The following is a 144,179-nucleotide window of genomic DNA, read 5'->3' as shown; positions in this document are numbered from 1 at the left end:
CTCGGTTCGGTCTCCGGCCTAGTTGCCTATGTTTCAGTCGCCGAGGGACCGAGTCGCCTAGAACTAGTCGGCAGAGCGCAATAGTTCTAAGCGCAGTGTTATGCTTACAAATATTTATTGTTTCAGCACACTATGCGGATGGCAGGCCTGTCAGGGGCACAATAAAGAATACTACTGAAACAGTACTGTTTTTGACAAACTTTTTTATAGCCTCAATGGAACAGGATCTGCAAAAGAAGCCAGAGGGAAACTAAGAACTACAATGACAAAAAAATCAACACACCACAAATTTTGGCTAGAAGCAATTAGGAAATTGGAAAATTTAAAATTTGTTAATTCTGCAGGGAAAGAAAAATCGGTGTCCTCAGTAAAAAACTATTTTAACTTTTAAAAGTTATATAAGGTAGCGGTAAATTTAGCATGGTCAATTGGATTTTTTTTAGTGCCAACCATGAAGCGCAGCTATTATCGTACAATTTATGGTACAAGCTCCAGTTCAGACGCATCTGATGCCATGCCTCTGAATCAGATAAAAAGATATGAACTTTCGCCAGCTAAAGATCAAACAAAAACAGACTTTCAGGCAAAAACCATTAATTATAGAGGTAGATACTTCCGTCATAAAATATCTGTTTGATAAATATAATGAAGAGAATAGGTTTATTCCTTTTTTTTAATTATAGTTCGTAGATTTTTAGTTGTGGGTAATAAATTTAAGTTTATAAATAAAAAATCAAATTACTAGTAAACCGATTTAATGAGAATGTTCTTATGAAAAAAAATACCAATATATATATAAATAGTTAGCGACCGATTTATTACTTTCCGTAGCTGATGACAATCAACCAACTGACACTGAGACTAACAATCTGCTTTGGAAGGTGCTACCAATTTATCAAACGGATTTAGGAGACCTGCAACAAACTGGAACGAGTTGCAAGTTACTATTCAATAGATGAACAGATGATTCCTTTCAGTGGTCGCTGTTCTTTGGGTCAGGTCGTCAAAAATAAACCGCGACCAGAAGAATATCAAGAATTGATAAAAATGCGAGTAAGACTGTCTAAATGCCGAAGTAGAGCGCTGAAGCAATCATTGCAATTAAAAGCAGCTAAAACTTAATGAAAAAACAGTTGCAACTCTATATCTACTGTAAGCAATCGGCCAAGTGCTTCAAAAATTTTGACAATGTTGGAGTTCAGAGAATATAAAAAAAAAATAAAAAAATGGTAGAAGATTTTTAACTGAAGAAAAAATGTTAGCTTTGGCAATGTTAAAACAAAGCTCCAAAGGCTGTCGCTTTCTGCGAAGAATGTTTCGTTTTGCCCTCTTAGCAAACATTTACATTTTTTTAAATCAAGCCAGTATAAAACTCAATCCACTATTTAATTATTAATAGTATCCATTATAATTGAATCTTTAAAACAATTATGGGTCACAAGAAATACTGAAAATCTTAAATACACAACATTGCTAGATCTACGAGCTCACTCTCAGAGTATACACGCTCTACTTCGACTGCTGAAGCTACTACTTCCCGAAACCAACGTGAAACTTCGACTACCGAAGCTTCCACTTCTGGCACTGAAGGCACCTCGAATATGAAGAAGACTATTTTGCCAGCTGTTTTCTAACACAAGAAAATAAAGGGCAACAATACCTAAACTAAATATTTAGTTTAGGCACTATACGCCAAAACAGGCTTAATGTTTGTGACAAACTACTGATGAGTGATAAATCTTTAAAAAAGAAAGGTAGAGGTTCTTATTGCCAAGTGGTTGATAATACGAATAAGATAGCAATAGTTAAATGGTACGACAATAAGGTGGTCACTCTAATTAGTACGTACGCTGATGCTTACCCTGTAGGAAAAATAAAGATGTACAGGTAAAACATAGGCCCAAGCTATTATTACAAATGTAACTGGAATATTATCTCATAGTCAGTTAGTTGAGACTTTGAAAACTGAACTATTTTCTTTAATAGTTGATGAGAGCACTGACAAATCTACCACAAAACACTTGGCGCTCATTGCCAGAACAGCAGCAGATTTTAAAGTGGAAGACAATTTTTTGTGCTTAATACCAATTGTGGATGGTACTGCTTCTGCATTACATGAAAAATGTTAACAATATTTTGATAACCAAAATATTCCCTACAAACAAAACATGATTGGATTTGCAGCTGACGGAGCTAACACCATGTTTGGTCAACCGCATTCACTATCTACCATGTTTGCCACAGAAAATTGAATGCATTGAATTTGGGTGAATGTGATATCTTTTTATTTTATACTAGCTTTTGCCCGCAACTTCGTTCGCGTGGAATAGTGACTACCAGCAGATTTTTGATTTGACCAATAGATGGCGCTATATGTCCGGAATAATTTTATTTTTATTTTTTTTTGTAATAAAAACTATCCTATGTCCTTTCTCAAATTTCAAACTATGTCTGTACCAAATTTCACACAAATCGGTTCAGTAGTTTAGGCGTGAAGAAAAGACAGACAGACAGACAGACAGAGTTACTTTCGCATTTATAATATTAGTTTGGATTGACGTCGTCTCCGCTTGCGTAAGTATGCTGCAGCAACTAAACAATTTATAAACGGGTTCATAATAATATCCTAAATTCAAACTCCGCTTCACAAATCCACAACAAATCCTCTTGGAGACCCCTGTACCGTGGAGCGGTCAGTATCGCACTGCGGATGTTTTCATTGGCGCTGATGGTCAGCGCGCTACGCGACTGACGGTACGACAGAGGAATCCGGGCCTAAAACTTGTGGAAATCTATCGAGATTACGATTGTTTATGGAATGTGACTAGTATGTTGTATAGAAACCGAGATGCAAGAGAAAGTGCGTACAAACAAATTGCGGAAAGGCTAAATATTACAGGCATCTCAAATGAAGAAATACCAAAAAAGAAAAACTCAGATCATCGGATCAAGAACTACAAATCATCATATCCTACTATCAAGAATTAAAAAGGATTGAAGCAAGTACTCGATCAGGTGCTAGCCAGGATTCCGTATATAAACCAAAAGTTTCGTGGTTAACAACTTCCGATGGATTTTTGAGGACATTTAGAAATAAACAAGAAACTCTCTCGAATGTATGTTAGACTTTATTTTTTTTGTTAGTGAATATGTTAAGGGTAATGCTAGAAGGTGAAGTAAACCTAGGTTTACCCGGGTTGAATTAGTATTACCCAAGCTTCTTGGGTTAAGTCCACCTAGGTCTACCCAACTCTGAAACTGGCAGTGTTCAAAGAAGCAGGCAAATTGACACTGGTCGTTCTCGGAGATACACGGCTGAGGACGAGGAGCTGATTCTTCAACGTTTTATTTACGACCCCAACATATCTACAAACATGGTAGCGCGTGAGCTTGGTATGTCACAGTGGAAAGTCTGGTCTGTAGTTCACTTGTCAGGCCGACATCCATACCACTACCAACCCGTGCAGTCATTAGAAGAGGGAGATCCGCAGAGACGGCTTGAATTTTGTCGTTTCATGCTTAATGCCGATGCCGAAAGCGAAAACTTTTTGAAAAACAGTCTGTGGACCGATGAGTCATGTTTTGACCGTAATGGTATCACAAATTACCACAATTTACATTACTGGGCACCGAAGGGAGAAGGAAACCCTAAGAAACTGAAACCTTGGGTGGGTTTTTAGCCGGTAAGAGTCCGGCACACCCCCTCCACCGACCCCAGGTGGAGGGAAGTCCATGAGGATTTTCCCCCTGCCAAAAAAAAATATTAAAGGGGACATCAGAACGCATTTATCGCAACCATCAGCATCTCATTGCATAAATGAAGTAGAGGAAGCGTTCAACAATCCGGCCATAGTAAAAAAAAAATTATAAGGTTTCCTCAAAATAAACAAGAAAGACAAATGTTAAAAGAAAGGTTAGTACCTAGGTTTTGAAAGAGACCACGTTTCGCAGCCATATGTCAGCCACGACGAAGGTTATGGATGTACTTACGAAGATAGACCAACTGAAATGGAGATGGACAGGCCATATGCTAAGGAGCACTCAGGAAAAATGGAGTAAAATTGTTAAATGCTGGTACCCCAGAGTTGGGAAAAGGAAAAGGGGAAGACAGCCCAAGAGATGGGAGGATGAGCTGAAATTAACAGCACGCCCTTTCTGGAGAAGGGTCGCCAGGGATAGAACTCAAAGGAAATTGTTGGAGGAGGCCTTTGCCAAAAGGCACACTGAACTTAGAGATATTCTTTTAACAGAGAAAGCATTTTATCTTACACAACAATTTAAGTTCAGGATAAAGGGGTAATTGATTAATTGATTGATAGTACCTAGGTATATATCCCTTTGATTTTTAAATTTTATGTGAAAGTTGATCATATTAGTGATTGTTGTAAATTACAGATTCTACAAAAGGTTTGGCTTTGCAGCAGCCACAGGGTGTATTGATGACATTCTGGTGGCAATGAAAAAACCAGCAGAGAACCACCTACCAGGCTACCATGCAAGAAATGTGCAATTAGTAAAATGGATTTCAATGTTGTAAACAATTATAATTAGGAATAATAGTCTTTATAATTTATTTCTTTTTCAGATAACAGATGCAGACTTAAATATTTTAAATGTGGATCCCACACATGATGGAGCTACTCATGATAGCTTTATTTTTAATTATAGTGTTATAAAAGACCACTTATGAGGCATTAACAAATGCTGCTGAAGAAGTTGTTTTGCTCGGTAAGTATATCCTTTCCTGACCCTGCTTCAGAAAATAAGCCTAATAAGTAGGTATAAAAACTATTTTTTTTTTTAGGATTCAGGATATGCTCAGCGTGCTTACCTTATGACACCAATTAGTGGCGCTGAAGATAATTCCCCAGAATCATATTACAATGAGCGTCATTTAACTGCTCGCAACTCAGTCGAGAGAACAATAGGCCTCCTAAAAGGAAGATTTAGGTGCTTATTAGTACACAGAGAACTCGATTATCATCCAGACATAGGTGCAAAAATAGTTATTGAATGTTGTGTTTTGCACAACATATGCAATCGTGCAGGAATGCCGGCAATCACTATTTCAGAGGAAGAACGAGTAGAAGAGCTTGAAACAATTGCTAAAGTACTAAGGAGGTGAACTAGGGATTTACCATCTAACGCCGATTTAGCTCTAGTTCAATTACGTAGGCGAAACATCTTGAATAGGCTTTGGCGTTCAATTGATTGGTGGTTGAATACAAAGAGAGATGACACCACCAGTTACTTCGAACTTTCTTAGATCCAGGAACCTCTGAGTATATTCAAGCACTTCTGGCGCCTCAATTGGTTAGTTATTCGTACGTCCATCGGGCAAAAAATATGGGCTGATTAGCTTGCAAACTCATAATCGGAGATAATCCTCAACCTCAGAATCAGTGGTCAAAACGTTTAAAATATTCAAGTGTTCTTTCATGCGTGTTGGACCAGCAGCCACTCGAACTAACTAGGGTGGGCGAAATGCTACTTACTATATACGTCTCGATTTGTCGGTATTTGTGTTTTACTAGCTTTTAGCAATCGCAACATTTTTATATTATTTGACAGTTAAACCTTGACGGTGAAAAATTCATCTGCCAGAAGTGTTGACTGAGAGTGCAATATGCAGTTAATCGCAGTAGGGTTGAAAATCAGTGAATATGGAGGGCTGATGAAGGCGTTTTTGAAACAAAAGAGTATGCGAGGACGCCAAACACATCTAACTCTTGCATGTTTTTTGGATGTGTTAATGAAAGTCGATGTCGTATTCCGGAAGCAATCAAGCTCGATCTTTTGATTCACTCAAACATTTATATACCAACAAATAGCTAGAGTTTGTCGGGAGCACATAAATCGCAATGATTGGCATCGGCTTCTTGATTCTCCAAACGCTTCTCAGATAATGAGTTTCCAGGTGCATTATTGGTTGAAATGATGAAATTGTTATAAACTCACATAAAAAATAACCCAAACACAATGGATTTTGAAAATGTGAGGTCGATGGATCCACAACTCCTGCATTATCGTGTAGGCTTATCTTTTAATGAGTTTGAGCAGATAGTAAGAGAAACTCCATCTCTGTCACGTGAGGAGACAGAGGCTGACCCCAATACATCACTTGCCATTTATTTAATGCTACGGGTGGTTTAATTGGTGTAGACGTGTTCATTTTTTGTGGTTTTTAAAATGGAGTGGAACAAAGAGAACACTGCATTACTGATTGAGCATTTTAAAGAAAAAAGAGAATTGTGGGATTCGACAAGTGAACATTTTAAGGATCGCAACAGAAAACATGACGCATGGATGTATTTGGCTTGTAAGTTCGATACAGAAAAAAGTGTTGTTGAAAAGAAGATGCGAAGTTCGATTGGACAGTTTCAAAGATAACTAAAAAAGCCTAGATGGGCAGGAGCAGAAGAAATGTCTTCAAAATGGTTTGGATTCGAGTTGTTATTAAAAGATAGCTACCCAAGCTTACCCAAGACAGTCATAAGTACAAAATTAAAAAAGGACAAGTTATAGGAATAATGAACAATGGAGTTAAAATAATAAAATGGATGGTTTGACATCCTTTTGTTATTTATGTAAGTTTTATGTCTGAGATAATTCTTGATGCCAAAGATGTCAAGTATGAAAATAATTCAGTGGAATAACTACCTACTTACTAAGTTTCATACACGTCCTTTAATAGTTTTTAGTTTTTGAAATTTATTGGTTTGTTTGGCGTAGTGGTTGTGGGTTCGATTCAAATCAAACATTCTTCGTCTAGTTGTCTTGGTCTGGGTGTATTTTCTAAGTATACTATGCATTATATGTATTTGGGACTAGGTGGTGCTATAGTGTGATTGTGGTAGAATATAAATACTATTTTATCTGTAATAAAAAATATTTTTAAACTATCGACTATCTATCATTCCAGAAGCAACCCCATCCCTAGCATTTTTTCACTTCTACGCTGTACGGCATATAGTATAGTGCCGCGAATGAAAGATTTTGAAAAATCTCTGTAGGGTAAACTCGTTAGAGATGGCCATAGTTTTATCTAGGCATAATAAAAAAAAGAAAAAGTGTTGTTACAATCAGTTTTTTATTTTTATCATAATTAACAGTAACTAGTCTTATAAAAATCAACCACAAATATTTTTTTATAAGTCAAAAACATATTAAAAAACAATTTCTAAAAAAAAACAGAATTGGCCATCTCTCCCGGGGCATCAGGGTAAGTTGGCCATAGCTATACGGGATAGATGACCAGTACTTGACTTCCCTTTTCCCTTTCCTTTGCCCTGAAATTCGGCTCGTTTAGCTTCTTTTTTCTTCTTTTGTCCACATTTGGAGCACATATTATCAAACTCGGTACAGTTTTCATGTACCCACCTGTCACAAATAAGACACTTTTTTTATGACGTCAAAAATCATCACATGACCCCTCCCGCTGTGGGTTAGCAGCGGTGAGGGAGTGTCAGTCTCTTACTGAATTTTCGTTCGTTGAACGTTTCCCGTTACAAGATACTGACAATTCAAATCGCCCGGTGTGCGCTATCGAGGATGAGTCACCGAACTCAAATGTTCCGAATCCTCCAGATTCTAACTCTCCAAGGTCGCCATTTGATAATCCTTCGCCATGCTCGTCAGATACTTATGAAAAATACTTAAAACTATCTAAACAGCCTAACTTTGGCTTTGATACGACTATACAAGAATACAACGCGTCATTGTTGAAAGCCAAATGCAAATTAATTGCATATCCTACCTCAGTCGATTTAGACGATTCTGTCCCTTATTGCAAGGACATTATAGATTTATCTACAAGTCAACCTAACGTTCGTGACATTGAACGTGAACTTTATACCTTATACAGCACTTCCAATGATAAGCATTTGTTCACACATTTATTTGTGCGCGTTCACCACTATGATGAAATGTCGTATAAGGATATTTTCAGACTATTAGTCGAATATAGAGATATGGTTAAATATTGGTATTTAGAGGAGAAGGAAGTTGCCATTTCAGATTTCTCTGATCCATTCACTAAACTTTCTTATACAAAAATCTACAACATGATAGGCTACGTATTCCATGACACTGGCATCAAAGTTAATATTTATAGGAACTCTATCCTATTTCCTACACCTGAGGAAGTCAAAAAGATACTCCGTGACAATCACGATTTACCGACGGCTGGTCATCCTGGCGTATCACGTATGTTCGAAAGGATAAAGTCCATGTACTGGTGGAAAAATATGCGGCAGGACATCGAAGATTACGTTAAAAACTGCAAATCCTGCCAGATTAATAAACCCTTACGTCAAATTAATCGCGCGCCTATGATCATTACTTCGACCGCAACAAAACCACTCGAAAAAATATTCCTTGACATTGTTGGTCCTCTTCCAGAGACCTACGAATTTAAATACAAATTCATTCTTACCATCCAAGATGATCTTACAAAATACTCGCAAGCCTATCCCTTGTTAACTTGCTCAGCGGATGAAACCGCTAAAAAATTAGTTCATTTTATATCTCATCTCGGAATTCCTAAAATGATCATCACTGACCAAGGCACTAATTTTACTTCCGAGGTCATCAAACAGCTAACAAAATTATTCGGAATAAAACACATTCTAGCTTCGCCTTATCATCCTCAAACTTGTGGCGCTCTAGAGAGGAGTCACGCCACCCTTAAAGAATATTTAAGGCCATTTGTGAACGAAAATGCCCATACCTGGGACTTATATCTCAATACAGCTATGTTCTCTTACAATTCCAATGTTCATTCGACTACCAATTATTCACCATTCGAATTGCTATTTGGTTTCAAGCCACATATTCCTAAATCTATTGATACTCTAGAGAATAACACTTACACGGATTACGTCAGATTACTAAATCATAGATTATACTACAGTAGGCAAAAAGCACTACAAAATATTCAGTTATCTAAAGAAAGGTCTAAACGCCTTTACGATTCTCATGCTAAGCCTGTTACGTATAACGTTGGTGACTCAGTCTATCTTAAGTGTCACCACAAGCAAAACAAAGCCTTATCCCCTGTGTGGAAAGGCCCTTTTAAAATTGTTAAAATAAACGGTAATCACACCGTCACTTTATTGATAAATCGGAGACACGTGCGTCATCATTATGACGAAATAAAGCTGGCGACAGACGAAGGTATAACCTGAACTTATCTTTACAGGCACTTTGGTCCATCAACTTCGTGTCATCAAATTGTCACGCCAATAACTACGAGTCCAGGCCTATACTTCGACAAAATTAATAATCTAAAATTCACTAATGATAACTGGAACGTCATTACCTATCTAGACATTAGTAGAATACATTCTCATTTTACTATTGTAGAATCATTATTTTCTAGAGTAAACACTTATTGCAAAGATTTTAGTTCTTCAAAAATCCAACAAGATTGTTTAAATGCGTTGTCAGCATTACAAAATCAACATGATAACAATGTTAAAAAGTATTCCTCTGTCTCGTATTTAGTTAATACGTAAGGCTGCCTTTTAAGTTCTGTCGTTTGGTAACCTCCCGCGATTTTTAAAAATATATATATATGCTATTTGAATCTTTTTGAATTTAGAATTCGAAAACAAAAGAATGTTTTTAAATAGGTCGAATAGTTTTATTGTATCGTCCATTCAAAGGTGACAGGTCGGTTGCAAAAATGGAAATGTGTAAGGAAAATTTGAGTGCGATAATTTTCTACAACTTTAAAAGGGGATTGTCGCGACTTCAGTACTAGAAAGAGATTAATTCTGTATTTAGTGATGTAGCACCATTCCTTAGGACCGCAGAACGCTGATATTTAGAATTTCAACCTGGGCACTCTAGCTTCAGTGACAAGCCTCGTGAAGGTCGTCCAAAAACCGCCATGATGCAAGTTTATATCGAGGCTGTGCGGCAGCTAATCCTCGCAGACGGACATGTAGCATATGGTGAAATAGAGGCATCCGTGGGCATTTCAGGGACCACAGTCAAAAATATCCTACACGAAGAACTTGGCGTAAGATAGATGATCTCTCCATGGATACCACATTTTCTTAGCGACGACCAAGAAACAGCCCTAGTAAGTTGGTGACGTCAAACTCTGCAGCGATTCGACCGAGGAGAGTCAAAGCAGGTCTATGATATAGTTAGTGATAACAAGTCCTGGATATACGCTTATGATCCGGATTCTAAGCAGCAGTCAGCTGTCTAGGTCTTCCAAGACGAGCCAAAACCGACCAAAGTCGTACGCTCGCAAAGCACTTAAAAAAAAAATGGTTGTCTCGTTTTTGGCAAAGGGTGATCGTGTCGCCACTATTGTACTAAAATATCGCGACATGGTTACCGCTGACTCGTATACCATTGTTTGTTTGCCAAAAGTCATCACCGAATTTAGAAAAAACTATCCAAGACTTCGAATGATACTGCACCATGACAATGCAAGTTCGCGCACCGCCCGCCAAACACCGATGTTTTTGAGTTCCCAAAATGTTGTAATATTGGATCATCCACCTTACAGCTGTAACTTAAGCACTAATGATTTTAATACATTAACCAAAATTAAGAAAATTCTTCGTGGACTACCTTTCAGCACACCTGAAGAAGCTGTTGACGTATACAAATCGGCCGTTTTGACTACCCCCACTTTGGAATGGAATAAATATTTAAAAACTGATTTGAATGCATGCAAAAGTGCATTAAATATCGCTAAGTATTCTTAAAAAAATAATAAACGGTAATAACCTATTGGATTATCTATACTTATTTCAAACGACACAACTTAAAAGGCAGCCCTCGTAGTAATAAAAGATACAAACGCGGTCTCATAGACGCTGGCGGATCGTTACTAAAAACTTTTTTCGGCACTCTGGATGCAGAGGATGCTCTCAAGTTCTCTAATGCAATTGATCAAGTAGAAACAGATGAAAAACAACTAGCGCATTTAATGAGAGATAATATTCACGTCATTAAGTCAACTATTACTACATTCAATAATTCTATCTCTAAATTAAACGAAAATGAGCAACGTTTAAATAAAAATCTCGAGGTCATTGATAAAGGACTTCAACTTATTTCCAACTCTAATGATAAGTTGGAAATTAAGTCTAACATTAATTCACTATTAAGTGCTCTTGAAAGTATTATTATTTCACTATCATTTGATATAGAAGATATCAATAATGCGATTTTATTCAGCAAAATGAATGTACTGCATCCAACTATACTTAGTCCACATCAATTATATAACGAACTTGAACAAAATAGGAATAATATGCCAAGGTATTACGAACTCCCGGTATCCCTGTCGTTACAAAACGTTCATGAACTAATCGATATTTCTAGAATCATTTCTTATTTTCATAATAACAAAATAATTATCGTCATTAAAATCCCGCTCGTACTTCCGCAAACATATACTTTGTACCGCGTGATTCCAATGCCTGTCCCATATGACGTATCGCAACCTGATACGTTTGCACTTATTGCTCCCGCTCATCCTTACTTAGCAATAACAGTCGATCATATGTTCTATTCACTGTTGCGTAGTGTAAATCAGTGCAAAGTGATTCCGGATAAATTCCATGTGTGTGAGTTAGAAAGTGTTTTTTCAAGTGTCGTTAACCCAATTTGTGAGACTATCTTAATTACGGAAGTAGTAAGTAAGTTACCTAGTTCTTGTGAAATTAAGCTATTAAAGGGCTCAGTACAAGTATTTCATAAAATAAATAATAATAACTGGATTTTTGTTTTATCTGAGCCAGGCAAGTGTCATATTTCCTGTAGTAATGACGGAAACAATTTTGATGAAACTCTGTTTGGCACGGGCTTATTGTCAATACCTAAAACCTGTAAAGCTTTCTTTAAAACCTTACAGTTCGTGCCACAGTCAAACGCTGTTCTCAATGTAAGTTCACAGATTATTTCTAACTTTAATCTAGTAGACGATGACTGTTGTAATAAAAATAGAGTCAACAAGACACTTACCAGGTTGCCTTATTCAAAATTAAACGATGTAAATAATTTGGATTCTCTATTACAAGCTAGTTTACATTTAGATTCATTCGAAAAGGAATTAGATAGCCTTGAGAGTCCTAATCATTTCCAAAAATATGGCATTCATTACATGTCTCTTTCTTATGTACTTTTCATTGTATTCTTTGTATACCTACTTTATAGAATCAGAAGATATTTTTGTCCAAGATCAAAGGATCATTATTGTATACAGATATTCAATCAATGTAATACTAAGAAAGTTACTGAAACTCGTCAACCTTCTGTTGAATTATCTGTCATGAATGAAAACAGCGTGGCCGATGATACTTACTCATCAATGTCAAGGCCAACGCCTATTAAACGTAACCTTTTAGTGTCTAAGATAAACTAGGACTTATAATGTTCTTAATTCTCCTTTTAACTACTAATAATATACTTATGTTATTGTTTATGTTTATCTAGAATTAATAGATTGTATTAAGATTATATGCATTATGTTCTATCGCTATAATTATTAAGTAATGGTTGTTAATCTGAAACGACGTTCGATATTACCTCGTGAATTTCAATTTCACATCTTTTTCTCCTAGATGCTCCATTTTATCCGGGGGGCTGTTATATATTAAATAACACTAATAAGAATACAGTAATAAACAGCTGACGCTGCAGCACTTGTTTCCCATGTTTTCCACTGACTCAGCGTATTGGAATAACTTAGGAATTATACCGGGTTTAGTCAGTGTGGTATTGAACGTCGTCGCGGATATAGGCTTTTCTTTTGTAGACCTTTTTTTTAATTAAAGTTTTTCTAGTTCTATTTAAAGTTTTCTTTTTTTAAAAAGCCTATCCAGACCCACCCCGTAACAGAACCCACTAGCCGTAGTATATACCTCAACCTCCAGTTCAGCTGAGAACATCTATGGCTGGCCATCTGCTAATGATTGACGAAGAAAATGATAATCACAGATGCCGTATGCCAGGTTGCCGAAGCAAGAAATATACTGAAGTGAAGTGTATACTGTATTACATGCAATATGCATTTATGTCTTGTAGTTGGTAGGAATTGTTACAAACAATATCATGAATCAGTATAAGTAACTGTATGTTTTATTTAAATTTTTAGTGACTATTTCGTACATATTAAAACCCAGTCTTGTGTAGGAGACATGTCCTTGTAAGAAAATAAAACAATAAAGGATTTTTTTGATTATTTTTTTATGTTATTTATGGTACCTGAATCAAAAAAATATTTTAATAGCAAACACAAAGTGGTGTGAGGTCTGAGGAGGATATTTGATGCCTGAAACAAGAAAGTCATTTTGGCATACTTTACCTGTGAATGACCTGTGTCTGTGGATTTGACAAACGATGGGCAAATGTCTGTAATTGAATAGAGCTTGGCTGCTGCAAACATAGCCAAACATTTGTTGGTTTTTTTTTTTTAATTAATAAACTTTTGTATTCAATTATTTATCTTAAATACGCTATACCGTTACTAGTATTTACTCAATGACATATGCTAAGTTTCATATTCAATAAACCAGAACAAAACCTAGCAAATGCTCTTACTATGTTATGAAACCAATTTCTAGATGAACGTAACTATCTCGTGTCAATTATCAAAATTAGTAAGGGGTTTAAAATATGCAATATACACATATTTATATGAAAAAAATGGTAGTACTATCTCACTCACGGTCTCTAAGGTCATCAGAGAACTTAAAACTGAAGATGCCGGTGCATAATAATAATAATAATAAGCCCCGCAGGGCATCTGAGGCGGATGACGGGGAGTAGCGACCCCGCGGGGCTATATATCCGAGTGCTCCAGGGAGAGTATACTGTCCCCCACCTCCGGCTTGCCGGAGTGAAGCATGACGGGGGATAGGTCTCCCGCCTCTTGGCTTGCCTTCATCGGCCGGTCAGAGTGGAGTCGCTAGAGCAAGGTTAGTCCTGCTCGGAGGGTAGGTGCCTCGTGGTAAGTGGCGAGTGGGCCGGTGATGCTGGACCCACAGGGAGCGCGTGATCTGCGTTTAAAGTCCGCCGAGGTATCCTCACCCTTCTCAGCCGCTCATGTCCCTGTTGCCCTCTTGTTGCTTTTCAGTGACTGATTCCCGGGGGCCCAGTAAGTGAGTTGGCGAGTCTCCACCTGCCATTTTAACATGTATTTAATACATTGTCATCGGCAGGTGCCATAGTTCCCGTAGTTTCCCCATTCCTAGTCCATTAGCATCCCATCACAATAGCCCAAGTAGTTTTCATCCATAGTTAGCAATAGTTTAGCACAGAACCGGGGATTGTCCTTGGGTACATTTCTATAGTGTATACGGGGATAATCGTCGGTTTTGTGTCGCCATTTCATTAAAGTTGTCTCAAAAGGGCTTCAGCGTGTTGGCTTCGGCCCCACGTTCGCCTTCCAAAAATCCGGGACTCTGTAGTCCCGTGGTCGGTCAGAGACATACATACATAATAATAAGCCCCGCAGGGCATCTGAGGCGGATGACGGGGAGTAGCGACCCCGCGGGGCTATATATCCGAGTGCTCCAGGGAGAGTATACTGTCCCCCACCTCCGGCTTGCCGGAGTGAAGCATGACGGGGGATAGGTCTCCCGCCTCTTGGCTTGCCTTCATCGGCCGGTCAGAGTGGAGTCGCTAGAGCAAGGTTAGTCCTGCTCGGAGGGTAGGTGCCTCGTGGTAAGTGGCGAGTGGGCCGGTGATGCTGGACCCACAGGGAGCGCGTGATCTGCGTTTAAAGTCCGCCGAGGTGTCCTCACCCTTCTCAGCCGCTCATGTCCCTGTTGCCCTCTTGTTGCTTTTCAGTGACTGATTCCCGGGGGCCCAGTAAGTGAGTTGGCGAGTCTCCACCTGCCATTTTAACATGTATTTAATACATTGTCATCGGCAGGTGCCATAGTTCCCGTAGTTTCCCCATTCCTAGTCCATTAGCATCCCATCACAATAGCCCAAGTAGTTTTCATCCATAGTTAGCAATAGTTTAGCACAGAACCGGGGATTGTCCTTGGGTACATTTCTATAGTGTATACAGGGATAATCGTCGGTTTTGTGTCACCATTTCATTAAAGTTGTCTCAAAAGGGCTTCAGCGTGTTGGCTTCGGCCCCACGTTCGCCTCCCAAAAATCCGGGACTCTATAGTCCCGAGGTCTGGTAGAGACATACAATAATAATAATAACTTTATTTCACAAAAATACAGATTTTACATGTTTTATATGAACACAGTTAAATGACCTTCGGTAGTAACACAATGTTATATAAACTTAGACTTGAATCTGTATACAAAACGGGAAGCCCTGCCTCTCAAACTAGGAAACCTGTATCTTGAGAGACAGTGATTCAGCTTAAAAATGATGCAATAACATTTTATTAGTAGACTGTGTCGATCTACCTGAGTGACTATAAAAGTGAAGCAAATTTTAGTAATAGCAAATGTATTAATACTTGATCTGTGTGACAGTTATGTGTGTGGTGTGTGTGTGTGTGTGTGTGTGTGTGTGTGTGTGTGTGTGTGTGTGTGTGTGTGTGTGTGAGTGTGTGTGTGTGAGTGTGTGTGTGTTGCTTATGCATGATTTGGGATATATTGATACTTTAGGAGATGTACTTGAGGAAGGATTCAGTTTGTAAGTAGTCCTGTTTCAGTAGCCATTCCGTTAATTTTGATTTAAGTTCGTATTTATTTAAGTTAACAATGTTCAGTTTTTTGTGAACTTGTTTATATATGTGTGTACTTAATGTGTAGAATTGGTGTTTAGCGAAGGCGGTTTTATGAAGGGTGCTCAAAGGTAACTTTTTCCTTTTTTTAGGGTCAGGTGGAGGGACGCTAGCATGTTTTCTAACCGTAGACTGCAGTATAAAAAGTTGGCGCACTGAAAGTACCTTCGAATCAGCGTATAATTGCGTTGTGGGATAGCGATAAGGTTTGCGCAACATCACCTTCAACACAGCTCTCTGCGCTCTTTCAGTCCTGAGGAGACTGGTTTTAGTTGCACCACCCCATACTGTAATGCAGTACCCAATGATGGATTGGCATAATGCATAGTACACCATTTTCAAGGTCTCAGGTGTAGCCGAGTCTCTAAGGGATTTGAAAATATGCAAAAGTTTCAAACATCTAGTGGTGGTGACGTCGACCTGTTTGTCCCATCGCAGACCTCGGTCTATTTGGACACCCAGATATTTTACACTATCAGTTCTTGCAAGCGTCGGGCATAGGCAGTGTGGGGATTGTTCGGAGCAGGTATGCGCTGTTATGGAGAAGGTTTTGTCTGGCAAGTTGTTACGTCGTGTGGCAAAGGGAATGTATAGAGTTTTGTCACAGTTTAAGGTTAACAAGTTGAGGTTAAGCCATTTCATTATAATTGACATTGCAGCTTCTGCATGACGCTTAACGCTATCCCAAGTAGGTCCGTTCACTATGATCGCAGTGTCGTCTGCAAACGCAATGATCTTGGAGTTGGGGATGGTCATTTTGCACAAATCATTGACGTATATTAAAAAGAGGGTGGGGCCTAAAATACTTCCCTGCGGCACCCCATAAGTGGTTGATACTTCATCACTTGTATACTCTCCAAGTTTTACTAGTTGGGTCCGGTTATTTAGGTAGTCCTTGAATATTTCGTTTCGTACCCCTAGGTGTTCCAATTTTGAGATAAGTTTGGGAACAGAAACTGTGTCAAATGCCTTAGAAAGGTCGAGGAAGATCCCTAGACTTTTGGTACCACTGTCAAGATTCCTAGCAACCAATTGTGTCAGCTCAAGAACTGCATCTTCAGTAGAGGTTCCTGTACGAAATCCATATTGATTGCAAGCCAAGAGCTGATTTTTGTTGAGGAATTTGTTTAAAGCGTTATTTAGGATTCTTTCTAGTATCTTAGAAAGTGCTGGTAGGACCGATATGGGTCTGTAGTTATTGACACAGTTCCTGTCCCCTCCCTTATGAATTGGATGGATGATGGCTTTCTTTAGAGCGACAGGGAAGATGCCTTTTTGAATGCATAAGTTGAGGATGTACGTTAATGGTGGTGTCAGGGTCTGGCGGCAACTCTTTAGTATTAAGGGCGATATGCCATCCCAACCTATTGCGCAATCGCTTCGCAGTTGCAGAATAAGAGATTCCACTTCAGATTCATCAACTTCAAGTATCACAAGGGAGTTGGAGGGGCCGGACGAAGTGTCTTGACTTGAACTCCCAGATGTGTGTGAGGGTTGATGAGATTGGGACAGAATTTTTTCAGCTAAGTTAGTGCCTATGTTACTGAAGAACCTACATACTTCGTTTACAGATGAAGTAGGGTTATCACAGATATCCAACAGTTCTATTGGGCTAGTTTTCTTTTTGGTGGTACTTGTAATCTGTCTTATCGTTTTCCAGAGGGCTTTGGGGTTGTTACACGATTTTTCAAGCTCGCTTTTTTCATAGTTAGTTTTTAGTTTCCGCAGCAGGCCGTTAAAAAAATTCCGGTACCGCGTATAGGTCATTTTCAGGATAAGATTATTGGGGTCTTTTCGTGCTTTATTATGCAGCCGGTCACGATTTTGTATACACTTTAATAGGCCGTTGGTTATCCATGGTTTGATAATTCGTTTTTTTCTTGGGACTTTAATTTGTTTAGTGTGTTTGTTAATTACTGAGGAGATAATAGCTATAAACATATTCATGCATATATTGGGGTCAATAATTTTGTATAATGGGGTAAAATCCAAATTTTCTATATCCAACTTAACTGCATTGAAGTCTATGCGGGTAGCTATGTGAGGTAGTTTGTTATCTGGATTTGTGTTAGCAATGTTAAGTAGCACTGGTTTGTGATCCGTAATGTGTGAGTCCAGTACAAGGGTAGTAACGGGAAGGGTAGTTTTAATGAGTGCATGATCTAGACAGTTATCCAGTCGGGTGTTGAGCCTATGGGTTGGGAGAAGACCATGGGAGGCGTTTAGAATGAGATAGTTGAAACTGCGGTCATCCGTACTACAAGGTTTAACATCTATGTTTAGATCACCTAAGAGGGCTATATTTTTGTAGGCGGAAAGGGCTACATACACACTATTTAAACTATCTAAAAAACTTTCGGTGTGTTGCTTAGAATTGTATGACGGGGATCTGTATACTGCTACAATAGCAAAATTTAGCTTAACAATATGACATACTAGGCAGTTTCCACCTATAAACTGAGGTTCCCATGCAGAGGTACGGAGAGCTTGTTTTGTAAAGATAACAATTCCATCATTTTGGTTACTATTTATTTCAGTACAGAAGGAATCATATCCAGCTAAGACAGGCATATTACTAACTTTACTGAGCCAGCATTCAGTTAAAATTACAACGTCTATCTCAAGTTTTGTTGAGTGAATTAGGACCTGGAGCTGATCAAAGTTTTTATTTAAACTACGGATATTTAGGTGTAGTATTTTTATGTTAGAATTAGTGGTGTAGACGTAGTCAGTACATTTATCTGGGGCACAATTAAACGACCTACCTACTGTTGGTGAGTCCAACTCACTGCATATACTATTTAAGCTAGCCATTGGAGGAGTGTAGGAATAACGTGGAGTGACTCAGGTGTACGACTTGTGTTTGTAGGATTTGTTTAGTATGTAATATGTCTATTATTATTTGCTTAGTTAGAGTAAAGTAGATTTGGTACCAAGTGTTTTTGTGGGAATGGGTTTTGAATGTATTTTTGTATGGAATGCATATGTCATGGTGAGTTTTTATTTGTGTGGTTATGTGAGTGTTTAGTATATAGTGTAGCGTTTTAGTTTTAAAGATAAACATAACATCAAGAAACAAGAATAGTAGATAAATGAGAGCCAATATAAAGATACAGATTATTAGTCACAAGCCAGTGTGGTCTAAATCCTCAAGACATTTTTCAGAGTCGATTAACATTTGTTTATCTCCTTCTTTTTTGCGTAAAAATATGTTCCCGTTTGATACCCAGCAGTATTTGAATTTATGATTTTTCGCAAACTCTCTTGTTTGGTAGAAAAGCTTTTTGGTGTTACCCGGGAGCTGTTCCGTGACATAAACCGGCTGACTAGTACCTGACCAGAATGCCAATGAGACTAGTATTTAATTTATATTCCTTTTCTTTGTCTTTGTTGAACGCACGAAGTGCAGATATGAGTGTCTCCTTTTTCATAACAGAAGAAAATTCGGCTATTATCGGTCGTGCACTGGAAGGAGCACCTAGTTTCCCGGGCAAACGATAAATATCCCTCAATTCAGAGTCTTTTATAGGTACTCCGATGGCTTCGCCAATGCTGCATACCGTTTTAGTAAGCGTGGCATTGGTTTCAGTAGCAATATTTTGCGGTACATTACGAATTTCAATGCCCGACGACCTGGATTTATGTTGTAGGTCTTGAATTTTTTTCTCCAGGGTTTCTATATACTGTCGCTGTTCCCGGCGTTCTTTTCTTAGGTCTTCAACTTCAGTCTTCAGCTCCTCAAATTGCTGGTTTATAAAATACATAGATTTAACCATCTCCTCGTTTGATTTATGTATCTCCGTATTAGATGTCTGTATCTGACTAATCTGAGATTTTATTTCTCCCATATCGGATGCTAATTTAGCCATCACAGCGGTTTGAGTGGCAAGTTGCTTCGCTATACAGGAGTCCTGTTCTTTCTTCCAATCTTCGAATTGGGTTTGAAAGTCTTGCGTAGCTGCGCCTTGTGGCGAGTTTCCCTTTCTTTTTTTATTTCTGTTTGTATTAACGTTATCACTTACCACTGCATAGGCTATATCCGATTCAGATTTTGTTTGGGAGTGGCAAAGATTATTTATTGGCGTGTTAGGTGTATTCGGGGGAGTACGTCTTACGGTGGACATGTTTCCCAATAGTTATAAACAGTCGCTCGCAGATTGTGTTGAGTTCGTTACAAACGATGAGTGCATGTGCACTGCACCGGGACGATGTTCCGTGTGCGTGGAGTCGTAACGAGTTCAATCCGTAGCGGTGACGTAGCGGCCGGCGGCCGCGTAGCGGATTGCGAGTAGCTTATTCAAGTTTCTACGTCACTATCACCGTAGCTCGGCGAACGGAGAGTGGGATTGCGACACCACACCGAACAGTGGGAGCAGGTTCCAGTCCGACGAATCACAGTCACTTTTAGGGAGTCCAATTTTTAAGTTGGTGACAAAATTGTTTATATCTCACTCTAGGACCGCCCAGTGGGCGTTAATCACAGGTAAGAAACAGGCAAGAGTGACAAGGAATTCACAATCACTTTACTAGCCAATCACAAAAATCAAAAAGGATAAATTCCGAGGACAACCGACACGCGTCCACTCGGTAGAACGTACGGGCGCCGAATCATTCCACGTCTTTTTATGACAAATCGTTTGTTGTTCAGGCAACTCGTCTGTGGAATGCACTGCCGGTGACTATCAGGCGCGCACAGTCTCTTGCTGTCTTCAAGAGTATGGTGAAGAATCATTACCTAGCTCTGTAATGCTGCTTCTCCTTCTTATGTATTTCTATTTTTGTTTTGTATTACTTTCTTTATATATGTGTATGTATTGTTTATTTGATTTCTTTGATATAAATAATAAAATAATATTTTTTGTACGCTAAGTATACTACCCGTAATATATTTCTTTACAGATCGACTCCATCCAAAGGTTGTCTGGAAGAGATCACATTTAGTGATAAGACCGCCTATTGTACTCGTTTACTACTTGTTTGTTATGTCCTTCTGTTTGTTTGTTATTAGTGTACAATAAAGAATATTCTATCTATCTATTCTATCTATCTATGTGTTCATTATTTAGTATTTTTTACAACCATATCATCCTCATCCTCCGAGCCTTTTTCCCAACCATGTTGGGGTCGGCTTCCAGTCTAACTGTGTATTTTTTACAACCAATAGTATTTTTTTTACTTAACATGAATACTTTTTAACCTTTTCACCGCCACGCCATATCGGTATTCCTATGCCCTGTACGCCAAGCCCGAAAATCTTAATTAAATATCTACTAAAAAATACATAAAAGTAATGATTTAATAGGTTTATTTTGTATTTTTCTGCGACCTGTTTTTTGTCGAGTATAGCCGTCGTTGGCGCACAGGGCACGCTTGCTCATGTCGGCTATAGCCGACATTGGCGTTCAAAAGGTTAAAGGCTGAGTTGTATTACGTTTATGCGCTCTCCTGTAAAATTTCGTTTTAGGTCCTTACTAGGTTTTGAAATGGGGCAGCCGATGTGGTGGTTGCATATTGTATAATGCAATACACGTTGTATCCAAATTTGTATATAATTGTTGAAAGGTTCTTCTAACCCACAGACAGACAAGCGTTGCTGGGGAGTTTGTTGCGCCACTTCTTCCCACAACACATAGGAAGTAGTGAAGGGTGGGCGTTTTGGAGGCTGTCTTTTTTAAATTTCTGACGTTCAAAGAGTGCAGTTTTGCATAAGTTTGAATAAACGATTTTTGATTTTGGTTTCATCACGACGACATCAATCAACACGTCACATCCAGAACTTTCCATGTCAAAACATTAAACGCGCCAGAGCAGCCACATCACCAACCATTATAAATAAATATTTTTCGGAATTAGAAAAGTCACTTGAAAATGTGCCACTGGGCAATATTATTGATTATTATGATGAGACAAATTCGTCAGACGACCCAGGTCGTCACAAAGTAATAAGGAGGCGAGGATGTAAATATCCAGAACGAGTTTAAAATCATTCTAAAGCTTCAATATCGCTGATGATAGCAGGAACTGCAGAAGGAGAGCTTTTACCACCGTATGTGGTTTATAAATCTAAAAACCTATTATGATACGTGGGTGAAAAATGGACCCGTAAACGCAAGATATCACCAAACGTCGTCAGGGTGGTTTGATGCAGAAGTGTTTAATGACCGGGTCAAGGAAGTGGTCATTCCATTTTTTTAAAATAAGCAAGGGAAAAGTGTTGATAGGCGATAACCTATCGTCTGACTTATCGATATAACTAATAATAATAAAGAGTTAAGTTAAGCTTAAGTTGACGAGAGCGGCCCGCCTACGCGCACGACTACCACCTCCGGGATCGTCGCTCAGCTCCGCCTCGCCGCCGCCGGACCCCGGACCACCAGTGATACCGGCGGCTGCAGCTGCGTCGAGCTCGAGCGACGAGTACTTCTCTCCGCCGACGTCGCCACCACCTGTACGTCGGCAGGGGAGACGCCGGCCACCGACGGGCTTGGGATCGGGGGACCATCAGGTCCCTAGCAGGGTCCCCGCTACCGGTGGTTGTGTGCAGCGCATGAGATGGACTCAGAAAATGAATGAGAACGTCATGTGCGCATACTACGGGTCCACAGAGGGAGGAACTAACCTCACTGCGTACCGTGATAGGATGCTGTCTCTGTTCCAGGTGCTTGAGCCAGCCGTCAACGTATCGGCCCAACGACTGTCGGATCAGGTGCGGATTATCCAGCGCAATCACAGACTGGACGACGCCGCACTTGATCGGCTGCGCTTAGAGATGCTGAGCAGCCCTATGGTCACCACCTCGTCACAGGCCGCGGTGCCACCGCCACCTTCAGGCGGAGTCACGCCGCGGTCCAATCTCGTTGAACGGGATGAGGACAATGGGGTTGTAACGGTAAGTACTCAGTGCAACGAACGTGTGAGGAGTGCTCTGGAGGATGCGATTCAGGAATTTAGGTACTCACCCGTCGAAAACCGACCGCGACTACCTCGCTTGCCTATGCACAGACAGAATAGGGCGTTGGTGTGTGCTCTGGATTCGCTGTTGGAAAAATATTTTGAAAACAGCGAAGACCTCCTTGATACACACTCAATTATGTATTGCGCGGCTGTTGCTGCATGTCGTGTAGCTAATGTCAAATTCCCTGACAGTAACAGAGCTACACGACCAAAATCAGCGGTACCAGCTTGGCAGTGCAGGATTGAGCGTCGTATCGAGGGGGCCAGAGTACTCATCGGCAAACTATATTGCTTCAGGGAGGGTAATACCCGACCACGGGTGATGCGCTTTGTGAGACGTGCATTCATGGGGACTGGACTCAGTCCTCATGAATATATGCCGCGTATCGCGGAGCGCATCGACTTCCTGAAGCAAAAAGTCTGTGCATGGGCTAGCCGTATTCGAAGGTATAAACGACGGGTAGAACGTTACACCCAGAATCGTATGTTCCAGAGTGATCAAAGATGGGTATATAGAACTTGGGAGCGACCTGAGCAATACGTGATGGACGGGAGCCGGCCGGATGATGGTGCCACAAACACGTTTTGGCGCAACCTCTGGTCGACGCCCGTATTTCACGAGGAGGGTGACTGGACACGTGATGTTGAACGGAAGTGTGAACAAATACCAGAAATGGAGGAGGTCAATATTACCTCCTCCGACGTAGCCTGTGCAGTTTGTCCGATGCAAAACTGGAAATCACCAGGACCGGATGGACTGCACAATTTCTGGTTAAAGTGGCTGCAAAGTTCACACCCCTGTTTAGCATCACAGTTTCAGTCATCCTTAGAAGCCGGGTCGCTCCCACAGTTTCTAACAACAGGAGTTACCCATCTGCTCCACAAATCAGGCAGTACCGCGGAACCCAAAAATTATAGACCGATCACTTGTTTACCGACGGTCTATAAACTTCTTACATCTATTTTGAGATTAAAAATAAACCAACATATTGAAAAATATTCAATTATGTCAGTTTCTCAAAATGGATGTAAGAAGGGGTCCCGTGCTACTAAGGAGCTGCTCCTCACTGATATGGTCATCAGCCAACAGGTTCGACGATCCCGAAAGAATTTGTCGACATGTTGGATAGACTATAAGAAGGCCTACGACTCGGTCCCCCATGCATGGCTTAGGAGGGTACTGGAGTTGTATAAAATAAATACAACTCTACGCGCCTTTCTTGCGTCATGTATGGAGCAATGGAGAACGGTTCTTCACTATCCAGGATGTAGACAAATTGAAGGGACCGGCGATCCTATTAAGATCGAGCGGGGAATATTCCAGGGTGACAGTTTGAGTCCACTTTGGTTTTGCCTGGCCTTGAACCCTTTGAGCACATTGCTAGAGGGTTCGGGGCTGGGCTATCCTTTGCGGAGAGGGGGTCAGGTTATATCCCATTTGCTTTATATGGATGATCTGAAACTGTTTGCCACTACAGAACTGCAGCTGATGAAGCTACTGAAGATCACTGAAAATTTCAGTAGTTGCATCAGGATGGAGTTCGGTGTGGACAAATGTGCAGTCATGCATGTAAAGCGAGGGGGAATTGTGGAATCTGAGGGAGTACAACTCTCAGATTCCATAAACCTGAGATCACTCTCCGCAAACGAAACATATAAATACTTGGGTATGGCGGAGGGGTTAGGCATCAATGTGGCTGTCATGAAACAGTCATTACGGGAGCGTTTCTTTGGCCGCCTGAATAAGGTCCTAAAAAGTTCCTTATCAGGCGGCAACAAGGTTCGCGCCTATAATGGTTGGGTCATGCCAGTCCTGATGTACTCCTTCGGCATACTCAAATGGACTCAAACTGAATTGGATACCTTGGATAGGAGAGTCCGCACACTGCTGACCGCAGAACGAATGCATCACCCACGATCGTCGGTGATGAGACTGTACATCCCACGGAAATGTGGAGGCCGAGGCTTTTTAAATGCAAAGACGCTCCACAACCGTGAGGTGTGCAGTCTCAGAGAATATCTTCTCAAAAGCGACGTGGGTATGCATCGTGATATGGTAGCAGTGGACAAAGGACTCACCCCGCTATCGTTGGCAAATGAGAACTGGCGCAGATCTGTGGTACTAACTACCCATGATCGCAAGGAGGTATGGCAGAGCAAACAGCTACACGGACGCTTCTTCGGGGCTCTTCATGGTCCCGATGTAGACTTCAATACGTCCGTATCTTGGCTACGCTTCGGTGACTTGTTTGGAGAAACCGAAGGGTTTGTATGTGCAATTATGGACGAAGTTATCCTTACGAATAACTACCGGAGATATATCGTGAAAGACGGGACGGTTGACATATGTCGGGCATGTCACCATCCGGGTGAGTCTATCAGACATATTATATCTGGTTGTTCTCGTTTGGCTAATGGTGAATATTTGCACAGACATAACCAAGTGGCCAAGATTATCCACCAGCAGCTTGCTCTGCAATACAACCTTGTAGACCTTGAGGTACCGTACTACAAGTATGCGCCCGACCCAGTTCTCGAAAAGGACCATATCACGTTGTACTGGGATCGATCTATCATCACTGACAGGACTATTGTAGCCAATAAGCCTGATATTGTGGTGATAGATCGATCAGCGCGCCGCGCGATGATAGTCGATGTCGCCGTTCCGCATGACGAGAACCTTGTGAAAGCTGAGAAAGAGAAACAAATAAAGTATCTCGACTTAGCGCACGAGGTTGTCGCCATGTGGAGTGTCGACACGGCTGTTGTTGTGCCGATTGTCGTTACGGCCAATGGTTTAATAGCCAAGAGCCTCGACGAACACCTCAGGAGGCTCTCGTTGGGCGGCTGGATCAAGGGACTGATTCAGAAGGCAGTACTCCTTGATACGGCACGTATTGTGAGGAGGTTTCTGTCTCTGGGACCCTAACCACCGGTACCTTGGACCCTGTGCCCGATATCGGTGGCAACCTATTTTTTATATTTTTAAATGTTTTTTTTATTTTTATATTTAATATTTAAAAATGTAAATTATATGCTTGAAAATAAATAAATAACAATAAAAATCATTGATAATAATAAGCCCCGCAGGGCATCTGAGGCGGATGACGGGGAGTAGCGACCCCGCGGGGCTATATATCCGAGTGCTCCAGGGAGAGTATACTGTCCCCCATCTCCGGCCTGCCGGAGTGAAGCATGACGGGGGATAGGTCTCCCGCCTCTTGGCTTGCCTTCACCGGCCGGTCAGAGTGGAGTCGCTAGAGTAGGGTTAGCAGCCCGCTCGGAGGGTAGGTACCTCGTGGTAAGTGGCGAGTGGGCCGGTGATGCTGGACCCACAGGGAGCGCGTGATCTGCGTTTAAAGTCCGCCGAGGTATCCTCACCCTTCAGCCGCTCATGTACCTGTTGCCCCCTTGTTGCGATTTAGCGACTGATTCCCGGGGGCCCAGTAAGTGAGTTGGCGAGTCTCCACCTGCCATTTTTACGTGTATTTATTACATTGTTATCGGCAGGTGCCATAGTTCCCGTAGTTTCCCCATTCCTAGTCCACTAGCATCCCATCACAATAGCCCAAGTAGTTTTCATCCATAGTTAGCAATAGTTTAGCACAGAACCGGGGATTGTCCTTGGGTACATTTCTATAGTGTATACAGGGATAATCGTCGGTTTTGTGTCACCATTTCATTAAAGTTGTCTCAAAAGGGCTTCAGCGTGTTGGCTTCGGCCCCACGTTCGCCTCCCAAAAATCCGGGACTCTATAGTCCCGAGGTCTGGTAGAGACATACAAGATAATAATAATAATAATTCTTTATTGACATAAAATTGTGAACATACAAACACTTACAAAATAAAAGATAAACAGAGCCCATACGGGAGTAACGCAATATAACACAATAATTATGTAGTAGGTATTTGTTTGAACTCTGGTACCCAAGGTAAGATTTAACTTGTATTATAGGTACCAGTATTCTCACATTTAGTTGTACACAAAGTTACATTGAATGCATCAGAAGACGGTTACAAGTGCGTGCGTGTTTATTAATTGTAGACTTCGTTTGTATGTATGTGTTTGTGTTGTGTGTGTTATGAGTGAATTTATGTGTTATGTAAAAAGGTGTGTAGGTGTATGTTATGTAGAGAATGTGTGTATGTGATATTTATGTTATGTGAAATGTAATTTCGTGAAGGTTATCCTAGATTTGACATTTTTAATAGATTTTCTGTTTCATTATAGCTCTGGCCATGTAGCCACATAGAAACCACGGTTTTACATTGTCGTTTGTTGAGAGAGGAAATGTTACAAAATTTATTTATTTTATTGTAAAGGTGTATTTTAGGTTTTATTGTAAACTAATAGATATCTGTAAGAATTGCGATACGGAAGTGCCTAAAATACCTGATCGTTGTAATGTGCGCACTCATTCATCTCCGTATTTTCTAAGCGCCCGAACAATCTGTCGGCCGGACTAAAAAGTCTGCTGATAGATAGATTTCTCAATGAATAAATAACTTTGTACTACTTACGTACTAGTACGTACTTTGTATTTGGTGTTGTTTTCAAATTCAATAAAATATTCGATGTGAAGAAAAAAAAGCCCTTAAATTCATAATGTAAGATGCAGACTACAAAACATTCTGATGGCTGAATGAAGGTTCCTTTGCCTTGAAAAAAAAAATATATATATCATCGGTCCATCGAGAACAGACTTAGTTTTTGAAAGAAGAACAGATGACCACCTATGATGGTACAGATATTTCTGTAACCATGTGGAAAGACAACAAAATAGTTACTTTGTTATCGACATGTAACGACCACACCTAGATCTTAATATCAGTGCAACATTGTATTATTTCAGTAAGAATATTCTTGATAACATTTGTGGACCACACCTTGTCCTTAATCACCATGCAACATTGTATTATTTAAGTAAAGAATATTCCTAGTAACATTTTTGTCACGTTTGATTCGAAGGAACGAGCAAGGTTTCCAATTTACTTAACTTTGTAAGAAACGACCCTACTGCACTACAATGTAAGAACAGGCTGCCTAGCGACAAGGGCGTCTACACTTCGAGTCTACGAGTGAATAAGCTTCTTGACGGTCAAGCTCCACATCGAGACAACTCATCGACGACGAGACAACGGGATAGAATAGGATAACGTCAAGCAGAAGGAATCCGGTAGGAGACAAAGTGGCTCTCCTTCCTCAATCAACCATCGTGTCCGGTCATCAGGGAATATCAACGGAATGAAATATCATTAGATCGCATCCCCAAGTGAGAAGAAAATAATCAACCGCAAGTCCGCGGCTGACTTAACTACCTATGTGGGAGTTGATCCAGTCCAAAAAAATAAATAGAGAAAAAATTCTAATTGATTGCCCGCAAATTGTCAAAGACTACAACTCCCACATGAGAGGCGTGGATCTCCTGGACAGTTATATTGGAAGATACGATATATCCATAAAAACAGAAAGTGGTATATGCGATTCCATAAGAAAATTATGTTACGTAACTTTTCGCCTAGAAGTAGCAGAAACCCTTTGCCTTTTGGGAAAAAAAAGATGTAAAAAGGGGTAGGCCAACATCGTCATTGGAGCATGAAATACAGGCGAAAAGGAAGAAGGGTGTTTGCCAGGTTGCACCAGTAAAAGATGTTCGTCTCGACCAAGTAGCCCACTGCCCACGCAAAGAAATATTAAAAGCTTACTAGCATTGATTATATACCCATATGCACAAATACCATCATTTATCTACATCAAAAGTTTGTTACAGCTAAGTACCAAATACTCTGGTCCCAAAATTATTTATTTATGACACATTTTGCACAATGGCGGACTTAAGTTTACTTAATAGTGTAAATTAACTATAAAAGACAAAAATGGAAAATGTAAATAGAAAGAGAAGTGCTGTGTGGAACCATTTTGTGGAAAACGGACCAAAAAAGGCAAAATGTTCTTATTGTTCAAGTGAATTATCCGTATCTGGTGGTAATGTAGGAAACCTGAACAGACATTTAAAAACGAAGCACCCTACTGTCAAATTGGTTGAAGAAAGGCAACAGCCTACTGGATCTGCAGACCCAGAACCCCACATACTTGTAGGCGACAGTGTTGAAACACAACAACAAGATGTACCTCGGGAAACTGTCATTAGGCAGCCATCGATTCAGGCCTTTACACAAAACACGAAGTTACCACCACGGCGTCCCCAACAAATCGACGAGCAGCTTGTGAAAATGCTTGCCAAGGGGCACTATCCTCTCCGTATGGTCGTCGAATTTTAAAAAATTGTAGCCATGCTTAATCCGCTGTACTCACTTCAAGATTATCTTTCCTGCAGAACAGTGTAAGTAATAAAGACACTACAACTAATATTGAAGAACAGAATGAAAGGCAAAGTGAGGAGACAAGTCAACTAAACGCCAATGCAACCGAAGCCACTGAAATACGTCACCCTAAACGTAAGAAAACACAAGTGCCAGAAGAAAAAATAGTTGTTTTAATAGAAAAAAAGTATCGAGTCACGAAAACATTTTCAAAATGAACTTCAAGAAAATAGTATTACCAAGCAAGATGACGACAAACTCTTTTGTTTGTCGTTATATAAAGAACTCAAAAAAGTATCAGAAAATAGGCGTTTAGCAACCAAAATTGAATTCCTTCAAGTGATACAAAAAGGACAAAGCTTACCACCCCCTGTTCGCTACAATACTCAGCAGATCACACCTACGTATTGGCAAGGACAACAGTATACAAGCCCGCAAGGATATTTTACTACATCTGGATCATCTCCTGTTCCGGCACCGTCACCGTCACCATCGCAATTTAGTTCTGGCTCTCAGTCCTCTACAGTTATAGAAAATATTTATGCTGATTTTGAAGAACAATAAATAAATCTTACCTTAAAGTTATTACGAATTTCTCTTCCGGTGACACGCTTGGCCTCAAATGCGTTTCAGAGCATGAAACATCTTGCCTGATCAGTTCAATTAGTTCATCAAAAGATTTTATTGACATTCTCAAATCAAAATTTGTTATCATACATTCTTAATTTGGTATATAACGCTACGAACTGACCATGTACTAGTCGGTCACGTAATATTGGATGCACCCAATACCGCCTTTTTCTTTTCTTTTTTTTAAGGAGCATCCACAGTAAACACACTTCTTCGTCGACCTCCATTTTGAAACTGACGCTAGACGCTAACACGCACGAAATCGCATACTAACCGCGCGTGTCTGAATAGCATCACAATTTTGCGGTTTCAAACCGCGCGATTCGAAAACGCACGATTCCCGCATGTCTGAACGCAGCCTTAATCTCATAGTCATTGACACCCTATTAGAAAGGGACAGACGGCCTCCGTACTAACTGTTTCACTCGGCTCGTTTTTTGGGTAAACGTGCGCAGTCCTGTTTACTATATATGTCTATGTGGGTGACTCATTGACTCGTTCAGATTTGGTGAACTAAATGAAGTACTGAAGTAAATGAGTGGACTACTTCGTTGAGCGAAAAGAACTACTTCATTCATTTCTTTTCAATGACACATTTTTCACACGGCCGTTCACTATCACGTGTACCAAAAGGTTGCTTCCCAAGGATGTTAAAGTTGCTCATGGATCAAATTAATATAAATTCGGAAAATAATATTAAGGCAGGATTTCCTAAGACTGGTAAGCACTATAGTGAATACAGATAATTCATTTTACTATGTTTTCTTTAGTAAATTGAAGTACCTATCCTGAAATAAATTATAATTATATGAATGTTCCTTTATTAGGTATCAGTTCATTAAATCCTAATGAAGTGTTGGCAAGATTACCGGAAGGAGGAAAGGAAAAGAAATGCGATACGGAAGTGCCTGAAATACCTGATCGTTGTAATGTGCGCACTCATTCATCTCCGTATTTTTTAAGCGACCGAACATACTGTCGGCCGGACTAAAAAGTCTGCTGATAGATAGATAGATTTCTCAATAAATAAATAATTTTGTACTACTTACGTACTTTGTATTTGGTGTTGTATTTCAAGTTAAATAAAATATTCGATGTGAAGAAAAAAAAAAAAGATATTACTATTGGCTTGATAATAAGCTTAATGTTAGATGTTGATGTAAATAATCTTTAAAATCAACATAACCTATTTTGTGATAATATGATATAGTCCCCATAGATTTGTTATTTGTCACAATTGTTTAATGTTCCTACCTGCAATAATAATGTATCTCACAACAGCCCACTGAATAGAATGTGTAGAAATTATAATACCATATGCTCAAAGACCGACAAATTCCATTGTAAATTTACCACATTTAAATATTTTCTACTCCATTTCAACAACAACTGTAATCTTAGTCATAGTAATATTAACGAAATTTCCATGTTTATATTAAAAGGATGATGGGTAAAATTGGCCGGTATATCCAATGAAAACCATTCGCATATCAAATGATAGCTTATGCCCTAAGCTTCATTTTTTGTTATGGGCAAAACCTTGTAAACCACCGGAGAACGAAGATATAACACCTGATAGCATAGGACAGCCCATGGACTTGAACCACTTCAGTGCGTATGGGAGAGATGTTTAAGTGCATTATTATTGTCAATAATTGTCAGAACGAGTCACAGAAGGTGTCTGTGCCCATATTTTCCAAGTTTATTGAAAAAAAAAAAAGATTATTTAGCAGGTAGTATTTACAACGTATGGTGTACGTATTCCGCCGTTCTGGTGAGTCTAAACGGCATAACCAATGAAAACCATTTGCATATCAAATGATAGCTTATACCCTAAGCTTCATTTTTTGTTATGGGCAAAACCTTGTAAACCACCGGAGAACGAAGATATGACACTTGATGGCATAGGACGGCCTATGGCATTGAACCACTTCATTTTGTTTGGGAGCGATGTTTAAATGCATTATATTATTGTCCATATTAGTCAGGACATATCACACAAGGTGTCTGTGCCCATATTTTCCAAGCTTATAAAAAAAAAGATTATTAGCAGGAAGTATTTACAACGTTATAGTGTACGTATTTCGCCATTCCGGTGAGTCTAACCGGTAAAGCCAATTAAAACCATTCGCATATCAAATGATAGCTTATACCCTAAGCTTCATTTTTTGTTATGGGCAAAACCTTGTAAACCACCGGAGAATGAAGATATAACACCTGATAGCATAGGACAGCCCATGGACTTGAACCACTTTATTGCATATATGAGGGATGTTTAAGTGCATTATTATTGTCAATAATTGTCAGAACGAATCACAGAAGGTGTCTGTGCCCATATTTTCCAAGTTAATTGAAAAAATAAATTATTTAGCAAGTAGTATTTACAACGTATGGTGTACGTATTCCGCAATTCCGGTGAGTCTAACCGGTATATCCAATAAAAACCATTTGCACATCAAATGATAGCTTATGTCATAAGCTTAATTTTTTATTATGGGCAAAATATTGTAAACCACCGGAGAAAGAAGATATGACACTTGATAGCATAGGACAGCCCATGGACTTGAACCACTTCATTTTGGCAGTTGTCCCACCAACGACGAGAAAACGAGCAACTATCGGCTATTTCCTCGCTCAAGAAACGTACAATAGATATACTTTTCAAGTGAACAAAAGAGATGCATATACAAATAGTTGATCGCTGAATGTTCACACTGCCGGCGAGCACTCGCTTCACTAGTTTGTCGCTGAGCGACAAAAGCTATGAAAGATAACACTCGCTCGGCGACACTCGCCAAGCGATTAGAACTCACGCCGAGAGAGCAACCAGTGGTCATTTCTCTACAGTACGTATCTACCGAGCGAGTGATGCGAGTACTCGCCCGCCTCAGGCACTTGTCTCACCGGCAACGATTAACGAGTAACGAGTAGAGCTAGAACTAGAAACGAGTTAGCGAGATGCGGGGAGCGAGTGCGTAGTTCCGATATTTGTGTAGCTCGGCTATAAGCGAGTGTGCGAGTGAGGCGGGCGAGTACTCGCATCACTCGCTCGCTAGATACGCACTGAAGAGAAATGACCACTGGTTGCTCTCTCGGCGTGAGTTCTAAACGCTTGGCGAGTGTCGCCGAGCGAGTGTTATCTTCCATAGATTTTGTCGCTCAGCGACAAACTATTGAAGCGAGTGCTCGCCGGCAGTGTGAACAGTCAGCGATCAACTATTTGTATATGCATCTCTTTTATTCACACGGAAAGTATATCTATTGTACGTTTCTTGAGCGAGAAAATAGCCGATAGTTAGTCGTTTTCTCGTCTTTGGTGGGACAACTGCCTCACTCGCACACTCGCTTGTAGCCGAGCTACACAAATATCGGAACTACGCACTCGCTCCCCGCGTCTCGCTAACTCGTTTCTAGTTCTAGCTCTACTCGTTACTCGTTAATCGTTGCCGGTGAGACAAGTGCCTTTGTTTGGGAGGGCTGTTAAGTGCATTATATTATTGTCAATATCAGTCAGGACGTGTCACAGAAGGTGTATGTGTCCATATTAAAAAAATTACAGTTAGTATTCACAACGTAAGGTGTAGCTATTCCGCTGTTCCAGTGAGTTTAACCGGCACAGCCAATAATATTCATTTGCACACATCAAATGACAGCTAATACCTTAAACTTCAATTTTTGTTATGGGTGGAACATTGTTATAGTTCGGCCGTTCAGAGAATGCGTTCCTGACACATCGCGATTGAACTGACGACGTAACTTTGTAATGGCGTTGCAGTTACGATAAAAATTTTTTGCTGATTGTTTACCGTTTTAACAATTGATGAAATAAATTTAAAACAACATTATTATATCAATAATCAATGAATGTTATAATTTTGGTCCAAACTGAGTGTCAAATAACTTGGTAAACAATATTTTTCTAAATCTATACTGCGCAATTACAAGGTTATGTCAGCGCTTTATATTTGTAGTGCTGTGCTAAAAATAACAGGCAAGTATCGTAATCAGTTCTTTTACAGTTATACTTATATTATAAAATAAAAGATTTGTTTTTCTTTTTTAAAATTTGAAAATAATGGACTATAAGATAACTTTTATGAATTTAATACAGCTAATTTCAGCTAATTATTAAAAGCTTATATTAGTATCTTAAGGTAACAAACTGCGTAAGTTAAAACTTCAATACCAATCTGTGTTTAATAATCTTAGCAAATTCGGATTTGTCTCACATAGCTTAATCTCATAGACACCAATAAGTAAGTAGTATAATATGTGCGCAGTCCTGTTTACTATATTATGTCTATGGTTTTTATTTGATTATCCGGCTTATGTTTAATGGACTTGTAGCGACATGAAACGCATACAACCTTTTCGACTCGCAACCTTCAATAGTCATGAAGAAAAATACAATGAAGTTCAAATGTCAAATTCAAAATTTTAAATTTTCAAAATCAGATTTTCGTTGTCGCAGGCGTACACATATAAATAGGGCGCCGCCCGTATAAATAAATTAGTCGACATAAATTCTTCGTGCGTAACTCATCTCCTTAAGACTGTTTCTGCTTTTCAAACTGACATCGGCGCTAAATAGGACTTCGATTGTGTTTTTTATTGCGTTCTTTTTACTTTTGGTGCATAATAATGCCTAAACGTGGACAAACATTGAAAAGTGGAGCCCGTGAGTTAATCATCAAGCTGCAAGATTACTTTGAGCGGGAGCGGCAAAATTGCGGACCCCTGATACCTGTCGAACAAGTACAAGAACGCGTCTCTCAGGCGCTTGGAGTTAGCAAACGAACGATAACAAATATTAATAAAGAAAAGTTCGGCTCGACTGGCATGGAAGATAATATTTTACGTACTCCGAAGAAGAAACGTAGAACTAAACCCGTGACAGATATTGACACCTTTGACGCCGATGCAATCAGAAATCATATATATGGTTACTATTCCAGAAATGAATATCTCAACAGGAAGAAGCTTTTGGCATCCTTAAGAGAAGCTGGACTGTTTAGGGGGGGTAAAACTGCTTTAACCAAAATCTTAAAAGATATAGGTTTTTCGTATAAAAAAACAGACAAAAGAAAAATTTTATTAGAACGATACGACGTAATTTTAAAAAGGATAAGTTTTTTGAGGGAAGCAAAAAAAATTGATAACTGGGATAATGTCGTGTTCATTGACGAGACATGGCTAAACGCCAATCACACGGTTTCCCGTTCCTGGACGGATGATACACAAGCGTCAACGTCAAAAGTACCAATGGGTAAGGGGGCCCGTCTGATAATATGCCACGCAGGTTCTGCAAAATACGGCTTTGTGGAGAACGCGTTACTGGCATTTCAATCAAAAACCACAAATGACTACCACGAGGAAATGAATGCCACTACATTTAAAGAGTGGTTCCAGAACGTGCTTTTGCCCAGCCTAGCAGAGCCTTCTGTAATATTCATGGATAATGCCTCCTATCACTCGGTTCAAATACAGAAACCCCCTACCCAAGCTAATAAAAAAGAAGAAATGGTGGCTTGGTTACAAGCAAAAGGCATTGACGCAAATATGCAGATGCTAAAAGCAGAGCTAATTAAATTAGTTAAAGAAAATAAAGCGGCAAATGTGCGATACGAAATCGATGAACTGGCTCTGGAGTACGGTCATCGCGTTCTAAGAATTCCACCGTATCATTGCCAATATAACGCGATCGAGCTAATCTGGGCTCAAATAAAAGGTTACGCCGCCCGCCACAATACTTCCCCGCCATTCAGCACGAAAAAGATGATGACCCTATTAAAAGAAGCCTGCGGGGAAGTCACAAGAGATGACTGGGCAAGGGTTGTTGAGAAGACTAAAAACCTGATTTTGGAACATTTTGACCGAGATATCAGGATTGATTCTGTTATTGATAATAATATAATTATACATGTAGGGGAAGATGATGATGAAGACACCACCTCCTCAAGCGAATCGGAGTCTGATTAATATTCTGTACGCACATTCAATTCAATGTACTTACTTTATTGCATAGAAATTGTAACTTTGTAACAAAGAATAAATAAAACAATTTTATTATATGAATATTACCTTTTTTTGGTTTCCACTTAAATAACTAAAATAAAAATTTAAATGATTCCGCCAATTTAAAACGAAAATAATCTTAAAATAATTTGGCGGTTCATTTTGGAGGAACGGTAACGAACTCAGTGTTATGTTGTGCCCATCACTAGTCGTGACTAACTGACAGGTGTCAGGAACGCATTCTCTGAAGGGCCGAACTATAACCACTGGGGAAAAAAGATATCAGTCCTGTAAGCCTACGACTGCCTATGGAATTAAACTACTTTCCACCACTGAAAGATTTTTCAAATCAGTTCAGTCAAGTCCGTAGTCCATTGAATGCAAATACTTGTCGTGAGTACTTGCATAGACATTATCTAATGGCCAGGATAAAACATCTTGGTTTGAAATATAATCCTGTGGAATTGGAGGTGCGCAGGCATCACCAATGACTGTCGACTCTCCTGGCTAACAAGCCTGATGTGCCATATGATGAGAACTCTGTGAAAGCTGGCAAACAACTTAAATAACTTTATTCTACTAATTAAACCCCTCATGTATCCTTGCGGACTAGACCACCCGTTTGGTTACTATTTGTGCATCAATACATAGTATAAGACAAAGTCGCTTTTTCTGTCCTTATATCCCTATGTCCCTTTGAAAGCTTAACTCTTCCAAACTACGCAACGGATTTTGATACGGTTTTCTAATATATTATTATATTCAAAGATAGAGTGATTGAAGAGGATGGTTTGTATGTGTAATAACATCCGTTAAATAGTGAGGAAATACTGTTTTCCCGTGCGAAGCTGGGGTGGGTCGCTACTTTTCTAATAATTCCACAACCCGGCCGACTATCCTGGTGCCGCAGAACGAGGAAATGCTATCTCCAAGAATGGAAATAATATACGGTGGTAGAAGTAAAAGTTTTTATGTTTTGTTTTGCTATTAAATCAATTATGCCTAGTTAAGACCGATTTTAATTGATAAATCTACCCTAGGCTTATTTAAATAAGTGATAAATTGACGAAAATACATCATACAATGAATTTCTCTACTATGGATTTTATTTTAACAAAAAAAAAATGGTGCAAAAGAGTATAACTCTTTTGTGCCCGACTGTACTTATTTCCGGTCGATTCTTGACATGAACTGTTTTATTTCAGTAACTGTAGGGTATAAGCAATAATCTAATCCACATTAGAACTTTATTGGTTATCAGGCCAGGGTTCATACAAAATTGCCCATCATCCTTTATTCTCTTCATTCTTAGTAACTTTAAGTAGAACGTAGCATTGTTTATTGTGTAAGTTGTGTACAGTAGTAATTGGTTCTCAGGTTCATTTATTGTGTTTTTTCCTATTATTTTCTATTTCTTGTATAACCTGTTATCTGTATCTGTACCTAATAAATAGAATAAAAATAAAATAAATAAAAATAAATTTCAGGCTGGACTTTTAGGCACCATCAAAGGTTTATTATAATGACACCATTGGTATCTATTTCATTGCTGTTGATTCTGGGTTTTTTTCTATGATAATTTAGCCATCTCTTCTTACTAAGATTTAAAAATTTACTTAAGTGAAACATTTTTCAATTTCGACAGATGCCAGCAATAAAAGAAACGGGAAAATGTTAATAATGTGTGTGGGATATTTCAGTTTCGACAAAGGAATACAAAATAATTAATGAGATTTTGTTTTAAGTAATGACGACAGTGCAGACTGAATTACAAAGGTACTATGTGTAACACTGGATAAACATAACTTAAAATTATAACACGCAGCATCATATCATCAGCATATGCGCTGATAATGCAAATGTAAACTTTGATTCAAATCATTCTGTGTCCACGAATCTAGTTGACGAAAAGCAAAGAAATATGAAAAGCTTACTAGCATTGATTATATACCCATATGCACAAATACCATCATTTATCTACATCAAAAGTTTGTTACAGCTAAGTAACAAATACTCTGGTCCCAAAATTAAAAGAAACAATACAAAATTCCTGTTTTATTGTTGATAGATGTAAGTCTCATATAAATCAACAAGGATCTCAATCGTATATATGTAACTTTTTATCCAAACATACACATCCAGTGGCGGATTAACCCTATAAGCACAACAAGCACGTGCTTGGGGCCCCCGTTCTCCAGGGGCCTCCATCCTCTGCTGGCGTTTCATTTTATACCTACATTTTATCGAGATTCATCCGCAATATGTCCGAAATCACAAGGAGCAAGCAGTCCGGGAGCGACCGTTCATACACCCCCGCAGGGCCCTACCCCCTGCGCGCCCCGCCCGCACGTTGCGTTGCGCCGCGCACGCGACCGAGTGAATAGTTGTCTTTGCATTGCAAATGATAGCGCCCATACGCATTACCGCACGTACAATTACCTACTTAATTTACGGAGTGGCTTTGAATGAAACTACACTTATCGTTACCCCATACAAAGTTTTCAGGTAAGTACTATATTTATGCTTTCATTATTGATTACGTACACATATAAAGAATATGGCCGTTTTCAACAAAAATTCTAACTTTATGTTTCATAACTAAACTTTGAAAAGTCCCTCAACTTTGAAGAACAACTGTCACCACACTTTTCACAGCTTTACTAAAATAAGAAATTCACAGAAACACCATAAATCACAAAAAAATGAAAAAGCATGGAACTTCTTGAACATACCTAAACTTGGAAATATATGAAATGTCACTTTTTGATGTACAGGTATGAAACCTGTGCCAATCCATAGAAAATATTATTTAAAACAACAATTATTGTTTGAAAAACTGTCGTAAAACTCATACTTCCTGAGACATTGCAGTTTGAAGTCGTAAAATAAAACAGCAACCAACAGTTGACAGCACGCGTCGCGAACTTCCCGCGCTTCGCTCCGTCGTCAATCAGTCGCCTCGCCAGCGCAATACCTAAGTACCGACTACTTTTTTATACCTACCTACCGAGTATCATATTATTTGATTTTATAACTTCACACTGAAATATCTCGGGACTCAGGACTCGGGTTTATTATGAGATTTACGTCACTTTTCAAAGAGTAATTATTGTTTTAGATAATATTTTCTATCGATTGGCCTATACTCCATTGAAAATAACATTAGAAAAAGTAAACCTTTTTTACTGTTTGTCCAACCGATTTTGACTTCTATTGCGTTAATACCTATGATTAATGGCGGCTGCAGTAAATACTTGGTATTGTAACCACTATTTTGCTTTCAATTCCGTTCTTTTGTCTACGGAATAGAAGTCAAAATCGGTTGAACAAACAGTAAAAAAGGTTTACTTAAATTTCTAATGTTATTTTGAATGGAGCATAGGTTTCGATTGACCTGTACACCAAAAAAAAAAATACATTTTTCATGTACTTCCAAGTTAAGGTATGTTTGGCTTCATACAAAAAGGTTCGATGTCTTTTACACTTCGTTTATTACTTTGTAATAATCTACACTGCCTACACATACGCAATAAAAGCCCCTATTGGAGTCTGGCTACTCAAAGTAGAGACTGGTAATCGCGGGAAATTTAAAAAAATTAAGTATGATCACCCCAATAATACTTGGAAAAACCTAATTTGATCCTTGAAATATTTTGTTTAATAATTAACTTTTTATTTTGCTCAAAATCCGTAAGTTTTTCAATAGTTTTTACTATTTCACCCAGTCCTGCCACATTCTCCAGATTTACTGTAGGTATAGAAAAAAACATAATACCTACTGTTGTAGTGCATTTATTTGTCTTTCAACATATTATTTATATTTTTAAATATTAGATTATAAAAAAATAAAAAATAAAACATTTAAAAATATAAAAAAATATATATAAAATACTTACTGTTATTATTATTGTATTTAAATATCACGAATGTCGAAAACGATAATTTTCGAGGCAAAATACTAAAGTATCAAAATTACAGTGTCATACTAACCTACACAAACGAACAATTGACTTTGACATTTGTCGATCGTTTGACAGATTATTGAGTATTGCCATGCGAAAAGTTTGTAAATAATGCCAATATCTACTTTCATTAGCCAGACTCTATATTTTTTTTAACTAAACTAATTTATTTCAGGTTCCAGAGGGCACCGTACGTATACAGAAGGTGATATTTGTTATTGATACTAATCATCTACATTAAAAATGAAACGCCATCATCTCAGTGGCGCACAAAAACGCAAACAGGCAGAGCTGAAGAAGAAAAAAACAGATGCACTCCCAAAAATGACATCGTTTTTTCCAACCAATCAGTTAGAATCTGGTAAAGATAATAATATATGTCAAGAATCTCAATCTTTATCATCTGTTAGAACACAAATTGATAAAAACAGTACTACAGGCACCTCAGATGATCATTTTGATGACGATCAATCTGAACCTGTGATTGTTGCGATTCCTGAAGTTTCTAAAATTGAACTCGTCAATTCCAATAAAAAGACAGATGCTGGGCTGTGGACGGAATTTTCTGAGGAAGATATTTGCTATTGGATTGACCATGGTCCAGAAAATTGTCAGCATCATCAGGGCCCATTTTATGAATCGCGCCGTACATATGCTAGTGGTAAAAGTGTCCGTTTTTGCACACCACGACTATTTTTCGGTAAAAAAGCCAACGGTGAAACATATAAACGGGAATGGTTACTTTATTCAAAAACAAAAGGGTCTTTGTATTGCTTTGTTTGCAAGTTGTTTAGTAACAAATCCATCGCCACAGCGCCGAACCAATTTGCAGCTGACGGATTTAGTGATTGGCGCAACGTAATTGCAATTGAGTGCCATGAAAATAGTTCAGCTCATAAGGACTTTATGCTAACTTATTTGAGTCGAAGACAAGGTCTAGGGATCAACAAAAATCTAGAGGCACAAGTGAAAGAAGAAAGAAAATATTGGCAAAGTGTATTGCAACGAGTTATTGCAGTTATACAAACGCTTGCAGAACGTGGTTTGGCCTTTAGGGGACATGATGAGTCTTTTGGATCTATACATAATGGGAATTTTTTGGGTTTACTTGAACTTGTGGCTCAATTTGATCCATTTTTAGCAAGCCATATTGCAAGATATGGATATAAAGGGAAAGGCAACCCATCATATCTATCGAAAACAGTATGCGACGAACTTATCGATTTAATGAGTGATAAAGTTCGCAAAGTGATTGTCGAAGAAATACAATCAGCTGGATACTTCAGCCTCTCAGTGGACTCCACGCCTGACCTATCACATACGGATCAACTAAGTATTATTTTGAGATACGTATCGCCGTCTGATGGTATGCCCGTGGAACGATTTCTGACGTTTTTGAATTTAAAAAGTCATACCGGAGAAGAGATGGCAAATATAGTACTCGGTTATCTAGAGCGTTGTAAAATAGATATTGCAAAGTGCAGAGGACAATCTTATGACAATGCTGCTAATATGTCAGGACGATACAAAGGGATGCAGCAAAAAATTTTAGAGCATAATAAATATGCTGTGTTTATACCATGTGCTGCACATACTCTTAACTTGATTGGTCGCAGTGCTGTTGATTGTTGTACGATTGCAGTGAATTTTTTTTCAATTGTGCAGTTGTTATACAATTTTTTTTCGGCATCTACTCATCGTTGGGCAGTTTTAAAAGAATTAATAGGCAACGATAGCGTTCTGAAGTCGCTATCGGACACTCGTTGGGAAGCTCACGCTGTAGCTACAAGTGCAATATTACAATCATATCCAAAAATTTTGGATGCTTTAGATGAAATTGCTGAAGACACAAACCAAAAAGGTGAGACCAGGTTAGAATCACAAAATATTTCAAACAAAATGCAAGAGTTTGAGTTTATATTTATGCTCACTTTATGGAATGATATTCTACAAGTTTTTCATCGCACCAGTAAAGGACTCCAAGAGGAAGGATTAGATCTTAAAACGTGTTCCAATTTGTATCATTCTTTATCGGGTCATCTCGTTGAAATGAGGAATCAATTTGAAAAATTTGAAGGCGAGGCAAGAAAATTTTTTCCTAGTGGGGAATATAAGGAAACTCGAAGACGAATTAGGAAGAAACAAGTAAATGATGGAAACGCAGAGGAACTTGATTTGAATCCTAGAGATAAATTCCGCATTGAGACTTTCAATGTGATAATTGACACACTTAATGCTCAAATGCAAAGAAGAGGTGATGTATACCACGAAGTTTCACAAAAGTTTTCATTTCTTGCGGATCTAAATAAGTCACGTTCAGAATATGAAAAAGATATCCAGTTGCTCTTAGAATCTTACCCAGAAGACTTCAATGAAAACTTCCTCGGCGAATTTAATCACTTTCACAAATATGTACGAACAAAATATGAAACTTCAGAATCAAAGGTCACCCATTCCGATCTATATGAAATGATTATTAAAGATAAAGTAAAGTGCGTTTTCCCAAATGTAGAAGTGGCGTTTAGAATCTTTCACAGCTTAATGATTACTAACTGCTCTGCTGAACGATCTTTCTCTCAACTCAAAAGATTAAAAAACCCGCAAAGAACAAAAATCCGTCCAGAGAAGCTTAATTCTTTAGCATTAATGTGTATCGAGGCAGACATACTTCGTCAGACAAATTTCGACGATGTGATCTCGGAGTTTGCTCTGATTAAGGCAAGGAAAAAAATGTTTTAAGTTTTAAATTATACCTACTACACTTTCTATTTTGATGAACTTTCATTTTATAAGTACTTTTTACCTTCCATTCCATTCCTTCCATTTCCATTTAAGCAATAGAGGGCCTACACAGGTTCTGTGCTTAGGGCCTCGGATACTCTTAATCCGCCACTGTACACATCATTCAATCAGCTGACATGTCTGTTTATGGACCACTGAAGAATTCTTGGAAGGAGCTTGTTAATGATAGGTAATGAAAGATTGGATATTAATGCATTACCAATGCTCTCTTTGCACCACTTTTTGAGGCTACATTCAATGACCGCAAAAAAAAACGTAATCTGGAATGGTTCTTTATGGACTGTATCCTATACCAACTTTCTTCATTTTTGATCTTAGAACCAATTATAGTAGTTGACATAATGGGCAGTCCTACCACTATGAGGACACAACCTAAGATTAAAAACAAATTGCAACAAAAAACAACTCCTGTAGCTCAGAACAAGCCATATGTAGATGCAACATTTCCAGCTCTATGCACAAAAATGTTATTTTCTAAGTAAACAGAATGATCACAGCAATTATTTTACCCACATCCCGCTGACATGTATCCACAAGATAACAGACTGTAACTACAACTACATCGTAGCCAATCCGGCTACAGTACACCTTTACAACATTTCACCACTTTTTTAGCTTAATTTAATGAAAAAACAATCAACCAATAACTTTGAATAGCGATCTGAACGACAACTTTTCTTTTCTCAGAATTAAGTGATGCCCTGACAAAAATCATATTTTTTAGAGTAAACCAAATTGATGGCCTGCCCTCCTTAGTGCTGAACTGAAACTGATATTTAGCTAATGATGAGTTGCCAAGCGAGAATAAACCCTAAGACGACCCACTGACCAAAATGACAAATTACTTACAAAAAGCCTTTTAGGTACATTACCCAGTGACAGCAACGAGGATAATTTTTTTTATTCAATTTATTAGTTTTAAGTTGTATATGTCTAGCTGCGGGTTGTTCGAAAGAGATACCGCGGCCCTGGTACACCAAAGGCCTATGACGGAACACAACGGTTTTTAGTCAGTAAGAGGATGACACTCCCTCACCGCTGCTAACCCACAGCGGGAGGGGTCATTTGATGATTTTTGACGTTGTTAAAAAAAAAAAAAGTTGTATATGTCTATATATTACTCCGCCCCTAAGACGACCCACTGACCTTAGTTTGTTTTAAGTTACCTTTAAGAGCTGTATAAGTATGTGTACATTTGATTAATAATAACAAAATAAATCCACTTTTATGTTAACTTACAAACAACAAAGCAAAATACCACATGTTTAAACTAACAAGACCCCATGTGCTGAAGACTCGAAGAATCAATGAACACTGGCCAAATGTATACCTACTGCTTCTACCATCAAGCTAGACCCTCAAAAATTTATTTTCAGTCCCAATTATATACATGATACATTTTTTTTTATTCGTTTTCGCCCTCAATACTACTGCCTATATTAATCGACTTAAGATATACTATCCATGGTCAGAGCCACGATTTAGTAAATTATCAAAACCAAGTATTTTATTTCACACATCGACCAATACGAATAAAAGCAGCAAATAAAAAGAGCTCAATTATAATAACACTGGCCAAATCTAGAACATCAAACAATTTATTTTCACAGCCACAATCAAACACCATTTTGTTATCGATCTCTTTGTACTGCGAATCGGACCCTTTTTTCTATCGAGGAGCAATCCAAATTCTTCCACAAGTTCGCCTGTTATCTGGAAACCGCCTAAGATGACACATTGGCCGTTATTCTTTTACTTCCCCTAACCCACAATAACTGCCTATAATCAATGCGGAACACACTTTCCATGATCAGAACCAATTATTTTTATTTTACACATCGACCAATGCGGATATATATATACAGCATAACATTATTGCGACGAAATGTAAAAAGAGAAAACGATGGAGACACACAACACACAAGCAAGACCAAAGTTTACCAAATACCAAATCAGAATCACCTCACCAGACTCAGACAGATTACCACAGATCACTATTCAAAGCAGAGAGTATATAATTTACCAAATACCAAATCACCTCACCAGACTCAGACAGATGCAGACAGATTACCACAGATCACTATTCAAAGCAGAGAGTATACAGGGTTACTGGTAAGTAGACCGCATCCTTTCATGAGGTGATAGTATAGGTCAATACGGACAAATTTGACCATGGGATACACTGGGCAAAAGTTAACCCGTTTCGAGATAATCGAATTTCAAGATCAGTCGTCTAGGTACACGTATTAATTTTCATTATTAGTCAAAAGTCTCGTTTTTGTGGATTTTTGTGTGTTTTTTGATAGAAGATGAATCACTTCATGATAACAAACCATAAAACTGTACAAATCACAGAGGAAATTATAGCGAACAGCAATTACTTTTTTAGTAGCTATTTTCTCAAAAATATTACTCTTCATTTTTTTGTGCAGAATACTTAAAAAACATCTACATTTATCTAGCTATCCAAAAAGGCACAAAACACACAAAAAACCGCATAAACGAGACTTTTAACTAATAATAAAAATTTATACGTGTACCTAGACGACTTGTAAAGAAAAGATCTTGAAATTCGATTATCTTCAAACGGGTTAACTTTTGCCTAGTGTATCCCATGGTCAAATTTGTCCGTATTGACCTATACTATCACCTCATGAAAGGATGCGGTCTACTTACCAGTAACCCTGTATAACATTCCCTATATATTACTTTACTCTTTGGTATATAATCACTAAAAGCTGCCCTGCCAGTGAGTGCTGCCGGTGCTGCCACTAGTACAGTGCATAGACAATATAGTCCAGAGACTCAAGAACAAACCAGTTTTACATTAGACCCTTTCTAGACGATCAATACAATTTTGCAATAAAACTAGTAACCATGTAGAGTATGAGGAATGATTTAATAAGGAAGTTTGATTTCTTTTTAATGGTCTCCGCACACAGCGGGCGCGGCGCGGTGGGACGGGACGGCGACGCGAGACAATGTGCTAGATCGTCGTGTCGCGTCGCGTCGAGCGGGACGGCTCTGTGTGGTGTCCTCCGTAATATCTAGTACATTACAACTGCTCAGTGTCACGTCGCCGTCCCGTCCCGTCGCGCCGCGCCCGCTGTGTGCAGAGACCTTAATTCCTTTCCCAGCCTGCCTACACGGCGCTGATCTTGGTAAGTTACTAAAAGGATCGGTGCGTCATAACTTACCAACTCCATATAATTTTGAGGTTCCATTAGTGCAGAGAATCCCCGTGAATAAGCGTGAACGAAAATGTGGATGGTTTTCGCGGGTGTTCTCGCGTATTCAAACCCGTCCCAGATCCATGAATTCTCGGCTAGAGTTCACGTGAGAATGAGTCACCATAAGACTGTCTCATGTGACTGGTTGTTTTTCTTTTTCTTTTTTAAACAACTAGATTCGTTTGGCAATAAAACCAACGACAGACGTAAACATTGTCAATTTTAAGGATTGGGTGTAATTATTTTGATTGCATTTAATAATAATGTATTGTAAAAGAAAAAAGATAGAACAACATGATTTGGTGTACGATAACAAAACAAGAGACGCCATCCCCAAAAGGGGATACTACTCCGAGCTAGTATCAGATATGACTAAAGACGATCCCACAAGGGATATTTGTACCAAGAAAAGAATGAAACTAATATTACAGGTAAAACCATTGCTTAAAGCTATATTTTGAATAGCAGGTGCATAATATTTTTACTTAAAATACAGATAAAGCCATAGTTTAGATGGTTAAAAATATGTAATTATATAATTAAACCCAGATGGCATACTTTAAACACTGAAACAAACATTTACCATAGAAAGTTAATAACCATTAGTATTATTAATAATACACATACATTAATATTAGTAGCCAGCCGTGTTTTCATACCTACTGATGTTACAAGGAGTTAAATGTGCGCTTATGCGGGCAACTAAAATTGCTCAATTCCAGTCAATACTCGTCGAGTTATGACGACGACTACATCATGCAATTTACGGCAACGGCAACAAGTATCAATATTGCGCAATACAATATTGAGCGATATGGCGCAACTTCATCAACTAGGCAATACTGTCCTACACGAACATTTCAGTATTCGCTAGCTATGGACGACTTTGTTCTTGCTGCGGCGGCTTTTAGAGCACCTTTAGACCTTTATGTTGATTGACCATGTATGGAATGACCTTACGCTATTTAGGTGTTTAGGTTCACTTCCAGCTAATCACACGATGAGATAAACAATCGAATAAAGGTATTATTGTAGTCACGTAGATCTCAATTTTTTCGTTTCATTTTTCCCACTTGGCCGGTTTTTTTATTCTCAAAAAGAAAACCTCCCATTCATTAAGGCCCCAGTACACGTTGGCCCAAGTGCGGCCAATACACGCCATCACCAATGTGTACACGGGGTATTGGTGCAGGTTGGCGGACATTTGTCAAGGTTGGCGCGCATTCGGCGAGTTGTCGGTTTTTTGGGCACACATCATAGGAATCTTGGCCCAGCTTGGCGTATGGTGTTTACACATTCGGCCAATGTTTAGTTCGTCACCGACCGCTGAGGATTGTACACTTTTGTGTTGCGTGTAAAAATAAATATAGTAGTAAATATAGCAGTGTAGTATAATATAAATATATATAGTAGAGTAGTATAATAAAAATATGTATAGTAGTGTACAAATAAATAGCCGAAGCCTTAATTACTTCGATATCCATCGCAAGTGGCTTGCCAGGCAGCAATGAGCCATGCGCCAATGTGTAAACACCATTTGATCGTGGCCTACATTTGTGCATTGCACAGCTTGGCCCAACACAGGCCAACGTGTACTGGGGCCTTTAGTACAAATGTCACGTTCCATTCCCCAGCGAGAGTTTGATAACAGCCATACAGCTGACTGAACAGCCTGTCAAGTGTCAACCACCAAAAGTAAACAAAAACAAAAACAATTTGACGAGTTTTTTCGCGCTCACTTTGATTTTGTTATCTTGCCATATAGAAGAATAGAAGTAGAATAGATTTTGTTATCTATTTAATTAATTGTGAGGGCATTGTTTTGAACTTTATAATACGACAGTTTGTGCGATTTGCCACACTTACTTCGAAATCAGACTTATCTAACGTGTGATTGTTTGCAAGATGCCTCAAGTAAATGTTATTTTATAGTACAAAAATTAACAGGGAAGGAAAATAATCCACAATTTGGTACCGCCGTGGACCATCGCAAACATGAAGGAATCTAAACTAATGGACATGGTTGCGGAGCTCAGTACTCCAGGAACAATAGGCAGAGATCGAAACCAGTTACCGGAATTTTGACAAAAATTCTGGATGGAAATTTTATTACCTACAATTAATTATAGCAAAGTTGTAAAAATCTTGTTTATATGGCTGCAACTGCGCAAATTTTGCATTAATTTGCCCTAGAATGCTATTAATGGTTCTAAAATCATCAAAAAGGTTTTACTCTATGGAGAATACAGGCAAATGCAATGATGGCGTTATGAACATTTAGTTAGAGAAAGGTATAATATCACTAGTGTGTAATGGAAATATATATTTTACCGATAATAAAAATAGGTAAAGCATAATGTAAAAGTTGTTTTTGTAACTAAAATAGCTTTGACATGCCCTTAAAATATATTTAAATATTAATTTGGCCTATCTGTTTACGAATGTACGTATATCTAATTAGCTGTTTTCCCACAGTTTCATTTGCATCTCATGGGAACTTCTGATCATACTGGGATAAAATAGTCTATTTTATTTGGAAAGAGTGTAGCCTTCTAACAGTGAAAGTAATTTTTGAGTTTATCCATATCAAACAAACAAAAATACAAAGTTTTTCTCTTTATAATAATGTAATGGAAATTCAGTGACATTTGGTGGACATAAGTTAATTAAAGGTATTTATTTTCAGGCCAAGACAGACAGGTTGGCTCCCATGCTGGTTTCATTGCCGAAGCCACAGAGGGCTAAGCTGCTCCTCCCGCCCGGTCGTTGGACCACCTACAGAGAAGATGAGAGCATTGTAAGTATTTTCAAATGGCTGAACCCTCACCTCTGAACAACGGGTTTAAGTGCAATCAACCAACCAGATCAATTTTTTTTTTGTAAATTTTGTGTACATAGTAAATAATTTCATGTTTACTGCAGGATAGAATTTCAAATATGTGCGTATGTCTCTATTTGTCTAGTTAGCTAATACTACTGAAATGAAATGAAATTATTTATTTGCTATGAATGTAGGTACAAAAATATGGTGTTAAGTGAAAGTAGAGTCCAGTACATTCTACCATGAGGCATGCAAAATTTTATAAAATATCTACTACATGCATACTACATGCTAAATATACATAAAACACTTACCTTATTTCAAATACACACAGCACCGGGCACCAATTATGCCTTAATGATATTCATTGTTTGGTCTACTTGATGCTCTTTTCACACTTTTGATTCCAGCAATTCCCTTTTGAGACGTTTGTGCCAAAACTGCAGTTTCTCAGTATTGTGCTGCCGAAGGAGCTACCCAGGCTGGTCAAGATTGAAAGATTAAGAAGGAAGTTCTTAGCTGCCAATATGAAGGTTAGACTTACATTGTAACTTTAATGGTTAATGGTTTAATAGTTACATTTAAGCAGTTTCTGGTAAAAAAAATAATAATATAGTGCTTATGGTTATAACCTTAATATTGAAACTTCAAGTTATTTTCATCACTAAAAGTTATATTTTTGCTTGTCGCTTTTTAATACCATATTACTGTAAATGGATGCCGGTTTGGTTGTACAACATATAATTGACGGAATAGACGGAATAGCGTCATTTCTATAATTAGTTCTATGACCAAAAATTTTAAAAATGGTGTAATTAATAAAGTACATACCTATGTATATCTATCTATGTTTTAAGAAGACACAGTAAGGATTATAATTGAGTTTTTCAATAGATTTGCTAACAGTGACAGCCCTTACAGTATTAAATAAATAAATAGTATTTCAAAATGTGGGTATTGTAGAAGATGCTCCGTGAGCTGGGCATACAGCCTTACTGGCTGCTGCCGGTCGACGAGTTCAAGCTGACTGACATGGAACACTATGGCCTCTACAGCCCCTTTCCGAAACTGGATTTGGAGATTTTTGATAACACCGACTTTGATTGCCGGTGAGTTATTTCTGTACTAGCTGTTTCTCGCGGTTTCATCTCACACTTCCCTTACCTAAAATTATAAGCCTTCATCCAGATATACTGCAGCTTCCTGGTGTAAAAGTTTTTTTGAAATCAGTCCTGTAAGTTTGGAGCTGTGTACAATCCAAAGAAAGTTTTGGCCATACTTATAAAATCTTAAGTATAGAATTTGAGATAATTTATTATTTGTGTCAACTATGTACCTACGAGTAATTCACTCCCTCATTTAGTATTTGATTTCATTAAAAATAAACTATTTTTAATAAAAAATTGTTCTTTTCAGTATTCCTGACGAATGGATGTCTTTGGGGATGATTGACGGCGAACAGTACCCTTGTCCCGGGCTGGCTTTCATCCCTAAGGATGATTCTAAGCCCTCCAAGTCCAACGGAGATGTCATTCAAAATTTGAACAATTTATACGAGGTAAAATGAGTTGCTACTTCGAAATAAATAAAAAAAAACTTTTTCAAAAAAAAAATAACCTGACTTCTAAAGACACTAAAAAACAAAAAAAAACACTAATTCTAATTTCATCGGCCTAGAAGTCAGTGTCTATTGGATACAGCTATGTCTGTTTCGCCACCGACTTTCGTGTTTTTAGAAATCAGTTTTATTTTTTTATAAAAAAAATCTTGTTCTTAAACAAGTGACAAGCATAGTTGTCACTATCCGTACTAGCGGGAGGTTGTCGTCAATATGAATAAAAAAGGTCTCGATGAATTGTGAACGTCCTCTTTTTTGAGAAGTCGGTTTAAAAGAGGAGTTCGTTCATGACATTTAATAACATCAACATCAGCTTAAACGTCTCCAGATTACATTTGGATCGGTTTTCAGTTTAACCTGGTGCAGCTAAGTTCCAGTTTTACATGGAGATACTGCCTACTTATCTGACCTCCGTATTATAGTTGTTAGATTTTCTAAAGGTCTCTGAGGCCCATGCTCACCGTAAACATAAACTTCCGTTTTTGAAACTTGAACGTACGAAATCGTCATAAACAGTTGTTTTCTCAAAACAACTAAAAAAAAGATGAAGTTGGGCTTGGACCTGAGTACGCGTACTGATTGGTAAACATGTAAAAACCGGCCAAGTGCGAGGAGCCCCCAAAATATTTATTTTATTCTGGTTTTCAGCATTTGTTGTTATAGCGGCAACAGAAATGCATCATCTGTGAAAATTTCAGCTCTCTAACTATCACGGTTCATGAGATACAGCCTGGTGACAGACGGACGGACGGTCGGACGGACAGAGGAGTGAAAACAATAGGGTCCCGTTTTCCCTTTGTGTACGGAACCCTAAAAATGACAATGAACATGCATGAAACATGGAGAATAAATGATAAGCCTTCTTATTACTTGCCTTGCAGTGGACGAACGTTGCGGCCATCAACTATGACGTAAAGAATGACAAATGGGAAGTCATGGCCCTCGATGGGACTAAGAGACATTATCTGTAAGCATGTTTGATAATTACCTTAAATAAATAAACAAACTGTATAATTACCTATTATATGCTTAGTTTGTTTATATATTTATAACTATTGCTAGCGGTTAAAGTACGGCGATGAAAACATTCGTACGTGGTAACGTAATTTGAAATTTTAGGTAGGTAACGGATTGTTAAAGGGACCAAATTAATACTGGGGGTCAATATTGTCACCCGATACCCCGAAACGGGGGAAGAAGAGATGGCGGGCGGGAAAATGAATCTGTTAAACCACAAGATTTTGAAAAACAGCCACATTTCTTAATAAGTACTATGGTTACTAACATAGTTTTATGTAACCTTTTTTTCTTAGAAATTTACCGTCGTACCACAAAAACTTTTAAACGTCTGTTGAACACTTGTCTAAAAAAATACAGGTTATGTATGACGTTGAATTACCTATGGTCCGTTTTGCAGGCACATTTTTTTTAGGCAAGTGTTCAACAGATGTTTATATTTTTGTAGTAAGGCTGTAAGATTCTTTTACTCTAAAAACAAAGACATTTATTTTTGAAAATGGGTACAATGATGTTGTTACATAAGGGTGAATGTTCCGCCATATTTTACCGATTGATATGCAATATAATATTAGATAATAAAATAAAAATGGTTGAGCATAGAATTAAGAATTAAAACTAGGGAGACTACTTGTAAAAAAATGATTTATTACTACGTTACTATTGGTCAGCATCCCTCGCGTCCGGCTGATGTTCAAGGCTGATGATCCAGAGACATTCGCGCAACGCGTCAAATTCGCTGTCGATCTAAGAAAGGAGGTCGAGAATAATCTCAGGTAATTTATAAATACCTATGGTCTTACTACAAAAACTTAAGCATGTGTCAAACACCTGTCTAAAAAAAGTGTGGCTGCAAAATGGACCTTATTTCGACGTCATAATCTGACATTGTTTTAGACAAGTGTTAAACTGATGTTTAAAAGTTTTTGTGGTATGACGGGTACAGTTTAATTTTCATGTAGAAGACTTGTGACAATTACTTTTAGCGCCAGGATAAAGAGTAGTTAAGCTGTATTTTTTTTTTATTATTATTTAATGTGGGGACACCTTTTCACACACGGTTGGTTAGCCCCATGGTAAGTTATTAATTAACTTGTGTTATGGGTGCTAACACAACTGATAAACTACATATAGCTACACATATACATATTTATAAATACATATTGTAACGCCCAGACCACGGCCAACAAACATGCTCATCACACACATGTCGACCGAACCGGGAATCGAACCCGGGACCTCAGATTCGGCAGTCCGGCTTGGTGACCATTGCGCCATAGAGGTCGTTAACGTATTACTGCTTAGTTTCATCGAAATCCGTTTACGAAAATAACAGTCACAATTTAATCTTTCGCTTTAGTATTAGTGTAGACTGTAGACAACGTCTATCCATAACTTTACGTTTATTAATTTACTTACAGAAGTAACAATAACTCTGAACACAGAATATACAGAACTACCTTCCGCCAGCGGCTTCGCCCGCGTATAGAGTATATCGCGTTTCTAAGAGAATTCTTCAAAAGTCCGGGATAAAAACTATCATATGTTCTTTCTCAAGGTCAACTCTATCTCTGTACCAAATTTTATTAAAATCAGTTCAGTGGTTTAGACGTGAAAGCGTAACAGACGGACACACAGACAGAGTTACTTTCGCATTTATGATATAAGTAGGGATTCTGTATTTTCTTTATTGTCTTATTTTCTGGTGTACTTTACTCATGATATTGACCGTGGCAGGTTTTACCTGTACTTGGATTGCTTGCTACTGGAAGGTCTGCCAGAGATGCCCCTACAGTACATGCCCAAGATACTGAAGATGGTGCTCATCCACCGCCAGTCCAAGGACGTGGATGAAGAGCATATGAACTCGCTTAAACAGGAGGTGATGCTCTTAAATCGTATAATCATCGGCACGAATCTTGAGCGCTGATCTTCACCTGCGCAGAAGTAATTGATTGGGTCCCTTTTGTGGTATGAAGTGAGGCGCGGGGGCGGGCTAAAGCGGTGATTGGCCCGCAGTGCATCGCGTCATAGCCGTCACTCGGGATTGGTTCTTTGCTAATAAATCACTTCTGCGCAGGTGAAGGTTAGCGCTCAAGATTCGTGCCGATAGCTTTATCTTTAATCCTAACATGATCTCCCGAGCCTTTTCCCAATTGTCTTCCAGTCTAACTGCACGTAGCTGAGTACCAGTGTTCTACAAGAAGCGTCTGCCTATCAGACCTCATCAACCCACTATATACTTTAATCCTAACAAAAATTACATTTTAATGGCCGGTTTCTCCGAATACTGATAAAGTCTCTGATAGTCTAACTGACTGATAAACTATATTACTTTTTATAGTTTCAGAGATGCCTTTATCTGGTAGATAGCATTAACTATACTAACAGACGCTTCATCACTAACCAGTGATACCGAGTTTAAATAAATTTTTCACTAGCTTTTCTCTGCAACACTTTCAAAAAATATAGTAAACTACCTTTTGCCCGCGACTTCGTTCGCGTGGAATAGTGACTTTCGGCAGATTTTTGGTTTGACCAATAGATGGCGCTATATGTCCGGAATAAATTTAATTTTTTGTTTTTTTTTTTTTTTTTGTAATAAGAACTATCTGATGTCCTTTCTCAAGTTCCAAACTATGTCTGTACCAAATTTCACACAAATCGGTTCAGCAGTTTAGGCGTGAAGAAAAGACAGACAGACAGAGCTACTTTTTTTGTTGTTGTTGTATCTTAAGAAAATAATTCATTTAGTTAGCATTGCTTCTCTATACGAGAAGAGGGCTGTGAAATTAAAAGGCCGACGATGATGTATTAATGCATTTGTGTTGTATTCCAGGTGGAACTTCTATACACGAAGATGGAAGGCAAAATGAAGATAATCTACACTATACAGAAGTATAAAGATTTGTATAACTTCATAAATGTACCCACGCCTGACTACGTGGCACCCGTGCCCGAGTATGGTCAGTATATTTAAAGATAAAAGATAAAAAGGTCAGATAGGGCAGTCTCCTTGTAAAGCACTGGTACTCAGCTGAATCCGGTTAGACTGGAAGCTGACTCCAACATGATTGGGAAAAGGCTCGGAGGATAATGATGAAAAGATAAAAAAATATTTATTAAAAATAAGCTGAAAATCAGCACTTTTTGAAGGTCAAATTTACAAACACAGCCCCCAAATCGCCCGCTCTTCACCACTTCTTATGTGTTTTTGCTGGGAAGAAGAAGTGGTGGAACAAACTCCCCAGCAACTACGTACTTATATTCTTCGTTTTCCTTACATAACCCATCAAAAAGTGTTGATATCGATACGACAGTAAAAAACATGAACAATACTGGTTCTTAGGTATTATCATATCCTTTAAAATATTTTATATATAGCACTATGTAAAAAAATTATATCATCTGCCTAGTCTTTTCCAAACTACGGCTTCGGTCGGCTTCCAGTCGAAGCGGATGCAGCTGACAACCAGTGTTTTACATGAAGCGACTGCCTATCTGACCTCCTTAACCCAAAAACTTTATTTAACAATTAACAAATATACACATATTTATATGTATAAAGAGGAAAACTTTGTTTGTTTGGTTGTAATGGATAAACTCCAAACTACTGGACCGATTTTAAATATTCTTTCACCATTAGAAAGCTATATTATCTGCGAGTAACATAGGCTATATTTTATCCCGGTGCGGGCAGTAGCTGCCACTGGACGCGGGTGAAACCGCGGGAAAACAGCTAGTTTTTATATAAATAAACACCTAAAATAATCTTCTATATATACAGCTTAAATATAATTAAAATGAAAAAAAATGAACGTGCAGGCAGACACCCATGCGTGATGGAGGACTTCCACGGGCGGCTGAAGTACAACCAGTGGTACTCCTTGTACGTGCTCACCGAGTCCGTGGCCTGCATACATCTCGTGGTCGACGAGTGTCTCAAGGTTATACAGATTCATATTATTTATATACATTCTAAAATGTACAGAGTAGGTGTCATAATATGGCTTAGAGGTTTGTTTTGGCAATTGTAGAACCCGTAGGGCACAGCAAAATAAAATTATACTTACAACTAAAATAAGAATTAATAAATCTATAGAATATACACACATACATGTATATATATATATATATATATATCCAATCCAACAATTGACCTTATAATATAACTAAAAACCTACCTTTGTTGTTTTTTCGTGTAGGAACAAACATGAGGCTAGACTATAGCTCAAAAAAAGGCTCCGAAACTACCCTATCCGATTTGAAAAATTCTTTTTCATCCCACCATCTCGGAAAGAGTAGTTTTGCTCATCGATATCTGAGCGCAAAAGCCGTTTTTATCCTCTAGAGCGGCAAAGTGATTTGAATTTAGAACATCGTGCGCAATACTCCATTTGTGACAATCTTGATAAGACTTTTTAAACAAATACATACTAAACAAACAAACTACTGCTTAAAATTATGAGTCAACGAATTAAGTAATTTTTATTCTTGTTTTTAGATTTATTTTAACCTAATATTATTTTTAAACTGAATTGATAAATAATTAACGTTAAATAGGTACTTCTTTTTAATTCGTACTCGCGGGCGCCATTTTCTTTTTTTGCATAGTTGCGCTCGAGTTCAAAGATTTAGAGTTTGACTCAGAAGGGAAGGAAGGTCAGGAAGGTCTTTCGTGAAATGGACTTCATTGTGAATTGCAGGTGGAGTCCATGTTGTTCTTCACCGCTAACTACGGCAGGAACGCCAGTCTGGCGGAGTTCGACGCGGCGCAACAACACTGCACCTCTATGGTAACTCGCATTTTAACACGCTCATATTAGCTTCACTTGTAACTATGTATGTATGTAAGAACATCTTGCAATCTTAAGGCCTTATCATACTAGCGGATTGCGAGCGTCTTCAAAGCGGAACGGACGCGCAACGAATACTTTAAGGGCGCGCAACGAACACGCCGCGCATGCGCAGCGAATTCATTGCGGACGCGCAACAAATTCGTCGCGAAAAGCAGTGTTTTATTCGTTTGTAAAACAACACAAAGTAGTCGCTCTCCTCCATTCGATTATTGTTAGAATCCATTTTGTTACTGAGTGTATTATACGTCGTTAATTTGCTACAAACACGCGACGAAAACGTTGCGAATTTGCCGTACGTCCGCGACGTCTTCGCTGAGCAGCCGCAGCGTGTTCGCGTCGCATTCGCTACGCGCCCGCTCCAATTTGAAGACGCTCGCTATCCGCTAGTATGATAAGGCCCTTAATGTGACCCACTTCCCGGTCTTCGATTAGGATGAAATTTTGCACACGCTCAGAGTTCTGATGACGATACATGACAAGCGTGTTTTTTTAGTTTTTTAAATAATTTTTTACATTTCCGTCGATTTTGTTTGCAGATGTTGAAATATCTGAACATATCGTGGCTGAATCAAACTGCTCATGCCATCAGGATGTCGTTTCGCGACGTCGGTAAAGGGTATGTTGTCTATACTAATATTATAAAAAGGATCATTGATTTGATCGTTTGTTTGAAATAGACAAAAACTACTTTGCAGATTTTAAAAAAGTCATTCACTGTAGGAAAGCTACATTCTTCCCGGGTATATTTTATGCCGGCACGGGCAGTAGCCATATGTTCATACAAAATTGTATTTTTTTTCGAGGAAATTCGAGGAACATTTTTCAATTGGCACGTAGGACGTAGTGATCGGTAACATCGGCTGCTGAGCTGCATGTTGTGGGTTCGATTCCCGTACGGGTCAACTAGAATATTTGTTCCGCATCATACAGGCGAAAAAGTTTTTCAAAGCTTTTTTTATTTATAGAAAAATATTAGTTTCTAGTGTAGTTTGCTGGTGAGAGTTCAATACTATTTTATTCTTTTGTTCAAGATGGTTCAATATTTACGAGAAGAAGTGGGAGTTCTACGGAGTGAGTAAGCTTTGCCGGTTTATGCAGCTCGTCAGGTTTCGCATGCAGGTCAGAATTTATTCAATTATATGTATTTACTGCAAGGTAAATACATGGATCCAATATTATAAAATTATCCAATATTAAAAATATTACTACAAAGTAAATACATGGATTCAACATTTTTGCTAATTTCAAAGTTATTTTACGCCATAGAAATAAAAAATTGGCCATTTGTAAGAATTTCTATTTATGTCGAAAATGTTCTAATCCTTTGCATACCCTTTGCTTCATTCTGACTTGGTGATTTGGTTTAAAAAAATGGTCAGGTTCCAAAGAAGGAGTATGAGGGTGGAGCTAGTAGCGTTCCCCGTCCCCCGAACACCCGCTTCTTGGCGCGCTACGTTCTTAGGATGTTTTGCGTTATAGCATCTCCGCTCGTCATTTTGTTCTCTGTGGTTGTAGTGAATAATTAAGTACCTAGGTATTGTTTCTGGTTGTGTCAGTACGCGCTGCGCTACTGCATCGAGCAGTCGATGGCGATGCTGGTGGCGCTGTGCGAGACGCCGTGCCTGTGCACGTACGTCTGCGACGACGACTACGAGTGGGACTCCAACGACCTCATCAACTCGCCCTTCCGCTCGCCCACCGTCACGCTCTTCTACTTCCATCTCATGATGAACGAGAGAGGACCTTACTATACCACCGATCCGGCGCAGTTTGAGGTATGTTTGTTCTCATTAGGTTTACATAAGTGAGCAGCCTCGTAAAATCTTCAAGGTGGACCCACCTCGAAGGTCTTATCTCTCTACTCCATAAACGGATATAATGTGTAATGTTATCCACTTTATAATGTAACGTGACTTCTGCACGAGCATTAAATATATGAAACAATCTCGCCGGCGCTCGCCGCGATCCATCGGCTGTCAGTTTTATCCCGAACACAAAAGTGTTTTCTCTTTGAATAAGATTTTTATTATTCTCAAGTAATCTTACGCATCATCGTCTGTATGTAGCAGTCACGCTCTCTTGATGGATAGTTTAAACGCGAGACAAATGCCGTGAGGCCGCTTGCTTGTATGGACCCGTATTTTAAACTATGCGGATTGAACGAACTACTTCAAGCAATAGTATGGAAGTCATAATAATTGTATTTAATCCTAGTTATTTACATAGTATTTTTCATTAAAATTAGCCCTATCTGTTACTTAATCATTATTTATTTAAACTGATATAAAAAATATGAAGAAAACATAATACATTGGCGGAGTTAATGGGACTTAGTTTTCTACCAATCAATCATCGGGTCAAAGGGAGATGAAACTCTTTTAGCAGTGTTTAGTAAGTAAATATTTCAAATGAAAAAGAAATGGAATGAATCTATGTGGTGATTCCCATTGCCAGGTGGTGATTCAGCGTCTGTTCCGTGAGATGCTGTACCGGTGCCACTTCATCCCTCAAGTGCACCCCATGATCATGACAGGCCTCGTCTTCGACAAGGAGTTGTTCCTCACCTCTATAGGTAACTGTTGTATAATACTAACTTTTGCCAGCGATTTCACCCGCTTTTCAATGGAACTGCCCCTCGTACCCGGTTAAAAAGAAGCCTATTGTTTATCTGATATCATTACATATAGTATAAAACAAAGTCGCTATTTCTGTTCCTATGTCCCTTTGTACGCTTAAATCTTCAAAATTGCACAACCGATTTTCATGCAGTTTTTTTAATAGATAGAGTTATTAAAGAGGAAGGATTACATGCAGTGGCGGATTAAGAGTATCCGAGGCCCTAAGCACTGAGCCTGTGTAGACCCTTTATTGCTTAAATGGAATGGAAAGTAGAAGAAATTGACCGACAAGAAATCGCGCGACGCCTATGTAGTTACAAATAGCGAAGCGAGCGCGAAATTTTAATTATTTTTAAGACTCAGAACCAAAATTACGTAAAATGTAGCCCAAACGTACTTAACTTTTTATTTGTTGACAAATGTAAAAGCGAGGACATACAGTTTCTGAATACGCGAGCGAAGCGAGCGGGAAATTTTGATTATTTTTTAAAACTCAGAACCAAAATTACGTCAAATGTAGCCCAAACGTACTTAACTTTTTGTTTGTTGACAAATGAAAAAACGAGGACATACAGTTTCTGAATACGCGAGCGAAGCGAGCGAGAAATCTTTATTATTTTTTAAGACTCAGAACCAAAATCACGTAAAAGGGCTACATTTCAAACCTTCATTTTTTCTGTTGGACAAGTAAGATCGATATATACGTAAGATCGATAACAACGTCGCGAAGCAAAGCTTCGCGGACCATTTGGACTGCCTCCGGGGACCACCAGTGGTCCGCGGACCACCGGTTAAGAACCACTGATCTAAAGCACCCAAAATTTTCGGATATGATTGTTATATTGCACTCGTAGTTACAGCGTGAGCTTCCCAACGAGCAGTGCCGGCTTTAACTCTACTAGCGCCCTGGGCGAGATTTCTACGGCGCCCCCAACTGCAATTCAAACCCATTCGAAAAACAGAGACATACGTAGTGACCGATTTTTTTGTTATATTTTAAAACTCAAAACAAAAATGACTTAAAATGTAGCCCAAACGTAGATAACTCTTTGTTGGTGTTTGCGCCTATAATTAAAATTTTGGGACTTAAAGTAGTACCATAAATAGAAACTAGAAGTTACTTTCTTATTAATAAAAGGACTCAAAATCGACGCTACCTTTTTGCTAGGGTAGACAAAAAAAATTTGAAAAATAAAAACAACTATAAAGTGAAACAAGCCCGAAAAAGCTTTTTTGAGATTTAGATCGCTAAAAGTCCTTAACATATATAATAAAAGGCGACTGTGAGGTGGAGAAGCCGCGAGCGAAGGGAACGCGATTTTTTTTGTGTAGTGGGACATTAAATTAAAAGTAGCTATATGTGAAAAAAAATGCAAGGGTAAAGTAAAGAAACCGCGAGCGAAGCGAGCGCGAAAATTTTTCAGTTTTGGGACATAAAAGTAGTGTATCTAACGCGCCCGGCATTGTATGACAATACATTAATTAATTTGAAATTTCTTGGTCGAGGAGCGTACCGCGGCGCCCCTGAGCCCACGGCGCCCGGGTTATTCGCACACCCTGCACCATAGGTTAAGGCGGCCCTGATGCTGTCCATACATTTGGATACAGTTCTTGTAAGCTGCGATCTTTGATGAAATTTAAAACAAAAATAGGAGTAAAATTCTGATCAAGGATTGGTTGGGGGCGCCTGCGGCGCCCCTTATGTCCGGCGCCCTGGGCCGTCGCCCATCCGCGCCCTACCCTAAAGCCGCTACTGCCAACGAGTGTCCGATAGCGACTTCAACACGCTATCGTTGCCTATTAATTCTTTTAAAACTGCCCAACGATGAGTAGAAGCCGAAAAAAATTGTATAACAACGGCACAATTGAAAAAAATTCACTGCGATCATACAAAAATCAACAGCACTGCGACCAATCAAGTTTAGAGGCGGGGGTGTATGAAGGGTCACTCCCGAACTGCTCGCGCCTTGTGATTTCGGACATATTGTGGATGAATCTCGATAAAATGTAGGTAGGTATAAAATGAAACGCCAGCAGAGGATGGAGGCCCCTGGAGAACAGGGGCCCCAAGCACGTGCTTGTAGTGCTTATACGTTAATCCGCCACTGATTACATGTATGGACGACCTCGATGGCGCAATGGTCATCATGCCGGACCGCCGAACCTGAGGTTCCGGGTTCGATTCCCGGTTCGGTCGACATTTGTGTGATGAGCATGCTTGTTGGCCGTGGTCTGGGTGTTATGATATGTATTTATAAATATGTATATATGTAGCTATATGTAGTTTATCAGTTGTGTTAGCACCCATAACACAAGTTAATAAATAACTTACCATGGGGTTAACCGACCGTGTGTGAAAAAGGTGTCCCGACATTATATATTATTATTATTATGTATAATAACATACATTAAATAGTGGAGAAATACTGCTATCCCGTGCGAAGCCGGAGCGGGTCGCTAGTATTAACTATATTACTGCCAATTTTCATCAAAATATATAAAGTGCATTAGTTTTAAGAATATTTGTTATATATTTATAGTATGTTTAAGTTTTTATAGATTTAGTATTGTATATATTGATATGGTGCATTTTTATGTATATTGTCGCGGCGGTCAGGCCCGTTATGAAGGAGTGGCTGGAGAGAAGCCACGGCGCCCTCAGCTTCCGCCTGACACAGGTTCTTACCGGACATGGGTGTTTCGGAAAGTTCCTGTGTCGCATAGGCCGGGAGCCCACGCCTGAATGCCACCACTGTGGGATCTGCAGCGAGGACTCGGCGCTGCACACGTTGGTGGAATGCCCAGCATGGGCAACGCAGCGCCGTGACCTAGCGGCAGCAGTAGATGCTGCGGGAAGTCTTTCGCTGCCGGCTGTCGTGTCCTGCATGGTCGGCAGCGAAGAAGGGTGGAACGCCGTCGCCTCCTTTTGTGCGGATGTGATGGTTTTAAAGGAGGCGGCGGAAAGGGAGAGAGAAACTGCTTCCTCTCTCCCCGCCCGCAGCAGACGTGGTGGGCGTCGCAGGGTGGCTGATCTCCGGCCACCATAGGGCGCGGCCTGCGGGCGACAGACTAGGGGCGCCTGTCGTCCGATCAGAAACAGGCCTCGAGACGGTGGCGTTGTGTTGCGCGCGCCTCTCTTAGTGGAGTTTGCTGTGGCCGCTGGGTGACGGCCACAGAGGTTGACGGGGCCCGTCTTTGAACATCTGGCGGGCCAATACCCGTCGAGGGTGCGGAAGAATGCTTTGGCGATACCCGTGCCCTCGACAGTAGGTAATAGAAGGCAACACTGGGTGGGTTTTTAGCCGGTAAGAGTCCGGCACACCCCCTCCACCTCCACCCCAGGTGGAGGGAAGTCCATGAGGATTTTCCCCCTGCCAAAAAAAAAAAAAAATTTTATGTAAAGTTTATAAATATTGTTATGTACGATATATGTGTATTTGTATTTTTATGTGCCCTAGTTGCCAGAAATAAATAAAGGTAGTTTTTTCGTGAAAGAGAAACAAACATCCATCGTTTATCCATCGATACATTTGCATTAACTTTTACATGTATAAGGATATTTCGAAGATTTCCACACTTTATATAAATGGTTAATAATTTCATGACATGGTCTCCTTTTTATGGGTGGGGTGGTTTAAAAACTTAAACCGACGCCTTCCGACCCGAGTTTCAGTTTCACGAAGAGACCAAATCTCCAACATTTTTAAGAAACATGGCCTATTTTGTCATCACTTGGTTAGGTCTGATGGAGCCCAATGTGGTGGACTACAGAGAACGGTTGTTGAAGGCCTACAGGAAAGCCATCATCCCTCTGAAGGCATACATGAGACAGTATGCGTGCTACAGGGAAATATATATGCTGAACATTGAAGAGTATGTCGAGTGAGTGTAACAATAATAATATATATTAACAACTAGCTTTTGCCCGCGACTTCGTTCGCGTGGAATAGTGGCATCCGGCAGATTTTTGGTTTGAACAATAGATGGCGCTGTATGTCCGGAATAAATTTTATTTTTTTTTGTAATAAAAAATCCCATGTCCTTCTCCTGGCTCTAAACTACCTCCCTGCCAATTTTCAGCTAAATCGGTTCAGCCGTTCTTGAGTTATAAGTGGAGTAACTAACACGACTTTCTTTTATATATGTCACCGTAAGATTACAAACATCGTTAGATTACAATCTATCTCGAGAGATTGTAAACTGTCGAATTATTGTAAACCGTAACACCTGATTGCAATTTAACGCATTATTTTTCGCTATATTATAATCTATCGATGAGAAATTGTCAAATTGTCAACTGTCCGAAAGCTCTCCCTGATTGGTCAGTCTTTTTGTAAGATCGAGAGCGATGTAGAGCGGTCAAATTGTCAACTGGCGTAGAACGGAATGCATCTTGCGCGCTGATTGGTAGAACGTCAAAAAAGACAATGTTCTTTGCAACTCCCGGTATCACAGCTCTTTGACGTGCAAAAATAAGTGACGGTTTAATTTTTTATAAAATCATAAATTGTACTTAATTTTTAAGACTCAAATTACACACAATTAAAAATTGTATTAAAAATTGTATTAAAAATTGAAGTTAGTGACGAAAACGAATCGCTGCAAAACCGACTCCACGTAGTCTTGTCTGCCCTACCCCTAGAGTGCAATTCAAAACCGCGTAGGCGCGGAGGGGCGAGGCGGCCTGCGAGCTGAGGCGCAGGTAGTTTCAGCGCTCGCCGCCGCGGCTGAGGCTGGCCGGCTCCGCCGGCCAGCAAGCCGAAGCTGCGGTGGTGAGCGTGAAAACCATCTGCGACGATAAGCTCGCATGGGACCGCCGGAGCCCCGCAGCGCCGGAGCCGTGACAGAAGTTATGCTTGCTGCATGTTGCATGCTTACTTCCATGCTGGGTCAATTAATATGGGATGTGTTATATTTTAAACAAAAAACTCAGTAGGTACGAGTTAAAAAATTAGAAGGTAAATAAATATTTTTATGATGTCATTTAATAGTATTTAAGAAGTTTACTGTTAGAATGCATGCTACTTTAGATGCAAAAAAATAACCATCATGCTGAGTTGTATTTAGAGTGGAAGATAACTCGTGGCTAAGATAGTATTATTTAGATGCTCGACGCTTTATTAATTGTGGCTGACTTAGTAATTTAGAAGGCAACATACATTTTTGGGGGCGAATAATGATATTAAAAAGAAGCCTGTTTAATTAGCACCCCTTTTATTTTATTTTTAAATATTAGTTTGTATTTGAAGACAAAATACCTAACTGTATTTTTATAAGAGTTATTTTTTTATAAATTTAATACTTGAAGAATTTTTGAAGAGCATTTATTTTATTTAACTAACACCTCTATTTCATTCCTAACTCTACGGGAACTCCATGGGAACAGAACGGCTGGTCGTGATTGGTCGATCTTACAAAAAGACTGACCAATCAGAGAGAGCTTTCGGACAGTTGACAATTTGACAATTTCTCATCGATAGATTATAATATAGCGAAAAATAATGCGTTAAATTGCAATCAGATGTTACGGTTCACAATAATTCGACAGTTTACAATCTCTCGAGATAGATTGTAATCTAACGATGTTTGTAATCTTACGGTAACATATATATATTTGGATGTAATCCTTACTAATCAAGTAACAAGTAACAGCGACTTGATGAAAACAAAATAGGGAACCCTTGTGCAGCTGTATAAGTTTTTCAGCTGAAACAGTTAGAAACTAGCGATTCCCCCTTTTTTTGAGGTGAGAAATCTTCCACCTCATGACTCCTCTCACTGGGAAGGGGTGGGTGCAGTGGGAAGACTTTTGCTGACTGAAATCCACCTTTGCTTCTTCTAGAGACCTTTGTGTGCAGGACCGCGGTAACTCGCACGAAAAAACCCGCATCCTTAGTAGTAGCGACCTTGTTTTAAGCAGTTGGGTATTTGTTTAATACGTATTTATTTAAAAAGGGTTATCAAGATTTTCATTAATGAAGTATTTCACACGATGTTCTAATTTCAAATGAATGCCGCTCCAGAGGATAAAAACGGCTTTTGCACTCAGATATCAAAGGGTAAAACTACTCATTCCGAGATGGTGGGAAGAAAAAGTATTGTATTTTGGACCTAGTCAAATACCTAATTATCTGTCATATAGGAATTACCGCAACGAGAAGCATTCAGCGTCTGAGACGAAGGAGGAAGTCCAGATCCACTACGACGCTAAACAGGATCTGATCTGGCGTCTTCCACAGTTCATCAACATCGGACCCTTTGCTATCAACGTCGACTCTTTGAAAGTAAGCCCTACTTAAGATGCATCTACACAGTGCAAGTAGCTTGCACTGTGTAGGTGCACATGCGCAGGTTACATACATTTTAAATACGTGCGGGTCCAGCGACTTGCGCATGTACCAAAGCAACATACCCACCCGCGTGCTCTTATTTATTTATTTATTTAATAGTTTTGTACACATAAAAACACAAAGAAGAATAAATAATAGAAACAATTGTACAAGGGCACAGCTTAACTCTAAAGAAATTTCTTCCAGCAGGCCCGTTATGGGAGAGTTAGAATAAAAGAGATAGGTACAGATAGACAGTGTAAAAAGAAAGAAGATATAACCAATATATAATCACTAACATAAACTACTTAAATACATATCCAATATAAATATACATACAATAAATACTATGTGCATCTATGACAGAGAGGAAAGATAGTGTTCTTTCAACTTGCGTTTAAACACAGCAACAGTCTGGCTCTTGTAACGCGGCGCATGTTAACTTGCTCCAGCTACATGCACAGTGTAGATGTACCCCTAACTAGCTATCAGAGGTAACGCCCGCTTCCTGAACTCTTTCTTCCACTACTGAAATTAAAAAAGTGTTATTTTGATGTTAAAACTATGTTAAAAAAATCCGTTGAGCTATGTAACAGTAACAAAAATACACTCACAAACTTTTGCCTTTCCAATATTGGTGTGACTGTAGCTTAGTTTACCCTTTGCACGAGGTTGTAGAGTCGATGGCAAAGGCTGTCTTCTATATTTTTTTTGCTCAATTTATTTTGTAAAGTTAGCTTATAACCTACGTACATGAGCTATCTAACATTGAAATAATTTTTCAAATCAACGCAGTAGTTTCTGAAATTACCGCGTTCAAGCAAACAAACTCTTCAGCTTTATAATATTAGTATAGATCTCTCTCCGGTTGTGTCTGTATGAGAGTGAGAGAACAGTGAGTGCACCTGTGTCTGCGCAAATGCTTGTGCACTATACGTCCTGCGCAAATGCTTGTGCACTACATAATATGTCCTGCGCAGTCGGTTGATCTCCTTATATAATGCAGTCGCCGTGGCTAAAATTTACACGCCATCATTAGTGTAAATGCTCAAAAAATCCTCCGAGCCCTTTCCCAACTATGTTGTATGTCCAATCGCATGTAGTTGAGTACCAGTGTGCCACAAGGAGCGACTGCTCTATCTGACCTCCTCAGCCCAGTTACCCGGGCAACCCAATACCCCTTGGTTAGACTGATGTCAGACTATTATTAGTGTAGATGCATAATTTCTTCATAATTTTCCAGCAACTGCTAGTGAACAAGCGGTCGGACATAATCAAAGCGTTACTAGTGATGTGGGCAGAGGAGGTTCGTCTAGTTGTCGATGACGTGATCACCGCATACAAGGGCATCATGCGCAAGCTAGGCGAGAAGCCCAACACTATAGAGCACGTGTTCGAGATCAGAGAATGGATGGAGTCGATACCCTTCGCGCTGAAGACACAAGATGATATTATGAGGAAGGTGCACTCGGTAAGTTACAACACTAATTTAATTGTTAGCCTTTTGGCTGCAGTATTTTGAGATTTTTCCAAGGTGTATGTGTTAGTCACAATGTAAATATGTTATTTAAATGGCAAATAGAAGCTTTTGAAAAGCTTTTATTTGACTGGCTTTGTATGTAGGTATGTATGTTACGGTGGATTCTTTGAACTCAATTTTTGAGCAGAAAACAAAAAATCACAAAAGGTGACCAAGATTCAGGGGATAAAACATGAGCCTAAAATAAAATTATACTATAAAGTTTCTTCCGTTTCTTACAGTTTATATGCATAAACAAAATATCTATACATATAATAAATCTGTAAAAAAACTGTGTCTGTACATTGAATATATTAAAAAAATAATAATTGAGTGGGGTTTAGAAACAGTGATGGAGCACAAATCCAAAAAAAAAAATCTGTCTGTATGTCTGTATGTCTGTTTGTTTGTACACGCTAATCTTCGGAACTACTGGACGGATTTCAATGATTTTTTCTTTGTTGTATCAGTATTAAGCCTGGTCAACATATAGGCTATAATTTATCTTCGAAACTTGAAGACCTGATGCAGAACACCAACAGACCAACAAAACTATAAGAGATACAAAAATGGTGCCATGGCAAAAATTGTTTCATGTGATGAGCATTTTCAGTTGAGATAATAAATTTTAAGATCTGGAATACCTGATGTGGAACCCCAAGAGCCCAGCTTCTCTGTACCATATACAGGTATGACGTTTTAGCAAAAGTTGTTCAATTTGATAAGCACTTTCTATTGACTTATATAAATTGAAGATCTAAAACACCTGATGTGGAACTCCAGGGGCCCAGCTAGACTATAGCATATAGAGGTATGACGTTTTAGCAAAAGTTGTTCAATCTGATAAGCACTCTCTAAAACACCTGATGTGGAACTCCAGGAGCCCAGCTAGACTATAGCATATGAAGATATGACGTTTTAGCAAAAGTGGTTCAATCTGATAAGCACTCTCTATTGACGTACATATAAACATCGAAGATCTGGAACACCTGATGTGGAACTTCAAGAGCAATACTACACTTGAAATGTATAGAAATTAATGTTATGAAATAGGTATGGTGAATCAAAAAAAGTAATTAGTCCGTCTTTAAGATAACCCTAAAATAATGGACACGTATTTTTTATCTCTCTCTCACAAACAAATAATAACGAAGATACAACAACATTATTATATCTCATTATTATTTTGTATGTCTCTTCCAGACCTCGGGACTACAAAGTTCCGAATTTTTGGAAGGCAAACGTGGGGCCGAAGCCAACACGCTGAAGCCCTTTTGAGACAACTTTAATGAAATGGTGACACAAATGACAAAACCGACGATTATCCCTTTAAACACTATAAAAATGAACCCAAGGACAATCCCCGGTGGACGTCGTTAAAAAAAAAGACAATCCCCGGTACTGTGCTAAACTATTGCTAACTATGGAGGAAAACTACTTGGGCTATTGTGATGGGATATTAGTGGATGACAATGTATTAGGTACATGTAAAAATGGCAGGTGGAGACTCGCCACCTCACTTACTGGGCCCCCGGGAACCAGTCACTGAATAGCAACAAGAGGGCAACAGGGACATGAGCGGCTGAAGGGTGAGGACACCTCGGCGGCCTTTAAACGCAGATTACGCGCTCCCTGTGCTTACCATGAGGCACCTACCCTCCGAGCAGGGCTACTAATCCTGCTCTAGCGACTCCACTCTGGACGGCCAAGCCAAGCCAGAGGCGTGAGACCTACCCCCGTCATAGTTCACTCCGACCGGCCGGAGATGGGGGACAGTATACTCTCCCTGGAGAACTCAGTATATATAGCCCCGCGGGGTCGCTACTCCCCGTCATCAGCCTCAGATGTCCTGCAGTGCCTATATCTCATTATTATTGTCGTTATTATCTCAAGAGCCTTTGTCCCAATTATGTTAGGGTCGACTTCCAGTCACGATGCAACTGAGTACCAGTATTTACAAGGAGCGACTGCCTATCTGACGTCCACAAACCGGTTACCCGCTCAACCCAACACCCCTTGGTAAGACTTACTGGCTTCTGACTACCCATAACGACTGCCAAGAATGTTCAATGACAGCCGGAACCTACAGTTTAACATCCCCTCCAAATAACGGTCATTGGTATCCAAATTATACGTAGAAAGTACATACGAACTTACAAAAGTTGCATTGGCAGGCACTTGCCAGACCTGGAATCAAAGACGCACGCTCATACTTGAGAGATTGGTTCTCTACCCACTAAACCACCACGACTTTGTCATCTATTTAATGTTTTTTTACGCGGACTAAATAGAATCACTACTTTTATCCCTATGGTCACGTCTATTGCGGTTCAGCTCTCAGCGTTTTGTTTAGTCTGCTGTGCTTTTGCCGTTAAAGTACAAAAATTAAATATATGGAACGTTTCTAATGGTTATGCGTATTCCGTTGTTTTCAAGTCAACGGGCCCTTAAAATTCAATATCAGACTATTCAGATCTTTGATTTTGCTGACCCCGTAGTCGCTGGCATAAGGGACAGGATCCGCGTACGAAGTCGCGGGCAGAAGCTAGTATTGATAATAAAGTATTCTGCCATTATGCTGTGAGAGTGACATTAAGACAGTGCAACGTGGGGGAGTGTCAGACTCTTACTGACTAAACCCATCATGTTCCTTCTTAAGCCCTTTATGTACCTAATCGCGCGCGTTACCGCGGCCCAAGCGACATTAAGATCTGCCATCATTTTAATATTCTTGTCGTATTCCTAAATCATCCTCCGAGCCTTTTTCCCAACTATATTGGGGTCGGCTTCTAGTCTGACCGGATGTAGCTGAGTATAAGTCCTATTCATAAATATGTCCTTGAAATACAGATTTTTGATGATTATCCTGCAAAATATTTCTTTTGCAGGACTACGAAGTATTGGAAGCTTTCTTCATGCCTCTAGAGAACGAGGACTTTAGAGCTCTGTGGGAAGCTATCGGGTGGCCTCTGCAAATAACTAAACAGGTATAAAGAAACTCTTCGTTCCTAGCTAGCTATTTCCCGTGGTTTCACCTGTGTCCGAAAACTACTTGTAATACTTGTAATAAATAAATATTCCCTATGCCACCCGGGGATTGGGTAGTGTTGGAGCTGTTGCTCTTGTCTTGATGTATTGATAATCTTGATGGAGTAACACTTGATAAATAAAACTTGCTGATTTGCAGAAAATAACGTAATTTACGGTACGGTCAATTGAGAACTGTCTGCTAAGTAAAATGTAGGTAATGTTTTTGCAATATGTATAAAAATGCAATTCAACAAAATTATGTACTTTGTACAGGTAGGTTACCAACAGAAAAGATAAATATTTTTTTTAAACAGTTTTAGAGCTAGCAAATATAACAAAAAAAAAAATCGTTTTTCCGTGAATGCTTATTATGTGAAATACACTTTACCATTCCGATTATAAGTAACGATTTAGACAATACTAGCTTCTGCTAGCAGTTTCACCCGCATCCTGCGAGAACCTCTGTACGAACCCGGATAAAAGTAGTCTATAGCCTTCCTTGATACACTGAAATAATTTTTCAAATCGGACCAGTACTTCCATTTACATACAAACAGCACATATTAGATAAGCGCGTTCAAACAAACAAACTCAATATGAACTACCTATAGATAAACCCAATAAGCGACTAGTAAAGTAGACCGCACATCAGTGGTAACTGTCATGCACCTTAACTCAGTAGTAATAAGTACGATTTTCCTATAATACTGTTACCACTGACCTGAAGTTGACTGTACCTATTGTTTACCCACGTTTCCAGGTGGATGACACAGTTCTGTTCCTAGAGGAAGAGCAGGAGAAGTTCTGGAAGCTGCACATGCAAGACGAACAGACGCTATACGACAAGATCGACATGTTCACCGCGCAGTGCATGACACTCACTCTACAGAACGACTTCTCTAAGGTACGTGCAACCAGTTTCTATTAACGCGCTAATTAAATACTTTTTAATCGCGTTAAACACGTACAAGCACTACCACAGCCACAAAAATGCCAAAAACATTGTTTTTACCCTAAAGCAATGCCACTGAACTCGTGAGGCGAGTCGTGTCGACTCGACTCGCCTATCGAGTCCAACGCAAAATGTACGCGGCTTCTCAATAGACATCGTGAAAATCGTAGCGACAACGAAAGTGTTAAATATTAGTTACTAAGGCGTTCAAAACCATACCTTCCCTTGCTTTTTTTTATCCAGGTGCATGAAATTGCCAATGACATCAAAAAAGCTTGGAAGGCGATGAAGGACGCTCAGGACTGGGGCCGCATCCTCAACCAGAGACAGAAGTTGTTCGGCCAGCCAGTCGTCGCCTTCGCGGATCTTAACAAGCTGGTTAAGGAGTTCGAACCTTATAGGAATCTATGGGTCACTGCTTCAGGTATGCATAGATACACTGTTGAAGATATTATTTTTAGGGTTCCGTACCCAAAGGGTAAAACGGGACCCTATTGTTTTCGCTCCTCTGTCCCTTCGTCCGTCTGTCACCAGGCTGTATCTCATGAACCGTGATAGTTAGAGAGTGAAAATTTTCACAGATGCTGTATCTCTGTTTCCGCTATAACAATAAATACTGAAAACTAGAATAAAATAAATATTTTGGTTGGCTTCCGTACAACAAACGTGATTTTCTTGCTCACTTTTGCACGATATCGATAACAGCAATCTCCGTGATTTTGTGCTAGAAGTTCGCTCGATTGAATTTCAGTTAGAGTGTAAGAATTTTTCAAATCGGTTTAATGGTTTCGGAGCTTTAATAAAGGCCACCAATCAAGAAATATTTTTGATGTTGATACCAGACACTGACACGAATATTAGACATTTAGGGTCAATTCCCACTGAAAGAGCAGCGGCCGGCAGCGGCCGGCAGCGGCCGTAATTGCAAGGGATTGAGCGCGAGCGCGGCGCCGCACCGCGCCGCGCTCTTACATTGTCCGTGCTCTTACGGCCGCTGCCGGCCGCTGCTCTTTCAGTGGGAATTGACCCTTAAAACGAAATTTTTCGCAGTTATATTAATATTATATGATCCCGTCACAGTCTATCCGTGACCTATGCACAGCATAGATTAAAAAAAATGTAATGTTTACATATTTGTTGTTCAGATTTCCTGAAAGCCCGCGAGGTGTGGCTGGACAATCCGCTGATGTACGTGGACGCGGACACCATCGAGCCGCTCGTCAACGAGTACTACAAGACCATCATCAAGTGCGTCCGCACCTTCCAGGACATGCCCAAAGTGCAGGCCGTCGCTGTTACTATACGGGTAACTGGATTTACGTACTTTTTATATAAGGTGCAAGTAGCTGCAGCAAGTTAACACGCGCCGCGTGACGAGAGCACGCGGGTGGGCATGTTGCTGTGGTACATGCGCGAGTCGCTACACCCGCACGTATTCAAAATGCATGTGACCTGGCTACTTGCACCGAGTATTCATACCGATGTATTCATAGATACTAGCCGTTTTCACCCGCGTACGGGAACTGCTTCCCGTTAGCCCGATGGTGTCGAAATCTATCCAACGACCTTCTCCCGGGTTTAAGCTACCTCCCCTGTAATGTTCAACTTAATCAGTCAAGCCGTTCATGCGCGATGGCGTGACCATTATAATAGTGACGTCATAGTCGGTAATACTACAAATAGAGTCATGTGGCCAGGTACTACTTTTACAGTACTCAATACTTTTCTTTGATATCGATACTTATGTGAAGAACGATTTGCAGACGTGTTCGGATACAAGCATATGAATGCTTTTTAATTGAATATTTTTTTGCTTTTTCTGAAATTTGCAGTATCACAAATGATATAGAGGTCTTCTGATTTAAAAGCATCTTCTTTTTAGGCTTGAAATTGACAGAAATTCTTTGTTTTGTCTCGCAACATTATAGCAATATAATATAACACATTTTACATATATCACCGTTTAGTTATTATAACAATTATGTGATGTATTACAATTATATATTTTTTTAGGACAATATCGACGAATTCCGTCCATTGATACCGATCATACAGGCGGTGAGGAACCCGGGCATGAAGGAGCGACACTGGAACGAATTCATGGAGAAAGCAGGTAATGTTTCTCTTTAAAGTCTGACAGCCAGTTTCTACATCAAAAGTAAAAGCCAAAGTAATGTCATAAAGTAAAAGTAACGGTCAAATTCGTTTTTTTTTCAAGGTTAAAGTAACAGCAAAACTAATAGTTAAAATCGAATTTTACCGTTACTTTTACTTTGAGACATTACTTTGGCTTTTACTTTTGATGAAGAAACTGGCTGTAAGTGGAAATATGATGACAAGATGTATGTGCAGATTTATTATTGGCTCAGACTTTTGTATGCACGATTTGTTGCGCAGATAACATTTTATGAAAATCTGTGTGAAGTTACCAACTTCATGTGTGATTACATTAAAAAATTGTTTAAAAAACTAAAAAAAACTCGCTGGTCATGTATTGTCATCAGAACTCAGAGCGTTTGCAAAATGTCATCCTAATCGAAGACCGGGAAGTGGGTCAAATTAAGATTCTAAGATTTTCTTACATACAAGTGAAGCTAATATAAGCGTCTTAAAAAGAAATAAGATATTCATCATCCTCCGAGCCTTTTTTCCCAACTATGTTGGGGTCGGCTTCCAGTCTAACCGGATGTAGGTGAGTACCAGTGCTTTACAAGGAGCGACTGCCCATCTGACCCCCTCAACTCAGTTACCTGGGCAACCCAATACTTACCCATATCAATCTTTAATATTAACCTTTATATATGTATGCAGGTATAACGGTAACGATGAACGAGAAGCAGACGTTCCAGATGTGCCTGAAGCAGGGTGTAGCCGCTCACGGCCAGCTCATCGCCGACATCGGCGAGCTGGCCAGCAAGGAGTACGTCATCGAGCAGTCGCTCGACAAGATGCAGGCCGAATGGGCTAATAAGGCTCTTGAAATGAACGCTTACAAGAACACCGGTACGACTCTATATCAGTATAAAATCTTCTACTTCTTCTTGCCCTGTTCCCAAGTCATTTGGGGTTGGCGCAACATGCGTTTTTCTTCTTCATCGAAATCCATCTTTTCTTCGGTTTATCTCTGCCTCTCCTTCCTTCCACATTGATACTTAACACACTCTTTGTAACATGCGTTTCACACCATCATCTCCCGAGCCCTTTACCCAACACACAGATGTAGCTGAGTATCAGTGTGCCATAAGGAGCGACTGCCTATCTGACCTCTTCAACCCAGTTACCCGGGCAATCTAATACCCCTTTGTTAGACTGGTGTCAGACTTACTGGCTTCTGACTACCCGTAACAAATGCCAAGGACACGTAACGAGTCTATTAGTATAAAGTATGGAAGAAGAAAACATATTGCGCCAACCACGAAAATAGGATAAGGCTGCCGATATCGGACTTTAGTAGGACAAATAATCGGACCGATTTTTGTAGGACTAGGATTATCTGACCGACTGTTTGTATAATTGATTTGCACTATTGCTCTCAGTGTGTTCTATTTTTCAACTACAAAATATTGGTCTGCATTTCAGGCTACATTAGCGCATGTACCTTAAAGACTATAAATATTATTATTACCAACTTGTTACTTTATTGCTAATAAAAATAAAATTTCCATATCAGGCACATTTATAATGAAGATAGCAGACGAAACACTGCAGTTGTTAGACGAACATCTTCTCGCGACTCAGCAGTTAGGGTTCAGTCCCTTCAAGGCGGCGTTCGAGCTTCGAATCCAGGAGTGGGACGATAAACTGCGCCTCACACAGAAAGTCGTTGATGAATGGATAGAGTGCCAGAAGTATGTATCGTAAAAAGTGTTCTTGTTTATACCTACTATTTTTTAGAGCTCTGTACCCAAAGGGTAAAACGGGACCCTATCGTTTTCTCTCCTCTGTCCATCCGTCCGTTCGTCTGTCACCAGCCTGTATCTCATGAACCGTGATAGTTAGAGAGTTTCACAGATAATGCCGCCTGTTGCTGCTATAACAACAAATACTGAAAACTAGAATTAAATAAACATTTTGGGGGGCTCCCATACAACAAACGTAATTTTTTATAAATAATGTTACGGAACCCTTCTTGCGCGAGTCCGACTCGCACTTGGCCAGTTTTTTTGTCATCTTGGCAATTTATTTTCTTTTTATGACACAGATTCCTTGATTATTTTTTTGGCATTGTAACATGAAAGTATTTTATATTGTCTCCAAATTAGAGAATGGATGTACCTAGAGCCGATCTTCACGTCGGAGGACATAGCGCGGCAGCTGCCGATGGAGACGAAGAAGTACGGCACCATGGAGCGTATCTGGCGACGCATCATGTCTTCCGCAGCCGCCTGTCCTAAGGTAACGGATTACATCATCAGTATTTTTATTTTATTTATTTATTTTATACAGAGTGTGTCGTACCTAATCGCATTAAATTGAATACGTTAATAAACTGGTTAATTTATATCGATTAGCACAAAGAAAAAAAAATACGTAAAAATAAAAATAAATGAATTTTCAAACAAAGTAAATAGAATAAAAATGTGCGAAAATTAGAACACCATATAAATGTCAGTGTCTTGAAAACTGACAGCTGTCAATTGGCCAAAACATTCGATACTTTGTCTCTGCCCTACACATGATGTTATAAATTATGTAAACAATTTCCAAATTCCCGCAGATAATGATAATATGCCCAGACAGTAGACTGTTGGACAGTCTGTCAGAAGCCATTCATCTCCTGGCCGTGGTCTCCCGAGGCCTGAACGAGTACATGGAGCTGAAGCGGCTACGGTTCCCGAGGTTCTTCTTCCTCAGTGATGATGAGCTACTGGAGATCCTGTCACAGAGTAGGAACCCTAGGGCTGTGCAGCCTCATCTGAGGAAGTGCTTCGAGAATATTGCCAAGGTCAGTATGGAAAGGGTGACTAATATATGTAGGCATTTATTTAAAACTAGCCGTTTTCCCGCGGTTTCACCCGCGTCCCGTGGTAACTACTGCCCGTACCGGGATAAAATATAGCCTATGTTACTCGTGGATAATATAGCTTTCTAATGGTGAAATAATATTTAAAATCGGTCCAGTAGTTTTTGACTTTATCCATTACAACCAAACAAACAAAGTTTTCCTCTTTATAATATTAGTATAGATGTGCATTATGACTGATAATAAGAATAATTTATTGTGTCAATAATTTGTTTACAATAGTGTGTACAGAATCCTCTTTTAGACAAAAAAATGCCTGTAGTAGATTCCTCTGCCCCTCCTCCCTATTTGCATAGCGTAATTAACGCAATAACTTGAGGAAATAATAAAATATTTAACAGATAAATTTGCTGCTTAGACCTGTGATACCCCTAATATATTGTATACTAGCTTCCGCCCGCGGCTTCGCCCGCGTAGAATTCGGTTATATCGCGTTTTCAAGAGAATTCTTCAAAAGTCCGGGATAAAAGCTATTCTATGTTCTTTCTCAAGGTCAACTCTATCTCTGTACCAAATTTTATTATAATCAGTTCAGTGGTTTAGACGTGAAAGCTTAACATACAGACAAACACAGAGTTACTTTCGCATTTATAATATTAGTAGGGAAGTCTCTGATAGCCTATCAGGAACTCATTTAATAAAAATGAGTTCCTGATAGGCTATCGGAGACTTCAGTAAGGTGAAATTGGCCAAAAATATGTTAATAAAATGTATTGTTTTCAGGTGACGTTCCAATCAGACTTACTGATCACACACATGCACTCGAGCGAGGGCGAGATCGTGGAGCTCAAGTACAAGTTCATGCCTTCCTCCAACGTGGAGCAGTGGCTGCTGCTGCTTGAGGATACCATGAGGCACTCCAGTGAGTCATCTGCCTAGCCTTTTCCTAACTAGGGTCGGTCTGTGCCAGATCGTGGAGCTCAAGTACAAGTTCATGCCTTCCTCCAACGTGGAGCAGTGGCTGCTGCTGCTTGAGGATACCATGAGGCACTCCAGTGAGTCATCTGCCTAGCCTTTTCCTAACTAGGGTCGGTCTGTGCCAGATCGTGGAGCTCAAGTACAAGTTCATGCCTTCCTCCAACGTGGAGCAGTGGCTGCTGCTGCTTGAGGATACCATGAGGCACTCCAGTGAGTCATCTGCCTAGCCTTTTCCTAACTAGGGTCGGTCTGTGCCAGATCGTGGAGCTCAAGTACAAGTTCATGCCTTCCTCCAACGTGGAGCAGTGGCTGCTGCTGCTTGAGGATACCATGAGGCACTCCAGTGAGTCATCAGCTGCCTAGCCTTTTCCTAACTATACCCTATTCAACTGGGCTTGAGCCAAACTGTACCTAAACAGAGAAAACAATGTTTCTCAAACTTTTAAAGATTGCAGGTATAACCCGAAAACACAAAATGTCACATTTTATGTTCGCAGTATTTGCGGTCTACAATTAAGTAGCATTAAAATGCGAAATGAGAATCAAGTCTTTTTAAGATGCTTTGACGTGAAAACGATTTAATATATAGTTCATTAAAATGAATAAAATAATTTAAGGCATTTATGATATTTCAATATAAGCCTGAAAGATAGATAGGTATAGATAAGTCTGAAAGGATTACATAGAGTTGCAAACATCGTTCTAAAATATCATTTCCAATATTTTCAGTGTATTACTTCCATAGTTACTTTTTTAAACTATGTTCACTACATCAATCGTGAAACATAAAGAACCATTTTTATGGTTTGTTTACCTTTTGGCTCACGGCTCGTTGATTAAGGTATAGGGTCGGTTTGTGCCACATGGAGCGACTGCCTATCTGTGTGTGCTAGAATGGATGCTGTAGTTTAAGCAGGTGGGAATAGACTTTCTGTTTGCTGATATATTCAGTCGCAGATTTACTGTAGTGCATGCCCGCAATTCTAGTTTTCTTGTGACAACACATTGTGTACTACCTTTTTCTTAAGAACTCCCCTCTGTATTTCTCTTTGTAGTGCCTCCTTCATGTTTTATTTTATTTATTTATTTAAATCAGGCATCAAGGCAAACACTATACATAAATATTATAACAGTAAAAATCATATACTAATACATATTTTATATAAACAACTTAAAAACGAATGCTCCCTCTTTATACCTCCTTATGAACTTTCTTATGTACTTTTTTTTACGACCTCAAAAATCAGTCCAATCCCCGCTGTGGGCTAGCAGCGGTGAGGGAGTGTCAGACTCTTACTGACTAAAAACCGTCGTGTTCCGTCGTAGGCCTTTTATAACTCTCTTATGTACTCACTTCTATACTTCCCCTTTACTCTCCTATGTACTACTCTTATGAACTCTCCCCTTTATACTCCCTTATTTGCGAATCTCTTATATACGAAGCCAGTTTGCGTAGGATATGTCAATATTTGTGTTGCTTGGAAGTTGGCTGCTAGCCGCCATTAAGGGTGCATCTACACTTTGCGTGTAGCTGGAGCAAGTTAACATGCGCAAGTGACAAGAGCACGCGGGTGGGTATGTTGCTTTGTTAAATGCGCGAGTCGCTGAACCCGCACGTTTTTAACATACATGTAACCTGCGCATGTGCCTCAACATGCGCAAGCTTGCACCGTGTAGACGCACCCCTTGTTTCGAGTGTAACAAAGTGTGAATGTTCAGTCCGTCTGACGCTGATTGCGGGTCTGGCGGAGCTGTGGGAGATGCCGCGCTCGCAGTGGGTGCTGCGCTGGCCGGGGCAGGTGGTCATCGCCGGCTCGCAGACCGCCTGGACCGCCGGCGTCGAGAACGCCATCGACGAGTACCGCATGGAGTTCTTCTTCGACGAGAACCTGAAGATGGTGAGGAATATTTGTAACACACAGTGATTTGATCATCACAATAAAAAAAATTTTTTTTTTAATTTCCGCATACCTTTATTTATTTACATAGATATTTACTTTCACTTTTTCGTTCACATCTAACCGACAAAACGTTATGCATTATGCTGATATTCAGCGGCTGACAGACAGGAAGTTTGGTTAAAACTCAGCCTAAAACTCATGTAAACACCTTGACACCAGCTATGAATGATTACATGAGCAGTATGACCTCCCCCCTCTAGCTGGACTCGCTGCGCGCGCTGGTGAAGGGCGAGCTGACGTACTTCCAGCGCGAGGTGCTGTGCGCGCTGATCGTGGTGGAGGTGCACGCGCGCGACGTCACGCGCACGCTCGTCGACGAGAACGTGCGCAACCTCGCCGACTTCCAGTGGATCTGTCAGCTCAGGTCACCAGCTTTTCCAAGCTTTTTTTACTGAGACTAAGGCGTCCAAAGAAATAGAAAGAAAGAAAATAAGTTTTTCATCCCACCATCTCGGAAAGAGTAGTTTTCCCCTTTGATATCTGAGCGCAAAAGCCGTTTTTATCCTCTATAGCGGCAAAGTGATTTGAATTTAGAACATCGTGTGCAATACTCCATTTGTGACAATCTTGATAAGACTTTTCAAACAAATACATATTAAACAAATAAAATACTACTCAAAATAATTATTCAATTAATTAAGTAATTTTTATTATCGTTTTTACATAGATTTTTAACCTCGTTTCATTTTTAAATAGAGTTTTCAAATAAATGAACTTTAATAGGTTCTTCTTTTTAATTTGATACTCATATGTGCGCGCCATTTTGTTTTTTTTTTTCATTTAGTAATTTCCTCGATGAAGTGGGATGAAATTATTATTTTTTATTGTTTTGAGGTCGATTTTAATGTGAACAGGGACGTTACGCATCGGATCAATACTGGATGGATGAAGTGGCGACAGGTAACTAGCGTTATTTGTGACCCGCGGATGCCCCTCAAACTGAAGGGCAAAATTTACAAATCCGTCATTAGACCTGTCGTCCTGTATGGATCGGAGTGTTGGGCATTGAAAAAGAGGGACGAGAAGAGAGTGCATGTAACAGAAATGAGAATGCTGAGATGGATGTGTGGTGTTACAAGAATGGATAAAGTGAGGAATGATTACATTAGAGGAAGTCTGAAAGTAGCGCCAGTTACAGAAAAGATGAGAAGTAGAAAATTGTCGTGGTATGGACATGTAATGAGGAGGGATGATACGCATGCAACAAAGTGTGTGCTAAGTATGAATGTAGATGGATGGAGAGGAAGAGGAAGACCTAAGAAAAGATGGATGGATTGCCTGAAAGATGATATGAATAGGAAGGGAGTGGGTGTCAGTATGACGAGTGACAGGGGAAAATGGAAGAAAATGACATATTGCGCCGACCCCAAGTAATATTTGGGAACAGATGGCGCTCGCCGTCCGTAAACATTGAGCTCCCGTTTTAAAATTTGTAAAAAATATTTAAATTAAGTATATCTTCACCAGTTATTAGTCATAGTGTTAAAAACAGTGTAATACGTACCTGAAAGTGTTATCTCGACAATATATTCACAGTGAAACCGACAAAAGTGCATTTATCTGTTGACACTATTTATAGTGTAAAAATAGATTCTGTGCGAGATAATATAAAGAAAACCACGGCAAACACCTTTCCAGACATTAAAACCAATTGTTCGTAGTGTGGCAATATGAGATTACCGAAATATTAATTAAAAAAACAGAAAGTGACACTTAGTGGAAAAAAAACGGTAAAATTTTAAATTACCTACAACCGTTTTTTATCAAACATTCTGTGAAGAAGAACCTACTAGTCTTTAATTTCACTCAACTACGTAACTAACTCCGTGGCGCCTACGACTCGCAGCGCGACCGACGATCGTGTGTCCTGAGATCGATTCCTGCTTTAAGATTCACTTTTTGTATTAAATTAAATTCTAAAAATGAATTTCCTTGAAAACATTACTTTCCGTCGAACGCAAAACGTATCTAACTCCAATGCCGAGGGGTTGAACGAAACACTAGATGATTCACTTCCTGATATTTCCGGCGAAAATAATGTTGAAGAAATATTAAAACTAAGAGAACGAGTGAAGGAACTCGAATTGGAACTGAACAGTGCCCATAAAGAAATCGAGTATCTCGCTTTGGAAAATAAAAAACTTAAGAAACATAACGAAGAATTACTGCTAGACAAACATGATCCATCCGATATCGTTACTTGCAGCCCGGTATCCGCAAAGAAGAAAGATAAAAGGAAGGATACGAGGCAAACTACGGTTACTTCACAACTCCCTGATAGAACTAATTCTGAGCGCGTTATTGTTGAGGCCAAGCGTAAAATTGAAACCGAGAATCCACAGCAGGTAAATTGCATTACTACGCTAAAAAAACTAATAAAGCGGAAGCTACTTATAATTAGTAGTGGAAATTATGTTGGTGCACTAGAAAATATAGAATCTACATTCAGCGAGCACTTCGAGTTTTGTCATTTGGTGACACCAGGTATTGGACTAAGTGAAATGCTGTCTAATATTACTGAAAAAGCAACTAACCTTACCATTAACGACTATTGCTTATTAATGATAGGAGAGAGAGACTTTCAAAGCGCTGGAAACTATATTGATTTAATTAGAAAAATAAGAGAATCACTCAAGCAAATTACCCACACAAATATAATTGTTTGCTGTCCCACTTATGTACGAGGCGCTATAATACATAATTGCAGAGTAGAAATGTTTAATAATTTACTGGACTTAGATATACAGAATAATCATTATGCGTACTTTTTTGATACTAATCGTGACCTCACCTTAGATATGTTTTCCTATAGAACAGGAAAAGTAAACAAACTGGGCACAAAGTGCATTTTCGAGAGCATTTTTAATCGTTTAATAATTGATATAAGAAACTATCCTATTGAAAATTCTTTCTGTGACACGCCTGAAAATAACGATTTTTTTCGTTTATAATCATATAAATATTTTGCATCAGAACATTGCTGGCCTACTAAATAAGTCCGACTTGCTCACTGTCCATCTTCAAGAATTATCACAGAAGAAAAAAGAAATAGATGTAATTTGTATCACAGAACACTTTGTAATGACTGGACATGAGAAACTATTGAATATAACAAACTACAAGTTAGCTGCAATTTATACAAGACAATCTCAGAAACGTGGAGGAGCATGTATTTTAGTCAAGAACTGTGTTGAATATAAACTGCTTTCTGATATATCTCGTCATTCTGTAGCCAATGTCGTAGAGTGCTGTGGTATAGAATTGACAAACCACAATTTAATAATTATTTGTATTTACAGGCCCCCAAAGATATGTAATCTAAGTTTGTTTTATGAGAAGTTCGAGACTATTGTAAAAACTGTATGTATGAAATCTAACAAGAAAATAGTAATATGTGGGGATTTTAATATAGACACCTTGAAAAGAAATAGTATGACTCTAGACTTTGAAACCTTTCTTTTAGGCTATAATCTTAAATTGGAATTACGGCAGCCCACCAGGATATGCAGCAACTCTTGTATAGATAATTTTGCTCGTAGTTATAAATTAAATTGTAAATCAGAAATATTAGACTTAGCAATGTCTGACCACACAGCACAGCTTTTACATGTCAAAGTGATGAAAACATGTAGAATAAAATATTGGCGGATAAAAAAGCGTGATCTTAGTAGTGAAAATGTAGCTAAATTTCAAAATTACCTTAAATGTATTTCTTTTTCTGACATGTATAAAACTGAAGATGCAAACGAGGCATTCGATTGTTTCTTTGAGCATTTCCAACTTTTGTACGATCTCTGTTTCCCTTACAAATTAATAACTGTCAACGCAACAAAAAATATTAAATGGATTTCTCATGGCATCAGATTGTGCAGCAGGAAACAAAGGCACCTGCTATGGAAATATAGACGAGAACCTTCAAGCTTTAATAAAATACATTTCAAAAATTACTCCCAAAGACTTCGTAAAATCATTAAACTAACGCAAAAAGCTCAAAATAACTATTTTATTAATACCTCAAATAATAAGTCAAAAGCGTCTTGGCAGGTTATAAATAAAAATAGGCCCATAACAGAATCTATTTCTCAAATACGAGTTGATAATACTATAATTACTAATCCAGTACAGATCGCAAATGCCTTTAATAATCATTTTATTGATCAGACAAAGAATCTCTTAACTTCAAAACCAAACACAAGTAATATCATAAATAATCCTCACTCGATGTTCATGCATCCTGTTGTACCGCAAGATGTTATAAGAGCGATACAGTCTTTAAAAAATAAAGCTAGTACTGGCTACGATGGTATATCAACCAAGGTCATAAAATCCGTATCGAGTGACATTGCTTTACAATTAAGTCACATACTCAATTTGTGTATCAGCTCTGGAGTATTTCCAAAAAACCTTAAAACAGTTATAGTCAAACCACTCTTTAAAAAAAATGCTAAAGACGATATGGCAAATTATAGGCCAATCGCTTTAATAACAATTTTTTCTAAAATAATAGAAAAAATTCTTTATGACGCGATAAATAATTTCCTATCGAAATATGATATTCTTAGTGCACAACAAAAGGGATTCAGAAAAGGCAAGGGCATAAATGCGGCTGTTTATGATCTATTAAATTTAATTATGAGAAATGTTGACAATAAGGTTCCAGTTTGTGCAATTCTAACTGATATGACAAGAGCTTTCGACTGTGTCGACCACGAAACACTGCTTAGGAAGCTAAGCATTATAGGCATCAGAGGAAATATGCTTAACCTTTTAAAGTCGTATCTAAGCAATCGAAAACAGTTTACCGAAATTTCTAAAATATGTGTCAAAACAAAACGAGAGAAAAAATATTTATCTGAACATAGATTTGTTAGGTATGGCGTGCCACAGGGCAGTGTATTAGGCCCTTTACTATTTTTAATTTATATTAATGACTTGCCGCATCATATAAATCACCCTATGGTTTTATTCGCTGACGATAGCACTGCCTTGATTAAATGCACTGACCCTAAAGATTATGAACATGACATAAATAATACCTTATCTAACATTATAAAATGGCTCGACCAAAATAATTTGATGATTAATATACCTAAGACTAATGTTATGCATTTTTACCAGCGAGTACCTCCGCAATCTTTAGATTTAAATTACAATGGACAAAAAGTAGACCAAGTACAAGTTGCAAAATTCTTAGGTATTATGATAGATAGCCAACTTACCTGGAAGCCACAGGCAGAAGAGATATGCAAAAGATTAAGTACAGCGGCTTATGTGCTTTTCAGTCTATCAAAAAAAGTCAATATGGCTACCAGACTTGTTGCTTATCATGGTTTGGTGGCATCAATACTCAGATTCGGAATTATATTCTGGGGAAATTGTAGTCTGAGAGAACAGGTATTCAAAGCCCAAAAAAGATGCATAAGAGCTATGTGTAACATTAAAGTAACAGACAGCTGTGTGCCTGCATTTAAGTCCCTAAACTTACTAACACTTCCATCACTGTACATTCTCGAAATAGCTGTCTTTGTAAAATCAAATATGCATCTTTTTACTAAATTGTCAAAAAATAGGAAAAGACCACTAAGAAAGCAATATACCAACAACTTGTGTGTAAATGAGCATAAGACAGCTTTATATAAGAAAAGTGTTCTAGGTATGTGCCCGGTTATATTCAACAAAATACCAGATAGCATTAAAAATGAGCCCATGTCAATCTTTAAAAAAAAATTAACATCCTATTTATTAAAGAAATGTTATTATTCCATCTCTGAATTTATAAGTGATAAAATAGACATTGTATAGCATCCAATTTTAATATTGTTATTAACCTATTGTAATTAATTAAAGTTCCTAATTTTGCATGCCTAAGTTAAGGTAGAATGTACAAGGATCGCCAATTGCATTTTTGTAACATCTGTATTTATATTGTACCTACATTCCGTTGCAAATAAACTATTATTCTATTCTATTCTATTCTATTCTATTCTACAGGGCAGGAGAAAGAAGAAGAGGTCGATTTTAAACCTCATTATATTTTTAAACTGAATTTTTGCATAAATTAATTTTAATAGGTACATCTTTTTAATTTTCCATGTGTGACGTACGTGCCATTCTCTTTTTTTGAGTTTAGAAATTTCCTCGATGAGGTGGGATAAAAAGTTACGTGGTGCACTTGAGTGCAAAGATTTTTCACCTTGTGCTCTTTTGATTCCCTCGCTATCGCTCAGAATTCTAATTATTGAAACAATGAAATGAAATTTTAGGATCCTTTGATTGCTTGGTCATCAAAATTGAGCCCGCGGTTAAAAAGCAACTTTGCACTCTTATATAACAAATAACTATTATTGCCTACTAGCTTTCGGCAAATCAATTTTCAGCCAAATCGGTCAAGCCGTTTTCATGTTATTTCGTGACAACGGAAAGCGGGTTTCATTTTTTTTATATAAAGATATAAAGACGCATATACATAGTAAAAACACAATGAAAAAAAAATAAGGGGAAAAAGATGCGTCTTAACGTGCAATACGGCCCTCGCTCAGCATAATGCTGCGACCCGAAACGAGATAGACTCCCAGCGCTGGTTTTCAGTGGTTTCAAACAAAAAGTACACATCAGCTTTATATCAGTACCTACAGCATTAAGAATTGCGAGTACAGTTTTTAGTCACTTCTAACCTACTTAACTTGAGCTAGAATATGGCCCCTCACCTACATCATGGCATCCCCGCTCATCCTTCCTTCATTGTCACAGATACTATCAAAACGTGAAGCCGATGTGGCCTCTAGAAGCTGACGAGACGCCGGACATCTTCCAAGATGAAGTGCACCTGGATACCAGCCGGTATTACCGGCAGTTCAGTCAGAACACCTGTGATGTTAGAGCTCTTAACTCCATCTTCACCTATCAGAACGAGTATCTTGGTAATAGGTATGTTTGTGTTTGTTACGTAGTTTTACTGTAGATATAAATAGGCGCGAGATTGTGAAAGAAACTGGCACCACTAAGGCCCAAGTTGAACAAGAACGAACAACTGTTTTCTATGAATTTTTACTTGATTTTTTAAAGTACATAAATAGTAAATAATTTTAATCTAAATTTGTTCAAGGGCATTTTAATTGTGATCTCTGACCTTTGTGTATAGAAGGAAATCTTTGGAACCTATGGTCGGATTTCCAAAATTCTTTCACTGATAGATAGCTACAATGTTTGTGAGTGACATAGGCTATATTCTATCCTGGTACGGGCAGTAGTTCCCATGGGACGCGAGTGAAACCGCGGTAAAACGGCTAGTGTTTAAAGAATGAGAGAGCTTAAGATTAGATAAGGGATGATTTATATTAGGCCGGGCCGAGTCTGGGGCGTGCAGTGTACGTGGCTCGAACGGGCCCCGGACGTGAAACGTTATAAACATTTTGTATGACGAGCGTCGTTCGTGGCCCGGACGGGCCACGGCCGGGCTTTCACTTCATACAAAATGTATGTAACGTTTTACGTCCGTGCCCCGTTCGAGCCACGTACACTGCACGCCCCAGACTCGGCCCGGCCTAATATAAATCATCCCTAACTTATTATTGTATTGTTATGCATGTAAAATTTGCACACTTATGTATTAAGCAAAACATGTATGTTCGTCAATTATATTTTAAGTTACAATCTTGTATACCATGTTTAATGCAAATAAATGATATTGTTATTGTAATGAGTATGTGGTGGTACGCAGCGGGCGGCTGGTGATCACGCCGCTGACGGACCGCTGCTACCTGACGCTGATGTGCGCCATGCACCTGAAGTTCGGCGGCGCGCCCGCCGGGCCCGCCGGCACCGGCAAGACGGAGACCACCAAGGTACAAACAGCTATATACTCACTATTGTTTCAAAGGTATATATCATACATAGAGGAAACATCACGAGGAAATCTGGACAATATAGTCTGAAATCACCAACCCGCATTGAACAAGTGTGGTCATTAACGCTCAATCCTTCTCCGTGTGAGAGGAGGACGCAGCCCAGCAGTGGGACGATAAAAAGGCTCATCATCCTCCGAGCCTTTTTTCCCAACTATGTTTTGCTCGGCTTCCAGTATAACCGGATGCAGCTAAGTACCAGTGTGCCACAAGGAGCGACTGCCTATCTGACCTCCTCAACCCAGTTACCCGGACAACCCCTTGGTTAGACTGGTGTCAGGCTTACTGGCTTCTGACTACCCGTAACGACTGCCGAGGATGTTCAATGACAGCCGGGACCTACAGTTTAACGTGCCTTCCGAAACACAGTCATTCGTGCCCAAGATTTTGGCAAGAACTACATTTTCTAATAGCTACTTAAGGCAAGCTGAAAAGAGACGTACTGGTATTCTGTAAGGCGCTTCGTATGCTCAGTTACACTAAACTTCGATGCCCAAGCAATTAAACTTATGTGTAAAACTAAGAATACAGATGTTAATTTGTCCTAAAATAAATAAAATGTGACAGCAATTAATTTTCCAAAACGTTACTGAATTGACAATCTGACCACGTTTTTCCTTAATGTACAGGATTTAGCAAAAGCCTTGGCTGTCCAGTGCGTCGTGTTCAACTGTTCCGACCAGCTCGATTTCATGGCTATGGGCAAGTTCTTCAAAGGGTTGGCCGCGTGAGTATAAAACCAAGACGCCAATAAACCTTTGCAAATGAGTTTTTATACTTATCATCATCCTCCTGCCCTTATTCTCATTTTTATTTGTGGTCGGCGCAGTATTTTTTTTCTATCTCTGCAGACAGAAAAGTTCTATGATATTGGACATTAGAGCACCCATTATGTCACCTACTTCAACTAGATTTAAGATCAAAAATGTAAAATTGGTGTACCTTATAAAGTACATATATATCTATCTATTTTGCAGTCTGAGTAGTATCTAATCACATTAAATCCTATCACATATACTTTATGATATTCTATGGCGAATTGTAAAAAAAAACGAATTTCGTTATTCTATAATTAGCCTATTAAGTAGCATTCGAATGGTTTTTACAAACTTCTCCGCATAACTCTGGGTTTGTCTTTACCTTAGCCTATTTTAATAAATTAAATAAATCACTACGACTACAAACAAAGTCCTATATTACTTTTAAACTTAAAAATCTCAGACAAAAATCTGTGCAATAATTTACCATTTTGGTTTGTAGATCGGGCGCATGGGCATGTTTCGACGAGTTCAATCGCATCGATATTGAAGTGCTGTCCGTCGTCGCTCAACAGGTAACACATACTGATTTGATTCTTATGGGCCTTATAATAAAGTCTAAAATAAAACATCCTCTTGTCCTCAACCAAATTTTATTTGGATATTTCACAAGTCATTCGATCTATACATATCGTGTTCTACGTTAGAGTGTATATCTTTCGGAAATTATAAGCCGGCTTTATCGTGCAAATAGCATTAACTATAAGATAGCTGACACTTTATCGGTAACTAGCTTCTGTCAGCGGTTTCACCCGCATCCCGTAGGAACCACGGCACGAACCCGGATAAAAAGTAGTCTATAGCCTTCCTCGATAAATGGGCTATCTAACACTGAAAGAATTTTTCAAATCGGTCCAGTAGTTCTTGAGATTAGCGCGTTCAAACAAACAAACTCTTCAGCTTTATAATATTAGTATAGATAGTGAAGCCGGGTCTAAAGTTGGTAATGAGGTATTAAAATGTAGTAACTAATGAACAGGTGGTGACGATACAAAAGGCTCAGATAGCGCGCTTGGACCGGTTCATGTTCGAAGGCGTGGACTTGCCGCTGAAGGCTTCTTGCTCAGTGTTCATCACCATGAACCCTGGGTACGCAGGTAAACATACGAATATTAAATATTTTTTCAGCATTTCGAGAATCTTTAAACTCATTTCTTTTAAATTGAAGACTAAGATCACAAACCGTAAAAGTAGTACAAGATTGAAGTATTTCACTAGCCTCTGCGTCCTGGATGGTGACAAAAACTCCTATGTCCTTCTCCTGGCTCTAAACTACCTCCCTGCCAATTTTCAGCTTAATCGGTTCAGCCGTTCTTGAGTTATAAGTGGAGTAATTAACACGACTTTCTTTTATATATATAGTTGTAAAGATGGATGTATAGATTTTCAGCTTTATCCATAAGTTATAAGATTCAATGTGGACTGGGGGAATTTTACTGCTACTTAAGCTTCAGAACAACCTGAATTTATTTTTAAATCCTGAAACCACAAAATACCGTATTTTTTTTTCTCCCAGGTCGTACCGAGTTGCCGGATAACTTGAAGGCACTGTTCCGTCCTATCGCGATGATGGTGCCGGACTACGCGCTCATCGCTGAGATCTCGCTCTTCTCGTTCGGCTTCTCGGAGGCCAAGATCCTAGCCGGCAAGATCACCACCACCTTCAGGCTTAGTTCCGAACAGTTGTCTACTCAGGTCTGTAGCTTAGTAAATACTTTTTTTGCTTACATTCACTTAAAACTTTTTCTTCAATTGTGTTGGGGTCAGCTTCTAGTCTTAATAGTATTCAACCGAGTACCAGTGTTTTTCACGGAGGAATTGCCTATCTGACCTCCACGCCCTAGTTAACCGGGGCACCCCGATACGCCTTGATAGGACTATTTGTCAGACTTTTTGCCTTATGACTAACCGTAACGACTGCTAAAGATGTTCAAATGAAAGTCGGTGCCACCAGTTTATCGTTCATTCGTGCAAACACGGATAGACTCGTCATGACAAGATGATCACCATACACGGGCCGACCGCGACAAGCGTTGCTTAGGGTGCATCTACACGGTGTAAGTAGCTCGCGCATGTTGACGCACATGCGCTGATTACATGCATGTTAGAAACGTGCGGGTGCAGCGACTCGCGCATGTACCACAGCAACATGCCCACCCGCGTGCTCTCGTCACGCGGCGCGTGTTAACTTGCTGCAGCTACTTGCACCGTGTAGACGCACCCTTAACGATTTGATGGATCTATGAGTGCGAATTTGACTTGACTACGAGCTCTTTGCAGATATATACAATCAGAAACTTTTGCTTTTATCGACTATATAAAAATAAGTCGGGTTTTCCTTCCTGACGCTATAACTCCAGAACGCACGAACCGATTTCCACGGTTTTGACAAGACCTTTGTCTCGGGCTCCGTGAGGTTTATAGCAAAGAAACCTCAGGAAAAATTTCAACAGACAAAATGTTACATAAAACGAAGCCATCTGGTGGCGAAACGGAGTTCGCCGGGTTTGCTAGTAATAATGTATATATTACAGGACCACTACGACTTCGGCATGCGAGCCGTGAAGACGGTGATCACGGTGGCTGGCAACCTCATCCGACAGATGCCCGACGGCGACGAGCGGCAGATCGTGCTGCGGGCGCTTAAAGACGTCAACGTGCCCAAGTTTCTAGCTAACGATCTCGTGCTGTTTAACGGTCAGTTAACAAACAAAGAAAGGAAAATCACTTATTGCATGAGCAAGGTGGTACTTGCGCAAAAATACGTAATTTTCGCACACTCTGTTACAGACACATCTTCTTCTTCTTCTTTTTTCTCCTGCCCTGTTCCCAATCTTACTTGGGGTCGGCGCAATATGTCATCCTCTTCCATTTGTCCCTGTCACTCGTCATACTGACACTCACTCCCTTCCTACTCATGTCATCTTTCAGGCAATCCATCCATCTTTTCTTAGGTCTTCCTCTTCCTCTCCATCCATCTACATTCATACTTATAAGCTTAGTAGATGTTCCCCCGTGGTTACAAACATATCAATAAAAAAAGGCTCTAGACTTTAGTACATCAAATTTAATTTAAATGGTAGTTTAGGTTAGGTAGTTATCGTGTGAAAGCGCTATAGACGAATATGGGTTCTCTCAATTAAAGATGGTAGGTAATAATAAAAATTGCCGGTAATAATAGCATAACTATAGTTCGGCCATTCAGAGAATGCGTTCCTGACACATCGCGATTGAACTGACGACGTAACTTTGCAATGGCGTTGCAGTTACGATAAAAATATTTTTGCTGGTTGTTTACCGTTTTAACAATTGAGGAGCATTAAAACAACATTATTATATCAATAATCAATGAATGTTATAATTTTGTGCCAAACTGAGTGTCAAATAACTTGGTAAACAATATTTTTCTAAATCTATACTGCGCTATTACAAGGTTATGTCAGCGGTTTATATTTTGTAGTGCTGTGCTAAAAATAACAGGCAAGTATCGTAATCTGTTCTTATACAGTTATAATATAAAATAATACGTTTTGATTTTCTTTTTAAGAATTGGAAAATAATGGACTATAAGACTTAATTATAACTTTTATGAAATATAAAAATAAAACTATGACCAAACCGCATTTTTATACTTAGATTAAAAATGGTAACCCCAAATGGCGTTATGGGCCGCCATTTTGTGACGCTAAAACAGTCGTCCGTTGTCGTTTCGTGCGCATAGACCACGTTTTTCAAGTGTTTTCGATCTGTTTTTATTTGATTACCCGGCTTTTGTTAGACCGAGATATCAGGATTGATTCTGTTATTGATAATAATATAATTATACATGTAGGCGAAGATGATGATGAAGACACCACCTCCTCAAGCAAATCGGAGTCTGATTAATATTCTGTTCGCACATTCAATTCAATGTACTTGTAACAAAGAATAAATAAAACAATTTTATTATATGAATATTACCTTTTTTTGGTTTCCACTTAAATAACTAAAATATAAAACAAATGATTCCGCCAATTTAAAACGAAAATAATCTTAAAATAATGCGGCGGTTCATTTTGAAGGAACGGTAACGAACTCAGTGTTATGTTGTGCCCATCACTAGTCGTGACTAACTGATAGGTGTCAGGAACGCATTCTCTGAACGGCCGAAGTATACATGGCAATACTTCACGCATGTGTTAATTATATGTAATAAGCGTTATATGAATAGAAAAATTCAACCCATTTCTTCGTGCAGAATATGTAAAGCTGCAATAATTGTTTCCAGGTATAATATCGGACCTGTTTCCGCGCGTGGAGGTGCCGGTAGTGGACTACGGTATCATGGAGCAGTCTATACGCAACATGCTCACTAAGAAAGGATACGATGATCTTTACTGTGAGTTACAACTAATTTTATCTAGCGACCCACCCCGGCTTCGCACTGGTACTCGATGTTCTTGTACATATAAACCTTCATCTTTAATCACTCTATCTATTAAAAAAACCGCATCTAAATCCGTTGCGTAGTTTTAAAGATTTAAGCGTAGGTACATAGGGATATAGGAACAGAGAGCGACTTTGTTTTATAAGTGATTCGTAAAAATAAAGCTAAAGAGCTTTTTTTCACGCGCTAATTAATGTCAGAAACTGCGGGTCCATTTTGTACATTTTTAGATTGACAACAAATTTTTAAAGGAAAGCTAAAGCTTTTGTAGGTTTTGGCAAGACGCGAGTTAACTGCGAGTGAAGTAAAAACGTTATGAATAAAGAAAATCTTAATTATTCAATGTATTTTATTCCTCTCTTTATCTGCATTATCTATTCAGCAGATTTAAAAATGGATAGATATTTCATCCTTTAAATTTTAAAATACATAATTTCAAAAATATTTCTATATGTTGGCAGCGTTTATCTTCAAAGTGATACAACTGTATGAGACGACGGTAGTGCGACATGGTCTCATGTTGGTGGGGCCGGCCGGCGCCGGGAAAACTAAGGTAAATTAATTTACTTACATAGTTATTATTATATTCTCACAATTACTGGACAAAACTCAATTCGATAGGCTCTGATTAAACTAGGATTTTATAGGTTAATTTTCATATAAAAGGGGATTTTATTTACGATACCAAAAAAGCGTACTTCTTAGCCGAAAAAAATACACTAAAAATAAACATACATCACTCATAAATTATTTGCTAACGAAAAAGTCTCATATTTTCAAACTAACGACAAACACAATTCATTTTATAGTAAGGTGCACAGTTCATACCTTTTGGTGTAACCTATTATAAATAAACAGTTTCATGTTTTAGTTGCTACCATCATAACATCTATTTTACACTTAGACCCCCTAAATAAATCCTTTTTTTCCACCAGTGTTACGAGACCCTACGCGATGCTCTAACCGCCATCAAAGGCAAGCTGGCTCCGGACGGGTTCCCATTCACGCCGGTACATACGTTTGTGGTCAACCCCAAGTCTATCACCATGGGACAGCTTTACGGGGAGTTTGATCTGCTTACACATGAATGGTGAGAAATTAGATCATGTTTTTTATGTGGTTGAAGAGATGAAGGTGTCCATTGTCGTAGGTAAGCCTTGCGGTGACCTCATAAAATCATTGTCATCATCTTCCGAGCCTTTTCCCAACTATGCTGGGGTCGGCTTCCAATCTAACCGGATGCGGCTGAGTACCAGTGTTTTACAAGAAGCGACTGCCTATCTGACCTCCTCAACCCAGTTACCTGGACAACCCGATACCCCTTGGCTAGACTGGTGTCAGACTTACTGGCTTCTGACCCCATAAAATGGGGGTGATATAGAAGGAACCGCCATCAAAGGCAAGCTGGCCCCCGACGGGTTCCCATTCACGCCTGTCCATACGTTTGTGGTCAACCCCAAGTCTATCACCATGGGACAACTTTACGGGGAGTTTGATCTGCTTACACATGAATGGTGAGAAATTAGATAATATTTTTTGGTTTTGGATTGAAATGAGAGGAACAGTGTGTCCATTTTCATGGACAAGACTTATGTATATGAAGTTAACGAGTCCCACTAAATCTTTCTAAAAATATCGAAATACTTATACCTTAAACCAGCTAAAGGACATTTTTGAGGAATGAGGTGATTATGATAACCTAAAGTTTTTCAATCCTTAAAAAATAACAAATATATCACTCACACATTTCTCTCACTAGACTTTTTTACCGACACTTCTTATATTATTTTTTTGGTTACTATACTTCTAAAAGATTCAATACCACGCCTAAACTACATTTAAAAATATACTCTAATACCAAAGCTACAAGACACAATTTCCTTCAGGACGGACGGTATACTCTCGAGCCTGGTCCGCGCCGGCATCGCGGTGGAAGACATGGACCGGCGGTGGTACGTGTTCGACGGACCAGTAGACGCTGTGTGGATCGAGAATATGAATACTGTAAGATAATAATTAATTAACTAATTTGACGGTGATTAAAGGTAACTAACTATACGTAAAACATTTGCTATGAAAGCACGATTTATTTATATCTGACGAGCTAATGACCACTCTTCATCTAAATAGAAAATAACCGTTCTTCAGAGACCATCTATTGAAGTCTCCATACCAAATTACGTCTCTATTGATTACAGTATTGCTGTAAAAGCGTAGCAAATACCATGCCTTTATAATATTAATAAGGATGTCGCAATAATCCGGCACTAATGAGGCAAATACACGCCTAATTTGTCATCTTCACAACTTCTTATCGCCGTTAAAAACCAAATTACTGAATATTACACCGCATAATCATCTGCCTAGCCGTTTCCCTATATCACCTTTAAACCCCCCAGGTGCTAGATGACAACAAGAAGCTATGCCTATCCAGCGGCGAGATCATGAAACTGACAGACCGTCAGCGCATGATCTTCGAAGTAGCAGACTTGACGGTGGCCTCTCCAGCCACCGTGTCCAGATGCGGGATGGTGTACCTGGATGCTCAGGTGGTCGGCCTGCCGCCGCTTATTAATGCCTGGATCAAGAGTAATTTGCCAGCAGTAAGTTTTAATTAATTTCTTGCTATATTATTCGCTTGTTGAAGAATCTGTCTCTTGCTATGACGTGGTGTACCCCCCTAGTGGGGCCCAGCAATGCCAAGAGTTGCCGGGGCTGCGAAATTGTTCGAAAGAGTTACCGCGGCCCTGGTACATAAAAAGCCTGCGAAGAAACACGATAGATTTTTAATCAGTAAAAGTCTGACACTCCCTCACGCTGCTAACCCACAGCGGAGTCATGATTTCTCATCAATGAAAAAAAAAAGGTTTCTCGACTCCCAAGTAGGAGGAGCTGCCACACTCTTTAATGCTTCGATGAACAGCAATTTATCACTGGTAAAAAGTTTTTGAAGCTTTTTAGGTATATTATTTAGCCGTTTGAACGCCTGTGATTTTCCCCAACACAAGGATTACATATTAATTACTTAATGGGGTCGTCTCATTTATAAAAATATTCTGACTGTTTAGAGACAAATAAACATTTTTTTTTAACACGCTTATATTAGCTTCACTTGTAACTAACTATACAACGTTATTTATTGTTTATGCGAAACCTGATACACCTAGTATTTTTATGTAAAGAATCTATGTACGAAATTTCAAAACCGTATCATGAAAAATCACAAAGTTATAAGCTTGTTAAGTTACGGGACTGTCCGTAAAAATACATAACCACCACAAAACGCACACATGCCGCTAGCACTGTGCGCTCGCGCCCGCTATGAACTCGCCGTGACCGCCGTTGTGCGAGAATAAATACCTATTTGTGGTGTCCAACATTCAAAGTTTTTTAGATAATTTTGGGAAAAAATATAACATGGTGTAAAAACTATTGGAATCGATTCAGTTACTGATTCTGAACAAACTATATTCAGGTTTCGCACTAACAAAAAATAACGTTGTATATGTAAGAAAATCTTGGAATCTAATTTTTTTCATATTCATATCCCTAGATAGCAGACCCGATCCGCAAGTCCCTCGTACCCCTGATCTCCACATACCTGTACCCTGCACTGGAGCTCTTACGCTCCAAGCTGACGGAGATAGTTGGCTCCATCGACTCTTCCCTCGTCATCAAGTTCTTGGAGCTGCTGGACTACCGGCTCCGGCCTCTGACGGGGAAGGATGACAGGCCCCCCCCAGCGGCTAACTTTTTGGCTTTGATGCGTTAGTATACGGTGTAATTTTATCCGATTGAATATACTTTTTTAAGGTTTGGAAGTCGTTATGGGTCACCAGAGACAAGTAATTCTAGTCAAAGTCAAATCGTTTATTAAAGTAGGCTAATTAGTCCCCAGGCCGGCGAACAATTTTTTTTTGATACCTATACATTTAAGACTTTGTGAGTGCCTTCCTAACGATGAGTCCGACAAACTTTTCGAATGCGCAAATTTTGGTGCCGCTACGTTTTTTAATGCTTGACTCCTGGAATTGTCGATATGACGTCACTATGACTCTTCGTACATACCTGTTTCATTTTTTGAGATTCGTTTAATAAAGTTAACTAGAAAATGGTGGTCAACTTGTCCGATAAAGATCGTGCTGCGTTTGGAGTGTCCACCATCCTGAAAATGTCGATATGACGTCACTATGACTCTTCGTTCATACCTGTTTCATTTTTTGAGATTTGTTTAATAAAGTTAACTAGAAAATTGTGGTCAACTTGTCCGATAAAGATCATGCTGTGTTTAGAGTGTCCACCATCCGAAAAATGTCGATATGACGTCACTGTGTCTCCCCATACATACATGTCGGACAAGAATAACAATGATAGTTAACATTATTCTAAATGCAAATATGGACTTGTCCGACAAAGTGAAAGGGGGGCGTTTTGGGGGTGCTGTCATTTTGTATTTTTTGACTTGAAAAAGTGCTAGAATCTAGCCTATTTTCAATAAACGATTTTGACTTTGACTTTGAAATACATTGAGTTAAATAGTCAGTTCGACAAGAAAATGAGAAAAAAATATTACAATTGGAAGAAGTTTATTCTTTTTGTCAATTTCTGACTTAAATATTCACGTGCATTATTTAAGTATATTAAATTGGCATACTACTTACCAATTTTAATTACTATTTTAGAAAAAGTAGCCTGACTAAGACGTATTGTTGATAGTTTATTTTATGTTAAGGAATAATATCCCACATCTATTAATGGACTATATATCAATCAAAAGGTCTTTTTAAGCGCAACATTTTGTCTCAACATACCACTTGTCAATTCTTAGTATTTTAGAAGATATAGCCCAAATAAGGCGTATTATCGATAGGTTTTACTATGTTAGGGAATAATCTCCCACCTCTAGGTATGAACCATATGTCAATCGAAAGATCTTTTTAAGCGCTATATTCCGTCTTAACATACCACTTACCGATTCTTAGTATTTTGGAAGACATAACTGACCTAAGGCATATTATTGATACGTTACATTGTGTTAAGGAATAACATCTCACTTGAAGTTATGAGCCATATTTCAATCAAAAGATCTTTTTAAGCGCAAGGTTGTATTAGCATAACTCCGACAAATTGTTAGTACTTTAAAAGCTAGAGCTTTTCTAAGATTATATTATCGGTAGGTTCTGTCAAGCTAATCCATTACTTCTTTAGTAACAAATTATATATTATTTGAAAAACCTTTCCAAATGAAACATTTCGTGAAACATACTTCCGACAAATTGTTAGTAGTTTAGAAGCTAGAGCTTATTTAAAATTATAATTATTGATAGATGTTTTCAATTAAATAAATCCCATCTCTAGTAATGAGTTATACATAATTCAAAAGACGTTTTTAAATGCAACATTTCATATTAAAAAAACTTCGGCGAATTGTTAGTACTTCAGAAGCTAGAGCTTATATAAGACTAGCTTTTGCCCGCAACTTCGTTTGCGTAGAATAGTGACTTCCGGCAGATTTTTGGTTTGACCAATAGATGGCACTATTTATGTCCGGAATAAATTGTATTTATTATTTTTATATTTTTTTGTAATAAAAACTATCTTATGTCCTTTCTCAAGTTTCAAACTATATCTGTACCAAATTTCACACAAATCGATTCAGTAGTTTAGGCGTGAAGAAAAGACAGACAGACAGACAGACAGAGTTACTTTCTCATTTATAATATTAGTTAGGATTATTTTATCGATAGGTGTTTACGAGTTAATAAATCCCTCCTGTAGTAATGATACATATATCATTCGAAACGACTTTCTAAATGCAACATTTACTATTAACATACTTCACACCAATTGTCAGTATTTTATACGAAATCTTAAAATATATCTATATTTTCCGGACGGTGGACACTCCATGTGCAGCATGATCTTTGTCGGACAAGCTTACCACAATTTTCTAGTTACTGGCCCTTCAGAGAACGTACAGCTAGAAAATCCAATAAAGATTTTATCTGCTTATTGGTGACGCTACTACATGTCATGCAAGTTAGTACGTTTTTGCACCGTAATTAAACAAATCTCAAAAAATGAAACTTGTATGTACGAAGAGTCGTAGTGACGTCATACCGACATTTTCAGGATGGTGGACACTCCAAACGCAGCACGATCTTTATCGGACAAGTTGACCACCATTTTCTAGTTAACTTTATTAAACGAATCTCAAAAAATGAAACAGGTATGTACGAAGAGCCATAGTGACGTCATATCGACAATTCCAGGAGTCAAGCATTAAAAAACGCAGCGGCACCAAAATTTGCGCATTCGAAAAGTTTGTCGGACTCATCGTAAGGAAGGCACTCACAAAGTCTTAAATGTATATGTATCAAAAAAAAATTTGTTCGCCGGCCTGGGGACTAAATTAGTTTAGCAATGTTTATCGTCAATATAGCAAAAATGACAGCACCCCAAAACGCCCCCCTTTTACTGATAGGATAGGTAGGTGTCGGGTTACACGGATAACTTGAGCTTTAGTTACTCAAGTAGTCAGCTGTATCCGGTTAGACGGGAAACCGACCCCAGCAGAAGCCAGACAGATGAAAGAAATTTTAAAACCCCCAGCTTCCTTTCTTACGCAAAGAGTATAACGTCAAAACGAGTTAAGTGTTAAAATCTTAAACTTGTCAAACATCTAATTTTTTTTATTTTTTATGAAAATATTGTTGCTTCAATAAATAAATATTGTTTTCCTTCCTCCCCAGCTCGGTTAGCTCCTCTGTGGGTGGTTTGGGCGGTCATTTGGTCAGTGGGCGCGACGTGCGACCACAACGGTCGCGCGATATTCTCCGACTTTATCCGCGAGACGACCACCGAGGCCGGTCTGAAACCGCTGTTCCCCGCTGAGGGGAGGGTCTATGATTACACGTGAGTAATCACTAAAATACTGTCTAACCCCCGCATTCAAAGACATTTATGGTCTTACTACAAAAACTTAAACATGTGTCAAACAGTTGTCTAAAAAAAGTGTGGCTGCAAAATGGACCTTATTTCAACGTCATAATCTGTCATTTTTTTAGACAAGTGTTAAAGTTTTTGTGGTACGACGGTTTATGATTACGTAATGTTAGATGAGTTGAGAAATTAAATGTCTCTGAGTGCGGGGGTAAGTCAATATTAATATTACAAAGCTGAAGGCTTAATTTGTTTGCTTGCTTGAACACGCTAATCCCAGAAACCAGTCTATTTTAAAAATGATTTCAATGTCAGCTCTTTTAACGAGGAAGGTTAGGCTTATTTACTTTTTACTCGTGTACGCATGGTTCATACCTAGGGTCCGTTCAGACAGACCGGCTCGGAGAGGAGAGCAAATTCTTAACACGTTGAAAATTGAGTGCTTTGTATTTGTAGTAAGGTTTATTTTTGCATGCGCACTGCTTTTGTCATTAAGAATGCTCGAATGCGCTCGGTGTGAAATAATAAGAGGAGCCGACCGGCTCCGATCGCGTACTTTTTCTTGACGTTTCTTTAATGCTCGCGCACCCGATCGGCTCCGGTCTGTGTGAAAAGAAAAATGCCCGCCGATGCTCTCCGACCTGGGGCCCGATTCTCCTAATTTTACTTAAGCGTCATACGATTCACGTTCGACTCGATTCGACTGATATCCAATCCCGACTCGATTACGATTGAAGCGTATGTGGCATTCCGCTATTTTTTCTTTGAAATAAACGTTTTTATCCTTTTCTGTCATTCAATAATGAATAATTTTGTCTGCAAATGATTAACGATTGCAAAATGATTGTACAGCAAACTACCGTATAGACCAAAATCACCAAAATAGCAGACCAATCGCCCACCAATCAAATGTCAATCGAATACGATTGGTCTTTTATTAGTAGCAGAATGCCCGATATGGTTAAAACTGCTATTATGATCATATTGCGATTCGATTTCTATTCGATTTTGACATTATTAACTTAGGAGAATCGGGCCCCCGGTCTGTTTGAACGTACCCCTACAGGACGTGAGTGTAACGCGGGGATTAAGAAAATATTGTAGATATACAGGGTTACTGGTAACTCGACGTATTCCTTGCAGGACATCATAGTAGGGTTAAAATGCAACAAATTAAGCCACTAAATGTTCTACCGAAATTCAGTAGTTTTTGAGTTAGTAAGGGTTTTACATTTTTTGTGAAAAATCCCAGATTAAATTATTTGAAGCCAATTTGAAAATTATTCACGGGGCGACTGTACTGAAATTGAAGTTATTATCATAGTTGACACCGTAGCGGATCGTTTTTAATAACTAAAAGTTCAAAATGACTAAAACTTTGGTGAAGATCACTAATCAAACATTTTTTTTTTGTAATTTTTGGCTATTACTTCATACAAAATGTTGTCTTGGCACAAAAAAAATACACTACACCAGGTGTACAAATTATTAGAAAAATATCCTTGTCTTATCAGCTATCCAAAATAGTATGAAAGTTAATACAAAGTCTTGGATTGCATTATGAAAATCGTTGTTGCTTTAGTACAAGAAGGTGTTTATTCGGAAAATCAAATTAAACAATTTCGTGAACATTATCATTATTTTTAATCAATATGAGTTTGTGGTCTTTAATAACATTATTTCACACGTCTTGTTCGAAGTGCTGTCCTCGGTTTCGAATACATGCTCTTATTCGCTTCCTCACTTCGGTTTTTGTGATTCTTGATGTGATTGTGGTTCTCATCTGATTCGCCGCATCTGTTATTCTGTCCCTTAGTTCTTCAATTGAATTTACGGGGGTGACATAAACTAGGTCTTTCATATGACCCCAGACGTAAAAGTCTAGCGGCGTCAGATCAGGGCTTCGTGCAGGCCACGGAATCGGCCCACCGCGCCCAATCCATCGGTTTGGATAGTTTTCATCCAGCAATTGTCGAATTGTGATGCGGAAGTGGGCTGGACATCCATCATGTTGGTATATCATGTTTGCCCTTCTTTCTTCGGGTACATCCGTGAGCAGTGCTGCTAAATGATTTCTTAGGAAATCTTCATAAAGTTCCCCATTTAATGTTCGGGGTAAAATATGTGGGCCTATTAACTTATCGTCGACAATACCCATCCAAACATTAAGCGAGAACTTACGCTGCGATGCGGTTGGTTTCAGTTTCTTAGGGTTTCCTTCTCCCTTCGGTGCCCAGTAATGTAAATTGTGGTAATTTGTGATACCATCACGGTCAAAACATGACTCATCGGTCCACAGAATGTTTTTCAAAAAGTTTTCGCTTTCGGCATCGGCATTAAGCATGAAACGACAAAATTCAAGCCGTCTCTGCGGATCTCCCTCTTCTAATGACTGCACGGGTTGGTAGTGGTATGGATGTCGGCCTGACAAGTGAACTACAGACCAGACTTTCCACTGTGACATACCAAGCTCACGCGCTACCATGTTTGTAGATATGTTGGGGTTGTCAATAAAACGCTGAAGAATCAGCTCCTCGTCCTCAGCCGTGTATCTCCGAGAACGACCAGTGTCAATTTGCCTGCTTCTTTGAACACTGCCAGTTTCAGATAATCGCCGATAAGTCGATCCGAAGACACTAACGTGGGGGAGTCGGCGGTTTGGAAAGCGCAGTTGATAGGATCTTCGTGCCTCAGCAGCGTTACCGTCACAAAGTCCGTAACAGTACAATATGTCAGCGTATTCTTGATTAGAATATGCAGCCATAGTCAGCACTTATGAACGCACAGAACAACACAAGAGCAAGATATGGAGCAACAGTCAAGGATATAGCCAGATTACAAAACACGAACTTGCGCGACGTAGAGTTGTAACTAACTAACGCTGACGACCAGATTTTGTGTAGTCGCACCCTGTCTCGTACCGAGGGAACAATAGTGACCAATCCTAAAGCTTGCCGAGTGTTTGGAATTCAAACGCAGGTAAAAACTACGAATAATAGGAATTTAAAACAATAGGTTGACCGTCTCGCAATTTTAGCTGCTCCCCATAAACCTTCTATCTTTCCCTGTCACACACGCAAAAGTATTGACCATCATACCTTTTTGGATAGCTGATAAGACAAGGATATTTTTCTAATAATTTGTACACCTGGTGTAGTGTATTTTTTTGTGCTAAGACAACATTTTGTATGAAGTAATAGCAAAAATTACAAAAAAAAAAATGTTTGATTAGTGATCTTCACCAAAGTTTTAGTCATTTTGAACTTTTAGTTATTAAAAACGATCCGCTACGGTGTCAACTATGATAATAACTTCAATTTCAGTACAGTCGCCCCGTGAATAATTTTCAAATTGGCTTCAAATAATTTAATCTGGGATTTTTCACAAAAAATGTAAAACCCTTACTAACTCAAAAACTACTGAATTTCGGTAGAACATTTAGTGGCTTAATTTGTTGCATTTTAACCCTACTATGATGTCCTGCAAGGAATACGTCGAGTTACCAGTAACCCTGTATAACTAAAATTGCCAGTGTAAGTAACTGTTAAACAAAGTTTAAGCCTAAAGCTCTTTTTCACGACCTTCCGAAAACTTAGAAAAACTGTATTTATTCGTGTATACACTAGACTGCATGACGGCGGGTTCACTGACCCGACGGAGGACGGCGAGCCGGCGGCGCCGTACTGGTACAGCTGGATGGCCAAGCTCGGCAAGTACGTCGTCGACCCCGACTGGCAGTATGCTGGTCAGTATATTATACCTACTTATTTATTTATGTGTCTGATTTACACGAGTTCAAAAGTCAATCACATTAATCAGAGTAGGTGCATTTCTTGCAAAGGAAACTTCAAAATAAAGAAAATATAAAAAAAATGGTTGTTTGTAAAGTAGGTTTACGATCGAGATGTTTACGTGATAACGTCTTATTGGTGATATAAGTTTTTGGGAAGTAAGGAATTAATGAAGATAACAATTTTTTTAAATTTTAAATTACATCTATCGTTTTATTCACACTTTTGATGATAAATTTCGGGTGTAAAAATCTCCATTCGTTTGTATGCCGCTAGAGTGAGAGAGACGGAAGATCGGTCCACTCACTCGAACGCTATGCCAGCCTCCGCTCGTGAGGATTCCGCGTGACAAGTTTCACGGAATGACTGGCAGCGCTCGAGATGAGACGGGAGATCGGTCCGTCTCTCTCTCGTTATACCTGCGATCGCGCTCGTGAGGTTTTGGTGTGACACAAGTTTCTGAACATGTCACCCGACTAAAACGATTTTAAAGACGTTATCACGTCAAAAAAAAAAACATATAAAAATGAAGAGGGACATTTGTATTGAGAAACTACCTGGGAGAAAGGTTTTATTTTAACTGGATTCGTCAAAAACCGTCATATATTTTGATATTTGTGTTGCCATCTCTACCACTACATTGTAATATTATAGTTTCACAATAACAAACTTTGCACGTATTACCCAGACATCGAAGTCCCCACAATGGACAACGTGCGCAGCGCCGCAATCCTGGGCTACAAGATAGTGAACTACAACCACGTGATCTGCGTGGGCCCCACCGGCACCGGCAAGACGGTCACCATCACCGCCAAGCTGTCCCGCGGCCTGCACAGGAAGTTCATCTGCGAGTTCCTCGTCTTCTCTGCTAGGACCTCGGCTAACCAGACCCAGGTCAGTCACCAAAAACCCAGGTCATCCAGGTCAGACACAGGATTTTCAAGTCAGTAGATATAAATCTAATGATCGGGGCTAGTCTGGACTGGAGAAGTCGTGGTGGCCTAGTGGATAAAGAGCCAACCTCTCAAGTATGAGGGTGTGGGCTCGATTCTAGGTCAGGCAAGTACCAATGCAACTTTTCTAAGTTTGTATGTAATTTCGAAGTATATCAACAACGATTAATCGGAATAAAAAAGGTGCAAGCCTCAAAAAAGAGAACAGACAATTTGACGCGGCGGAATTACATAAATATCAAGACACCTTTTTCTCACACGGTCGGTTAGCCCCATGGTAAATTATTAACTTGTGTCATGGGTGTTAACACAACTGATAAACTACATATACCTATACATAGTTATAAAACATATAACACCCAGACCACGGCCAACAAGCATGCTCATCACACAAATGTCGACCGAACCGGGAATCGAACCTGGGATCTTAGCTTCGGCAGTCTGGCATGGTAACCATTGCGCTATCGAGGTCGTCGAATAATATAATGATATTGTCGACTTCAGGACGTAATAGACAGCAAGCTAGAGCGTCGGCGTCGCGGCGTGTTCGGGCCGCCGCCCACCAAGCGCCAGGTGTTCTTCATAGACGACCTCAACATGCCCGCGCTTGAGGTCTTCGGGGCCCAGCCGCCTATCGAGCTCTTGAGGCAGTTCATGGATTTCGGAGGTAAGCTTGTCAAGAATGGACACTGGTTTCTAGAGTATTGTGTATTTATTTATTTTGCAGAGAGAAGGAAATAAAAGAAAGAAAATATGTACTTCTATATGTTCTCCTACTCCGGTATGACACACATACAAAACAAAATTATAGTAAAAACTGTAAATAAACAACTACAACATGAAAGCATAAAGCTGGTAGAAAGAGAACACAAAGGGGCACTTGAAGTTATAAAAACATATATAGGTAGTTGTCTTAAATAGAATTTCTCCCAATTCCTTATCCCATCCTAAAACCACCTTTTCCATGAAACATTTTATATGCATCGGCCTAAAAGTCAACATATCATCATCCACTAGACACCGATTTCTAGGCCGATGCACCTAACTCATCCTCCTCTGGGCCTTTTTCCCAAACTATGTTGGGGTCGGCTTCCAGTCTAACCGGATTCAGCTGAGTACCAGTGCTTTACAAGAAGCGACTGCCTATCTGACCTCCTTAACCCAGTTACCTGGGCAACCCGGTACTCCTAGGTCAGACTGGTGTCAGACTTACAGGCTTCTGACTACCCGTAACGACTGCCAAGGATGTTCAATGACAGCCGGGACCTACAGTTTAACGTGCCATCCGAAACTCAGTCATTGGTGTCTAAGATATAATTAGAAAGTATATACAAACTTAGAAAAGTTGCATTGGTACTTGCCTGATCTGGAATCGAACCTGCGCCCTCATACTCAAGAGGTTGATTTTATTGCCCACTAGGCCACCACGACTTTTGCCGATGCACCTACCTATAGTTTCTTTTTGCTTTTTAGTGTTTTTTAAATAATAAAGATACCGTGATAATATGCAGGTTGGTACGACCGCTCCAACATCGGCGAGTTCAAGATGCTAGTAGACGTGGGTATAGTGGCCGCCATGGGCCCGCCGGGCGGCGGCCGCAACCCTGTCACCATGCGCCTCATGCGACACTTCCACTACGTCTCCTTCACTGAGATGGAGTACTCCAGCAAGGTATGCTCAGGAACCTTAACTTCTGACAGGGGAACTGCAAGGGGAAGAACATTGATGAATTAGAATTAGAGTAACAGTCTGATATATTCTTCTATTGTCTAAGACCCAAGTTCACCGACAGCATAAAAGTTATTTTTTTAAAACGACTGGTTACTATGAATTTTTACGAGGTTTCCTCCCTCTAGCTCTTTTTAATACTGTTGTTGAGGGCAAAATGCAAGTAACTTTATTATTAAACTGACCTGCTGATGGATTGAAACATTCCTATTTGATTTAATAATAGACTACTAATATATATAATTCGACGTTGCAAAGTTGTTTTTATACTTATAGCGTTTAACTAATACTCTCAGTAGTATCTAAATAAACTATATTTCAGTACGGCATCTTCTCTACGATCCTCAACTCTTGGACCCGCAACATCGACCCGAAGGTCCCGCCAGTCCGCGAGGCTCCCTTCCTCAAGGCTTCCATAGAGATCTTCAGCGCTCTGGTGGAGGAACTGCTCCCGACCCCCACCAAGTCTCACTACACCTTCAACTTGAGGGATTTGAGCAAGGTCTTCCAAGGAGTACTCATGATGGATGCTAAGACTGTCACTGTAAGACTCACTTTCAATACGTTTGCGTAGTATATGTATAAGGGAGTACATTGAAATTACTTAGGTGAGTTATATAGGGGTAGTATATAAAGTAGTGTAGGACGTCCTCAGGCACGGTGGAGTGATGACTTGCGCAAGACGGCTGGCAGGAGCTGGATGCGAGAAGCTGAAAATCTATCTCAGTGGCGTGCACTTGGAGAGGCCTATGTCCAGCAGTGGACTGCGATAGGCTGATGATGATGATGATGATGTATATAAAGAGTTCATGAGGAAGTACATAAGGGAGTGCACAGAGTAGTACATTATGGAGTACTTAAGGATAGCACAAAAGAGAGTACATAAGGGAGTTCATGGGTTTAGTAGATAAGAGAACACACATACCTAGGTAGTACATAAAGGTGTAGTATACATGGGAGATACTAAAGAAGTACACAGGCCTAGTACATAAGGTAGTAAACATGGGTAGTTCAAAAGGCACATAATATGCACCTTATTTCAATACTAATAGAAATTATTTTTCCCAGCACGAAGACGACGTGATCAGGCTCTGGTACCACGAACACTTGAGAGTGTATCAGGACCGGCTTGTGAACGACGCCGATCGACAGTGGTTTACTAAGTAAGTTTGTCTGTCTACTGCAGCTGCGGGATTGTTTATTCATTTATATAAGTAACTAGCCTCTGCCAGCGGTTTCACCCGCACCCCGCGGGAACCTCGGCACGAACCCGGATAAAAAGTAGTCTATAGCCTTCCTCGATAAAAGGGCTATCTAACACTGAAAGAATTTTTCAAATCGGACCAGTATTTCCTGAGATTAGCGCGTTCAAGCAAACAAACACTTCAGCTTTATAATATTAGTATATATATGGAGGACTAACAGGTAAAAAGCACAGAAAAGGAACAGTAAGTTAATCTGAGAGCCATAACAAGTCCTCACTTATAGGCTACAGGACAGTACTAAATACTATGGACACTTAATCTAGAGATGTAATATAGACTTAAGTTCAGTACAGTCGAATTCCTATCTGCCGTAAGCAAAACAACAGGAGCATAGAAAATTGGGAACGGCCGTAGACTGTACAAATTAACTACTTATTAAAGCCCGAATATTGAAGCGCCACTCAAGTTAAAAGAACGCTCAAAGATCAACGTATCTTTTTTGCACTTTATTTACATAAGGTCATGTTGAGTGGGTAACTGGTTTGAGATAGGCAGATAGGCAGTCGTTTCTTTTAAAGCACTGGTATTCAGCTGCATCCGGTTAGACTGGAAACCTATCCCCAATACCTACATGTATCTAGGAAAAGGTTAGCTAGGCAGAATTTTTGAAGAAGGCTATATACTTTTATCTTTATGTAAGAAGTAGTTCTCCCCTGTAAAACTTTATATTCCTTGCAGCTTAATGAACAAGAAGGTTCGTTCGGAGTTCCAGAAGGATCCTCACGAATTGCTAGAAGATCGACTGATGCTGTTCGGGGATTTCATGGACCTCGGCGCAGACGAAAAGAAATACGCTGAAATCGTCGATAGGGACGAGGTAACTTACTGTTACAGCCTGTTTACCGTCCCACTGCTGGGCAAAGGCCTCCTCTCACACGGAGAAGGATTGAGCATTAATCACCACGCTTGCTCAATGCGGGTTGGTGATTTCAGACTATAGCCCAGGTTTCCTCAAGATGTTTTCCTTCACCTTTTTGCCACGAGATAACTTATGTATTTTTTTTTTCTAAGAAAGAATGTCTAAACTGATTTGGCAGAAAATTGCTGGGGAGGTAATTTATACCCAGGAAATGGATATGCGTTACTTTTATGCCTTTATCTTTTCTTCCCAGCTACCTATTTTGATTTTCATCGCAATCGGATAGTCCTTCTGGTGTGAAAGCGTAACAAACCAAACTCTCATTAAACTGCTAGAGCTAGAATACCAAAAATGCTAGAAGTGGGTTTGGTTGGTTATCCTTTAACACGCTGGATTTTTTTTTGTTCAATGTTGTCAATGTACAAAAATGCCTCCTCTACAGATTTATATGTATAGATTTTCCTGTCGTAAATTTCAGTTAGCAGACGTTCTGAGCCACTATTTAGAAGAGTACAACATATCGACGACAGCGCCTCTAGACTTGGTGCTGTTCGACGATGCCGTGGCGCATCTGTGCCGCATCGCCCGCATCATGCGACAGCCTATGGCCAATGCCTTGTTGTTAGGCATGGGTGGTTCTGGTAAGTAAACATTACCTATTTCCCCCCATTTACCTAGAGTACATTGTAGAGTAGCTGTACTTAGTAGTAGTAGTAGTAGTCAGGAGCCAATAAGTCTGACATCACCCTAAACAAGGGGTATTGGGTTGCCCGGGTAACTGGGTTGAGGTGGTCAGATAGGCAGTTGCTCCTTGTGGCATACTGGTACTCAGCCGCATCCGGTTAGTCTGGAAGCCGACCCCAACATAGTTGGGAAAAAGGCTCGGAGGAGGAGGATTACTTAGAAGAGTACAACATATCGACGACAGCACCTTTAGACCTGGTGCTGTTCGACGATGCCGTGGCGCATCTGTGCCGCATCGCCCGCATCATGCGACAGCCTATGGCCAATGCCTTGTTGTTGGGCATGGGTGGTTCCGGTAAGTAATCATTACCTATTTCCCCCCATTTACCTAGAGGAGTACAATATATCGACCTCGGCATGGGCGGCTCCGGTAAGTAATCATTGGATACCTGCCCTGTCCTCCCATTTACCTCGAAGAGTACATAGTAGAGTAGCTGTCATTGAACATTCTTGGCAGTCGTTACGGGTGGTCAGAAGCCAGTAGGTCTGACACCACTCTAACCAAGGGGTATTGGGTTGCCCAGGTATCTGCGTTGGGGAGGTCAGATAGGGAATGACATTATAAATATGGCCTAGAAAGTCGGATATTATTAATAGGTACGTGAAATGCAGGAGCTAGTGTACACCTTGCCTAACTGCCTACGTCGTACGTATAATCTTTTCCTTTTCATCTCAAGCCATCCTAAGATAGTCTGGAACATATCGTTCTAATAAAATAAATCTATCTGGCATGTTCATAAGAGCGTGCAGGATTTTGAACAGCGGCGTCTTGAAGCCCTAGACGCCAAATGCCAGCTCCAAAAATCCCTCCCTAAGCCCTCCTATAACTACGCTTACAATGCGCAAGGGCAACTTCACTGCGCTAATTGTGACCGCGTGTTCAGGGCAATGTTTGATTTCGCAAGTCATGTACGAGCCCGAAGCCAAACTGACGATATGTGCCAGGGTATCGCCGTCGACGGAAAAGTCTAGGAGGACATCATCATCATCAATATAAAAAACACATTTCCCCAGGTCGCCAGTCCCTGTCCCGGCTGTCGGCGAACATGACGGAGCTGGCCTGCATCCAGATCGAGATCACGAAGGCGTACGGGCTGTCGGAGTGGCGCGACGACCTCAAGCAGACCATGCTCAAGGCCGGCGCAGAGAACCGCGGGATCGTCTTCCTCTTCTCGGATGCACAGGTACTCACAAATATAATTTAATGTATTCTACTTCTTTAAGACAAGGACTTCGCCAACAAGTAAAACGTCCTATTAAGGAAAACATCTGCATTTAGTTAAAAGTAGGTTTTTAGGAGGTTCTCATGTCATAGAAAAATAAAACCGTCGTTTAACCGATGAGTATTGAAATGACCGTCGCTGAAAGTGGGGTTAAGTAATCTGTTACCTGAAAGTTTAATAAGCCTATCAAGGCTACGAAAATTTGTTCCCGCAGGCCACAGCATAGCCGCTTTTAACGCAGCTTTGGTTACACTCCTCCATAAATCTTAATCTCTATTCCACCAGATAAAAATGGAATCATTCCTCGAAGATTTAAACAACATCCTGAGCTCCGGAGACGTGCCCAACATATACGAAGTTGAAGACCTAGATAAGATCTACCAAGCCGTCCGTCACGCGGTCATGGAGATGAACCTCACGGCGACTAAGACGAACTTGTTCGCGTGCTACCAGCGACGAGTGCGGAGTAACATGCATATCGTGGTTGTTATGAGCCCTATTGGCGAGGTGAGGACGGTTTATGATTTTTTCGGAAATTTTGATAATCTACGAAATCAGAGAATCATTTGTTTATTTATTTAAGTACATGGAAGACTTATTAAGTACCTTAATACCAGAAAGTAAATTTCAATTTATTTTTAATACTGATGAAGTTGTAAAGTATGTACTTTAGATGCTTCGTGATAAAAGCTTTAGGAAGATTACAGCTTTATAATACCCTATAAAACAACTCACTATCGAGCAACATTGGCCCATGGACATTTAGTAAATATCTTGGCAAAATTAATAGAAACACTAATTTCTTTATAAGTAAAAAAATTAGACATTTGACAACATTTAGATAATTTTTTGGAACATATTTCCGCCATCCAAAAATAGATTGGTAGAAAACAAGCCCAAGGCGTTAAGTCTGTCCTTGTAAAATTTGCAAAAAGTTGTTAATATATAAAATAAGGATATAAATTGAAGCTCAGATCTTGTTCATCTCTACTAAAAACGACATTAATGTAACTACCTATTTCCTTTAGATATTCCGTTCCCGCTTACGCCAGTTCCCGTCTCTCGTGAACTGCTGTACCATAGACTGGTTCAGCGAGTGGCCGAAGTCAGCGCTGGAGTCCGTCGCCTTCCACTTCTTCGAGACCATGGGGGAACTGTCCGTGGCTAGCAATGACGTGCTCAATGCTATGGTGGTATGTATCGTGGCATTTGTGTTCTTAAATATATACTTATTACATATGCTCCCTTATGTACTGTCCTCATATGCTCCCTTATGTACAGTAATCAAATACTCCCTTATGTACTCTCCCCACATACTCCCATATGTGCTGTCCTCATATACTCCTTTATGTACTCTCCCTATATACTCCCTTATGTACTGTCCTCATATACTCCCTTATGTACTCTTCCCATATACTCCCTTATGTACTTACCCCATATACTCCCTTATGTACTTACCCCATATACTCCCTTATGTACTCTTCCCATATACTCCCTTATGTACTTACCCCATATACTCCCTTATGTACTCTGCCTATATACTCCCTTATGTACTCTCCCTATATACTCACTTATGTACTCTCCCTATATACTCACTTATGTACTCTCCCTATATACTCCCTAATGTAATCTCCCTATATACTCCCTTATATACTCACCCCATATACTCCCTTATGTACTCTCCCCATATGCTCCCTTATGTACTCTCCCCATATGCTCCCTTATGTACTCTCCCCATATGCTCCCTTATGTACTCTCCCCATATGCTCCCTTATGTACTGTCCTCATATACTCCCTTATGTACTTACCCCACATACTCCCTTATGTACTTACCCCATATACTCCCTTATGTATTTACCCCATATGCTCCCTTATGTACTCACCCCATATGCTCCCTTATGTACTGTCCCCATATACTCCCTTATGTACTGTCCTCATATGCTCCCTTATGTACTTACACCATATGCACCCTTATGTACCTACTGTCCTCATATACTCCCTTATGTACTTACCCCATGTACTGTCCTCATATACTCCCTTATGTACTTACACCATGTACTTCTTAATTTACTAACCCCATATACTCCCTTATGCACTTCCCCATATACTCCCTTATGTACTAACCCCATATGCTCCCTTATGTACTGTTCTCATATACTCCCTTATGTACTCACCTCATATGCTCCCTTATGTACTCACCTCATATACTCCCTTATGTACTTACCCCATATACTCCCTTATGCACTTTCCCATATACTCCCTTATGTACTAACCCCATATGCTCCCTTATGTACTGTTCTCATATGCTCCCTTATGTACTGTCCTCATATGCTCCCTTATGTACTGTTCTCTTATACTCCCTTATGTACTCACCTCATATGCTCCCTTATGTACTGTTCTCATATACTCCCTTATGTACTCACCTCATATGCTCCCTTATGTACTGTTCTCATATACTCCCTTATGTACTCACCTCATATGCTCCCTTATGTACTGTTCTCTTATACTCCCTTATGTACTCACCTCATATGCTCCCTTATGTACTGTTCTCATATACTCCCTTATGTACTTATCCCATATACTCTAAAAAGTGTTATATAAATTTTATCAGACAAAGGACGATGGGCGTTTTGGTACCCTGTCCAACAGTGTTGATTATACCTCTAGTAGTCTTGTACCATTGCATAGGTCTTGGCAAGGCAAAAAATGTTTACTATGACGATTAGTTCCAAAGCCTTGTCCATTTTGCGTGACATCGACGAATAGAATGTGGAATGCTCATGTGAAAATGTGAACTCTCTATCGCGGTTCATGAGATACAGCCTGGTGACCGACGCACGGACGGACGGAGGAGCGAAAACAATAGGGTCCCGTTTTACCCTTTGGCCACAGAACCTTAAAAATACTTATAAACTAATTGATGTGTATGTGCATCTCGCTCACTCATGTGTAGCACCGCATTGTGTGAAGGTGTCATTGCGCACGGCAGTATTAAACTAGTATCCATCGAAACCCCACGTCTTCTTATTTCTGCACCATTTACCCACAAACATATCATTGGCGACGAGGACGATTTTACCCACATACAAAAATAAAAAATGGCGAAGTCATTTTTGGGTAATTTATCGACGTTTGATTATAAATCCGGCGAGTGGTCTATTTTCAAAGGGCGGTTGACCCAATTTTTGAAGGTTAACGAAGTCAAGGAAGAGAATAAAAGTGCAATCTTGATTACACATTTATCCGATGACTCATATCGTTTGGTGCGTAATTTGGCTTATCCGGTCGAGTTGGAGGCGCTGGACTATAAGAAGCTGGTGGAACTGCTTGATACTCACTTCAAACAGAAGCAATGTTCATTTTCGGACAAGGCCAAATTTTATGGAGCTAAGAGGAGCTCAGGCGAGTCATTGGGCGATTGGGCTGCACGACTGCGAGGATTGGCGAGCTACTGTAACTTCGGATCCGCTTTGGACACAAACCTGACGGATCGTTTTGTCCTGGGCTTAGGAGCGGGGCCCGAGCGTGATAAGCTATTTGAGCAGAATGCTTCCACGTTGGAATTTAACAAAGCGTTGGAGATAGCTGAGCGAGCGGAATGCGCTAGAGAAGCCAGGAAGGTGTTGTCCACAGATGACACTGCCATAAAAGAAGAACCGGTGAACAAAATATACAAGGGCGGTTCACGTCGCGGCGGCGGTGGCAGCGGCGCAGGCGGCGCTCGTGCGGGGACACGAGATGCAAGTCGTGAGGCTGGCCGTTGTTCTATATGCGGTTTAAAAGGTCACGATAAGGATGTGTGTCGTTACAAAAATTATAAGTGTCAAAAATGTGGAAAAGAAGGGCATTTAAAGAAAGTGTGTAATAAAAAAAAACAAACCAACCGTGTTCGCGTCAATAATATCGGAAGCGATGATAGTGATAGTGAAACAGACGGTAGCTGTAAGGAATGCCATAATTTTAACATAAGGTATGTAACAGACAAACCGTTGTGTTTAGACATTAAAGTAGGTGATAAAAATGTAACCATGGAGTTAGATTCTGGGTCTGGAGTTTCTGTCATATCAAATAGAATGTACTCAGAACTGTTTGCACATTATAACTTAACTGACTGTACGATTAAAATGTGTTTATATAACGGACATAAAATCTCGCCGTTGGGGTATTTCCAGCCTATTGTCGAATATAAAGCACAAAGGAAAGAAATTAAGATATTTGTAGTAGACTCGAATGGCCCTCCCCTACTCGGGCGCGATTTCATGTCCACTTTCGGTTTAATTTTAACAAATGTTTATAAAATAAGTCAGGATCACGATGTTAATGCATTATTGGAACAGTTTCCTAGCTTATGGAAAGATGAACTTGGTTGTTTTAATAAATTTAAAGTGCACCTACGATTAAAGGAAAATTCAGTACCAAAATTCTTTAAGGCCCGACCAATACCGTTTGCCTTAAAAGACAAGGTAGAATTAGAATTAGATAGATTAGTCAGTTTGGGCATACTAGTTCCGGTAAGTAATTCACGTTATGCAACACCCATAGTACCGGTTTTAAAGGATAATAACACGGTTAAGATAGCAGGTGATTTTTCAGTCACACTTAATAAGGACCTTATAATAGATAAGTACCCGCTACCAAGGATTGAAGAAGTGTTTGCTAAGCTTGGTGGGGGAGAACATTATTCGAAAATAGATTTAAAAAATGCATATAATCAATTTTGTCTCTCGGAAGATTCTCAGGAGTTGACTACTATTAACACACCAAAAGGATTATTTAAATATACACGTCTAGTTTACGGTCTTGCGAATGCTCCTGCCCTGTTCCAAAAAGCAATGGAAGTTTTATTGTTGGGTATCGAAGGAGTTAGTATATGGTTAGACGATATTTGTTTGACTGCGCCAACAAAAGCACTTCATATAAAGAGATTAGCACAGGTTCTAAGCAGGTTAAATGAAGCGGGGTTGCGCCTTCAGAAAGACAAATGCGAGTTTTTTAAGGATAATGTAACGTACTTAGGTTACATTATCGATAAGAACGGATTACGTACTAACCGCGATAAAGTTAAGGCAATATTAAATGCGCCGGAACCGACAAATATTACGGAAGTAAAGAGGTTCCTAGGAGTAGTCAACTACTACAGGGTTTTTATTCCTAATGCATCGAGCATTATGAGCCCGCTCCACGAGTTGCTGCGCAGTGGCGCGCGGTGGGAGTGGGGAGCGCGCCAGCGCCGCGCGGTGCGTCGCGTGTGCGCTGAGCTCGCCTCTGAGCGCGTGCTGGCGCATTTTGAGCCGAGCGCGCAGCTAGTGCTATCAGTAGATGCCGGGCCGCATGGACTCGGGGCTGTCCTATCTCAACGGGGCAGCGATGGCGGCGAGCGACCATTAGCGTACGCCTCGCGGTCGCTTTCGGTAAGCGAACGCAATTATAGTCAAATACAAAAAGAAGCGACAGCGATCATTTTTGGTGTCAAACACTTCCATCAATACCTTTACGGAAGAAGCGAGCCATTTATTCTTAAGACCGACCACCGGCCCCTGGTATCAATATTTAATAATAAAACGGGTATATCGATAACTACAGCATTACGGTTACAAAGATACGCTATTATACTTTCTGCATACAACTATACAGTTCAGTATATATCAAGTGATAATAACTTAGTCGCTGATTATTTTTCCCGTGCACCTGTGGCGGATACTGCGTGCAAGGGAGATAGCGAATATGACGCATATTTGTCACTGAATTTCTTAGACGTGACCGACCCAGCTGTTTTGTTAATGGATTTAAAGAAGGCAACTTGTAGTGATAAAATTATTCAAACCGTCATTAAATATACAAATGTAGGTTGGCCTCGTAAGATTGTTTGCGAGTCTATTCGTCCCTTCTTTTTATGTCGTAATGATTTGCAATACGAAAATGGTATTTTAATGCGGGGTCATAAGGTGGTAATTCCAGTGGCACTGCGAGAAAGAATGTTGCGCGAACTGCACAGCACGCATTTAGGCATAGTAAAAATGAAATGTAATGCGCGTAGTAGGATGTGGTGGCCCGGTATAGACGAGGATATTGAGAGGTGTATCGGCGCATGCGACGTTTGCGCGAGCGTGCGGCCTGCGCCGCCGCGAGCTGCGCCCGCGCCGTGGCCGAGTCCAGCCGCGCCGTGGGAACGCATCCACATTGACTATCTGTCTATACGTCAACAGACGTATCTAGTAGTGATTGACGCATACTCTAAATGGTTAGAATGTATTAACATGCAAAATGATACTACTAGCCAATCTTTGATAAGAAAACTGAAACAATGTTTTTCTGTGTTTGGTTTACCTTGTACTTTAGTTTCAGATAACGATCCCAAGATAAATTCAAAGGAATTTAATTTGTTCTGTTCCAATAATGGCATTAAATACATGACGACTCCAATTTACCATCCATGTAGCAACGGTCAAGCGGAAAACTCAGTAAGAACATGTAAAAAGATGTTGAAAATAATATTAAGTGAAAACTCTGCACAACATGTGTTACGTGAAAAATTGATAGGCTATTTATTTGAATATAGGAATACAGAGCACTGCACTACTGGACACTCGCCCGCAGAATTAATGTTTGGTCGGAAGCTGAGATCACGGCTTGATTTAATACTTCCAAAAGAAAATGAATCGCATAAAAAAATGTCGAAGGAGAATGAATGTAGTAGCAGAGCCTTTGTGATTGGTGACAGGGTATGGGTCCGGTGGTACAGTGGTAGAAAAGAAGCTTGGAAATTAGGAGTAATAAGTAAAGTGATAGGGAAAAGAATGTATGAAGTGGTGGTTGATGATCAAAGTGTATCTTGTATTAGGCATCTTGATCAGCTTTTAGAGTGTAAAAATAAAGGTATAGCAAGATCAATTGATTGTGATGAACCGATGCCTTCAGGGGTTCCACCCGTTCCTAGTTCACCGACTTCAACAATTCCGTTTAGTCCAACAACATCCGAATTAATTAGTGAGTCGGATTCAGTTAGCACAACAGGTGTAGATTCAGAGGAACCGGTGGAAGAAGAAACGGTGGCAGCGCCAGTTACTATTACTAGCGTGGAAGGTTCTAGCAATGCTGCTGGAAGCAGTAGTAGTGGTAGCGATGTAATTTGTACTGAAGCTCGAGAAGGTGTACGCCAATCTGTCAGTTGTATGCCAGACGCCCAGGCTCCTCAAGCCTCGGCCAGGCCACAGGATTCATCTCCGCAATTATCACGTGCACGTTCTCAGCGAGTTAGGAAGAAGGTAGATTACTCAGTATTTTATAAGTAGATTATAAGTTAATTATAAGTTTATGTTATTAATTGATAAATTGTAATACTAAGTATTCTGTCTACAGATTTCAAAATTAGTGTGGAGGAATGATGTGTATGTGCATCTCGCTCACTCATGTGTAGCACCGCATTGTGTGAAGGTGTCATTACGCACGGCAGTATTAAACTAGTATCCATCGAAACCCCACGTCTTCTTATTTCTGCACCATTTACCCACAAACATATCACTAATACATAAGATTATAACAATAAATAGGTAGGTACAATACTATACTATGCTATTTAACTACAAATGCTTATCTTAACGTGTACATTATAGTGGCAACCGTGGCAACGTCGCCAAGCTGCCAGAGTATCCAGAAGCCACGTAGAGAACTGTAACTCGTGGCCACGTATCCAAATTGGCGACGTTGGCAAACAGTCGCCAAGTGAGTTAGGTTCCTGCTGGTTCCTGAACTGCTTGGATACGTAGCCGGCGACGTCGCCATTGGGTCCGTTCAGATAGACCGGCTCGGAGAGCAGAGCAAATTCTTAACACGTTGAAAATTGAGTACTTAGTATTTGAAGTAAGGTTTCGAAAAGTTGAGAATGCTCGAAGGCGCTCGGTGTGAAATAATAAGAGGAGCCGACCGGCTCCGATCGCGTACTTTTTCTTGACGTTTGGCTCCGTTTGCACGCTCTTTAATGCTCGCGCAGCCGATCGACTCCGGTCTGTGTGAAAAGAAAAATGCGCGCCGATGCTCTCCGAGCCGGTCTATCTGAACGACCCATTGGCGTCCTAATGAGGCAGAGCTCTAAATTACTGGTACACTTTCTCCGGCAGTCGGTCTGCTGCTTCGCGCACCAGTCGGTGGTGGAGGCGAGCGAGCGGTTCAAGGAGCAGCTCAACCGCATCAACTACGTCACGCCCATGTCCTACATGGAGATGCTCGGCGCCTACGCTGAGATGTTCCGCAAGAAGCAGAAAGCTATACTTAACGAGTCTAATGCTCTTAAAACGGGTTAGTATTGTCTATGTATACTGACAATGAGGCTGATAGTCAGTGACCGATTTTTTTTAAGGAAAAAGTACAACAACGATAGCAATTATCCTTCCAACCCCTTATTTCCTACAAAAAGTTGGTCAAAAAATTCTAGTCTTTTATACAAAAAAGTGCCTCGATTATTATCTGTCCTACAGAAAGTTTGACGCGTTAGGGAGGTCTAAACGACACCCAGGATTGGTAGAACATATGATGTACTTAACATATAGTTCGTACTAAATAATTTAGCATTTGTCTCTTCACGCTTACACAGAAGTTGCAAATGACGCCTGTTGTAAGTTCGATATTCACCGTGCAAAGTTATCATGTATTTAATGATATTCAAGTTTAGAGTGTCTAATGAATACTAGTTTTATACCAAATAAACTTATACAATAGTTAATTTTATTGTTCTTAATAATATTTAATGAAAGATGCACTGAAGCTTTATCCCTATCCAGGTTTGAACAAGCTAAACCAGACAGAAATCGAAGTAAAAGAGCTTCAGATCGAACTGGCCGAGCTGAAGCCGCTCATGGAGAAGGCGGCCGAGGAGACCAGGAAGGTCATCGAACAGATCGCGACTGACACGGTCAGATATTGACATTAAGTTACAAGATAAACGGGTCAACGGGCCAATCATATTATTAACTTCGATAATTTGGCCTGTACATACCTCATCTATACCTACAGCTTTCATCCGCGTCTTCATCATTGTCTCATTTCCCGAGCCTTTCCCCAACTATGTTACTAGTCTAACCAGATGCAGCTGAGTCCAGTTTTACAAGGAACGACTGCCCTGTCTGTCGTCCTCAACCTAGTTACCCGGACAACCCAATACCCCTTGGTAAGACTGGCAGTCAGACTTACTGATTTTGTTGTTGACGTTTGCTGGTTCCTGGAAAATTTTTACCCGTTTCATGTTATTTTTTTAATTTTAAATTCTCTTGTTCATTGTATTTTGTAGGCGATAGCGGAAGAAGCTCGTGAGAAAGTGGAGAAAGAAACTGTGATGGCGGAGAAGTTGGCTGCCATTAACGCCGCCATGGCCGAAGACGCACAGAGGGATCTCGGTAAGTTATCCTTCTCAGATTAGGTATCTTATCATCGATTATGTGTTAGCTGAATAAATGATTTTTTTTTATTATTTAGTATCTTATAAGTTTGCAAAGAGCTAAAAGTAAGAATGATACGTGAAGGTTTAGTTTTACAGTTAAGAAATTCTATAGAAATATTTTTTTTCATAGGTTTTGTGGGTTTGGTTACCTACAATACAGAAGTATAGCTTGTTTAAGACGTATAGTTGTTTCGACTACACGCACAGTTACAGTTACGGTACCAACACGGCGCAATTAAAACGCGGCAGTAAGAAAAGCTTATGCAACAAAGAACTAACGTATTCCATTCACATAATTTAAGTAATACTTCACAATTCTGTACAGAGGAAGCGATGCCAGCGCTGCGTGCAGCAGAGAAAGCGCTGCAGGAGCTGAACCGCAACGACGTGGTGGAAGTCAAGGCTATGAAGAAACCCCCCGCCGGCGTCGTGCTCGTCATAGAGTCGCTCTGTGTCGTCTTCGATATTAAACCTATTAAGGTAATTTCATCATCATCCTCCTGGCCTTATATAAATTTTATTTGGGGTCGGCGCAGCATGTTTTCTCCTTCCATACCCTTCTATCTGCCGTCATCTCGCAAGTAACATTGAGGTAATGTCATGGAAAACAAATAACGAGCGCAGCCAAAACGGAAAATCTACGAAAATGTGGGGACGAGAAACGTAACTAACTCCGCCCTTATACGGTTCCTTCAGAACCCGTCCATTTTTTTTCGTAATACCAAAAATCCTTGACAGATATCCCGTACGCCTCATTAAACACTCCTAACTAATCTTTAATGTTGGTAATTGACTCTTACCTCCGTGAAAAAATATAAAATAAAATTCTCACTAAAAAGAAATACCAATTGCCTCACATCGTAAAAACAACAAGGCAGTACATCCCGTATCTAGATGGGGTAAAGACGTCTTCTTCTGGTTGAAAGTTACTTTCCCACAAATTCAGCATAATCGATTGAGCCGTTCTTGATTTATAAGTAAACTTGTACGTGCCCTGTACGTGCTTCGCTGCGTAAAAAAATGCTCGACCGATTTTTCAAAGTTCACATAAACCCTCTACTAAATAGTCGAAACATTTGGTTTGGATAGTTGAGACCGTTCCTGAGTTATAAAATTACAACGAAAATGACGTTTATTTTTATATAGACTGAGTAACTGTATGTTCAGGAACAAGGAGCATCATTCGGCGAGAAGGTGCTGAACTACTGGAAGCCAGGCTCCCTCATGCTGTCGGACCCCTCCGCCTTCCTCGACTCGCTCCTCAAGTTCGACAAGGACTCCATCACTGAGGATATGATCAAGAAGCTTAAGAGATTCGTCGTTAACCCGGATTATGATCCCGCTAAGATTTTGAAGGTAGTTAACAACTACACAAATACATAATTACTGTTATTTAAAAAAACAATAAAAATAAAATCGTCAAAACGATAATGGTGACATTATTTTAAGATGCTACCATAGAATATGATAAACAATTTTTGATTCGATCTTCACAACTACCTAATACTTGATGTCATATCTACATACCCTTCTATTCGAATAGATAGGCAGACTGGGAGGATATCATTGTCGCCTGCCGGGGCTGCGGAATTGTTCGCGCGAGTTACTGCGGCGCTGGTACATAAAAGGCCTACGAAGGAACATGATGGGTTTCAGTCAGTAAGACTCTGATACTCCCTCACCGCTGCTAACCCACAGCGGGAGGAGTCATTTGATGATTTCCCATGAAAAAAACAAGGACTTTGTTTGCCGTGTAACTAAATTAAACTATATACTTGTTTATATGATTGAATGATCTTTGGATGTTGACGTTCGAAAAGTGCTAATTTATCAACCTAATTTGAAAAAAGTTTTTGAGTTTGAGTTTGATGACAGGTGTCGAAAGCATGCCAGTCGCTGTGCATGTGGGTGCACGCGATGTACAAGTTCTACCACGTCAACAAGGGCGTGGCGCCCAAGAAGGAGGCCCTCGCCCGCGCCACCAGGGAACTGCAGATCGTTGAAGGTAAACATATTTTACTAGCCGTTTTCCCAAGGTTTCACCCGCGTCTCGTGGCAACTACTAGTTCAATTCAATTCCAATTCGGTTCCAATTCAATTGAATTCCAATTCAATTCCAAAATACGTCATCTGTGAAAATTTCAACTCTCTAACTATCACGGTTCATGAGATACAGTCTGGTGATAGACGGACCGACAGAGGTAACAATAGGGTCCCGTTTTACCCTTTGGGTACGAAACCTTAAAAAAATACTCTTCCATCAAAACGATATACGAAAGTAGCGTTATTTTTACCATTTGAATTAGATAAAAGATCCAATTTCACCGAATTGACACAAGTTTTTTCTTCACCTCTTTTTAAACTATTCTGACAGCCATGCTGGCCACCGCTAAGGCGAAGATGATAGCCTTGCTGGAAGGTATTGCGAAGCTGAACGCGTACTTAGTGGAGAAGGAAGACGAGCGCAAGCGCATGGAGGAGGACATCAACCAGTGCCTCGCGCGCATGGACCGCGCCAACAGGTATTACCACCAGCCTGCCTGCCGTCCCACTCAGGTGCGGATTAAGCTAGCGCGGGGCCCGTACCGAAATTAGGGTGTTGAGTTTCAAAAAGTAAAAAACTTAGAAAGAATTGAACTTTTAGAATCCTTGAGTTAGGACTAATTGCTGCTACTGTTTGCTTTATGGTTAATCCATTGTGGGCCACAGGCATCCTTTCACACAGAGAAGGATTGAACATTAATCACCACGCTTACTCAATGCGGGTTGGTGATTTCAGACTTAATAGTCCAAGTTTCCACGACTTAGAAATTAGAGAAATTCTTAAAAGAACAATAGTATGATAAAATAAGATTGATTTATTTGTGTGCGTAGGTGTGCAAAATCATTCCTTTTAGGTATATAGCAATCTATAAGTATGTTTTTCCTTTTTGGCATACTTGAAAGGAGAAATTCTATTGTTTTTTTAAACTTCTCGCTATGGCCCAGTTTTGTAGTCATATTACACGTGCTTAATTTAAAACTTTATTTTTCAACACACGTGATAATTTTAAATAATCAGTAATAACTTTTTGCATGCCAGGTTGTTGAATGGGCTGTCAAGCGAGCGCGTCAGATGGATCAAAACCATAGCGGACTTGGACGTCGCTATAGTCAACCTTATTGGAGATATCCTGATCAGCGCTTGTGAGTATAAATTTTAACGAACACTTGTTAAAATTTAAAACTACTACCAGCTGGTTTCTCTCTGTGTGTGTGGAAACTACTACCCGTACTGGAATTAAATATAGCCTAAGTTACTCACAAAAATAATGTACCTTGCCAATAGTGAAAAAAAAAAATCGGTCCAGTAGTTTTTGAGTGTATCCATTACAAACAAAAAATAAGTTTTTTTTCTCTCTTCATAACACTAGTATAGAAAAAGCTATCTAACTCATATATTTTTTAGAATCTGATTTTCAAGCGAACAAACTCCAGCTAAATGATTACAAGCTTTATGTCTGGGTACGTATGATAAAGCGGTCAAAGAGACAGTCAGGCTATTTCAGGCCGTATACAGAAAGAAGCTGGAACTTGTAAGCGCTTATAAGCGCTTATAGGCGCGTGCGCTTTCTTTCTATATACTGCCTTAAATACAGCTGCATCAGGTTAAAAGCAGACCCTAATATATTTGAGGATGATATGTAGTGAAACGGGCACTTATTCTTTAAATAATTTGTTTATTAAAGCTTACCAACTGTGATATGTATAGAGAATCTTATAAATAAATAATGTTTGTTAGGCGCCGTGGGTTACATAACGCCTTTCACAGACGAGTTCAGAAGAGAACTACTAAAGAATTGGATTGAACATATGGAGGTGAACTTGTTACGGCCTTTCGTTTCTTCTATATAATTGTAGTAAATACCGTATCCTGGTAATAAGTAGCCAGTAATGACATATATTTGTGTAAGTACAGTAATTTTTGTGCCAAAGCGCGAAGACTTTTGCATTTATAATATTAAATAAGTATATGTTTCTAGTAAATATTCATTGTAATTAAATTGGTATATTTTAGATAGAAGTGTCTACTTCAGTTAAGTAAAACTAGTTGAGTTCTGTCAATAGATGGACGACTATTTGGTCCAAATTTACTTTGAGATCTTCTAGAGTCGGAATAGAATTGTCTGCGCCAATGTAGGTACTATAATTATTATTTATTAATACGACATTACCAGTATCTTTATTGTAAATGCCTTGCAATAATATTTGTACTGGACTAATGTTTTGTAACAAATAAATGATCTTTCTTGTTGTTTTCATTTTAGAAAGTGCAAGTGCCACACACGTCTGGTGCTACGCCGATATCAACTTTGGGTGATGCTGTGCAGATAAGGTTAGTTATTTTACATACATAGATTTCACTACCTTGCCCACCCAGATAATAGCAAATACCTCGAAAAATAACGCTATCTAACACTGAAATAATTTTAAAATAGTCCTGTATTTACTGTTCAAACGAATAAACCAACTCTTAATAATATTAGTATCTATATTTAGACTGAGCCTGAATATTGGAAATAATAATCTTAGTCCAATTTCCCTCATTCAAAAACCACCCAATAAAAATAGTCCTTACAACCTTATACTCATTACAAAAATCGACCTTAAACAAAGGCACTAAAATCCATTTTCCCCCTAGAACATGGCAGATGTACGGCCTGCCTCGAGACCCAATGTCCGTAGAGTCTGCGGTGTTGATGTCCAACTCTCGACGGTGGCCGCTTATTATCGACCCTCAGACACAGGCTAACAAGTGGATTAGAGCTATGGTATGCTTTGTGCTTTCTAGATTATAATTTTGATGTAATTATATGGTGGTTTGTCAAGGTTTACAGCTGTGTCACTTAGGGAACTAATTGTGTAAATATATCTTAAATATATTTAATCCCGTCGCAAAAAGAGGGTTTTTATAAGCTGGACCGACATGTGTGTCTATCTGACTGTGGGTCTGGTCACCATACCTCTTAAACGGATGATCCGATCTGGTATGTTTTTTAATCGACAGCTGTTTTGCCAGCGGTCCTCATGAGATACATTTTACCAAATCGGCTCAGCCGTTTCCAAAATTAAATAAAATTCACGTCCTTTTTGTGAACTGATACATTCATTTTGCAGGGGAAACTAGAAGGCTTAGTAGTATGCAAACCTAACGACAGAGATCTTTTGAGGAACTTCGAATCAGCGCTGCGGTTCGGTAAGCCTATTCTATTGGAGAACGTCGGACAAGAACTGGACCCGGCCTTAGATCCTGTCTTAAAGGTAACTTGTTATTATAGTTTAGCTGTTCCCCGTAGTTCAAACCGCGTCCCAAGAGCACTACTTTCCTGCGTCCTTTCTCAGGATCAACATAAACTGTGTACTTTTGGCGTGTACTTGCTCATGGTCTAAATACATTAACGTTTTAATCCTCTCGATCTTTTACTCGTGCTAAATTAGTTTCACCGCAACTCAATCCAAACTAATATTATAAATGCGAAAGTAACTCTGTCTGTCTGTCTGTCTGTCTGTCTGTCTGTCTTTCTGTCTGTCTTTCTGTCTGTCTTTTCTTCACGCCTAAACTACTGAACCGATTTGTGTGAAATTTGGTACAGACATAGTTTGAAACTTGAGAAAGGACATAGGATAGTTTTTATTACAAAAATTAAAAATAAAAAATAAAATTTATTACGGACATACAGTGCCATCTATTGGTCAAATGTCGAGCTGTTCCTATGCTCCGTAGATAGATGGCGTTAATCGCGCAATGGTGTCATTACACGTGTTCGGTTCATGTTATTGTTTTAATTCATCGGAAAATCCATCAGAAAAATGTAAATAAACAGTAAAAAGGTGTAAAAAAATTAATATGAATATAATAAAAGTTTTACTGCAAAGAAAATGCTCTAACGGAGTATAGATAATTCTATTAGTACTACGCGCAATGGTGTCGATCGTTACACGAGTTCGGTTCATGTTGTTTTAATTTGGTACAGACATAGTTTGGAACTCGAGAAAGGACATAGGATAGTTTTTATCCCAAAAATCCTGCGGGAGCGGGAACTTCTCAAAAATCCCGCGAGATCGGGAACTATGTGGGTAAAACCAAAAATCTGCCGGAAGTCACTATTCAACGCGAACGAAGTCGCGGGCAAAAGCTAGTTGTAATATAAACTTTTGACTGCCTCGTTGGTCTAGTGGTCGCAAGCGCATCTGCTGTGCTCGAGGTCTCGGGTTCGATTCCCGGGTCGGGCCGAAATCGCTTTGTGGGTTTTCTTACGCGGTGTCCTGCGTGAGCGACGAACGCGACGCGACGCGACGCAACACGAGGCGACGTAATGCGACGCGATGCTATACGCGACAAATGTCCTACGTGATGTTGGTCATTACTTCTCAAATCATGGAGAAGTTGTGTTACAATACATGTTACAATTTTGCTTGAAAGTTCATATTTAAGGTACAGACAAGCAACATTCTTCCAACTTGTTTGTACTAATAAACAATTTCTTTAATGTTTATGTTTTTTGTCCCACAACAATCAACGTTTCTGAATAGTTCGTGGTGTCGCATCTGGTCGCCCTCAAAACAAGTACGCGTTACGTCGCGTCTCGCCGCAGACTGTCACATAGGCCGCATGTAGGGAATGCCGTTGAGTTGATCGCGTTCGTCGCGTTCGCAGCGTCGCGTTCGTAGCTCACGGAGGACACCGCGTTAAACTTTCACAAAGCAGCCCGTAGTCTGGAAGTTGGTGATTGATTCACCCGTCCATCTCCTTAAATGAGAACAGCCACCGTGGCCGGCTGTGGACGCTATTATTAATCTTTTAACAACTCCTTTTCCCAAACTATCTTTATCCCCGTAGCGTCAATACTTCCGTCAAGCGGGTCAATTAGTACTAAAGCTGGGTGACTCTCTGATCCCCTACATGGCTGGCTTCAAGCTGTATATCACCACCAAGCTGCCCAACCCCAAGTATAAGCCTGAGACCTCTGTCAAGGTTATGGTCGTTAACTTCGCACTTGTGCCTAGGTAAGAAGATTTTAATTTAATTTTTGCTTAGAATTTGCTAAGAAGTTCTTATATATTTTGCAATATAGAAATAACTATTTCTGTTGTCAAATCTTTAGAAAAATAAATTTTAGGGTTTTTACAGCAATGCACATTTTGTTGTGTAACGGTGTTCAATTAAATATGATTAATAAATGTACAATGTAATTTTTTGGACTTTATGTTAAAATTCGATTTATTAATATCATTTACCCGGCTTTAAAATACAGACATCCGAATTGTGAACCATTTTGGGAAGTCGGTTAAAACCCAATTCCATAAATCGAATACAGTTCTCGCTAGACTTACCTGGAACAATGCGCGACTTGCTGCGCAAAAACACATTTTATACTGATACGCGTGTCATTTTTGCAAAACCTAAGTGTTTCTACAAAACCCGGCCAAGTGCGAGTCGGAATCGCACACAAAGGGTTCTGTACCATTATTTAGAAGATGAGCAAAAGAATTACGTTTATTCTATGGGAACTCCCCAAAATATTTATTCTATTCTAGTTTTCGGTATTTGTTGTTATAACGGCAACAAAAATACATCATGTGTGAAAATTTCAACTCTCTAACTATCACGGTTCATGAGATACAGCCTGGTGACAGACGGACGCACGGACGGACGGACGGACAGAGGAGCGAAAACAATAGGGTCCCGTTTTATCCTTTGGGTACGGAACTCTAAAAAAGATTTAATTTCCAGCGGCCTAGCAGAGCAACTGCTATCAACCGTAGTAGCTCAAGAGCGACCCGACCTAGAAGAGCTACGAGGTCAGCTCATCGTCTCCCGAGCTCAGATGGCAGCTCAGCTCGCAGAGATGCAAGCTGACATCCTGTATGGCCTGTCCAACAGTCAGGGTTCGCCGGTCGATGACCTGCCTCTCATACTTACCCTCGAAGCTATCAAAATTAAGAGCGCGGAAATCATTGTGAGTATATGTCAAGTGTATAGTGCGTTAGTGTGTTGATGTTAAGGAAAAAGTATCATGGAGTATGCAAAAAAAAAATAGGTGTAAACAAGACGGAAATTACGTAATTTCGTAAATTTTCAGCAGTTTCTGTTGTAAAATAGTTGTAGTTGAAAATACGATGTTCTGAAGATAACATTTTATTGAGTGACATAAGTCTGACAAGTCAAGAGACATAAGAAAATATTTGAAATATAAAAAATAAATACTGTGACAGTCAGTACGATTACATATTAAAACTCTTTCGACAGTTTCCGCAGTTTCCCCAAATAAAATTCATTTCAGCCGGGGTCAGTGTAGCCTCCAATAGAGAAATAATTTTCAAAATCGGTTTCAGAACGTTTAGGGTATGAATCCTCTTTAGTGCAGAAGAAGTTTTTCTTTCCTTCCATCGGGTTATGAGAGTGAAGGAATAGGGAGTGCACTTGTGTCTGCGCAAATGCTCGTGCACTATAATATGTCCTGCGCAGCTGGCTGATCTCCTTAAATGAGAACAGCCGCCGTGGCCGCCATTAGTGTAGAAGTATAGATTTCCAGTCTTTCCATCTCAAAATTCCCTAATTGCCTCACAATTTCCTAGATAAAAGTAGAAGACATAGAACGCACAACGCTAGAGATAGACGAGGCCCGCAGCGGGTATGTTCCCGTCACCGACAGGGGGTCTATTCTGTTCTTCTGCTTATCTGACATGGCAAATGTGGTCCACATTGTGGTCCAAAAAACAATGCGGAATTGGATCTATTTGGCACAACCATCTATTGTTATTTTGTAGATTTTATTTCTAATTATTTGTTTTGTGGTAAGTCAATATGTTCCAAAAAAAGTGACAGAAGGTTTTTGTTTTGCCCAACAGTTATGTTTCAACAGAAACAAAACTAATTAGATTTCAATGTAGTTTAAATTAAGATCTTTTTCGTCTTCTCTTATAATATTATGTGGTCAACCTATCCTCTTACAAAATACCTTATTATATTCCTAGATAAAAGTAGAAGACATAGAACGCACAACGCTAGAGATAGACGAGGCCCGCAGCGGGTATGTACCCGTCGCCGACAGGGGGTCTATTCTGTTCTTCTGTTTATCCGACATGGCGAATGTGGACCCCATGTACCAGTACTCGCTCGAGTGGTTCGTCAAGCTCTTCGTGAGGGCCATGGCTGAGACTGAGCCTAATGGTAAGTTTACTTTATAGCTCTTCTTTAATTACTAGGCCACAAATAGTGACCGATAGAGAGAGAGAAGATAGGGGGGGGGGCTTTGCCCAGCAGTGGGACAGCATAGGGCAGCAATAAAAAAAAAGCAAAAAAAAAGTATTACACCCGCCTCCCTAGACTTTCCGCGTCAAACTCTTTGGCTTTACAATGTTATTATAGATTTACTAGCTTCCGCCCGCGGTTTCACCCTCGCCCTGAGATCACTGCTTCCCGTAGGTGTATGGTGACAAAAACTATTCTATATCCTCCCGGGTCTAAGCTGCCTCCCCTCTAATGTTCAGCTTAATCGATCAAGCTGTTCAGGCATGACTAAGGGATTAATTTTAACATATGTAGATAGATTATTTTCTTCTTTCCAGAGGACATAGTAGAGCGCGTGGACACGATAATAGTCCACTTCACGTTCCTGCTGTACCAGAACGTGTGTCGCAGCCTGTTCGAGCGCCACAAGCTGCTGTTCGCGTTCCTGCTGTGCGCCAGGATCCTGCTCGACCGCGGCGCCATCCGCGCCACCGAGTTCAACTTCCTGCTCAGCGGCGCCAAGCTTGACACTGTGAGTGGCTTGTACTAGGTCCCACTGTAGCGCCACAAGCTGCTGTTCGCGTTCCTGCTGTGCGCCAGGATCCTGCTCGACCGCGGCGCCATCCGCGCCACCGAGTTCAACTTCCTGCTCAGCGGCGCCAAGCTTGACACTGTGAGTGGCTTGTACTAGGTCCCACTGTAGCGCCACAAGCTGCTGTTCGCGTTCCTGCTGTGCGCCAGGATCCTGCTCGACCGCGGCGCCATCCGCGCCACCGAGTTCAACTTCCTGCTCAGCGGCGCCAAGCTTGACACTGTGAGTGGCTTGTACTAGGTCCCACTGTAGCGCCACAAGCTGCTGTTCGCGTTCCTGCTGTGCGCCAGGATCCTGCTCGACCGCGGCGCCATCCGCGCCACCGAGTTCAACTTCCTGCTCAGCGGCGCCAAGCTTGACACTGTGAGTGGCTTGTACTAGGTCCCACTGTAGCGCCACAAGCTGCTGTTCGCGTTCCTGCTGTGCGCCAGGATCCTGCTCGACCGCGGCGCCATCCGCGCCACCGAGTTCAACTTCCTGCTCAGCGGCGCCAAGCTTGACACTGTGAGTGGCTTGTACTAGGTCCCACTGTAGCGCCACAAGCTGCTGTTCGCGTTCCTGCTGTGCGCCAGGATCCTGCTCGACCGCGGCGCCATCCGCGCCACCGAGTTCAACTTCCTGCTCAGCGGCGCCAAGCTTGACACTGTGAGTGGCTTGTACTAGGTCCCACTGTAGCGCCACAAGCTGCTGTTCGCGTTCCTGCTGTGCGCCAGGATCCTGCTCGACCGCGGCGCCATCCGCGCCACCGAGTTCAACTTCCTGCTCAGCGGCGCCAAGCTTGACACTGTGAGTGGCTTGTACTAGGTCCCACTGTAGCGCCACAAGCTGCTGTTCGCGTTCCTGCTGTGCGCCAGGATCCTGCTCGACCGCGGCGCCATCCGCGCCACCGAGTTCAACTTCCTGCTCAGCGGCGCCAAGCTTGACACTGTGAGTGGCTTGTACTAGGTCCCACTGTAGCGCCACAAGCTGCTGTTCGCGTTCCTGCTGTGCGCCAGGATCCTGCTCGACCGCGGCGCCATCCGCGCCACCGAGTTCAACTTCCTGCTCAGCGGCGCCAAGCTTGACACTGTACGTTTAAACAACTTTATTTTCCCACTAGCTTCTGCCAGCGATGTCACCCGCATCTCGTGGGAACCTCAGCACGAACCCGGATCGCAGAACTATAGATGAATCGGTTATAATCCCCATTTTGGTCAGGCGATCTGACAAAGGTTGCGGGTAGGCACCTCTTCCAATTGGTCCTATTGGAAAACACTTGGGGGATCTAAGTTCAGCAGTTTACTGAAATGATGATGATGATAAATATTTTTTCCCTTATAGGAAGTAGAGAACCCGGACCCCAAGTGGATCTCTCCGCGCATGTGGATAGAGATACAGCAGCTGGCCACTCTGCCCACCATGGCCACGATACTGCGGGACTTCTCCAACAACGTCAAGTTTTTCAAGACTTACTACGACTCCTATACGCCACATAAGTGAGTTTTTATGAATAGAGCAAATAAATAAATGTATGTAAATAATGTCGGGACTCCTTTCCACACACGGTCGGTTAGCCCCATGGTAAGTTATTAATTAACTTGTGTTATGGGTGAAAGTCGCCGGAATACGCTGAGTGCAGGTCGCCTCCAACAGGTATCTGTGGAGATTTAAGGGAGAGGCCTATGTTCAGCAGTGGACGTTCTATGTCTGAGACGATAATGACGATGATGACTATTGGAGAACTGTCATAAAAGAAAATAATGTTTTCAGGTTGCCATATCCGAAGCCGTTGGACACCCAGTATGACACCTTCCAGAAGCTTCTTGTCCTGAAATGTGTTCGACCTGATAAGCTGATCCCAGGATTACAGGTAAACTAGAGACTTAAAAATACTTTTAAAAAGAGCTATAACTAGGTATCATGGCTCATCCTCATCTTCCGTGCCTTTACCCAACTATATTGGGGTCATTTTTCAGTGTAACCGGATCCAGCTGAGTACCAGTGTTTTACAAGGAGCAACTGCCTATCTGACCTTCTCAACCCGAGAAATCCCTTATGTGGACTGGTGTCAGACTAACTGACTTCTGACTGCCCGTAACGACTGCAAAGGATGTTCATTCAATGACAGCCGGGACCTACAGTTTACTGTGCCACCCGAAATACAGTCAATTGCCTAAAGGCATCATGGCTGATTGTCCCAGGATTACGTGGTGACGGGGCTGGGCGCTCGGTTCGTGGAGCCGCAGCCGGCGGACTTAGCGGCACTGTACGCCGAGTCCGACCCTCTCGCGCCCATCATCTTCGTGCTGTCCACAGGCACCGACCCGGCCGCCGGTAATGTAGACTCATAGTACTTTTTGAATGCCAGCTGCCACCATATCTAAATCAAAAGTCACTTATTCAAAGAAAGCTGAAAATCAGCACTTTTTGAAGGTCAAATTTACAGACAGCCCCAAAACGCCTTCTGATATTGATATCTGAAAGCGTCTGCACTTGCCGCTGCCGCTTCCCCAACTATGTTGGGGTCGGCTTTCAGTCTAACCGGATTCGGCTGAGTACCAGCGCTTTATAAGGAGCGACTGCCTATCTGACCTCCTCAATCCTGTTACCCGAGCAACCCGATACCTTTTGGTTAGACTGGCATCAAACTTACTGGCTTCTGACTACCCGTAACGTTTGCCAAGGATGTTCAATGACAGCCGGGACCTACATTTTAACATCCCCTCCAAATAACGGTCATTGGTATCCAAAATATACGAAGAAAGTACATACGAACTTAGAATACTTATATACCAGATCTACTGAAGTTCGCGGATAAGATGAAGATGGGCAAACGGTTTGAGAGCATCTCTCTAGGCCAGGGTCAGGGTCCGTATGCTGAAGCCATGATGAGGGTCGGCTGTGACTTCGGCAACTGGGTGTTCTTCCAGGTAACGAGAAAAGGATCTATTAATATTATCTTGGTAGTGCATTTATTTATCTTACAACATATTATTTACATTTTTAAATATTAGATTATAAAAATAAAAAAACATTATTATTATCTTTAATTATGGTAAATATTGTAAGTGTGACAAATATTTTTCATTTATTTCCTAAATTGCTACGGTGATTACAATTTTCAAATAGTAGACAATATGAAAAAAAAAAAATGGAATGTTTTGCTGCAACATAAAACGTTTTATTAAGTTTGTTTTATTTAAGTTCATGTTTCTAAAAACAAAACTGCTTGCAAAATATAAAGTCTTTAACACAACCTACGCAGATCATATTTCTGAGCTGTTTATATAAATGATTTATTAATTTATTTAAGAAATATTTCAGATTTTGCTTATTAAACATGTACTAGTTTTTTCGAAATAAGTTTATGATCTCATAATGTTACTTTTTACTGATTGATTAGATATGAGTGTGACAAAATCAGATTTTGTGCAAATATCACCCTTGTAAAAGACCAAAAGACCACATAACATTGTCACTTTGTTGTCCAGAACTGCCACTTGTCTCCATCCTGGATGCCTGTCCTGGAGCTGAACGTGGAACACATTCAGCCGGAGCTGGTGCACAAGGACTTCCGTCTCTGGCTCACTTCTACACCTTCTCCGTTCTTCCCCGTCGCACTGCTGCAAAATGGTCTGTGAATAAACTTTATTTCTTTACTAGCTGATCCCGCGAACTTCGTATACTTTAAACCTTCCTAGGACCTCCACAAAAATTTTAAAACCAAAAAAAGCCACATCGGTCCTGCCATTCTCGAGTTTTAGACAGACTAATGAACAGCAATTAATTTTTGTATATAAGATTATAATATCATAATTTATGTGACAAGGATATATTAACATTATAACTTATATGAAGATAATATACAAACTCTAAAAAGGAAGAGGTAATAAATTCGGATGTTTGTGTGTATTTCTACAATATTTTGATATTCTCCCAGGTTATAAGATGACAGTGGAGCCACCTAGAGGAATAAAGGCGAACCTGTTAAAAGCATTCATGAACCAAGTTCCTGACTTCATGGAGTACTTCCACTCACAGGACCCGAAAGTTCCTAATTTTAAGGTACTAGCCGTTTTGTTTTTTTCTACTATTCTCACAGAGCTAAACTATTTTACAGAGAATTTGTAGCTTACAAGAGCTGCCTATTTTGGATCTCGAAGTCATTAATAAAAATGACATAAAACTCAAAACTCACTATTGCATGTGTGAGTGACATTTTTATGAACGTTTGGAGGTAGCTTCACAACTGTTTACAAGAGAATCACTACATAGTATAACACAAAGTCGCTTTTTCTGTCCCTATACCCCTATGCGTACGTATGCTTAAATATTTAAAACTCGCAACGGATTTTGATACGGTTTGTTTAATAGATAGTGTGATTGAAGAGGAAGGTTTGGATGTATAATAATATCCATTGTGCGAAGCCGGGGCGGGTCACTGGTATTTCTATAATTCGTCCGCAAACGCCTTCTTTGATAAATGGGCTATTTAACACGTAAGAATTTTTCAAATCGGACCGGCAGTTCCTGAGATTTACGGGTTCAAACAAACAAACAAACAACTTTTCAGCTTTATAATATTAAGTATAGATATCAAGCTGTGATTATATCTTACTTCCTAGTGGTTGCTGTTTTCCCTATGTCTATTCCACGGCGTGGTACTAGAGCGGCGCAAGTTCGGGCCGCTGGGGTTCAACATCCCCTACGAGTTTACGGACGGCGACCTGCGCATCTGCATCTCGCAGCTGCACATGTTCCTCAACGAGTACTCCGAGGTGCCGCTCAGGGTGAGTGGCCTTCTACTTACTGTTCAACATCCCCTACGAGTTGGGAAAAGGCTCGGAAGACGATGAAATAACTCATCATCCTCATCCTCCTGCCCTTATCTCAATTCTATTTGGGGTCGGCGCAGCATGTTTTCTCCTTCCATACTCTTCTATCTGCCGTCATCTCACAAGTATCATTCTTTCTTACCATACCTACTTTCACACAATCCATACATTGTTTCTTTGGTTTTCCTCTTCCACTATATCCATCCACATTCATACTCATCATCTTCCTCACAACATGATTCTCATTCCTCCGCATCACATGCCCATACCATGACAGCCGGTTTCCACGCAGTTTTTCTGATACCGGCGCTACTTTCAGACTCTTATATACTCATTCCTCACTCTATCCATTCGCGTAACGCCACACATACGTAAGGCTGCCTTTTAAGTTCTGTCGTTTGGTAACCTCCCGCGATTTTTAAAAATATATATATATGCTATTTGAATCTTTTTGAATTTAGAATTCGAAAACAAAAGAATGTTTTTAAATAGGTCGAATAGTTTTATTGTATCGTCCATTCAAAGGTGACAGGTCGGTTGCAAAAATGGAAATGTGTAAGGAAAATTTGAGTGCGATAATTTTCTACAACTTTAAAAGGGGATTGTCGCGATTTCAGTACTAGAAAGAGATTAATTCTGTATTTAGTGATGTAGCACCATTCCTTAGGACCGCAGAACGCTGATATTTAGAATTTCAACCTGGGCACTCTAGCTTCAGTGACAAGCCTCGTGAAGGTCGTCCAAAAACCGCCATGATGCAAGTTTATATCGAGGCTGTGCGGCAGCTAATCCTCGCAGACGGACATGTAGCATATGGTGAAATAGAGGCATCCGTGGGCATTTCAGGGACCACAGTCAAAAATATCCTACACGAAGAACTTGGCGTAAGATAGATGATCTCTCCATGGATACCACATTTTCTTAGCGACGACCAAGAAACAGCCCTAGTAAGTTGGTGACGTCAAACTCTGCAGCGATTCGACCGAGGAGAGTCAAAGCAGGTCTATGATATAGTTAGTGATAACAAGTCCTGGATATACGCTTATGATCCGGATTCTAAGCAGCAGTCAGCTGTCTAGGTCTTCCAAGACGAGCCAAAACCGACCAAAGTCGTACGCTCGCAAAGCACTTAAAAAAAAATGGTTGTCTCGTTTTTGGCAAAGGGTGATCGTGTCGCCACTATTGTACTAAAATATCGCGACATGGTTACCGCTGACTCGTATACCATTGTTTGTTTGCCAAAAGTCATCACCGAATTTAGAAAAAACTATCCAAGACTTCGAATGATACTGCACCATGACAATGCAAGTTCGCGCACCGCCCGCCAAACACCGATGTTTTTGAGTTCCCAAAATGTTGTAATATTGGATCATCCACCTTACAGCTGTAACTTAAGCACTAATGATTTTAATACATTAACCAAAATTAAGAAAATTCTTCGTGGACTACCTTTCAGCACACCTGAAGAAGCTGTTGACGTATACAAATCGGCCGTTTTGACTACCCCCACTTTGGAATGGAATAAATATTTAAAAACTGATTTGAATGCATGCAAAAGTGCATTAAATATCGCTAAGTATTCTTAAAAAAATAATAAACGGTAATAACCTATTGGATTATCTATACTTATTTCAAACGACACAACTTAAAAGGCAGCCCTCGTACCTCTAATGTGAATGCAATAACTATAGTCGTATATTTCCCAGATGTTAACGTACACGGCGGGACACATCAACTACGGCGGCCGCGTGACGGACGACTGGGACCGGCGCTGCCTGCTCACGCTGCTGGCGGACTACTACACGCTGTCCGTGCTCACCGACCGGTACACCTTCGACGAGAGCGGCGCTTATCGACAGGTTACACACAATACTGTTCTGTACATTATTTAGATAAAAAAAAGTGCGGCCAAGTGCGAGTCGGAATCGCGCACGAAGGGTTCCGTACCATTATTTAGAAAATGAGCAAAAGAACACGTTTGTTGTACGGGAGCCCCCCAAAATATTTTATTTTATTCTAGTTTTCAGTATTTATTTAGTTATCATCTGTGAAAATACCAAGTCTCTAACTATCACGGTTCATGAGATACAGCCCGGTGACAGACGGGCGGACGGACAGAGGAGCGAAAACAATAGGGTCCCGTTTTACCCTTTCAAAGTCAAAGTCAAAGTCAAATCATTTATTTCATTTAGGCTTTCACAAGCACTTATGAACGTCAAAAAATATAAATAAAGTTGATTCTAGTTGCCCATTCCAAAAAAAAAAAAGTCGTGGTGGCCTAGTAAAAAAGTCGTGGTGGCCTAGTGGGCAAAGAACCAACCTCTCGAGTGTGAGGGCGCGGGTTCGAATCCAGGTCAGGCAAGTACCAATGCAACTTTTCTAAGTTTGTATGTACTTTCTAAGTATATCTTAGACACCAATGGCTGATAAAAAAGGTGAAGGAAAACATCTTGAGGAAACCTGGACTATATAGTCTGAAATCACCAACCCGCATTGAGCAAGCGTGGTGATTAATGCTCAATCCTTCTCCCTGTGAGAGGAGGCCTGTGCCCAGCAGTGGGACGATAAAAAGGCTGTAACTGCCCATTCCAAAAGTAGCTTCCTATGGAGAAGAACGGGCAAGAAACTCCATGGTTACTCTTTTTAAAAATAATAGGTATTACAGATTGTATGTATTGATACATACTATAATAACATGCAAAGATCATGTAGAATCACAATAGACAAAGAATATGAGAATAAATAATAATAAAAAAGATTAAAATGCTACATGGTGTTCACATTTACAAATCAGTTTATATTTTTGTACAAAGTTACAAACAAACAATCAAAAGAATAACACAATCTTACTAGCGGGTGTAATTTTAAATTCGCTAAAATTTGATACTGTCAGTGCGTCCTATGGAGCAGGACCAGCATGTTTCCAAGCATTTTTATTTTGAATATAATCTTCTAATTTATAATATGCGTTTTTACAAAGTGTGGCTTTTATATGAGCTTTAAACCGCATGTCATTTAGTTCTAGAATGTTGTCTGGTATTTTATTATAACATTTGACACAATATCCCATGAAAGATGTATGTACTTTAGATAGTCTAAACTGCGGGATGGCTATTTTATTTTTATTTCGAGTGTTATAATTATGTCTATCACATATTTTATCAAACAAATGTAGGTTTTTCCTAACATACATGATATTTTCATATATAAATTGGCAAGGCAAGGTCATAATATTAATGTTTTTAAACAGTTCCCTAAGAGATTCACGACCACGTAAGTTGTACAGAACCCTTTGGGTACGGAACCCTAAAAACAGCCGAAAATGAGCAGTTTTTACAAGCTTTTATTTAACTTGCAATGTATGTATGTATGTATGTATGTATGTATGTAACTATGTGTGTTCGGGTGGAATTTTACAACTCAATTTTAAGGCACTTGCCCTCAACCGATTGAGCTGCAATTTTGCATACATGTTTAGTTTGGATGACAATGCATGTTAAGCTATGTGACGTCATCCTAAATCCAACATGTCTAAATATACAAGATGGCGGACTAGTTATTTTTAAAGTACCTATACAATATGGGTATCAAATGAAAGGGATTGACAAGTAGAACACATCGCACTTTACGAAATAAAAATCCAAGATAGCCGCCGCTACAAAATGGTGAATAACCTATTTTTTTCAATCCCATCCATACCTATGGGTATCCCATGACAGGCAAGTAGAATAAAGTGCACTTTACCAAATCAAAACTAAAAAGTATAAAATAAATTGAGGTAAAAAAATCTTTAAAAACAAGCTTTTATTTAAATGCGCTAAAAATAAAAAAATAAACTTTTACTGTAACTTTACTGATTTATGTTTTAAAAGCTTGTCGCGATTTTACTAAGAAAGTAAATACGAGTACTTAAATCTCGCGACAAGCTTTTAAAACATAAATCAGTAAAGTTACAGTAAAAGTTTATTTTTTTATTTTTAGCGCATTTAAATTTCAACTTTAATTTTGCAAAATACGGCTCCTCGTAACTCATTACCACTTTCTATGTTTTTGTTGGGAACAAGTGGTAGAACTGATCCGAAACAGTTGTCGTATAGTGACATATAAATAGGAAAGTAAATGTTTTACACTTTCAAACTAACGGTAAAACGGTTGAACCGATTGAGATGAAATTTGGCATAGAGATAAATGGTACCGTCGAGACAGAGATAGGAGATGACGTAATCGCGGGTGAAATCTAGTCTGGTATGAATTATTGCTACTTTTAGTCACTAGTCAGTTCCATAGTTTACTAGTAAAGTATCAACTATCATGTTACAGCAACCCCCGGCTGCAAACATAGAAGACTACACGAAATACATCCGTACTTTACCTCTGAACGATGACCCCTCGCTGTTCGGCCTCCACGCCAACGCGAACATCAGCTACGCCATGACCGAGACCAACTACAACCTCTGTGAGTGACCACGTGACGTACACACTGACACGACTTCTTCAACAGGTTTTCAACCAATAATATAACAGTAGTAGAAGATTAATGTTCCAGGAAAAAAATGTACAAATACGGGTAGTTGCACCATTTAACTATAACCAGACGTATAATCGCCGCACATTGGTCAAATGTGAGATTTAACAGCTAAAATGGTTCAGTTACCGTATTTTCTAAAGACCGCAATCAATTAGACCGCATTATACTTAAACTAAGCTCTTGCAATCGGATAAACAAACAAACTGGGTGTTTGATCTATACTATCTATACTAATATTATAAAGCTGAAGAGTTTGTTTGTTTGTTTGAACGCGCTAATCTCAGGAACTACTGGTCCGATTTGAAAATTTCTTTCAACTGCTGGCTACTTTTTATCCCGGTACGGGAAGTAGTTCCCACGGGATGCGGGTGAAACCGCTGGCAGAAGCTAGTTAAGAAAATAAAGTTGATGTTTTGCTAACTTTTACGTAGTACGTAGTTTTACTTTTATGTATAATACCTACTGTTACAATATATCGTAAATTCTCTAGTCACACTCCGCGACCTTCAGCCCAAAGAGATAGCGGCAGGTGAAGGTGCGTCCATAGAGCAGATCATAGAGAACGCTGCGAATGACATCATCCGCGTTCTGCCCAAACCACTAGACGCCGAACATATTGCTACCGCGTAAGTTTATTATTATCAAAACGTATACCACCTTATTATAAAACGTGGTTTTGAAAAAGTACCAGGTTTAAATCACCGTCCCCAACAAAGTTAGTGGACTAAACTACTATTAATATTTTTTTTTACTGTAGCACGTCGCTTAAAGCAAATCTTGATTCGATCCATGGTTGTTCCGTGGATTGGTGACCATCTTGACATGGCGATTTACTCCATTTTTAGGCACGTTAAATTGGAGATTGCGGCTTTTATTTTTACATTCTTTCTTGGCAGTTATCAATTGCAGTATCAAGGAGGTCAGATAAGCAGCTCCACCATGTAACTAAATAAATATCATCCTCCGAGCCTTTTTCCCAAGCATGTTGGGGTCGGCTTCCAGTCTAACCGGATTCAGCTGAGTACCAGTGCTTTACAAGAAGCGACTGCCTATCTGACCTCCTCAACCCAGTTGCCCGGGCAACCCGATACCCCTTAGCTAGACTGGCGTCAGACTTACTGACTTCTGACAGCCGGGACCTACAGTTTAACGTGCCATCCGAAACTAAATAAATAAATAAGTAATATATAAATGAAATCTGATTATGTACAGGTACCCGGTGTCTTACAAGGAGTCTCTGAATACGGTGCTGATACAGGAAGCTAACCGCTACAACAAACTGCTGGGCATCATAAGCACATCGCTCAAGTAAGTACAATTGTATTACTCAACTAAATTCTTGACACATACACATGACACATGTAGCGAATACTCTTCGTGTTAATAATACCTTGTTTTTACATACCGACTAGCGCAATGTTCCGTGACGACAAGAGGTTTCTTGAAAAACTGATAAAATGGGTGCATTACATTTTTGGAATTGAAAACTTTTATTAGAAGCTCTATTTATACCTACATAAGGCTGATAATTGACCAGCTCGCTCACGATTTCAAATTACGATTGTAAATGATTACAGGGATTTACTAAAAGCTCTCAAAGGTTTGGTGGTGATGTCTGAGGCTCTTGAGAATATGGCCGACAGTCTGTCCAAAAATATAGTGCCTGGCATGTGGAGTTCCATGGCGTATCCTTCGCTCAAACCACTGGGTAAGTTATTCCGTAGTATTTACAAGTTTTATTAATACAATTATGACTCAATTATTCTTTCGAGCCTTTTTTTCCAATTATGTTGGGGTCAGTTTCCAGTCTAACCGGATGCAGCTGAGAACCAGTGTTTTACAAGGATCGACTGTCCTATTTGACCTCCTCAACCCAGGTACTCGGGCAACCCAATACCAAGACTGGCTGTCAGACTTACTGGCTTCTGATAACCCGTAATGACTGCCGAAGATGTTCTATTGCTATTCGAAAATAAAATCTATAGTTTTGTCGTTACTTGTGTTGTTTTCTTGTTTATGACACTTTGAATGTCATTGCTATTTATTTTTAATAACTTTGGCCGTAAAACTTCCCCGTTTTTCTAAGCAAACGTTGACAAATGACTTAGTCCATGCCGTTATGGGATAGCCTGTATCTCATCTTCGTTTGCCGTACACCAGAGACAGGACAGATAATCCGATCTATTTTTTGAAAGATGTTTTTACTAAGATTGACCGAATTTTTGTAGGACGTGTGCGTAGCTCTATTGTTAACAGTGTGTTCTATTATTCTTCTATAAAAATCGGTCGTGGATGCGCAGCCTTATCAAACCATATATTCCTTTCATCCAGCTGCATGGGTGAAAGACCTGTGTCTCCGAGTGCAGTTCATGCAAGAGTGGGCAGCCAGCGGCATCCCCAAGGTGTTCTGGATCTCTGGCTTTTACTTCCCCCAGGCGTTCCTCACCGGCGCTCTGCAGAACTACGCCAGGAAACATGTCATAGCTATCGACACGATTGCTTATGCTTTTGAGGTATGTATTTAAATAAGACATTTATTCGGCACAAATAATAACAGACACAAGTAAATTGACCATTCGTCATCATCCTCCTGCCCTTATCCCAATTTTGTTTGGGGGTCGGCGCCATGTTTTCTTCTTCCATACTGAGACTATCTCCCTTCATCTCACAAGTAACGTTCTTTCTAATCGTATCCACTTTCACACAATCCATCCATCGTTTCTTCGGTTGTCCTCTTCCTCATTACACAAATAAATTGACCAAAAAATTAAAAAATAAATGGGTACACTATACAAATTAACACGACAACAAAATAGAATAAAATAATATCATTATAAACAGTAACTTTTACTGAATTATAATTATACTTAACGACATTTCATTGTTCATGTGAGTGTTGGTGTCTTGTATGTGTGTATATTTATATTTTTGTTTACTTGTTTTATCAGGCACTACAGCAGGCGCCGCAGAAGAAGCCGGAGGACGGGTGCTGCGTGCGCGGGCTGTTCCTGGAGGGGGCGCGGTGGAACAGTGGAGACATGTCGCTCGAGGAGAGCAAGCCCAAGGAGCTGCACACGCGTATGTACCACTATATACCTGCTTATTTACCGGTCAAACTAGCGACCCGCCCCAGAACCCCAGATTACAAACTTTCCCCACTATTTAATTAAATAATATTTTACATAAAACTTCCTCTCTAATCAATCTATCTATTAAAAAAACACATCAAAATCTGTTGCGTAGTTTTGAAGATTTAAGCTTACAAAGGGACATAGGGATATAGGGACAGAAAAAGCGACTTTGTTTTATTCTAGGTATGAAGCGATGACTCTTGATCGCGCGATAGCGATCAACCAGCGTCTTACTTTATTTTAAAATCGTTTAATGCGGCTAAAACTAAAAAAAAGTGTTTAGCCTTGTGATTTCCTAAATTGATTAATCCTCAATTACTAAAATCTCCACGACACCAATTATACCAAATATTTATTGTCCCCCCCAGAAATGGCGATTCTCTACATGAAACCGGAACAGAACCACCGTCTACAACAGAATCTGTACGAGTGTCCCACATACAAGACGTTACTGCGGGCTGGTACTCTGTCCACTACTGGACATTCCACCAACTACGTGATGACCATAGAGCTTAACACGCATAAACCGCAGTCGCATTGGATCAAACGAGGCGTTGCGCTGTTTTGCGCACTCGATTATTAGGCCATATTTCAGTATTAAATGCAATTTTCCTAACTTCATATGCTTGCTAATAGTAGAAATACACGATAAATAAGTTGCGCAATTTTGCGCAATAACTTGATTTAGTACTTTTCTTTGATAACTGTTCGTGGTTACTATTAATAAATACCCATTGATAATAATGGAATATAATAAGTTTTGGGCAATACTCTGATGGAAATTCACATACCTACAAGACGTTATGCTGTTTTGCGCTCTCGATTATTAAGTAAGGTTTTAGTATGAAGGCTATTTATCTTACTCTATATGTATTGTTAATGGTAGAAATACACGATAAATAGGTTGCGCAATTTTGCGCAGTAATGTTAATTTAGTCTACTTCATTATAACTGTTTCTGGATAACATTAAAAAACATGTGCCTAATAATGATTAATAAGTATATGCCCATTTCAAATAATGATAATATCAGTTTGCGCAACTTTGCGCAATGCATGATTGGAAACACGGCTATGTTCTTACAATATACTTGATAAATATGCAATAATCTGTATTCATGGCGTTTTAGAAATGCTTTAAACATTTTAAAACCAATGTTATAATTAAAACGACTTTGTAACGAGAATTTACTGTTGTCAGTAGTTTTTTTGTTATGTAAAATGATTTTATATTATGATGTTCTATTGTTATTTGTGTTAGTGTTTTAATAAATAAATGATTAATTGTTATTTACTTGTTTTATTTGGTACTTGACATAAATACTGCATCTGCCCTTTCTGTATTAAGAATTTCTTGAAGTGTCAATTCCTTTTTCAATGAAGATATTTTTAAAATAATCAATAGAATTAATAAGTTATTTTTCCCTTAAAAACTTTGCTTATTTTCATAAAAAAATAGCAAAATTGACTGTCTATTTTTGATTCGACACGCCATTATAACTACTACCGCAGCGCCCTTTGGTTCGTATCGAGTGCTTCCCGAAGACGCTCGCAGTGACCAATAGATGGCGTCCGTCGACCGCCAAGGACGGACATAGTACTCTTCCCGCCGCGCGCCGTTCGCGTTGTGTCGAATATAAATCGCTCAGTGTTAAATTCTGGTTTAATAAAAAAAAATCGGGAACAAATATAATGACCACCATAAAATGCTTTGATACCCTTAGTTTTGTAACCAGAAATATCTACTGAACACCAGAAAAATAAAGCCTAAAAATGTATTAGTACCAGCTATTTTAGTCACGACTTCACTTTAAATTGTATTCGACCACCAAATTAAGTAAATGATCACCAACTCTTGACAACCAAATTAATGTATTATTTTTGCCTAAATAAGTCACTGTGATTTCCATAAAATGTAGGCTTATTACCAAATAAAGTATTATGATGCCATATTAAGTTGTGTCCGGCTTGCAATTTGCAATGCATGCGTGAGTGTCAGTATGACGAGTGACAGGGGAAAATGGAAGAAAATGACATATTGCGCCGACCCCAAGTAAAATTGGGAACAGGGCAGGAGAAAGAAGAAGAACAATGTGTTTCTCAATACACTCCCTCGAAAACACACTCTTATCGCACTGTTTAGAGGCATGCAATAGACAATTTTCCACCCTAGACCAGGAAAAGGGTCCCCATAATGTTATTACATTTATTGTATCAGGCCGAACTTATTTTTTTGGAGTCAGTTTACTTAAACAGGATAGCAAGATGTAAACACTTTGATTATCATTTTATATTAAAATGCTGGTATAATTTTGATGATCATTTACTACTTTTGGTGATCATTTACTACTTTTGGTGATCATTTACTACTTTTGGGATAACAATGCTTTATTTGGACTCATTTTGCTTAAATAGGATAGCAGAATTTAAAAACTTTGGTTATAATCTTACTTTAAAATGGTGGTTTAATGGTGGTTTAATTTTGGTGATCATTTACTATTTTTGACTTACGCATGATTTATTTTGGAGTAATTTCACTTAAATAGGATAGCAAAGTGTTAAAACTTTGGTTATAGTTTTACACTAGCTGTTGCCCGCAACTTCGTCTGCGTGGGCAATATAGAATCGTCAAAATACTACTTATCCCGTAGGTGCATTCTTTCACGTGACAGTATAATTAGGATTAGCACTTAGCAGTCGCATAGATTCATTGATCAAGGTTGTGTTGTGGATGTGACCATTTATCTAAACAAAAGAAGTAAAGTTTGTGTCGTTGTTCAGCCAATTTGGAAAATTATTACGTATGGTGCGTAAGTAATTTTCACAGGAAACAGCTATAATCTATGTCTACATGCTTTGAGTCTGACAAAGCTGTCATTTGTACATTTTCTGCAGCTGCTGCGACTAATCAGAAGCCAGAAAGTCTGTCAGTCTTACCATAATATGGATATCGTCTTGTGTAGTTGACTGGATTGTAGATAGGTAGTCGCTCCAAGCAAAATATTGGTACTCAAACAGATTCGGTGACTGGAAGCCAACACCAACATAGTTGGGGAATAGCTGGATGGATGATAAAATGAGTCATCATCATCAGCAGGCGCATAGGGTAGGATAGTTTCACTTACTCATGGTAAGGCTGACCCCACATTAGGCGTGCGTGATCCTCGGGCGTGTGAGTAGCGCGGGCGTCGCGAGCGCGCTGCGTGAACGTCGCGTTTTGCTGCTCAGCGGCATGTGTGAAAAGTGCAAGCGACGCGCTCGCGGCGAGCACGCGGCGCTCGAGTTGCGTTCTTACCCCTTCGCCCGCTATCCCCGCCGCCCGCTAAACGCCTTAGCAGTTAAACGTCAAGGAGAGCGGCGCGTGCGCGCCGCGAGCGCGCTGCCAGCGCCGCCGCCGCAGGGCAGCAAAACGTGACGCTCACGCAACGCGCTCGCGACGCACGT

The 144,179-nt window shown here is 39.7% G+C and overlaps 3 protein-coding genes across 4 annotated transcripts; all 3 read left to right on the top strand.

The window, feature by feature from the left end:
• Positions 1 to 9,349: 9,349 nt before the first annotated feature.
• LOC124635986 lies at positions 9,350 to 12,817 on the top strand. The gene is made up of 2 exons (XM_047171946.1): positions 9,350 to 9,511; positions 10,807 to 12,817. Exon 2 carries the CDS (start codon positions 10,952 to 10,954, stop codon positions 12,389 to 12,391), a length of 1,440 nt encoding a protein of 479 aa, XP_047027902.1. The 5' UTR covers positions 9,350 to 9,511; positions 10,807 to 10,951; the 3' UTR covers positions 12,392 to 12,817.
• Positions 12,818 to 47,641: 34,824 nt separating this feature from the next.
• On the top strand, positions 47,642 to 142,025 carry LOC124636077 (dynein axonemal heavy chain 1-like). The gene is made up of 86 exons (XM_047172028.1): positions 47,642 to 47,681; positions 48,289 to 48,443; positions 48,878 to 49,000; positions 49,431 to 49,576; positions 49,884 to 50,025; positions 50,967 to 51,052; positions 51,774 to 51,878; positions 52,840 to 52,984; positions 53,942 to 54,068; positions 54,928 to 55,049; positions 55,809 to 55,898; positions 56,498 to 56,577; positions 56,993 to 57,080; positions 57,518 to 57,736; positions 58,416 to 58,533; positions 62,320 to 62,461; positions 64,722 to 64,863; positions 66,152 to 66,379; positions 69,316 to 69,414; positions 70,218 to 70,361; positions 70,653 to 70,833; positions 71,555 to 71,715; positions 72,423 to 72,522; positions 73,221 to 73,412; positions 74,080 to 74,257; positions 74,672 to 74,804; positions 75,127 to 75,354; positions 76,156 to 76,294; positions 78,070 to 78,248; positions 78,512 to 78,675; positions 85,062 to 85,238; positions 86,032 to 86,155; positions 86,845 to 86,942; positions 87,476 to 87,548; positions 88,013 to 88,130; positions 88,550 to 88,728; positions 89,568 to 89,730; positions 91,301 to 91,411; positions 91,921 to 92,012; positions 92,395 to 92,549; positions 93,346 to 93,463; positions 93,859 to 94,062; positions 95,013 to 95,226; positions 98,212 to 98,374; positions 102,028 to 102,146; positions 102,881 to 103,086; positions 103,650 to 103,812; positions 104,657 to 104,817; positions 105,197 to 105,418; positions 105,943 to 106,037; positions 106,818 to 106,956; positions 107,477 to 107,639; positions 108,757 to 108,926; positions 109,251 to 109,472; positions 109,994 to 110,158; positions 117,083 to 117,260; positions 117,743 to 117,873; positions 118,249 to 118,354; positions 118,724 to 118,878; positions 119,566 to 119,754; positions 120,274 to 120,403; positions 120,773 to 120,920; positions 121,481 to 121,584; positions 122,180 to 122,256; positions 122,706 to 122,773; positions 123,080 to 123,209; positions 123,556 to 123,699; positions 125,279 to 125,445; positions 126,173 to 126,398; positions 127,417 to 127,612; positions 128,011 to 128,204; positions 129,585 to 129,739; positions 130,014 to 130,113; positions 130,445 to 130,577; positions 131,040 to 131,173; positions 131,735 to 131,876; positions 132,184 to 132,308; positions 132,869 to 133,033; positions 134,785 to 134,937; positions 137,399 to 137,534; positions 138,097 to 138,232; positions 138,819 to 138,914; positions 139,184 to 139,314; positions 139,938 to 140,119; positions 140,555 to 140,684; positions 141,106 to 142,025. Exons 1-86 carry the CDS (start codon positions 47,642 to 47,644, stop codon positions 141,318 to 141,320), a joined length of 12,486 nt encoding a protein of 4,161 aa, XP_047027984.1. The 3' UTR covers positions 141,321 to 142,025.
• On the top strand, positions 111,885 to 116,441 carry LOC124635608. 2 transcript variants are annotated; one of them, XM_047171539.1, is made up of 2 exons: positions 111,885 to 112,935; positions 116,325 to 116,441. In XM_047171539.1, exons 1-2 carry the CDS (start codon positions 112,064 to 112,066, stop codon positions 116,335 to 116,337), a joined length of 885 nt encoding a protein of 294 aa, XP_047027495.1. In that variant the 5' UTR covers positions 111,885 to 112,063; the 3' UTR covers positions 116,338 to 116,441. The 2 variants fall into 2 exon arrangements, 1 of the variants encoding a protein (XP_047027495.1); XR_006985038.1 differs by lacking the exon at positions 111,885 to 112,935 and adding an exon at positions 114,245 to 114,376.
• Positions 142,026 to 144,179: the final 2,154 nt, after the last annotated feature.

The sequence above is a fragment of the Helicoverpa zea genome, chromosome 13 (assembly GCF_022581195.2).
Source record: "Helicoverpa zea isolate HzStark_Cry1AcR chromosome 13, ilHelZeax1.1, whole genome shotgun sequence".
In the NCBI taxonomy this organism is placed as follows: Eukaryota; Metazoa; Arthropoda; class Insecta; order Lepidoptera; family Noctuidae; genus Helicoverpa; species Helicoverpa zea.
The sequence above is the reverse complement of the archived record's forward strand: the minus strand, read 5'-3'. Positions and strand labels throughout refer to the sequence as shown.

Excerpts from the sequence above, each read along its gene's own strand:
- LOC124635986 (XM_047171946.1), top strand. The coding sequence starts at position 10,952 with ATGAGAGATAATATTCACGTCATTAAGTCAACTATTACTACATTCAAT.
- LOC124636077 (XM_047172028.1), top strand. The coding sequence starts at position 47,642 with ATGAAGGAATCTAAACTAATGGACATGGTTGCGGAGCTCA. Across the intron at positions 75,355-76,155 it reads GCTTCGAGAATATTGCCAAG|GTGACGTTCCAATCAGACTT; the intron begins GTCAGTATGGAA and ends TATTGTTTTCAG. Across the intron at positions 118,355-118,723 it reads AGACGCACAGAGGGATCTCG|AGGAAGCGATGCCAGCGCTG; the intron begins GTAAGTTATCCT and ends AATTCTGTACAG.
- LOC124635608 (XM_047171539.1), top strand. The coding sequence starts at position 112,064 with ATGGCGAAGTCATTTTTGGGTAATTTATCGACGTTTGATTATAAATCC.